This window comes from Ranitomeya imitator, chromosome 1 (genome assembly GCF_032444005.1).
Source record: "Ranitomeya imitator isolate aRanImi1 chromosome 1, aRanImi1.pri, whole genome shotgun sequence".
NCBI lineage: Eukaryota > Metazoa > Chordata > Amphibia > Anura > Dendrobatidae > Ranitomeya > Ranitomeya imitator.
The window spans coordinates 796,767,836-796,912,014 of record NC_091282.1 but is presented as its reverse complement, the minus strand read 5'-3'; the positions used below and the strand labels follow the sequence as shown (position 1 = coordinate 796,912,014).

The 144,179-nt window shown below is 45.3% G+C and overlaps 1 protein-coding gene across 4 annotated transcripts; it reads left to right on the top strand.

The window, feature by feature from the left end:
* Positions 1–61,256: 61,256 nt before the first annotated feature.
* On the top strand, positions 61,257–141,956 carry PPP2R5C (protein phosphatase 2 regulatory subunit B'gamma). 4 transcript variants are annotated; one of them, XM_069738058.1, is made up of 16 exons: positions 61,257–61,423; positions 65,348–65,413; positions 69,697–69,856; positions 124,328–124,527; positions 125,428–125,538; positions 125,838–125,930; positions 126,037–126,167; positions 128,883–128,942; positions 129,468–129,576; positions 133,037–133,090; positions 133,265–133,435; positions 133,509–133,636; positions 134,040–134,141; positions 134,519–134,591; positions 137,018–137,099; positions 141,070–141,956. In XM_069738058.1, the coding sequence occupies exons 1-15, from the start codon at positions 61,397–61,399 to the stop codon at positions 137,069–137,071; spliced, it is 1,539 nt and encodes a 512-aa protein (XP_069594159.1). In that variant the 5' UTR covers positions 61,257–61,396; the 3' UTR covers positions 137,072–137,099; positions 141,070–141,956. The 4 variants fall into 4 exon arrangements, with proteins under 4 accessions (XP_069594159.1, XP_069594141.1, XP_069594169.1 ...); XM_069738040.1 differs by having other exon boundaries at positions 136,983–137,099; XM_069738068.1 differs by lacking the exons at positions 61,257–61,423; positions 65,348–65,413; positions 69,697–69,856 and adding an exon at positions 94,398–94,673.
* Positions 141,957–144,179: the final 2,223 nt, after the last annotated feature.

The following is a 144,179-nucleotide window of genomic DNA, read 5'->3' as shown; positions in this document are numbered from 1 at the left end:
TTTCTGTTGCTGTGGTTTACATAGCAGAGTTTCTGGAAGTCGGCACGAAACCGACTTTTGCAAACATCATTATTTCACCATGAAATATTCTCTGTCGGGCTCATAGACTCCCAGCAGGACAGGGAGAAATCTGCGGCATTGCGGCCAAACATAAAGATAATGATACATAAAACCTGTGGAGAGCGAGCACGAGCTGCAGGAATTGGATCTCACATGTCCGTTATTTCTGGAATTCAGGGGAAACATGGTAAACATCTTACAAGTCCCAAGTGCTGAGTATGCGACATTTGACCGTTATACTGTACAGCACAGGTTGGAAGCTCAGCACTGGATGATTGTGCAACCGTTATTGACTAATCCCAATGTTTCCAATTCCGAAGGACGCCGACCTAATGACGACAGCACGTGCACAGATAAACATCAGGACTGCAGCACAGGGCAAATATTATGGATGCATTCACAATGGGATTTCCAAAACTGGCTGAGCCATAATCAGGGGGGACAATCTGATGGCCTCCCGTGCCTATAGGGTTACATTACAATGTCCGATGGCAGACGCTTCTTCCAATGATAAGTTTACTGCTGTACAATGAGCACTGCCCCTCCTATCAGCTCACTAGACAGAGGCGTGATGTGGGGCACAGAGATTTTGGGCCCTATAAGGCTACGTTCACATTAGCGTTTCCCGACGCTGCGTCGGGAAACGCAGTGGCGACGCACGCGTCATGCGCCCCTATGTTTAACATGGGGGACGCATGCGTTTTTCTTGTTGCGTTTTCCGACACGTGCGTCGTTTTTGACGCTAGCGTCGGACGCAAGAAAATGCAACAAGTTGCATTTTTCTTGCGTCCGATTTTCGTCAAAAAACGACGCACGCGTCGAAAAACGCAGCGTTTTTGCGTGCGTTTGCACGCGTTTTTGCGTGCGTCGTGCGTTGCGTCGCCGACACAGCGGCGCGCAACGCTAGTGTGAACGTAGCCTAAGACATCAGGGCCAGAGTCTGATACTTCTGCATACCCTGTAGTTACACCCCTGCCCTAGCATTTCCAAACTTCAGGAGAGAGACTCGGTTGTGATCATTGGTGCAGGTACACTGATTTTTTTTCCTTAAGCAATGCCACCCATGTACACAGTTTGTATGTGGCGTTGCAACTCCGCTTCATTCACTTCAATAGGGCTAAGCGGCAATATCAGACATAACCTATTGTGACAGAGTCACTGGTGAAGTGATGGAAGGGAGATACGTGTCACTGCACATGATGGTGTCAGTGATGTGAAATCAGAGTCGTTTCCTCCAGCACACTGCGTGTTGAGAGAATTAAATCAGTTATGTTATGGGCTGCTTTTAGCGGACCTCTGTAGAGCGGGTGAGAGGGGGTCAACCGTATCTCCTCATGCAGAGTACTGACATGACCTGTGTGATGTCGAGATCATGTGATCACATGATGGAGAAGTCACATGTCTGGGCTTAAATGGCTGACTGCCTAAGCTTTCAGTGTTTAGTGTGTGCCTGGAGAGAGAGCACTCCAGGAAAGTGTGTGCTAAACCTGAACTATGGACATTGCTGCCTGTGAGCGGGCTGACCCCCGTTAGGAAAGGGACTGTGTTGTTTTTTTTTGCTGTTTTGCCCAGAGGGCCATGTTTACTTTTCCAGCTTGGTTTATGCTGCTACAATAAACCAAGCCTTTTCTAAGGCTACGTTCACATTAGCGTTCCGCTAATGTGCGTCGCTGTTGCGTCGCCGACGCAGCGGCGACGCAGCGGCGACGCGCCCCTATTTTAACATGGGGGACGCGTGCGTTTTTTTTGTTGCGTTTTCCGACACGTGCGTCGTTTCCGACGCTAGCGTCGGACGCAAGAAAATGCAACAAGTTGCATTTTTCGTGCGTCCGATTTTCGTCAAAAAAACTACGCACGCGTCACAAAACGCAGCGTTTTTGCGTGCGTTTGCGCGCGTTTTTTTGTGCATCGTGCGTTGCGTCACCGACGCAGCGGCGCGCAACGCTAATGTGAACGTAGCCTAAAAGAGACAGTGTTCCTCGTATGTCTCTGTGTCCAGCCAAGTGAGCCGCTCTACCACACTATGAAAAAAACTTGATGGGCAAAGAAAGGAATGCACAGTGGTAATTTTATTTTACATTAACCCATGTCTCTAACCCTGCCCACTCCCTGTCCACACGTTCAATTCTACCAAATCCCCAATGTCCCCATACAGTAATATTGTCCTTCTTTATGCAACACAAAAATGTGGGCTTTCATAGTTCCCTTTTAGTGTGGCACAACTTAATGATGCCTTCTTGGTGTCTTCTTCCTCAGTAGCAATGCCCCAATAGGACCTGCCTCAAAATAGTGATGTTTGCTAAAAGTACCACACACAGAGAATGCACTAGTGATGCCACCTCAGTGCCTCCACACAGCAGTAATGCTTTCTTTGTGCATGTTTAGTGTTACGCACGTGGTTCATGGACTCACTGTGCCACTTGGCCGGACTTGCCTAGGATTGGCATAGCTAAGCAACTACCTGGTGTTCACTGGCTGGGCTGGGCTAGGCCGGGCTGCAGGTAGCCACCAGGTACCACTCCTAGGCAGCCCCCGCTACTGCATCTGCTTACCCCATGGGTCAGGTATGCAGACACGCATACGACTCCGTTCAGACTACTAGGTTCTGGATCCTCTGCAGAACAGTTACTGACACACACACACACACAGACTCGGGCTCCATTCACACTACTAGGTTTAGGCTATTTTCGCACATCAGGTTTTTTGTTTCAGGCTAAATCCGGCGAATGTTGGAAAAACTGGATCCGGCGCAGATTGTGAAAAACTGATGCGACGGATCAGTTTTTTTGACGGATTCGGCTAGCCTATTTAGATTATTGGATAAAAAAAAAAAAGGAGCATGCTCAGTTTAAAAAACCGGATCAGGCCGCCGGATCCGCACTTTCTGGCTCCCATAGGCTTCCATTCTAGCAAACAGCCGGAAGCGCCGGATCCGGCACTTCAGGCTTTTTCGCTGGAGACAAAAAGCGTTACAGTAGACGTTTTTTCCAGACGCCGGAATCGAATGTAAGCCAGATCCGGCATCAAACCGGAAGGAACGCTGGGCCATCCGGCACAATCCGGCGCTAATACAAGTCAATGGGGGAAAGACCGGTTTTTATTTTTCCGGTTCCGGTTTTTCTCCCGAGAGCCGGATTTAGCCTGAAACAAAAACCTGATGTGTGAAAGCAGCCGTAGGATCCACTGGTAGAACAGTTACTGAGTCTCAGACCGCGCTCATTCAGAAATTGGTTGTAGCAGTCTGGACACACAGAATATTAGGATAGGCAAACATTCAGACACATGGGTCTCGGATAATGGATCAGGTACTGGAAGCACACGGATCAGGGGACGAGGTTCAGGCCCTGGCCGCAGTAGGACCAGGGACTATGGTTTCAGGACTGGCCACACAAGGACCAGGGACTACAGGTTCTGGACTGGCCATGCAAGGACCAAGAACTCAGGTTCAGGACACTGGCCACAATAAGACCAGTAGGACCAGGAAACAACTTCCTAATTGCACCACTAATGAAAACTATTGCTTCAGTACCTCCCTATTGGGGAGGGTGCCTTTTAAACAAGATGCCACCCAGTCCTAGCTATTGGCTGAGGGCATCTTAGCTAGTGCACGTGCTGACCCTTTAAGAACAGGGTAGCACGTGTACACTATGCGTGCCGCCAGGAAACCAGAGAACCAGGAAGCACACCGAGGGACACGCTGCGCTGTTGGGGCAAAGGAGCCAACATTAAGGTTACATTAAAGGGGTTGTACCACTAACAAAACTATGTTTTTATCTATAGATTTTGGAATAAAAGTAAACTTCATTGGGAGTGGATAAAGAATGTCCCTGTTAAGGATGCCTGCTATCAGTATGGAGCCCTACTAGTGCTCCTCCCTACAGTAATGGCTGTTAATCGTCACGCACACACCACACACACACGCACGCACACACGCTATCTCCATGCCCTACACAGTAGTAATGCTTCCTTTTTGCTCCCACACAATATTGAATTTGTAACAGGAAAGCTTCCTGCTACAAGCCCCCCGCACACAAATGATGCCCCTCCATAATTCCTCATAACAGTACAGAGCCCACTTGGTGTTTTCCCCCCCAAAATAAAAATAAATGAAATGAATAATCCCTGACCCCATAGGGAACGGAGCCGAGTGTTGTACAAGTCCCCTCCGGCCTGCGCTGTCTGTGGGGTCACAGGGTGAATACCGCACCAGGGAGCTGAACATGCAGGTGGATGAAATCAGGACATGTGTAATGGCGAGACAGCGCCCTAAATATGGCAATGACTTGCTGGACCCTATACGTTTGGGAGGCATACCTGGGGACAGGTGTGACGCTGTTCCTGGAGAAAAGCAGCCATGCTTTTTTTTCTAATCCTAGAAAACTTCAATGATGCAGAAGACCGATTGGCCCAGATGCGATTTTTAGTAACGTAGTCAAACAGGATTTTTTTTTCCGATTACTGTGTGGGAACGTTACACATAAGGTATATTGTTACCTGTGGGGGAGGGAAGATGTGGATTTCCAGCTATACACAATGCACACAATATAGGAACCTGACTATATATACATATAGCAATGATTCTTCTATCTCTCACCTGACGGCGAGGTGTGGGCGGATGTAACTCTAGAAATACGTGCATACGATATCTGACCTGTATTCTCGGCTTCAGGGGGTTTATAGACGTTGAATACAAAGGGTGTGTGTTTAGATTTCTGGTTTCGCACATCCAACTGCATTTTTCTTGCATGCATTTCCGCCATGTGTTTTAAGGATACTTTTCTGATCTTGGCTTTTTGCCTGCAGTTCGGTTAAGTAACATTATGGGTAAGTGAAAAATGGGATAGATGGTCTGTGCAGGGCCCAAAGACCAAACAGACATAGGGCCTGATACATTATTGCATTTACGCCGTAAATGACACTGACACTTGGGGTGCAGGATAATTGCCCTGACACTTGGGATACAGGATAATGACACTGACATTTGGGGCACAGAATAATGATACTGACACTCGGGTGCAGGATAATGACACTGACACTCGGGGTCCAGGATAATGACACTGACACTCGGGTGCAGGATAATGACACTGACACTCGGGGTCCAGGATAATGACACTAACACTCGGGGTCCAGGATAATGACGCTGACACTCGGGGTGCAGGATAATGACACTGACACTCGGGTGCAGGATAATGACACTGACACTCGGGGTCCAGGATAATGACACTGACACTCGGGGTCCAGGATAATGACGCTGACACTCGGGGTGCAGGATAATAACGCTGACACTTGGGATACAGGATAATGACACTGACAATGGGGGTACAGGATAATGACACTGACACTCGGGTGCAGGATAATGACACTGACACTCGGGTGCAGGATAATGACACTGACACTTGAGATACAGGATTATGACCTCGACACTTGGGGTACAGGATAATGTCACTGACAGGGTGCAGGATAATAACACTGATGCCTGGGATACAGGATAATGACACTGGCACTTGAGGCACAGGATAATGATACTGACGCTCGGGGTGCAGGATAATAACACTGACACTTGGGATACAGGATAATGATGCTGACACTCGGGGTGCAGGATAATAACACTGACACTTGGGATACAGGATATTGATGCTGACACTCGGGGTACAGGATAATGACACTGACACTTGGGATACAGGATAATGACACTGACACTTGGGGTGCAGGATAATGACACCGACACTCGGGATGCAGGATAATAACACTGACACTTGGGATACAGGATATTGATGCGGACAATCGGGGTACAGGATAATGACACTGACACTTGGGATACAGGATAATGACACTGACACTTGGGATACAGGACAATGACACTGACACTCGGGGTGCAGGATAATAACGCTGACACTTGGGATACAGGATAATGATGCTAACACTCGGGGTGCAGGATAATGACAATGACACTCGGGGTGCAGGAAAATAACACTGACACTTGGGGTGCGGGATAATGACTGACACTCGGGATACAGGATAATGATACTGACATTAGGGGTACAGGACAATGGCACTGACACTCTGGACCAGAGCCTCTCACCTAGCCTAGAGGAGCATTGCATGGCGAATAAGCCTCCTTACCTTGACAAGCCAGAGCTGGTATGTCACTCTCCATAAAGGAGAAACTTTACCCCTTAGACCCCGGTAAAGAATAATGACACTGACACTTGGGGTGCAAGGTAATGACACTAATATTTGGGGTACATGGAAGTGCGCATACTCCAGTTCCCTGTAGATGATGTATAATATAGTAATGTAGAAGACCATTCTAATTCTATTATTACATTCCTCCGGTCCTGCCCGCAGCCTCCAGTGACATCGCTCTCGCTCGGCCAGGCCTGTGGTTTATCATGATGGGAGATCGTATCCAAGACAAGCCACCGGGGATGGACCACTTCCTCGTACCGGACTATAAACTGCCGTGGAAAGGAAATACGATGGAAATGACATTGAGAAGAACCTGGAGGATTCGTTCATAATCGCATATGGAAATCATTGCCATTGATTACGCTGCCGAGTGATCTGTCCTGGTGGTCTCCCCATCACAGTAAAACAAAACTCTTCTTCTGCTGCATTTCACCACAGAATTAGTATGGTGCAGGTCTACCACATGTACCGCTGACGTGTCCGCTGCTCCAAGATTCCATTATTTTCTGAAAATATCCATTTACATCTCTATAGTCAAAAAATCTTCATGGCAAATGGTGTTTATGTAATAAGAGTCCTTAAAGGAGAATTACGGGACCCCCTAAAAAAAGAACCAAAAAGGCCTAAAATGTCAATTAATTATTTCCTGACTCATTGCATTAGCTTCAAACCTTCACTATAACTGAATTCAGACCCTAGACCAAGCCCATAATTTAAAGTCAATAAAGGCACAGATGATTGGCCTCGGGGAGACCAAAACATCCAACACTGCGGAGACACCATCACGTGTTTCTCAACGCAGTGATTCCAGAACACTGCCCCCATCCCTTATGGGAAATATGCAGATGCAGGTAAAGAAGCTGCGGAGACACCATCACGTGTTTCTCGACGCAAGCAGTGAATAGCCAGGCCTTTCCCCGGGAAGGAAGAACCACGGGAAGGGCAGCATCCTATGAAGGAAAGCCACCTATACCAAGCATGGTATCCATCCACAGACAGCTGTTTCGGGGTGTTTGCCCCTCATCAGTGTGGAGTAGGAATCTGGCTATTAGGAGCAGTGCCTAGTAAAAAGGCTATAAAGGCACAGATGATTGGCCTCGGGGAGACCAAAACATCCAACACTGCGGAGACACCATCACGTGTTTCTCAACGCAGTGATTCCAGAACACTGCCCCCATCCCTTATGGGAAATATGCAGATGCAGGTAAAGAAGCTGCGGAGACACCATCACGTGTTTCTCGACGCAAGCAGTGAATAGCCAGGCCTTTCCCCGGGAAGGAAGAACCACGGGAAGGGCAGCATCCTATGAAGGAAAGCCACCTATGCCAAGCATGGTATCCATCCACAGACAGCTGTTTCGGGGTGTTTGCCCCTCATCAGTGTGGAGTAGGAATCTGGCTATTAGGAGCAGTGCCTAGTAAAAAGGCTATAAAGGCACAGATGATTGGCCTCGGGGAGACCAAAACATCCAACACTGCGGAGACACCATCACGTGTTTCTCAACGCAGTGATTCCAGAACACTGCCCCCATCCCTTATGGGAAATATGCAGATGCAGGTAAAGAAGCTGCGGAGACACCATCACGTGGCTTTCCTTCATAGGATGCTGCCCTTCCCGTGGTTGTTCCTTCCCGGGGAAAGGCCTGGCTATTCACTGCTTGCGTCGAGAAACACGTGATGGTGTCTCCGCAGCTTCTTTACCTGCATCTGCATATTTCCCATAAGGGATGGGGGCAGTGTTCTGGAATCACTGCGTTGAGAAACACGTGATGGTGTCTCCGCAGTGTTGGATGTTTTGGTCTCCCCGAGGCCAATCATCTGTGCCTTTATAGCCTTTTTACTAGGCACTGCTCCTAATAGCCAGATTCCTACTCCACACTGATGAGGGGCAAACACCCCGAAACAGCTGTCTGTGGATGGATACCATGCTTGGCATAGGTGGCTTTCCTTCATAGGATGCTGCCCTTCCCGGGGAAAGGCCTGGCTATTCACTGCTTGCGTCGAGAAACACGTGATGGTGTCTCCGCAGCTTCTTTACCTGCATCTGCATATTTCCCATAAGGGATGGGGGCAGTGTTCTGGAATCACTGCGTTGAGAAACACGTGATGGTGTCTCCGCAGTGTTGGATGTTTTGGTCTCCCCGAGGCCAATCATCTGTGCCTTTATAGCCTTTTTACTAGGCACTGCTCCTAATAGCCAGATTCCTACTCCACACTGATGAGGGGCAAACACCCCGAAACAGCTGTCTGTGGATGGATACCATGCTTGGCATAGGTGGCTTTCCTTCATAGGATGCTGCCCTTCCCGTGGTTCTTCCTTCCCGGGGAAAGGCCTGGCTATTCACTGCTTGCGTCGAGAAACACGTGATGGTGTCTCCGCAGCTTCTTTACCTGCATCTGCATATTTCCCATAAGGGATGGGGGCAGTGTTCTGGAATCACTGCGTTGAGAAACACGTGATGGTGTCTCCGCAGTGTTGGATGTTTTGGTCTCCCCGAGGCCAATCATCTGTGCCTTTATAGCCTTTTTACTAGGCACTGCTCCTAATAGCCAGATTCCTACTCCACACTGATGAGGGGCAAACACCCCGAAACAGCTGTCTGTGGATGGATACCATGCTTGGCATAGGTGGCTTTCCTTCATAGGATGCTGCCCTTCCCGTGGTTCTTCCTTCCCGGGGAAAGGCCTGGCTATTCACTGCTTGCGTCGAGAAACACGTGATGGTGTCTCCGCAGCTTCTTTACCTGCATCTGCATATTTCCCATAAGGGATGGGGGCAGTGTTCTGGAATCACTGCGTTGAGAAACACGTGATGGTGTCTCCGCAGTGTTGGATGTTTTGGTCTCCCCGAGGCCAATCATCTGTGCCTTTATAGCCTTTTTACTAGGCACTGCTCCTAATAGCCAGATTCCTACTCCACACTGATGAGGGGCAAACACCCCGAAACAGCTGTCTGTGGATGGATACCATGCTTGGCATAGGTGGCTTTCCTTCATAGGATGCTGCCCTTCCCGTGGTTCTTCCTTCCCGGGGAAAGGCCTGGCTATTCACTGCTTGCGTCGAGAAACACGTGATGGTGTCTCCGCAGCTTCTTTACCTGCATCTGCATATTTCCCATAAGGGATGGGGGCAGTGTTCTGGAATCACTGCGTTGAGAAACACGTGATGGTGTCTCCGCAGTGTTGGATGTTTTGGTCTCCCCGAGGCCAATCATCTGTGCCTTTATAGCCTTTTTACTAGGCACTGCTCCTAATAGCCAGATTCCTACTCCACACTGATGAGGGGCAAACACCCCGAAACAGCTGTCTGTGGATGGATACCATGCTTGGCATAGGTGGCTTTCCTTCATAGGATGCTGCCCCTCCCGTGGTTCTTCCTTCCCGGGGAAAGGCCTGGCTATTCACTGCTTGCGTCGAGAAACACGTGATGGTGTCTCCGCAGCTTCTTTACCTGCATAATTTAAAGTCAGGCCCAAGACCAGACCCTTTTGTATACTTCTATCTTAATTTTAGACTCCAGACGTATAAATATTTCAGACCTAGATTAGATAAATTATACACCCCAGATCAGACTCCAGACCAAACTGCTAAATTAATTCAGATCTCAGACCAGACCCATAAATATATTCAGATACGATAAATTATTCAGATCCTTATATTAATATAAGACATCAGACCCCCCCCAAGATAATTTTTGGGTCAGGTCTGGAAACTAATTTACACTCCTAAATAATTTTCAGATTCCATACCAGACCTGTTAAATATTGCAAGCCCTAGACCGGACCCTAATATTTTTAGACCCTAGATGGGTCTGTTAAATTAACTTCAAGCTTCAGACTAGACCCCATAAATACATTCAGACTCCAAACTGCTACATTAATTTCAGAATCTATTATAACAAAACCACAGACTAACCCCCAAACTTAATTTGGACCCTAGATCAGACCCATAATTTAATTCAAACTTCAAGATTATTTCCCAATCCCTGATCAAACATATTAAATCAAGCCCTAAATTTTAACCTAGATCAGACCCGAAATTATACTGGACTGCTAAACTGCACTGTCCAGCCCATACATCACCTTGTGCGACGCAGATTTTCCATGGCTCAGAATGTCAGGCTGATAGCACACTACAGTATATGTCATTACATAATAAGGCAGAATTACCATTCTGGACCCAAAGAAAGGTGAAAACTTCTATCAGAGCTATAATGACGCCCATATTGTTTGTCATTTACTTTTTAGACCTGGACAGATTTACCAACCAGTTTAGTAGAGATTTCTTTTTTGTTGGGTGGGGGTTGATACTTGCTAAAGGTTTGAGAAACTACTTTTCTTTGTTGCCAGGATTATTAAAGTTTATGCTTAAAGTTGTCATAATGGGCGGGAAAGACATCAAGGAATTAACCAGCTGCTGTGCAAGGATCATATAACATGGTTTGTTTAATAACTAGTTTTATTTACCTGATGGGGGCAGCCTGAGAAGCTGGTGTGATCCAACCTCCATTCGTCCTACCCTCAGGCAGCAGAAAGCAACTACCAGTTAGATAATTTCTGTAAGTTTCTCCTCTTTATTTTTATACTGTTTTGCATAAGTTGTATGTCTTCTTATTATCATATTTTTATACCTTTTCTTATTGTAAGCACTGAACCGTTTGTTATTAAAGTATAAAACTTTAACAAGTTGAACCTTGAATGTTCTAAAAGAATCCATAGTCTAAAGTGTGTGAGCCTTATGAGTAATAGACATTACTAGTATTAATAGTCTGGGACTCATCGCCCGTGTATTCGGTGAGTGGTGGCAGCGTGTATGAGCGGGTGTGTGGCCTGGGTCGGTGTGTGATTTATGCTCCCATTACAGCATAGGACAGAGGTTGAATGCTGGACTGAGAGTGGGGAGATAGATTAACCCTTGCAGGCACAACCCCAAGTCACGTGTGAGAGCAGGCATATGACGAATAAGTGACACTACGCAGAAGGGATCCGTGACAATTGTATAATAAAATAATAAAAAGACATACAACTTATGCAAAACAGTATAAAATAAAGAGGAGAACTTGCAGAAATTATCTAACTGGTAGTTGCTTTCTGCTCCCTGAGGGTAGGACGAATGTAGATTGGATCGCACCAGCTTCCCAAACAGTTATTCAAAACCTTTAACTTCCTCCTCCGCCCCCCACTGCCCCCTCCAACCTCCCTCATCTCTGCTGAGGTCTTTGCCACTTTAAAAATAAGATCGACCACACAAGGCAAGTCTTCATTGTTCAACCACCACAACCCCTTTGTATACCAGACCAATGCCCAAACCCCATAACCGCCCTATCCAACATCACTGAAGGGGGGCTTAATTGTCTCTTCTCCAAATCGCACCTCACCACCTGTGCACTCGACCCCATCCCATCTCCTCCCCAACCTCACCACCACACTTATCCCATTCCTACCCCACCTCTTCAACCTATCACTATCTTCTGGCACCTTCTCTTCTGCTTTCAAAGATGCCACAATCACGCCTATCCTTAAAAAGCCAACCCTCGATCCAACTGCTATGTCCAGCTATCGCCCAATATCACTGCTCCCATTCGCTTCCAAACTCCTGGAGCAGCATGTCCACTCTGAACTTTCCTCCCACCTCTCATCTAACTTGCTCTTTGAAAATCTACAATCTGGTTTCCGCCCCCATCACTCAACTGAGACCGCCCTGACCAAAATCACTAACGACCTACTTACCGGCAAAGCTAATGGACAATACTCTGTACTCCTCCTTCTAGACCTATCCTCTGCTTTCGACACAGCTGACCACTGCCTCCCACTACAGATCCTCTTCTCCTTTGGCATCAACGACCTCGCCCTATCCTGGATCTCCTCGTACCTTTCCAACCGCACATTCAGCGTCTCCCACTCCCACACTACCATCTCATTCCACCCTCTCTCTGTTGGAGTCCCCCAATGCTCTGTTCTAGGGCCCCTACTCTTCTCAATCTATACACTTGGCTTGGGACGACTCATAAAGTCCCATATATTCCAGTACTACCTCTATGCTGATGACACTCAGATCTACCTCTCTGGCCCAGACGTCACCGCTCTGCTGTCCAGAATCCCAGAGTGCCTATCAGCCATATCCTCCTTCTTCTCCTCTCGCTTCCTCAAACTCAATGTGGACAAATCTGAACTCATCATCTTTCCTCCATCCCATAGATCTTCCTTACCTGACCTATCTATCGCAATCAATGACATCATGCTTTCCCCCGTACCGGAAGTCCGCTGCGTCGGAGTAACATTCGACTCTACCTTGTCCTTCAAATCACACATCCAAGCTCTCTCCACCTCCTGTCGCCTCCAGCTCAAAAATATCTCCAGAATCCGTCCTTTCCTCAACCGTCAATCTACTAAAATGCTTGTGCATGCCCTCATCATCTCCTGCCTTGACTACTGCAACATGCTTTTCTGCGGCCTCCCTGCTAACACCCTTGCACCTCTCCAGTCCATCCTTAACTCTGCTGCCCGACTAATTCATCTCTCTCCTCGCTACTCCTCTGATTCCCCCCTCTGCAAATCTCTTCACTGGCTCCCATTCCCTCAGCGTATCCAGTTCAAATTACTAATACTGACCTACAAAGCCATCCATAACCTGTCTCCTCCATATATCTCTGAACTAATCTCCCGATATCTTCCCTCACGTAATCTCCTGTCCTCCCAAGACCTCCTTCTCTCCTCCACACTTATTCACTCCTCATCCATTTGCCTCCAAAACTTCTCCCGAATATCCCCCATCATCTGGAATTCTTTGCCCCAACACGTCCGACTATCAACCACATTCGGATCCTTCAGACGGAACCTGAAAACCCATCTCTTCAGGAAAGCCTACAGCCTGCACTGACCCCGCTGCCGCCTCATCACTACCGAAGCTACCGCCTCACCAACACTGGAGCTCCTGCAACCCTCAACCTACTGTCTCCTGCTCCATAATCCTGTAGAATGTAAGCCCACAAGGGCAGGGTCCTCGTCCCTCTGTATCAGTCTGTCATTGTTAGTTTATTTACTGTAAGTGATATCTGTAACTTGTATGTAATTCCTTGTCATGTACAGCACCATGGAATCAATGGTGCTATATAAGTAAATAATAATTTATAGTGTGCCAACATATCCACAGACAGGTTTTTTTCTTTTACATAAAATGACACCCATCTCGGTTCTACCTGAGACCTACAATGTCTGTCTCTGATCTGCACATCCTGTTACATGTGATCACAGTCACAGCAGAAATTCTTTATTCTAATAGTTCCTTCTACAGTCCAGCTCATTGTTATTGGTCCCCACATACAGTCCTGCTCATCATTATTGGCCCCCACATACAGTCCTGCTCATCGTTATTGGACCCCACATACAGTACTGCTCATCGTTATTTGCCCCCCACATACAGTCCTGCTCATCATTATTGGCCCCCACATACAGACTGCTCATCGCTATTGGCCCCACATACAGTCCTGCTCATCGTTATTAGCCCCCACATACAGTCCTGCTCATCGTTATTGGCCACCACATACGGTCCTCTTCATAGTTATTAGCCCCCACATACAGTCCTGCTCATCGTTATTGGCCCCCCACATACAGTCCTGCTCATCATTACTGGCCCCCACATACAGTCCTGCTCATCGTTATTGGCCCCCCACATACAGTCCTGCTCATCATTACTGGCCCCCACATACAGTCCTGCTCGTCGTTACTGGCCCCACATACAGTCCTGCTCATCGTTATTGGCCCCCACATACAGACTGCTCATTGTTATTGGCCCCACATATAGTCCTGCTCATCATTACTGGCCCCACATACAGTCCTGCTCATCGTTATTGGCCCCCCACATACAGTCCTGCTCGTCGTTACTGGCACCCACATACAGTCCTGCTCATCGTTATTGGCCCCCACATACAGACTGCTCATTGTTATTGGCCCCACATACAGTCCTGCTCATCATTACTGGCCCCCCACATACAGTCCTGCTCATCGTTATTGGCCCCCACATACAGACTGCTCATTGTTATTGGCCCCACATACAGTCCTGCTCATCATTACTGGCCCCCCACATACAGTCCTGCTCATCGTTATTGGCCCCCACATACAGACTGTTCATTGTTATTGGCCCCACATACAGTCCTGCTCATCATTACTGGCCCCCCACATACAGTCCTGCTCATCGTTATTGGCCCCACATACAGTCCTGCTCATTATTACTGGCCCCCACATGCAGTACAGACCAAAAAGTTTGGACACACCTTCTCATTTAAAGATTTTTCTGTATTGTCATGACTATGAAAATTGTACATTTACACTGAAGGCATCAAAACTATGAATTAACACATGTGGAATTATATACTTAACAAAAAAGTGTGAAACAACTGAAATTATGTCTTATATTCTAGGATCTTCAAAGTAGCCACCATTTGCTTTGATGACTGCTTTGCACACTCTTGGCATTCTCTTGATGAGATTCAAGAGGTCGTCACCGGGAATGGTTTTCACTACACATTTGTGCCCTGTCAGGTTTAATAAGTGGGATTTCTTGCCTTATAAATGGGGTTGGGACCATCAGTTGTGTTGTGCAGAAGTCTGGTGGATACACAGCTGATAGTCCTACTGAATAGACTGTTAGAATTTGTATTATGGCAAGAAAAAAGCAGCTGCAATCCTGCTCATTATTGGCCTCACATAAAGTCCTGCTCATCGTTACTATATATACAGTGGGGCAAAAAAGTATTTAGTCAGTCAGCAATAGTGCAAGTTCCACCACTTAAAAAGATGAGAGGCGTCTGTAATTTACATCATAGGTAGACCTCAACTATGGCAGACAAACTGAGAAAAAAAAATCCAGAAAATCACATTGTCTGTTTTTTTAACATTTTATTTGCATATTATGGTGGAAAATAAGTATTTGGTCAGAAACAAAATGTCATCTCAATACTTTGTAATATATCCTTTGTTGGCAATGACAGAGGTCAAACATTTTCTGTAAGTCTCCACAAGGTTGCCACACACTGTTGTTGGTATGTTGGCCCATTCCTCCATGCAGATCTCCTCTAGAGCAGTGATGTTTTTGGCTTTTCGCTTGGCAACACGGACTTTCAACTCCCTCCAAAGGTTTTCTATAGGGTTGAGATCTGGAGACTGGCTAGGCCACTCCAGGACCTTGAAATGCTTCTTAGCAAACTTCAGACGGGCCCGGACATGTACTGGCTTAAGCAGTGGGACACGTCTGGCACTGCAGGATCTGAGTCCATAGTGGCGTAGTGTGTTACTTATGGTAGGCCTTGTTACATTGGTCCCAGCTCTCTGCAGTTCATTCACTAGGTCCCTCGCGTGGTTCTGGGATTTTTGCTCACCGTTCTTGTGATCATTCTGACCCCACGGGGTGGGATTTTGCGCGGAGCCCCAGATCGAGGGAGATTATCAGTGGTCTTGTATGTCTTCCATTTTCTAATTATTGCTCCCACTGTTGATTTCTTCACTCCAAGCTGGTTGGCTATTGCAGATTCAGTCTTCCCAGCCTGGTGCAGGGCTACAATTTTGTTTCTGGTGTCCTTTGACAGCTCTTTGGTCTTCACCATAGTGGAGTTTGGAGTCAGACTGTTTGAGGGTGTGCACAGGTGTCTTTTTATACTGATAACAAGTTTAAACAGGTGCCATTACTACAGGTAATGAGTGGAGGAAAGAGGAGACTCTTAAATAAGAAGTTACAGGTCTGTGAGAGCCAGAAATCTTGATTGTTTGTTTATGACCAAATACTTATCTTCCACCATAAAATGCAAAAAAATGATAAAAAAACAGACAATGTGATTTTCTGGATTTTTTTTTCTCAGTTTGTCTCGCATAGTTGAGGTCTACCTATGATGTAAATTACAGACGCCTCTCATCTTTTTAAGTGGTGGAACTTGCACTATTGCTGACTGACTAAATACTTTTTTGCCCCACTGTAAAAAGTATACTGTATATACTAAAGTATAAGTACAGAATGTGGAATAGCTCCTAAAAAAAAAAATCAAGTGAAACAGTTTTTTGTATTGAGCACTTGTGTTAAATGCAAATGATAAACTATTTAAAACAAAAATAATTGGAGGTAAAAATAGAAAAACCTAAAGCTGCTGTGACACTGGTATTGTCCTCTTTACATTAGTATGGAAACACATTTTGACTCGCCCGTGGTAAATCACAAATGAGAAGTGCCCATACATGAAGACTAATTTTCAAACAGTCTGATGAGTGTCGAGCAACCCTGGATGGTCCTGATAGATGAGTAGTGGATGATTGGTGGATGGCCACCATGTCCAAACAAGGCTGCGACGTCAGCAAGGAGGTGGAGGAGTCATGTTTTGGGCCGGAATCATGGGGAAACAGCTGGCATGGGCCCTTTAAGGTTCCTGAAGGTGTGTAAATGACCTCTGCAAAGTATATAGAGTTTCTGACTGACAACTTTCTTCCAAGGTATAAAAAGCAGAAATGTGCCTTCAGGAGCAAAATCATCTTCATGCATGACAATGCACAGGGCCGGCTCCAGGGGGTGGACAAAAGTATTGGCACTGTTCAAAAAATCATGTGATGCTTCTCTAATTTGTGTAATTAACAGCACCTGTAACTTACCTGTGGCACCTAACAGGTGTTGGCAATAACTAAGTCACACTTGCAGCCAGTTGACATGGATTAAAGTTAACTCAACCTCTTTCCTGTGTCCTTGTGTGTACCAAATTGAGCATGGAGAAAAGAAAGAAGACCAAAGAACTGTCTGAGGGCTTGAGAAACCAAATTGTGAGGAAGCATGAGCAATCTCAAGGCTACAAGTCCATCTCCAAAGACCTGAATGTTCCTGTGTCTACCGTGCGCAGTGTCATCAAGAAGTTTAAAGCCCATGGCACTGTGGCTAACCTCCCTAGATGTGGATGGAAAAGAAAAATTGACAAGAGATTTCAACGCAAGATTGTGTGGATGTTGGATAAAGAACCTCGACTAACATCCAAACAAGTTCAAGCTGCCCTGCAGTCCGAGGGTACAACAGTGTCAACCCGTACTATCCATCAGCGTCTGAATGAAAAGGGACTGTATGGTAGGAGACCCAGGAAGACCAAACTTCTTACCCCGAGACATAAAAAAGCCAGGCTGCAGTTTGCCAAAACTTACCTGAAAAAGCCTAAAACGTTTTGGAAGAATGTTCTCTGGTCAGATGAGACCAAAGTAAAGCTTTTTGGGCAAAGGCATCAACATAGAGTTTACAAGAGAAAAAAGAGGCATTCAAAGAAAAGAAAACGGTCCCTACAGTCAAACATGGTGGAGGTTCCTTGATGTTTTGGGGTTGCTTTGCTGCCTCTGGCACTGGACTGCTTGACCGTGTGCATGGCATTATGAAGTCTGAAGACTACCAACAAATTTTGCAGCATAATGTAGGGGCCCAGTGTGAGAAAGCTGGGTCTCCCTCAGAGGTCATGGGTCTTCCAGCAGGACAATGACCCAAAACACACTTCAAAAAGCACTAGAAAATGGTTTGAGAGAAAGCACTGGAGACTTCTAAGGTGGCCAGCAATGAGTCCAGACCTGAATCCCATAGAACACCTGTGGAGAGATCTAAAAATGGCAGTTTGGAGAAGGCACCCTTCAAATATCAGGGACCTGGAGCAGTTTGCCAAAGAAGAATGGTCTAAAATTCCAGCAGAGCATTGTAAGAAACTCATTGATGGTTACCGGAAGCGGTTGGTCGCAGTTATTTTGGCTAAAGGTTGTGCAACCAAGTATTAGGCTGAGGGTGCCAATACTTTTGTCTGGCCCATTTTTGGAGTTTTGTGTGAAATGATCAATGTTTTGCTTTTTGCTTCATTCTCTTTTGTGTTTTTTCATTTAAGACAAATTAAATGAAGATAATAATACCAAAGAATTTGTGTTTGCAATCATTTTCGAATCCCACCCAGGACAACATCTGCAAAGAGTTTGTATGTTCTCTCCGTGTTTGCGTGGGTTTCCTCCGGGCACTCTGGTTTCCTCCCACATTCCAAAGACATACTGATAGGGAATATAGATTGTGAGCCCCCATCGGGGACAGTGATGATAATGTGTGCAAACTGTAAAGCGCTGCGGAATATGTTAGCGCTATATAAAAATAAAGATTATTATTATTATTATTTTCAGGGAGAAAATGAGTATTATCTGACAGAATTGCAGGGGTGCCAATACTTTTGGTCATGACTGTAACTACTATAACACTGCCTCCTATGTACAAGAATATAACTACTATAATACTGCCCCTATGTACAAGAATATAACTACTATAATACTGCCCCTATGTACAAGAATATAACTACTATAATACTGCTCCTACGTACAAGAATACAATTGCTATAATACTGCTGTTACGTGCAAGAATATAACTACTATAGTACTGCTCCTACGTGCAAGAATATAACTACTATAATACTGCTCCTATGTACAAGAATACAACTGCTATAATACTGCTCCTATGTACAAGAATATAACTACTATAATACTGCCCCTATGTACAAGAATATAACTACTATAATACTGCCCCTATGTACAAGAATATAACTACTATAATACTGCTCCTATGTACAAGAATACAACTGCTATAATACTGCCCCAATATACAGGAATGTACAGTGCCTTGCGAAAGTATTCGGCCCCCTGGAACTTTTCAACCTTTTCCCACATACCGTGCTTTAAACATAAAGATACCAAATGTAAATTTTTGGTGAAGAATCAACAACAAGTGGAACACAATTGTGAAGTTGAACGAAATTTATTGGTTATTTTAAATTTTTGTGGAAATTCAAAAACTGAAAAGTGGGGCGTGCAATATTATTCTACCCCGTTACTTTCAGTGCAGCAAACTCACTCCGGAAGTCCATTGTGGATCTCTGAATGATCCAATGTTGTCCTAAATGCCTAATGATGATAAATATAATCCACCTGTGTGTAATCAAGTCTCTGTATAAATGCACCTGCTCTGTGATAGTCTCAGGGTTCTGTGTGAAGCACAGACAGCATCATGAAGACCAAGGAACACAACAGGCAGGTCCGTGATACTGTTGTGGAGAAGATAAAGCCGGATTTGGATACAAAATGATTTTCAAAACTTTAAACATCCCAAGGAGCACTGTGCATGCGATCATATTGAAATTGAAGGAGTATCATATCACTGCAAAGCTACCAAGACCCGGCCGTCCCTCTAAACTTTCATCTCAAACAAGGAGAAGACTGATCAGAGATGCAGCCAAGAGGCCCATGATCACTCTGGATGAACTGCAGAGATCTACAGCTGAGGTGGGACAGTCTGTCCATAGGACAACAATCAGTCTTACACTGCACAAATCTGGCCTTTATGGAAGAGTGGCAAGAAGAAAGCCTTTTCTCAAAGATATCCATAAAAACTGTTGTTTAAAGTTTGTAAAAAGCCACCTGGGAGACACACCAAACATGTGGAAGAAGGTGCTCTGGTCAGATGAAACCAAAATCCAACTTTTTGGCAACAATGCCAAATGATATGTTTGGCGTAAAGGCAATACAGCTCATCACCCTGAACACACCATCCCCACTGTCAAACATGGTGGTGGCAGCATCATGGTTTGGGCCTGCTTTTCTTCAGCAGGGACAGGGAAGATGATTAAAATTGAAGGGAAGATGGATGGAGCCAAATACAGGACCAGGCTCGGACTGGCCCACCGGAGAACCGGAGGATTCTCTGGTGGGCCCAGGCACTGACACCTGCTGGCATACTGGCCAGCAGCTGCCTAGGGCCCCCACTGCTCCAGGGGCCCTCAGCCAGTTGCTATGGAGCCCCTGAGTCAAGGGGGCCCGCCCTGTGCCAGTAGGAGCAGCTGGAGACAGAATCCTGTCCCCGCTGCTTAAGCAAAATGAATATTCACGCTTCCCCATGCCGCTATGGGCGTGGAGAGGCGTGAATACCATTTCTCTTTAATAGCGGGCAGTGTTAGCTGCAGGCTGCAGCCAACACTGCCCGCATGTAAAGCCCCACCACCACATACACACAGCAACACACACAGCACCGCACACATACACACATGCAGGCATACAGAGCAGCTCACCTCCCGGCGTCCTGCTTCCTGTCTGAGACAGCCCAGCTGGATGACGTCATTATCCAGCGTGCTGCTGTCTCAGTCAGAAAGCTTCCAGTGAGGAAGAGGCTGCTGCGGGGAGGTGAGCTGTGCTGTGTGCCTGCGTGTTTGTGTGCCTGCATGTGTGTGTGAGTGTGTGTGCCTGCGTGTGTGCGTGTGAGAGAGAGTGTGTGTGTGATGAGCTGCGGTTAGGTGTGTGTGTGTGTGTGGTGGTTAAGGACAATGATATTGGTGGGGGGAGACAATGATGGAGGTGATGGGCAATGATGGTGGAGGTGATAGACAATGATGGTGGTGGGGGGAGACAATGATGGAGGTGATGGGCAATGATGGTGGTTGGGGAAACAATGATGGAGGTGATGGGCAATGATGGTGGGAGAAGACAATGGTGGAGGTGATGGACAATGATGGTGGTGGGGGGAGACAATGATGGAGGTGATGGGCAATGATGGTGGTTGGGGAAACAATGATGGAGGTGATGGGCAATGATGGTGGGGGAAGACAATGGTGGAGGTGATGGACAATGATGGTGGTGGGGGGAGACAATGATGGAGGTGATGGGCAATGATGGTGGGGGAAAAAATGATGGAGGTGATGGGCAATGATGGTGGTGGGGGGGAAACAATGATGGAGGTGATGGGAAATGATGGTGGTGGGGGAGGCAATGATGGAGGTGATGGGCAATGATGATGGGGGAAGACAATGATGGAGGTGATGGGCAATGATGGTGGAGGTGGGGAGGCAATGATGGAGGTGAGGGGAGGCAATGATGCAAGTGATAGGCAATGATGGTGGGGAGACAATGATGGAGGTGATGGGCAATGTTGGTGAGGAAGGGAATGATGGAGGTGATGGGCAATGATGGTGGTGGGGGAGGCAATGATGGAGGTGATGGGCAATGGTGGTGGGAGGCAATGATGGAGGTGATGAAATGGGCAATGATGGTGGTGGGGGGAGGCAATGGTGGTGAGGGAAGGCAATGATGGAGGTGATGAAATGGACAGTGATGGTGGGGGAGGAGGCAATGATGCAGGTGGTGGAATGGCAGTGATGGAGGTGGTGGGGAGAATGATAGGGGTAGAGGGGGAGAAGGCAATGATAGATGTGGTGGGGGAGAAGGCAATGATGGAGGTGGTGATGAGGACAATGATGGGGTGGAGAGGGGCTGCATTATACTTTATGAGCGGGCTACATTATAGTCTGTGGGTGGACTGCATTATTCTCAGGGGACTACATTATATTATGGGGGGCTACATCATACTATGAGGGGGGCTACAGTATACTCTATGGGGGGCTGCATTATATTCTGTGGTGGGACTGCATTCTCTCAGGGGACTACATTATATTCTGTGGTGGGCTGCATTATACTATATGAGAGGGGCTGCATTATACCATATGAGGGTGCTACATTATATTTTATGGTGGGGACTGCGTTATACCTGAGGGGATTGCATTATATTTTGTGGGGTGCTGCATTATATTCTATGAGAGGGAGCAGCATTATATTTTATGAGGGGGGCTACATTATATTCTGTGAGGGGGCTACCCCAACCCTTGCTACATAATTAAGAAGGGAACTACCTTATATTATACCCTGATATTAGCGTGTTTTACCACACAATTGGTAGTCTTGTATTTATTTCTATGTAGCTACAGTGGGGCAAAAAAGTATTTAGTCAGTCAGCAATAGTGCAAGTTCCACCACTTAAAAAGATGAGAGGCGTCTGTAATTTACATCATAGGTAGACCTCAACTATGGGAGACAAACTGAGAAAAAAAAAATCCAGAAAATCACATTGTCTGTTTTTTAACATTTTATTTACATATTATGGTGGAAAATAAGTATTTGGTCAGAAACAAACAATCAAGATTTCTGGCTCTCACAGACCTGTAACTTCTTCTTTAAGAGTCTCTTCTTTCCTCCACTCATTACCTGTAGTAATGGCACCTGTTTAAATTTGTTATCAGTATAAAAAGACACCTGTGCACACCCTCAAACAGTCTGACTCAAAACTCCACTATGGTGAAGTCCAAAGAGCTGTCAAATGACACCAGAAACAAAATTGTAGCCCTGCACGAGGCTGGGAAGACTGAATCTGCAATAGCCAACCAGCTTGGAGTGAAGAAATCAACAGTGGGAGCAATAATTAGAAAATGGAAGACATACAAGACCACTGATAATCTCCCTCGATCTGGGGCTCCACGCAAAATCCCACCCCGTGGGGTCAGAATGATCACAAGAACGGTGAGCAAAAATCCCAGAACCACGCGGGGGGACCTAGTGAATGAACTGCAGAGAGCTGGGACCAATGTAACAAGGCCTACCATAAGCAACACACTATGCCACCATGGACTCAGATCCTGCAGTGCCAGACGTGTGCCACTGCTTAAGCCAGTACATGTCCGGGCCCGTCTGAAGTTTGCTAGAGAGCATTTGGATGATCCAGAGGAGTTTGGGGATAATGTCCTATGGTCTGATGAAACCAAACTGGAACTGTTTGGTAGAAACACAACTTGTCGTGTTTGGAGGAAAAAGAATACTGAGTTGCATCCATCAAACACCATACCTACTGTAAAGCATGGTGGTGGAAAAATCATGCTTTGGGGCTGTTTCTCTGCAAAGGGGCCAGGACGACTGATCCGGGTACATGAAAGAATGAATGGGGCCATGTATCGTGAGATTTTGAGTGCAAACCTCCTTCCATCAGCAAGGGCATTGAAGATGAAACGTGGCTGGGTCTTTCAACATGACAATGATCCAAAGCACACCGCCAGGGCAACGAAAGAGTGGCTTTGTAAGAAGCATTTCAAGGTCCTGGAGTGGCCTAGCCAGTCTCCAGATCTCAACCCTATAGAAAACCTTTGAAGGGAGTTGAAAGTCCGTGTTGCCAAGCGAAAAGCCAAAAACATCACTGCTCTAGAGGAGATCTGCATGGAGGAATGGGCCAACATACCAACAACAGTGTGTGGCAACCTTGTGAAGACTTATAGAAAACGTTTGACCTCTGTCATTGCCAACAAAGGATATATTACAAAGTATTGAGATGAAATTTTGTTTCTGACCAAATACTTATTTTCCACCATAATATGCAAATAAAATGTTAAAAAAACAGACAATGTGATTTTCTGGATTTTTTTTTCTCAGTTTGTCTCCCATAGTTGAGGTCTACCTATGATGTAAATTACAGACGCCTCTCATCTTTTTAAGTGGTGGAACTTGCACTATTGCTGACTGACTAAATACTTTTTTGCCCCACTGTACATAGTGGGCCCCAAGAATGATTTTCTCTGGCGGGCCCAAGGTGCTCCAGTCCGACGCTGTACAGGACCATTCTTGAAGAAAACCTGTTGGAGTCTGCAAAAGACCTGAGACTGGGACGGAGATGTCTTCCAACAAGACAATGATCCCAAACATAAAGCAAAATCTACAATGGAATGGTTCACAAATAAACATATCCAGGTGTTAGAATGGCCAAGTCAAAGTCCAGACCTCAATCCAATCGAGAATCTGTGGAAAGAGCTGAAAACTGCTGTTCACAAACGATCTCCATCAAACCTCACTGAGCTCGAGCTGTTTGCCAAGGAAGAATGGGCAAGAATTTCAGTCTCTCGATGTACAAAACTGATAGAGACATACCCCAAGCGACTTGCAGCTGTAATCGCAGCAAAAGGTGGTGCAACAAAGTATTACGTTAAAGGGGCCGAATAATATTGCACGCCCCACTTTTCAGTTTTTGAATTTCCACAAAAATGTAAAATATCCAATAAATTTTGTTCAACTTCACAATTGTGTTCCACTTGTTGATTCTTCACCAAAAATTTACATTTGGTATCTATATGTTTGAAGCATGTTATGTGGGAAAAGGTTGAAAAGTTCCAGGGGGGCGAATGCTTTTGCAAGGCACTGTAAGTGATCTAATACTACCCATATATACCCATATGAATTATTGGAATTAAAGGGGTTAAAATTCAATATAGCAAAATGAAACAGGAAAAGAGAACACCCTGAACCAGTTTGTCAGGTTTTAAGAGTGAAAAATAGAAGCCATTGCAGAAAGGCATGGCAATGTTAATGCTGACATCTTACCACCAGAGGGCGAAATTGTCACTGGAGATGGAATAATAGTCTAATAAGAAAATCAGAGGCGTCAGTGACCTCCCTTGTTGCATGTTACACAACTATTGTCCAGTAGGTGGCAGTAATGGGACTGTAATGTCTTCCTGTTATAATATAAATACAAAATATTGCAACATACAATAATACAAAAGATGAATTGTTTAAATACAATTTTCAATTTGCAAATATCTAAGGCACAGATTAAAAAGCTAATTAAGAACTAATTCATAAAAAAATAATAAACATAAAAATAGGAAATAGAGGAAATATTGACACATAGAAATAAAGCAACAAAAAGTGATGCATAATAATTATAATATTAATTTGAAAAAAGCATTTAATAATTGTAGTCAAATCCTGGCAGGGTTCAGTGCCTTCAATATACAGACCATGTAATGCGCACAACTTGGCAGAGATACAGCTGTCGTTTCACAGCGCAGCATTTTAGCTCAGAACTGGAAACCATATGCATTATTTAATAGAAACACATGAACATGCAATAGATACCTCCAGTGACTTTCAGGCCGGTCACCAGAGATTCGGTACTGATTGATGTGTTCATGTCCCCGATTACAGCTGTGAGTGCAGACCCCGCGATGAGGATTTCACTAGCATTGTGATACCGAGTATCAGTCCTAAAATTTCTCCATAATCTAAGATTTTCTTATTTTTTAATTAGATCCATTATATTATCCCAACTGTATATAGTATAGTAATAAAAGGGTAGCCGAACAAGAGGTTGAAAATTACATAAATGTAAAATAATGTAACTATACAGACAATGCCATCTGTGCCCTTTCCTTGACATTAGATGGGACCTAACCCATTTAATGATAAAACAAAGGATTAGGATTTTTCAGGCGTAAATGAAAGGAAACCATCCCTCTAGATTCAATTTAATTTACAGATGTCAGAACTGATACATTGCACCAAATACCCTGCTTTCCTTCACTCATTAATCCAGGTAAATAAAAATATTCAAAATGTGTGAAGCTGCCACTAGAATGAGCTCACCGATAGAAACTCACCCTGCTCCTATAGAATCCAATGATAGATCCATATGCAGCAGCTCTCCCTAGTGGTGGAACAAAATAATAAACTTTTAGAATTTGGTTTCTAGGTACTAGGACCGTCCATATCTTTTTAGTGCATCTCTGTTTATTATATCAAGCAATGGATAAAGATTCAACTCTGCATAATAACACCCAGGTTAAGGCAAAGTGACTTACTGTGGACATGCTCTGCAAGCCCACCTCAGTCTGCACCCTGGTGCAAATCTATCATTGCTGATATAGTAACAGTGCCAAAATGATGCCCCAGATAGTAATAGTACCTGTGCCTAAATGATGCCCCAGATCAGAGGCGTAGCTAGGGTTTTGGTTCAGGGAGGGGGGGGGGGGGCGAAGCTTCTGAGTGGGCCCCTAAGGCCGGGGTCACACTAGACCGTAATACGGCCGAGTGCAATGCGATAAAAAAAAAATCGCATTGTACTCGGACCAATGTTACCATATGGGGCCACTCCCACCAGCCGACTTTTTGTCGGCCGTTTTCCTCGGTCCGAGACAATCGCAGCATGCTGCGATTGTCTCGGACCGAGGAAAACTCTCGGCTCACTCGCACCCATATAAGTCTATGGTTGCGAGTGAGACAGCGCACACCACTTGGATATCATCCGAGTGATGTGCGTTATAAGCGGACCACAGCAATGGAGGAGATGGAGAAATTCATTTCTCAGCCTCCTCCGCAGCTGTGCTCCGATCCTCCCTGTGCGAGAGAATCGGAGCACAGACGCATGACACTCGGCTCCTGCACTGCTCATCGGATGCAATACTCCAGTGTGACGCCGGCCTCTAACCAGGTAACTTGGATTACAACTGGGTGACGCCCCCTGATAGTGGAGGAGAACCTCAGCAGATGACCACGCTATTACTGAAGATAATCTCTATATAACAACCAACATGGATATTACCGCCATATGGTCAGTGGTAGATACCAGCCCTACAGAACATATATGATATAAGTGATCACAGCACAGTTACAGATAATGTCTTACCGCTGATGTTCTTTATGATGGAATCGTTCACTTTTCCCGTATTTTCCATCTGGCCCAGACCGACATGACAACTTCTTCCAGCCAGGACTCGTCTGCAGAGAATACAACAAAGACATGTTTCACTTCTCATATTCCAGCCCCATCACCATCTATTCCCAACCTGCACAAACTCCTCATCCTGCTGATACCCCAATACTGAGCCGCTGCTGCTGTATGTGTCCCTATTACTGCCCCTGATTCCCCAATACTGAGCCGCTGCTGCCGTATGTGTCCCTATTACTGCCCCTGATACCCCAATACTGAGCTGCTGCTGCCGTATGTGTCACTATTACTGCCCCTGATACCCCAATACTGAGCCGCTGCTGCCGTATGTGTCCCTATTACTACACCTGATACCCCAATACTGAGCCGCTGCTGCCGTATGTGTCCCTATTACTGCCCCTGATACCCCAATACTGAGCCGCTGCTGCCGTATGTGACCCTATTACTGCACCTGATATGCCAATACTGAGCCGCTGCTTTCGTATGTGTCTCTATTACTGCACCTGATACCCCAATACTGAGCCGCTGCTGCCGTATATGTGTCCCTATTACTGCCCCTGATACCCCAATACTGAGCCGCTGCTGCCGTATGTGTCCCTATTACTGCCCCTGATAGCCCAATACTGAGCCGCTGCTGCCATGTGTCCCTATTACTGCCCCTGATACCCCAATACTGAGCCGCTGCTGCCGTATGTATCTCTATTACTGCACCTGATACCCCAATACTGAGCCGCTGGTGCCGTATGTGTCCCCATTACTGCACCTGATACCCCAATACTGAGCCGCTGCTGCCGTATGTGTCTCTATTACTGCACCTGATACCCCAATACTGAGCCGCTGCTGCCGTATGTGTCCCTATTACTGCCCCTGCTGTGTGGTTCTCTGTGCCCTCTAAATTCTAAAGCACCCCTCTATAATATAGTAATGCCAGATGCAAGTGCCCTAGAAAACAGTGACCATATTTTGCCCCTAGAAAGTAATATTGCCCTATGTGTGCCTCTTTGATAGCCACAGTAACCTGAGTTCCCCTATAACAATAAGTGCCCACTTTACATTTAATAAAGTCCCGAGTTCCCCCCTGTACAGATCCCCTATACACAGCATGATGCTCTCTTATACACAGTATAATGCACCCACACAGTATACTGACTCCTTAGTAGCCCCCAAACTGTTTGATGGCTCCAACAGTGTATAATGGCCCCCACACTGTAATCTCCATACTGTATGATGTCCCCCTAGATAGCCTCCATATACAGTAGCATAATGCACCAAATAGTCCACAATATAGTATAATGCACTCCCCATAGTCAGACCCTGTAATAAGGCAGCAGCACCCATAAAAAAAAAACAAAAAAAAAAACCTCACCTCTCTTCTTCCTGGTTCCTGCGCTTCTCCCGCTGAACTCCTGACAGCGGGCACCGGGCAGTGACGTCATCACGCCCGCTGTCAGTGTCGGCGATTTCAGACACCAACACTGACAGGGGGATGATGGGAGAAGGAGCGCAGCTCTCCTTCTCCCATCATTGCGATCAGCTGTATCGGCTAAATGCTGCTACAGCTGATCTTCTGATGACGGCGGGGGGCCCACTGCTGGCACCGGGCCCCCTGCCTGATCAGGGGCCCCACAGCAGCAGAGCAGGGAGATCGATTCTCCCTGTTTTGCCGCAGAATGTAACTGTATCGGCGCGCTGCGAGCGCCAATACAGTTACAGTCAAAAACCAAAAAGAGAAAAAGCATGCCCATATAACAGGGAACACCCAAACTCATTAAACTTGCCAAAAGATTTTTTATTTCAATTGCACAAAATAAACAAGGCACATAAGACACTAACAATTAAAAACACAATGTGAAATACTCAATGATCATGCCTTATAATAAAGTCCATGATCCACCGCAGCTGCCTGCTCAAACTCAAATTGCTGATATAAGCTCCAGAACATGCATGTGAAAATCCCTTAAAGGGACACTGTCACCTGAATTTGGAGGGAACAATCTTCAGCCATAGGGGCGGGGTTTTCGGGTGTTTGATTCACCCTTTCCTTACCCGCTGGCTGCAATATTGGATTGAAGTTCATTCTCTGTCCTCCGTAGTAAATGCCTGCACAAGGCAATCTTGCCTTGCGCAGGCGTGTTCTATGGAGGACAGAGAATGAACTTCAATCCAATATTGCGGGTAAGGAAAGGGTGAATCAAACACCCGAAAACCCCGCCCCTATGGCTGAAGATTGTTCCCTCCAAATTCAGGTGACAGTGTCCCTTTAAGGGATTTTCACATGCATGTTCTGGAGCTTATATCAGCAATTTGAGTTTGAGCAGGCAGCTGCGGTGGATCATGGACTTTATTATAAGGCATGATCATTGAGTATTTCACATTGTGTTTTTAATTGTTAGTGTCTTATGTGCCTTGTTTATTTTGTGCAATTGAAATAAAAAATCTTTTGGCAAGTTTAATGAGTTTGGGTGTTCCCTGTTATATGGGCATGCTTTTTCTCTTTTTGGTTTTTGACTGTTGCATTTTTTTTGCCCATGGTGAACCCCTCGTAGTTATATACATGGTGGTGCCCTCCACATCCCTCTTAGCGTAGCCCCGGGTGGGCACCCTCTGAGCACGGGGCCCGGGGCGCCCGCACCCTCTGCTCCCCGGTAGCTACGCTACTGCCCCAGATAGTAATGGTGCCTGAATGATGCCTCAGATAGTAATATTACCTGTGCCTAAATGATGCCCCAGATAGTAATAGTGTCTAAATGGTGCCCCAGATAGTAATAGTGTCTGAATGATGCCCCAGGTAGTAATAGTGCCTAAATGATGCGCCATACAGTAATAGTGTCTAAATGATGCCTCAGATAATAATAGTGCCTGTGCGTAAATGGTGCCCCAGATAGTAATAGTGCCTAAATGATGCGCCATACAGTAATAGTGTCTAAATGGTGCCCCAGATAATAATAATGCCTAAATGGTGCCCCAGATTGTAATAGTGCCTAAATGATGCCCCAGATAATAATAGTGCCTGTGTCTAAATGATGCCCAAGATTGTAATAGTGTCTAAATGATGCCCCAGATAGTAATAGTGTCTAAACGATGCCCCAGATAGTAATAGTACTTCTGCCTAAATGATGCCCCAGATAGTAATAGTGCTTAAATGGTGCCCAAGATAGTAATGGTGCCTAAATGGTGCCCCAGATAGTAATGGTACCTGTGCCTAAATGATGCCCCAGATAGTAATAGAGCCCTCCATCAGGAACAATTGATCTGACAGGCGCAGCTCTTCTACTTTCATTTCTCCCTTCTCACCAGATTTTCAGGAAACCCCCTCCCTCTATAGTCTCCTGGTTCTAGCTGCTGTGTGAAACCTGATACCACAGTTGGTCTGCAGAGCTTCAGGAAGGAAGATATAGCTGTGCTGGCTTCTCAGGCTCATTGGTCCCAAACTCATCACACTTTATAAGGTTGGTATGTAATGTTTTTAGTCATTACTATTGTTTATTTAGCTTGTTTTATGAATGGATAGAAAAAGGTTTGTGGATATTTCATATAAATAAGGCAGATTTTCTTGCAAATGAAAGTGTGCTCAGGCACATTGAAATTTGTGTATATCAAAGTTATTACTTTTATGGCGAGTAAATGGGTTTGTTTTGCACCTGATAATGTGTAGTCTCTTTTATTACATCCCTATGAAGGTCTATGATCACTTTTAGATCACTGAAATTGAGAAAATTAGATATTCTAGGCATTTTTCTAGCCTGCGCTTGACAGGCACATTGTTCCATTAGTTAGTGCGAATATTGTTCCTGACGGAGGGTTTGCCCCAGAAAGTAATAGTGCCTAAATGGTGCCCCAGATAGTAATGGTGCCTAAATGGTGCCCCAGATAATGATAGTACCTGTGCCTAAATGATGCCCCAAAAAGTAATAGTGCCTAAATGATGCCCCAGATAGTAATAATGTCTGAATTATGCTCCAGGTAGTAATGGAGTCTAAATGATGCCCCAGATAGTAATAATACATGTGCCTAAATGGTGCCCCAGATAATAATAATGCCTAAATGATGCTCCAGATAATAATAGTGCCTGTGCCTAAATGATGTGCCAGATAGTAACAGTGTCTAAATGGTGCCTCAGCTAGTAATAGTGCCCAAATGATGCCCAAGATAGTTATCGTGCCTGAAAAATGCCCCAGATAGTAAAAGTGTCTAAATGGTGCCCCAGATAGTAATCGTGCCTGAATGATGCCCCAGATAGTAAGTGTCTAAATGGTGCCCCAGATAGTAATAGTGCCTGAATGATGCCCCAGATAGTAATAGTGTCTAAATGGTGCCCCAGATAGTAATAGTGTCTAAACGATGCCCCAGATAGTAATAGTGTCTAAATGGTGCCCAAGATGGGAATGCAACATCTGCAAGGAGTTTGTATGTTCTCTCCGTGTTTGCGTGGGTTTCCTCTGGGTTCTCCGGTTTCCTCCCACATTCCAAAGACATACTGATAGGGAATTTAGATTGTGAGCCCCATCGGGGACAGCGATGATAATGTGTGCAAATCTGTAAAGTGCTGCAGAATATGTTAGCGCTATATAAATATAACATAGTAACATAGTTAGTAACATAGTTAGTAAGGCTGAAAAAAGACATTTGTCCATCCAGTTCAGCCTATATTCCATTATAATAAATACCCAGATCTACGTCCTTCTACAGAACCTAATAATTGTATGATACAATATTGTTCTGCTCCAGGAAGACATCCAGGCCTCTCTTATAGTAACATTACAATAGTAATAATAAAGATTATTATTATTATTAGTGCCTAAATGGTGCCCCAGATAGTAATAGTGCCTAAGTATATTTATAGTTTGGGACACAGTAATAGGACAACTTGCTCAGTAATAAGCATAGCCGCAGGATGAGGAGCTTGTGTACATGATCAGCACGGTGCTACACTAGCAAGGACACAAAGAAGTCATCATGGCGGTCTGAGCTGGATGGAGAAGAAAATGGAATAAACACTTTTCACTAGGTAGATAGAAGGCAGTGATCAGGGAGAAGGGACACTAATGAAAGCTTTGCACTGGGTTCATTATACCATATCCATAATTGTCATACACTTTTCGCTCATGTAGTATTGATCTAATTTATACCATATGCTCTAATTTTCCGAGTCCCTACCACACCCGTACATTTCACATGTTTATCCACTTTTGAACAGCTAGAGATCGCTCCCGGTCTTTTGCCTCCTTTTCACTATTCTTGGAACTCCGTCTTTAATGTGTCATGATGTTTCCTATTTTGTAAGCCGGAGTGACATTCCTTGGGTAATCCGGGAATCCACCCACGTGCATCTCGCTCTATACGAATACTGCGGTCTCTTTAGGGACGGTAATGGACTCCATTATAATACATAATGCACTGACAATTACCCACTTAAGATCCTCCACTGTTTAACCTCATGTAAACTGCACACAACGCCCCAGGCAGATTTACTGTAGAAACTGGAGCAATGGAAAATCTGTGTACTGTGTATAACTACAAAAAAATGGCAAGACTGTAAATGACACCAATGGTACAAAGCCAAACCGGCCACCAAAATGGGGGATTGTGTCCCCTATTCTTCCCTTGCCACAAGACCATGGCTAGGAGTAGATGAATGGTGTGGCAGGTCATGCAGGGAATCTAATGACCCTGACAAGTGCAGCGCTGCGTTTGGCTGTCTTCAGTGTCAGAGAATTGAATGGCAGCGTACATGAACAACATAAAACATCTCTTGGGTGTGATCCCCCATTCTGGTGATCATAGAGGTCCTGGCTGTTGGAATTTATTACGCTTTGCTTATATAGCATCATCATATTCTGTGGCACTTTACAGGCATCATAATCATTGTCCCCATTGGGGCTCACAATCTACATTCCCTATCAGTATATCTTTAGAGTGTGGGAGGAAACCCATGCAAATGCGGACAGAACATACAATCCTTGCAGATATCATTCCTAGTGAGATTTGAACCCAGGGCCGGCGGGGCCCCGAGCAGACAGGGGGGCCCACTTACCGTCGGGGACACCGGCGCGCTATGGTTCCCGGTACCAGGCCCCCGCCTGCTTAAGGCCCCAATACTTGCCTCTCACTGTTCCTCCTCTGCGGCATCATCTGCTTCTTCTGACTGTGATGTTTCAGGTGAGAGGGTGCAATGACGTGACTAGTGTGCGCTCTCTGCCTGAACAGTCAATGCAGAGAGCAGGAAGACGAAGATGCTGAGGAGACCGGAGCAGAGCAGCAGCCAGCGAGGAGAGGTGTTTCATTTTTTATTTAATGTTTGGCGCATTATATGGGACTCAATATATATGGAGCATCATATGGGGCCCATCATATACTGGAGAATCATATGGGGCCCATCATATACTGGAGAATCATATGGGGCCCATTATATATGGGGCATCTTATTGGTCCCATTATATATGGAGCATTATATGGGGCCCATCCTGTTAGGAGCAATATATGGGGCTCATAATATACTGAAGGTCTAGTGAGGTCCATATACTGTATGGGGCCTATTCTGTATGGAGCAATATATGGGGCCCTTTCTGTATGAAGCAATATATGGGGCTCATTGTTCTGTATGGAACAATATGTGGGGCTGATTATACAGTATGGAGCAATATTTGTGGCTGGTTATACTGTATGGAGCAATATATGGCTCATTATGCTGTTTGGTGCAATATATGTGGCTCATTATACTGTATGGAGCATTATATGGTGCCCCTAATACTATATGGAGCAATAGATGAGGCTTATTATTCTATATTAAGCAATATATGGGGCTCATACTGTCTGGAGCAATATATGAGGCTCATTATTCTGTATTATTATTATTTTTATTATTATACATTTTTATAGCGCCATTTATTCCATGGCGCTTTACATGTGAATACGGGGCAAATATAGACAAATACATTAAACATGAGCAGATAACAAGGCACACGAGTACATAAGGAGGGAGGACCCTGCCCGCGAGGGCTCACAGTCTGCAGGGGGTGGGTGAGGATACACTAGGAGAGGGTAGGGCAGGTTGCGCGGCTGTATGGAGCAATATGAGGCTCATCATTCTGTATGGAGCAACATATGGGGCTCATTACAGTGTATACAGTATTATATGGTGCCCGTAATACTGTATGGAGCAATATATGGGGCTCATTATTCTGCATGGAGCAATATACTGTATGTGGCTAATTATTCTGTATGGAGGAATATATGGGGCTCATTATACTGTCTGGAGCAATATATGAGGCTCATTATTCTGTATGGAGCAATATATGGGGCTCATTACAGTGTATGGAGCATTATATGGTGCCCGTAATACTGTATAGAGGAATATATGTGGCTCATTATTCTGTATGGAGCACTATGTCGTGCCTGTAATACTGTATGGAGCAATATATGGGGCTCATTATTCTGCATGGAGGAATAAATGGGGCTCATTATTCTGTATGTGGCTCATTATTCTGCATGGGGCAATATATGTGGCTCAATATTCTGTATGGAGCAATATATGTGGCTCATTATTCTGTATGGAGGAATATATGGGGCTCATTATTCTGTATGGGGAAATATATGGGGCTCATTAGTCTGCATGGAGCAATTTATTTGACTCATTATTCTGTACGTAGCACTATGCAGTGCCTGTAATACTGTATGGAGGACTACTGTCTGGTTTCTGACCTAATGTACATTTCTGACCTAATGTAGAATTTACAATAGATAGCACTCATGTAATGTAAGAAGTAAGTGAAATGTTTGGCATTGTACTATACCTATATTTCTCTGCCATATCTGTGCATTATGAATTGTGATATGGGTTAAAGGGGCCCACTGAGACTCTTTTGCCCGGGGCCCACGAAAACCTGGATCCGGCCCTGCCAGGACCTCAGCGCTGCAAAGCAACAATACTAACCAGTGAGCCACTGTGCAATCATACAAATTTAACAATTATGAGTTATTGGACAGATAGATAACTATAGACATTGGCAGAATTGGAGTTCAACGGCAAAGTTGGGTCCAAACCCAGGAAAGATGGGCAGAACATGCCGGGTACATGCCCATGGTCAGTAAACGCTGTGGGTTGGACACTGCGTACTTGTGCAGTTTCCAAACCGCAGCGGCCAGATGTTACAGCATAGTGGATAGGATTTCTAGAAATCCCATGTCCACAGACGCCCGCAGCTCTCCCGTGGAGATAAACATGCGGCGCGTCTCTCCAGACCGCAGCATGTCTATTTATCTTGCGGAGACGTGAGCCTCCTCATCAGAAATGTAATAAATACAATGTATTGGACGGGGTGAATCTGCACGGTTCAGTGATCACAGAGGATTCACCTGCATTGAATAGACGGCAGCACTTTGAACGCACCGAACATACGCTGTGTCCAAAGTGCTGCTACTTCTGAATCGTGGGCACATACCCTTAGGTAAATGAAGTGTCAATAGCCGAGTAATCAAAGGGATAATCCAAATTGACTGGATGGCTAATTTCTGGATATTTAGAGGTCTAATGATCGGTTTGCTTCTCGGTTTACTGCAGGTTGCAATAGGTTTAATCCAGTTGCCTTATTCACTGAGCCAGGTGATGACATATTAACCCCGGTCTGTGTGAATTACAGTGTAACACTTCCCATTACTAACATGTGTGATCCTGTGCAATGTCAGGATGAGATGCTGTCACTTCTGCACAATGACCTTTTCCAGCCGGATGCAGGAGACATGAAGCCCTGACGACTGCACCGTCAGCACAGCGCTCTGCTCAACATTATGCAGAAAATATCCTGGGACTGGGGCGGAAGGAGGAAGAAAAGAAGCATGGAAATGGCTCCTGTCTGCATCCCCGGAGTCTGGCAAAAATCACTAATGCCATGTTTATGTTATTAGCACTTGTATTGAAAGGCGTTGTCTACTTTTCATTAAAAGGGATCTCCAACAATAACTGGGACCTGTAATGATCAGCTGTAATCTCTGGGGTAAACTGGAAGCAAGTTGTCCATTTCCCTGCAGTGCCCCCAGAGGGGTAATGAGGCACTGCACAGATGATGTTCGTTAGCAGCTCCTTTCTTTCAAATTTAACGGCACAAATACTGTATATTTGCTTTTTTGAGAATTTGTTACAACGTATTGGGGTAAGGCCTTGGTCACACATTCAGTATTTGCTCAGTATTGTACATGAGTATTTGTAAACCAAAACCAGGAGTGGGTGATAAATACAGAAGAAGTTCCTCTCTTGGTTTTGGCTACAAATATTGATATAATAAACCAAAAAAGGAGCATACAATAGAGAAAGCTCATCCATAAAAAAAACAAAGAGAGATGGACACCAGAGCTATATAAAATACTCAATAATTTTTATTACAAAATTAAATAACATGATAAATAATAAATTCAGTAAAGACGAAGACAAAATTAAAACAGAAGACGACACTTAAGTGCCACGTCAGAGCAGGGAAGTGGTAGAAAGTCTATCTATAAGGCTGCCGTCACACTATCAGTATTTGGTCAGTATTTTACATCAGTATTTGTAAGCCAAAACCAGGAGTGGAACAATTAGAGGAAAAGTATAATAGAAACATATGCACCACTTCTGTATTTATCACCCACTCCTGGTTTTGGCTACAAATACTGATGTAAAATACTGACCAAATACTGATAGTGTGACGGCAGCCTTAGCCTGAGCAAAATCAATCAAAGCAGATATGTTTGGTAGTGGTTTACATACGAAAAATATAATAAAATCAAAATTAGAAGTGAATACTTGATTTAAAGAAAAATTATATATTAACTTGTTATACAAAAGTGACATCATTATAAACAATACATATATAACTAATCTCGTGTCTCCCCTTTTCCTCATAGTTTGTAAGCTTGCGAGCAGGACCCTCATTCCTCCTGGTATCTGTTTTGAACTGTATTTCTGTTATGCTGTAATGTCTATTGTCTGTACAAGTCCCCTCTATAATTTCTAAAGCGCTGCGGAATATGTTGGCGCTATATAAATAAAAATTATTATTATTATTATAAACCCCAGTAGCACAATAATACAGCACAGATATAAAGAAACCACTACAATAGCTCTAGATATACATCATAATTAGATCAAATTTCAAAGTGATTCAATAGTGCAAATAAATTCAATAAAGTGCATAGTGCCACAGTACCATAAGATGTAAGGAGCAAACATGCCCACAATCAAATAATAAACAATAATATGGGCATAAAGAAAGTGGAGGGGGGAAACCTAACCATGGGCTATACACTTATAGGCTGCCGTCACACTAGCAGTATTTGGTCAGTATTTTACATCAGTATTTGTAAGCCAAAACCAGGAGTGGGTGATAAATACAGAAGTGGTGCATATGTTTCTATTATACTTTTCCTCTAATTGTTCCACTCCTGGTTTTGGCTTACAAATACTGATGTAAAATACTGACCTAATACTGCTAGTGTGACGGCAGCCATAAAGTCAAGTGAAGGCAATATACAGATAGACAGACCTGCAAGAGACGTGGGGGATGGGAAACCCCAAAGCGCGTTTTGCTCAATGCTTTTTCAGGGGGCTTCTGATATAATACTGACCAAATACAAATGTGTGAATGTGGCCTAAAATTGATAAAGATTTAAGAGGGGATTCTGCGCAGTAATCTGCAACACCTCAGGAGCCAATCCACATCCCATACATGTGAAAGAAATTTCTGAATCCGCTTTCACATGGGATGGAAAATTTCCTGCCATATATTTGATGCCACCAAAAATAAAAATAACAAAAATTGTTGTTACGGTACTTATTTTGGGCATAAAAGTTGGGAATTGCAATGGATTTGCATCATATCTGTGTGAACGTACCCTAAAGTTACAATCTTGATTTTCCTGATGGAAGATGCTGCAAAATTGTCCAATTGCCCCTATAGAAAATATTGACAGATCTCATGAAATAGAATCCACCAACAGCAAGCTTGAGCAGCTGTAGGCCGGTTTAACACGTCAGTGGCTCCGGTACGTGAGGTGACAGTCTCCTCACGTACCGAAGCCACTGACACACGTAGACACATTGAAATCAATGCATCTGTGCAGGTGTCATTGATTTTTTGCGGACCGTGTCTCCGTGTGCCAAACACGGAGACATGTCAGTGTTCGTGGGAGCGCACGGATTACACGGACCCATTAAAGTCAATGGGTCCGTGTAAAACACGTACCGCACACGGACGTTGTCCGTGTGCCGTGCAGGAGACAGCGCTACAGTAAGCGCTGTCCCCCCCACTGTTGCTGAAGCCGCCATTGATATCTTCCACCCATATCCACCCATAGGGGTGGAGCCGCATATTCATTACTGTAAATGAGCGGCCTCACGTGACCGCTCATACAGTAGAAGGTGCGGCCAGGACAGGAAGCAGCGCCAGCCAGCGAGGGAGCCGGGTGAGTATTTTAATAACAGCAGGGGGGCGCACAGGTGGGAGGGGGTGGGGACATGGATCTTTATTATAAACACGAGAAACAAAAAAAAAGGATTATTCATATCTTCTCTACAGCAAACGCTGCTGCAGAGAAGATATCAATGGCGGCTTCAGCACAATGCAGGGGACAGTGCTAAACTTTAGTGCTGTCTCCTGCATGGTGCGTGTGGTACCCAGTGGGCACACGGGCGGCACACGTGTGCTGCACGTGTGCCGCACGTGTGCCACACTGATGTGCCACAGAAACGCAGGGGCACACGGACACGGATAATTCCAGTACCGATTTTTCCGGCACCGGAATTATCTGGACGTGTGGGACTACCCTTAGGCCACGCTCAGTATTTGGTCAGTATTTTACATCAGTATTTGTAAGGCAAAATCAGGAAAGGAACAATCAGAGGAGACGTATAAGGCTGGAGTCACACACAATGTATAAAAAAATCTGTCCGATTTTGTCTGCCGAGAATCGCACAAATGTTTTTCCTATGGTGATCCGTATCTCATCCGTGTGCAATGCCAGGATGCGTTTTTTTCTCAAAAAAGTATCCGTATGTCATCAGTATCTCATCCGTATGGTGAGATTTTCTCACACACTTGCAAAATTAGCAAATAATGGCTGAGTCAATTTCCTGTCACCTGCCCAATGCCTGAGAATTTCTCGTAAGTCACACACACGGTCCGTGTGCTGTGCAATTTTTTTCTCGCACCCAAAGACTTGCATTGGCGTTTCTCAGCTGAGATACCCGGACAATCGCACCATGCTGCAATTTCACTGGCAAGTATAATATGGACGAGAAAAAAACGGATGATGGGAGCTGCCCCATAGATTAAAATTGGTCTGAGTTCTATGCGATTTTTTTTTTTATTGCATAGCACTCGTCCGTATTACAGACTAGTGTGACTCCGGCCTTACAGAAACCCGTCACCACTTCTGTATTATCACCCATGCCTGGTTTTGGCTACGGATACTGATGTAAAATACTGACCAAGTACTGAAGGTGTGAACGTGGCCTTAATGTTGCAGCATTCTGGGTTCAAAATTATTTTGCATAAGTCATGATTCTCATAATAATACTGAAACGGCTTGATTTCCAATTATTATACTTCTTTAAAACTTCTTTTTTTATATGGGAAAAGGGCTTGTTTTTGTTTCCTTCATTTTTACTTTCAGCCCATGAAAATCACCTTCCGCCATCTCTCATCCAACAAGTAACAGCTGAAGGTCAGGCTGCAGGACAGCAGCCAATTATTGCCATGCAGCAGTATTTGTAATGGAAGAGCGGCGCTCGGCCCTGGAACGCTCTCAGCTTGTTGTGTAGCAACACTCCCCGTGTTTCCTGATTACCAAACATAAAAAAAACCCTCAGCAAGCCCAAAATAATGAGAAACTTCACAGTGGAACTTCTGCTCTCACAAATCAAAAGTATTACAAAAAAATAGAAACAAAAACAGGTTGCACCATATTATTCCCAACTGGTTCTTTTGTTTGTTCGTTTTTGTGCTTTCATTTTTTCTCTCCTTTTTTAAATAGCCATAATATTTGTTATTGTTATGTCCACATAGATATGCAAGGGTTTTAATTTTTGCAGGATATTTTGTAGCTTTGAATAACAACATTCAGTTTACAATATTTGGTCCAATTCATCATTTACATGTCTTTTTTTAAGTGACTTGTGGAGACACAGCAGTGTATCTTAATCAGAGCTGCCACTAGGAATTTTGGGGCCCCATCCTGGCAAAATTTTGCGGGACCCCCTTGAGACTCCACCCTGGCTCCACCCCAGCCCCGCCTCCACCCCTCGAGCTGTCCACAGTCAAAAGAGTTTTAAAGCCGCCACCACGACAAGGTCGGGCCGTACCCTACTCTAACCTAATAAACATTTGTTAAAATATCCAATACAATTTAGGTATATTTTTATTTATTTTTCAATTTTTAAAATGACCAATACCACATAGAGGGGACAAATACCACCGCACCATGACCAGATACCGTATTACCACCAGATAGTGAACAAATAATAGCACATACAAGGAACAAATACCACCACACCATATCCAGACCACATATTACCACCATATGATCACCAATAATACCACATTCAGGGAACAAATACCACCACACCATGACCAGATCACATATTACCACCACATGGTGACCAATAATACCACATACAGGGAACAAATACCACCACTCCATGACCAGACCACATATTACCACCATATGATCACCAATAACACCACATATAGGGAACAAATACCACCGCACCATGACCAGATACCATATTACCACCAGATAGTGACCAAATAATAGAACATACAAGGAACAAATACCACCACACCATGTCCAGACCACATATTACCACCATATGATCACCAATTATACAACATACAGGGAACAAATACCTCCACACCATGACCAGACCACATATTACCATCACATAGTGACCAAATAATAGCACATACATGGAACAAATACCGCCACACCATGGCCGGACAACATATTACCACCACATAGTGACTGAATACTACAATACTGATCAGTAATAAAAAAAACACAATAATAATATCACCATAAGTGCCAGAATTCACAGGAGATCTCCATTCTGCCCCCATGTCTCCATTCTGCCCCCATGTCTCCAATCTACCCCCTTGTCTCCAATCTGCCCCGTGTCTCCATTCTGCCCCGTGTCTCCATTCTGCCTCGTGTCTCCAATCTGCCCCGTGTCTCCAATCTGCCCCGTGCCTCCATTCTGCCCCGTGCCTCCATTCTGCCCCGTGTCTCCATTCTGCCCCGTGTCTCCATTCTGCCCCGTGTCTCCATTCTGCCCCGTGTCTCCATTCTGCCCCGTGTCTCCATTCTGCCCCGTGTCTCCATTCTGCCCCGTGTCTCCATTCTGCCCCGTGTCTCCATTCTGCCCCGTGTCTCCATTCTGCCCCGTGTCTCCAATCTGCCCCGTGTCTCCAATCTGCCCCGTGTCTCCATTCTGCCCTCGTGTCTCCATTCTGCCCTCGTGTCTCCAATCTGCCCCGTGTCTCCATTCTGCCCCGTGTCACCATTCTGCCCTCGTGTCTCCAATCTGCCCCGTGTCTCCATTCTGCCCTCGTGTCTCCAATCTGCCCCTTGTCTCTATTTTGCCCCCTGTCTCCATTCTGTGCCGAGCTGGATGGAGACACATGGTCCATATGTCTTCATCCTGCCGGTGAAACATTGCGGCTTGCCACTTTCCAATCACACTCCCTTTGCGCTACCTGCACACTGTTACGCTCGCGCCCTGACTGGTGGGCGTGAGCTCGGGGGTTTTGTGGCCCCACTGTGCCACAAACCAGACTACCCTGGAAGGGGCGTGACTATGACAGCTGCCTGGGTTTTCACTGGAGCCTCTGATGGTGAGGACAGGCTTGTGCAGCAGGCAGCTGCCAGGTGCTACTCCAGGGTGGTGTCTGGCTGTGGCTGCTGATCCCACTTGGGAGACAGGAAGACCAGGATTGGTGCGGGCATTAGGCAGGACTGGCAGAAGAGCACGGCTGGAACACAGACGAGTAGGCTGGCACGGCTGAGACAGGGCTGGCAGAGACACGGCAGGAAACAGGACTGGCTAGGACAGCAGGAACACAGGACTAGAAGGCAGGGCAGGAACGGCAGGACTGGCAGGAACACAGGATTGGGAGGCACGGCAGAGAACACAGGACTGGCAGAGACACGGCAGGAAACAGGACTGGCTAGGACAGCAGGAACACAGGACTGGAAGGCAGGGCAGGAACACAGGATTGGGAGGCACGGCAGAGAACACAGGGCTGGCAGAGACACGGCAGGAAACAGGACTGGCTAGGACAGCAGGAACACAGAACTGGAAGGCAGGGCAGGAACGGCAGGACTGGCAGGAACACAGGATTGGGAGGCACGGCAGAGAACACAGGACTGGTTGATGTGGTATATGAAGGAACAGGTAAGGGCCTGTTCACACTGGACGTGCAGGTACAGATTTGTAGTTTGGAACACAGGGCTGGGAGAGACACGGCAGAGAACACAGGGCTTGCTAGGACGGCAGGAGACACAGAACCGACTTAGGACGGCAGGAGACAGGACTGGCTAGGACGGCAGGAAACACAGGACTAGCTGATGAGATATTAGAATCAGGCTGCACTCAGATGACACCCGAGTGCAGTCCAATTGTGAGTGAGATCAAGGAACAGGTAGGGATATATAGTTTGGAGGAACAGGTAGGGACCTGTTCACACAGGAGAGGAGTGAAAGACTGCAGATAGGAATGGAAAAGCAGCAAGCGGTAGCGTAGCGACAAAAGCTGAGCAGAGCCACAAAGAATGTGGAGAGAAGCTGCAGCAAGAGATACTGCAGAAGCTAAGCAAAGTGGAACCGCAAGGATTGCAGAGAGGAACTGCAGCAAGAGGTTTCTGCAGCAACGGGAGCGGAGCAGAGCAAGACGGAGCAGAACCGCAGAAGTGCGGAGCAGCGGCAAAGCCACCAAGATGCAGAGCAGGCAGAGCCGCAAGAGTGCGGAGTGCAAGCAGACCGAGAACACAAGGAAAGACACAGCAGGGAAGGAAGCCACACACAAGGAGATCGAGACAAGACTAAGGGTACCGTCACACTATACCATTTTGATCGCTACGACGGTACGATTCGTGACGTTCCAGCGATATCTTTACGATATCGCTGTGTCTGACACGCAGCAGCGATCAGGGATCCTGCTGAGAATCGTACGTCGTAGCAGATCGTATGGAACTTTCTTTCATCGCTGGATCTCCCGCTGTCATCGCTAGATCGGTGTGTGTGACACCGATCTAGCGATGCGATCCAGCGATGCGTTCGCTTGTAACCAGGGTAAACATCGGGTAACTAAGCGCAGGACCGCGCTTAGTTACCCGATGTTTACCCTGGTTACAAGCGTTAAACTAAAAAAAAAACAAACAGCACATACTTACATTCTGGTGTCCGTCAGGTCCCTTGCCGTCTCTGCTTCCCGCACTGTGACTGCCGGCCGTAAAGTGAAAGCAGAGCACAGCGGCTGTGCTTTCAATTTCACTTTACGGCCGGCAGTCAGTGAGTGCGGGAAGCAGACGGCAAGGGACCTGACGGACACCAGAATGTAAGTATGTGCTGTTTGTTTGTTTTTTTTAGTTTTACGCTTGTAACCAGGGTAAACATCGGGTAACTAAGCGCGGTCCTGCGCTTAGTTACCCGATGTTTACCCTGGTTACCCAGGGACCTCGGCATCGTTGGTCGCTGGAGAGCTGTCTGTGTGACAGCTCCCCAGCGACCACACTACGATTTACCTACGATCATGGCCAGGTCATATCACTGGTCGTGATCGTAGGTAAATCGTATAGTGTGACGGTACCCTAAGAACAGACAAGGCAATGGAACAAGACACAAGGACAAAGACACAGGGACCAGGATATTCTGCCTCCTGGAGGGCGGACAAAGATAAAGGCAAATGCACAGAGAAAAGCCTCCAGAGAGGGAGCAACACAGAGCTAGACCTGGCAAACTCAGAAGCAAAACACTAACTGAGCAAACACATTGCACAGGCCCAGACCACAGGGTGGAGCTGCACTATATACAGGAGGCCGCTCGGTAATTGGTCAGGAACTGATTGGACAGGTGCACCTGATTCCTATAAGAACCAGAGAGTTCAGGCGCCGGCCCCCTATACACATAGCCATGAGGCATGCAGAGAGCAGAGACACAGACTATGGAGCTGGCCAGAAACAGAAACCACATCATGACCTGGAGCAGTGGGTAAGATTGTGTGAGAGATGTGAGGCCATGCTGTGATGCCAGCAGAGATGTTACACACTCTACCTAACTAACCCTGAACTGTCTGATTCAGAATAACTCTTTATAACTGCTGTATACAATGCAATCTCATCCTCGGGCCTCCCCCTCCCTTTTCCTCTTTCCCCTTATGTGCCTTACTCTACCCCCTCCCTACCCCTTGTAGTTGTTTGGTCAAAGAATTACGTGTTACTCGCTTACACGCTTTCTATGCATATTCTGAATTTACAGTTTGTAATGATACATCAGTTATTGCATCATTTGTAAACTTGAAAATGTTTCAAGAAAAATGTATTGTTGAAACAAAAAACAAAAAAAAAACAACTTTCTTCTTACCTGGCCGCGCCCTGTGGCGGAGATCTCTCCCGGTGTTTCAGCGCGCACTTGCCAGAAAATGACAATGATGTCATACGCCGGCGATGCGCACTGACGTCAGCTGCCAGCCTTTGATTGGCTGGCGGCTTTAACCATTGCCGGGCGGGCCCACACGGGTCGGCAAGGCTGCAATAAAGTGACTGAACCTGCGTCTCGGACGCAGGTTCAGTTACTGATAGAAGCCTGCCGCTGGGGCCTGGGCCCAGTGAGTAGAAGAGACGGGGCCCGATGCAGGCCCCCTCTGCCCACCGGGCCTCATACGCCAGTCAGGGCAGTAAGGCCCTGATGGCGGCCCTGATCTTAATTAACCAGATGTCTATTTTTAGCAAGCCAGGAAGAATAGACTTATGTATATGGTGACTTCTGAATTTTTGTGTTTCTTTGTGGTTGGTCAAGAAAATAGACTTTTGCTTGTATAGGCCTGTAATATTGACTTGTAATATTGCTTGTAAATTGACAATTGATGTAATATACTGTGTAATATACTGACGTAGTATATAACAGAGCTACGTAGTATGTAACACAGCGTACGTAGTATATAGCAGAGCTACGTAGTATATAACACAGCCACGTAGTATATAACATAGCCACGTAGTGTATTGCACAGCTACGTAGTGTATTGCACAGGCACGTAGTATATTGGTCAGCCACGTAGTATATTGTAGAGCCACGTAGTATATTGCACAGGCACGTGGTATATTGCACAGCCCACGTAGTATATAACACAGTCACGTAGTGTATTACACAGCTACGTAGTGTATAACAGAGCTCACGCAGTATGTAACACAGCCCACATAGTATATAACAATGTGGGCACTATATGCGTGGTTAAAAAAGACTTAAAATAAAAAATAAACATATACTCACTTTCCGAAGGCCCCTTGAAGTCCTGGCGCCTGTGTGCGGTGCTTCCGGTCCCAGGGTTGGTATGAGCGCAGGACCTGTGATGAAATCGTGGTCACATGACCGTAGCTTCCGGTCCCAGGGTTGGTATGAGCGCTGGACCTGTGATGACGTCGCGGTCATATGACCGTGACGTCATGGCAGGTCCTTCTCGCATAGCATCCTTGGCACCGGAACCTGCCGCTTGCACTGCCGAGGACAGCGCGCAACCTCGGAAGGTGAGAATAACCTTTTTTTTTTTATTATTATTATTTGTAACATTAGATCTTTTTACTATTGGTGCTGCATACACAGCATCAATAGTAAAAAGTTGGTCACACAGGGTTAATAGCTGTGTTAACGAAGTCCGTTACACCGCGGCATAACGTGGTCCGATAACGCTGCCATTAACCCTGTGTGAGGGCTGACTGGAGGGGAGTATGGAGCGGGCACTGACTGCGGGGAGGAGGGAGCGGCCATTTTACCGCCGGACTGTGCCCGTCGCTGATTGGTCGTGGCAATGGTCGTGGGCGTTTTGCCACGACCAATCAGCGACTTGGATTTCCATGACAGGCAGAGGAAGCGACCAATGAATATCCGTGACAGACAGACAGACATACATACGGAAGTGACCCTTAGACAATTATATAGTAGATGACTAGCGATGTTTGCTGATATGCTAATTATGCATTGTCTAGCCCAGATAGTTTATTGACTTTTAAAACGGAGGAGGAAAATCTATGCAAATAGATTACAGAATCAAACAATGTGATTTGGTCTTTACAGCTTTACCTGTAAATACTGAATGAAGGACTCTTGTTAAGTATAAAAAGAGATGATACACCTCTGTGAGAGTCAGACAGAGATTCAGCCAAGACATCCAGAGAGTCTCTACAGCAGAGGTCCCCAACTCCAGTCCTCAAGGCCCACCAACATGTCATGTTTTCAGGATTTCCTTAGTCTTGCCCAGGTAATAATTGCATCACCTGTGCAATGCAAGGGAAATCCTGAAAACATGACCTGTTGGTGGGCCTTGAGGACTGGAGTTGGGGACCTCTGCTCTACAGGACTGCAGCCAAGACATCATGGCTCCATCACGAGGGACACAGATTCATCATTTTACAGGATGCCAGCTTAGGGGACCTCAGCCCCGGCTGGAAGAATACAGATCTTCTTCACTTACCATCGCTGAACCATGGATACGTTTATGAAACCCAGATTCGGACCATCGTTTCACCTGGCACCAAGGATACCTTTGGAGAAACTAGGTTGGGATCATCTGGTCACCTGGAACCTATGGGTACTTTTTTTTTTTGCCTTGGGGTATTGTTTGAAGTTTTTTACGTCAAAATCTTCACAATGTGAAGCTCGAAGAAGCTGTTTAAATCTGCGCTGCCAGCAGGCCAATGATGAGCGGGAGACAACATACGTGGAAATGCGGTTTATTTGTCAATGTGTTTCGAAGTGATACACTTCATCAGGAAAAACCACAATGATGAACACCATGATGAAGTGTGTCACATCGTAACGCGTTGACAAATAAACCACGTTTTCACGTATCTTGTCTCCCGTTCATCACTGGCCCGCTGGTAGCGCAGATTTAATCCACTTCTCCCAGCTTCACGTGTTTCTTCACTCTGTGGACCTCCTAAGTTTTTACAGGTGTTGTGACTTCACAGCCTCATCAGGAGAGTAAAACTGCCGTTTGTCTCCATTTTTGTTCTCGGGCGAGACCCCATTGCGCTTATTGTCTTTCGAGTTTCATTGGTCCAAAATCTTCACAATGGTCCATCAATTTTTCACAAATATCAGAGGTGCTTTTTATTTTCGTCTGCAAACCTTTTATTTTATTTTTCACTTTTGCAACAAGAAGTCGCATCTTCTCCTAAAATTCGTCCCCAATGATACATTCACCCCGGGGAGGGTATTTAACAAGTCGCAATTGAAGCCCTCAAACCACGTCCACAACAAAGAACATGAAAAAAAGACAAGCAAGTAGATATATAATAGACTTTAAGAAAGGCCAAATTAAAAACAGATGAAACACACCAAAAACAAGACAAAAAAATGCCACAAATAAAATGAATTGGGCCCATAATGTGATCAAAAACTGTAAAAAATCAAAATGGGTTGGAATTGGAAAAAAATACAGCTATTCTGACATTGTTTATTGCCTCTGGTCTCTTTTCTACAGTCATTTTATGGTAAAAAAAAAACCAGCAGAAAACACAAAGTGACCAATGGGGGAGATTACAATATAATTCTTCTAAAAGATGGCGCTTCTTTGGGGAGACATTTTTATCATGAATTTATGACATGTCTTGAATGGACGAGGCATAAGAAAAAGCACCACTTAATTAAAAAAGTGGTGCAATATACAGAAGGAGGAAAGTATGACAGTTGCCTATAGCAACCAGTTACAATCCAGCTTTCTTTTTTCAAACAACCTTTGCAAAATGATAGCAGTGACCTGATTGGTTGCTAATTGCTCCATTTTGTCATGTACAGTATATCTGATCAACCAATCAGATTACAGTTTTTATTTGTCCTCACTAGGTTAGGACATGTAAGATGTGATTTAATTGGTTACTATGGACAACCCTTCTACTGAGCTCTATGTACAAAGTCATAGACCTCCTCCAATCACATTTCAGCTTTCAATAGTTCACTTCAAAATAGGACATACAATCTGTGATTTTATTGGTTGCTACGAACAACTATGTTTAACTGCACATATCATCCAATACTGTCGTTTAGGACATTTAAACTGTAATCTGATCGGTTGCCATGGAAATTCATCTTCTAGGCCCTAGGCATAAACTGCAGCATAGCTATTGTCCTTTGACAACCAATGAGATTCCAGCTTTCATTTGTTAAGTGCAGGTTAAGATATATAACCCATTATCTGATTAGTTGTTCTGGTGCCTTCACTTTCTGGCCCATTCTTATACAAGGAGCAAGTTAATTTTTCTATGGCTGTCAGAAGAGATAGTGATGGAAAAGCTCAGAGAACAGGGGGCTGGAGAGGAACTAAACTGCCCCTTCGGGCTAAGAATAACTTCTAATTAACAGAAAAAGACCTGTCTATGTAATGACGCATCCTCCTCAATACAAACTGCATAGAAAAATAGAAAAGTGGATTGGGCCTGCTCCAAAAGACCTTACTTTTGGTTTGGAATCGAACATGAAAACAATCCTTGTAATTGGGGATAAAGTGGCCGCTGGACAGCACTGGTGCAACTTATCTTAGGAGAGAAAATGATTGGATGATCCTTGGTTCCTCCAGTGACAGACCTACAGGATTCACAGACAATTAGCATGGTCGCCATCGTAAAATCGTGTATCAAAACCGCCCCTAAGATTTTTGTAGGAAGTCGTCATGTGATTCACCCTCGCTTGGTGGCAGATTGTGGCGTTGAGGGATTATCTGGCCTCTAGCATCCCAAAGAAATTGGTGAAAGACATGTAAGGGCTCGGGACCACTTCACTAGAGGCGACAAGGGCCGGACCTGTTTTTCTTCAATAGAGCTGTGCGAGATAATTATTTGCACGGCCGGGTCAGAACTGCAGACTGCTTCGTACATCTATCGGTGGCATTCTGCAGATTTTCTGTCTGGATTTCCACAGTTAATGGAAATTCTACAAACTTTTCTGCATAGATATTGACCAGTAGTGCAGATGTTTTTTAATGAAAAATATGGATGATACCACCGCCTGCCATGAGGCAGAATATGGATTCACTCTGTAAAAGCAGCTCCAGCTATAGCTGACTCAGTGCTTCCGACATGCTACATTCCCTGCTGTGGTCCTTGCAGAACAGTGCATTTGGCCACCACAATTGCGGCAATTACACCTTCCACTTGCCCACTTTCCTAGAGTTCAGAACTTAAATTTGCCTTTTTTTTCCCCAAATAAACATCGTCAACACAGACAGGGCTGCTAGACCTGGGGAGGGTAAGTAAAGCGCAGTTTGTTTGCTTTTTTTAAACAAACTGCACTCAGGAAATACACAAAATAATAAATCTTTATTTTTATATAGCGCTAACATATTCTGCAGCACTTTACAGATTTGCACACATTATCATCACTGTCCCCGATGGGGCTCACAATCTAAATTCCCTATCAGTATGTCTTTGGAATGTGGGAGGAAACTGGAGGAAACCTACGCAAACACGGGGAGAACATACAAACTCAATAGAAATAAATATAAATGGTGGCGCAGAATGTGAAAAAGCTATCAATCCTTGCTGCGATACCAAACCAACTTCCACACTTGATTGGTGAATGAATGAATAACCTAATGAAATTATGCACCTAGGAGCAAATTGGTACGCGCTTGATAATAGCCAGTGAAATACTGAGAGAGGAGTGGAATGACCAATATGGATGATAAAATATAGCGTGGTTTCTCAATATATCCACCAAAAACTACCCTTCTTAACACCAGTGGTCAGTAGGAAAAGTAATGAGCATGAATGTTCCTACCTCCCGTGACAAGTCCGCGATGAATAGAGAAGCTGCAATGCTGCCGCTGTGTTTCCAAGGAACTCCGGGTACAGAGTACTAATACAAAATCCAAACTGGTGGCTGCCCTGGCCGGTAGCAGCCACCTGAAACTAACCTCCGGGTTGCAACGGGGTCCTGTGATGCCAGACACCGCGTGGTGTGAGAGCGGTAAGTCCGGGTGAAGCGCAGGACCTGCGTGACGTATCTGGTCACGTGACCGTTACCGGAGCCCGTGAGTGAATACGGAACGCAGTGAGGGTCAATCAACCGACGCGTTTCTGAGACTGCTGTCTCCTTCTTCAGGGTTAACCCTTGCTCCGTACTCCCAATCCTTATATAGTCTTCTCCTGATATGATCTCTTTACTCAGAGACAGCAGTCTCAGAAACGCGTCGGTTGATTGACCCTCACTGCGTTCCGTATTCACTCCCGGGCTCCGGTAACGGTCATGTGACCAGATACGTCACGCAGGTCCTGCGCTTCACCCGGACTTACCGCTCTCACACCACGCTGCGTCTGGCATCACAGGACCCCGTTGCAACCCGGAGGTTAGTTTCAGGTGGCTGCTACCGGCCGGGGCAGCCACCAGTTTGGATTTTGTATTAGTACTCTGTACCCGGAGTTCCTTGGAAACAGCGGCAGCAATGCAGCTTCTCTATTCACCACGGACTTGTCACGGGAGGTAGGAACATTCATGCTCATTACTTTTCCTACTGACCACTGGAGTTAAGAAGGGTAGTTTTTGGTGGATATATTGAGAAACCACGCTATATTTTATCATCCATATTGGTCATTCCACTCCTCTCTCAGTATTTCACTGGCTATTATCAAGCGTGTACCAATTTGCACCTAGGTGCATAATTTAATTAGAACATACAAACTCCTTGCAGATGTTGTCCTTGGTGGGATTTGGAAAACAAAGGTTTCCAAAACTGGAAAACATATATGTCTCGCTATATTGAGATTATGCTGTCACATTAGGACATTGCATGTAATGATTTCCTATGGTGTCACAATTGCGGCTTGCAGCCTACCACGATTGCCACAGAGTCAAAAATGTTTATGTTGCATTTTCTGTTGATGATCGCAATTCACATGGGACTCACTTGCAGTAACATTCAATGGAGGTTGCATTTAACGATCTTTATGCAACTTTGTGCAATTTGGACATTTTTTTTACACCAAAATTACAGTTTTAAAATGGCAGTGCTACAGAAAGTTACAGCTATAGCGCAAATATTTTGAGTCATGCAATGGCAGTTCTCAGATATGTCAGGTGACCAAAATTATTTGTGCATCATGATTTGACACTGAATTACCCCTACAAAAATTAGCCACTGCAAAAGGACTAATCCGACGTCTTTCCTTCGCAGAACCTGCAGGAGTAAGGCGGATTTCAGATTACAGTATTTTCAGGTTGTGTGCAAAAAGAACCGCACACAGACCGATGATAGCCTTATTCTTGTGCACATAAACCCACATGAAAGAAAAAGATGCAGCACCATCTGATTAGCACAAGAATACTGCAGGTAACGACAGGCTACTCTAGCAACCATACCTGAAGTGGAGGAGTGCGCAGAGCTGCACACAGACCCTTTCACGTATGCAACTTGTCGGATGAAAGAGGACTCAATTATATATAGGAGATTCCAAGTAGAGTGATGACATCACTGTGCAGTTAGCATGAATTCATTTAGCACAAGCATCATCCTCCTGTGCAGTTAGCATGAAGTCATTGAGCATGAGCACCATCCTCCTGTGCAGTTAGCATGAAGTCATTGAGCATGAGCACCATCCTCCTGTGCAGTTAGCATGAAGTCATTGAGCACGAGCACCATACTCCTGTGCAGTTAGCATGAAGTCATTGAGCATGAGAACCATCCTCCTGTGCAGTTAGCATGAAGTCATTGAGCACCAGCCTCCTGTGCAGTTAGCATGAAGTAATTGAGCGCGAGCACTGTTATGAACTGGTGGTTTAGGAGCAACATGGGACGAGCTCTGAAGGAGGTGGTACCTGTACTGACCGCAGTCCCTAAGCTCAACACAACACTAGAAGTAGCCGTGGGATGCTCCTGTCACTCCCTAGGCACCTTGTCACAGCCTGAGAACTAACTACGCCTAAAGATAGAAACAGGAAAACTATCTTGCCTCAGAGAAAATCCCCAAAGGATAGATAGCCCCCCACAAGTAATGACTGTGAGTGGAGAGGGAAAAGACATACGTAGAATGAAACCAGGATGTAGCACAGGAGGCCAGTCTAGCTAGATAGATAGGACAGGACGGAATACTGTGCGGTCAGTATTAAAAACTACAAAAATCCACACAGAGTTTACAAAAATCTCCACACCTGACTAAAGGTGTGGAGGGTAAATCTGCTTCCCAGAGCTTCTAGCTAAACAGAATTAATCCATACTGATAAGCTGGACAAAACAAAGAATGCACAGAACGAATAAGTCCACAACCTGTGGACAGAAAAGAGCAAAGAAAGGACTTATCTTTGCTGAACTGGTCAGGATATCAGGGAAATCCAAGAGAGATGTGAATCCAACCAGGAACCATTGACAAGTGGCACTGCTGAAGGGAAGAGCCAGGCATAAATAGCCGAGCAGAAAGACAATCAGTGGAAACAGCTGCAGACTACTAAATCCGAGGAGCAGCCATTCCACTTAAAACCACCGGAGGGAGCCCAAGAGCAGAACTCACAAAAGTGCCACTTACAACCACCGGAGGGAGCCCAAGAGCAGAATTCACAACAGAGCACCATCCTCCTGTGCAGTTAGCATGAAGTAATTGAGCACGAGCACCATCCTCCTGTGCAGTTAGCATGAAGTCACTAAGCATCAGCACCATCCTCCTGTGCAGTTAGCATGAAGTAATTGAGAATGAGCACCAGCCTCCTGTGCAGTTAGCATGAAGTCATGGAACATGAGCACCATCCTCCTGTGCAGTTAGCATGGATTCATTGAGCACGAGCACCATCCTCCTGTGCAGGTAGCTTGAAGTCTTGAGCATGAGTACCATCTTCCTGTGCAGTTAGCATGAAGTCTTGAGCATGAGTACCATCCTCCTGTGCAGTTAGCATGAAGTCATTGAGCGCGAGCACCATCCTCCTGTGCAGTTAGCATGAAGTAACTGAGCATGAGCACCATCCTCCTGTGCAGTTAGCATGAAGTCACTAAGCAGGAGCACATTCCTCTTGTGCAGTTAGCATGGAGTAATTGAACATGAGCACCATCCTCCTGTGCAGTTAGCATGAAGTCAATGAGCATGAGCACCAGCCTCCTGTACAGTTAGCATGAAGTCATGGAGCATGAGCACCATCCTCCTGTGCTGTTAGCATGAAGTCATTGAGCATGAGCACCATCCTCCTGTGCTGTTGGCATGAAGTCATTGAGCATGAGCAACAGCCTCCTGTGCAGTTAGCATGAAGTCATTGAGCATGAGCACCAGCCTACTGTGCAGTTAGCATGAAGTCATTGAGCATGAGCACCAGCCTCCTGTGCAGTTAGCATGAAGTCATTGAGCATGAGCACCATCATCCTGGGCAGTTAGCATGAAGTAATTGAGCAAGAGCACCATCCATCTGTGCAGTTAGCACAAAGTCATTGAGCATGAGCACCATCCTTCTGTGCAGTTAGCATGAAATCATTGAGTGCGAGCACCATCCTCCTGGGCAGTTAGCATGAAGTCATTTAGCATGAGCACCATCCTCTTGGGCAGTTAGCATGAAATCATTAAGCACGAGCACCAACCTCCTGTGCAGTTAGCATGAAGTCATTGAGCATGAGCACCATCCTCCTTTACAGTTAGCATGACGTCATTGAGCACGAGCACCATTCTCCTGTGCAGTTAGCATGAAGTCTTTGAGCACGAGCACAGTTCTCCTGTGCAGTTAGCATGAAGTCTTTGAGCACGAGCACCATCCTCCTGTGCAGTTAGCATGAAGTCATTGAGCATGAGTACCAGACTCCTGTGAAGTAAGCATTAAGTAATTGAACATGAGCACCATCCTCCTGGGCAGTTAGCATGAAATCATTGAGCACAAGCACCATCCTCCTGCACATTTAGCATGAAGTCATTGAGCATGAGCACCATCCTCCTGTGCAGTTAGCATGAACTCATTGAGCATGAGCACCATCCTCCTGTGCAGTTAGCATAAAATCATTGAGCAGGAGCACCAGCCTCCTGTGCAGTTAGCATGAACTCATTGAGCATGAGCACCATCCTCCTGTGCAGTTAGCATGAAGTCATTGAGCATGAGCACCATCCTCCTGTGCAGTTAGCATGAAGTCATTGAGCACGAGCACCAGCCTCCTGTGCAGTTAGAACGAAGTCATTAAGCATGAGCACCATCCTCCTGTGCAGTCAGCATGAAATGATTGAGCAGGAGCACCAGCCTCCTATGCAGTTAGCATGAAGTCATTGAGCATGAGAACCATCCTCCTTTGCAGTTAGCATTAAGTCATTGAGCATGAGCACCATACTCATGTGCAGTTAGCATACAGTCATTGAGCATGAGCACCATCCTCCTGGGCAGTTAGCATGAAGTCATTGAGCATGAGCACCAGCCTCCTATGCTGTTAGCATGAAGTCATTGAGCTTGAGCACCATCCTCCTGTGCAGTTAGCATGAAGTCATTGAGCATGCGCACCATCCTCCTGTGCAGTTAGCATGAAGTCATTGAGCATGAGCACCACCCTCCTGTGCAGTTAGCATGAAGTCGTTGAGCATGAGCACCAACCTCCTGTGCAGTTAGCATGAAGTCATTGAGCATGAGCACCAGCCTCCTGTGCAGTTAGCATGAAGTCATTGAGCATGAGCACCAACCTCCTGTGCAGTTAGCATGAAGTCATTGAGCATGCGCACCAACCTCCTGTGCAGTTAGCTTGAAGTCATTGAGCATGAGCACCAGCCTCCTGTGCAGTTAGCATGAAGTCATTGAGCATGCGCACCAGCCTCCTCTGCTGTTAGCATGAAGTCATTGAGCATGAGCACCATCCTCCTGTGCAGTTAGCATGAAGTCATTGAGCATGCGCACCATCCTCCTGTGCAGTTAGCATGAAGTCATTGAGCATGAGCACCACCCTCCTGTGCAGTTAGCATGAAGTCGTTGAGCATGAGCACCAACCTCCTGTGCAGTTAGCATGAAGTCATTGAGCATGAGCACCAGCCTCCTGTGCAGTTAGCATGAAGTCATTGAGCATGAGCACCAACCTCCTGTGCAGTTAGCATGAAGTCATTGAGCATGCGCACCAACCTCCTGTGCAGTTAGCTTGAAGTCATTGAGCATGAGCACCAGCCTCCTGTGCAGTTAGCATGAAGTCATTGAGCATGAGCACCATTCTCCTGTGCAGTTAGCATGAAGTCATTGAGCACGAGCACCATCCTCCTGTGCAGTTAGCATGAAGTCATTGAGCATGAGCACCAGCCTCCTGTGCAGTTAGCATGAAGTCATTGAGCATGCACACCAACCTCCTGTGCAGTTAGCGTGAAGTCATTGAGCATGAGCACCAGCCTCCTGTGCAGTTAGCATGAAGTCATTGAGCATAAGCACCAACCTCCTGTGCAGTTAGCTTGAAGTCATTGAGCATGAGCACCAGCCTCCTGTGCAGTTAGCATGAAGTCATTGAGCATGAGCACCAGCCTCCTGTGCAGTTAGTATGAAGTCATTGAGCATGCGCACCAACCTCCTGTGCAGTTAGCTTGAAATCATTGAGCACAAGCACCATCCTCCTGCACATTTAGCATGAAGTCATTGAGCATGAGCACCATCCTCCTGTGCAGTTAGCATGAACTCATTTAGCATGAGCACCATCCTCCTGTGCAGTTAGCATAAAATCATTGAGCAGGAGCACCAGCCTCCTGTGCAGTTAGCATGAACTCATTGAGCATGAGCACCATCCTCCTGTGCAGTTAGCATGAAGTCATTGAGCACGAGCACCATCCTCCTGTGCAGTTAGCATGAAGTCATTGAGCACGAGCACCAGCCTCCTGTGCAGTTAGAACGAAGTCATTAAGCATGAGCACCATCCTCCTGTGCAGTCAGCATGAAATCATTGAGCAGGAGCACCAGCCTCCTATGCAGTTAGCATGAAGTCATTGAGCATGAGAACCATCCTCCTTTGCAGTTAGCATTAAGTCATTGAGCATGAGCACCATACTCCTGTGCAGTTAGCATACAGTCATTGAGCATGAGCACCATCCTCCTGGGCAGTTAGCATGAAGTCATTGAGCATGAGCACCAGCCTCCTGTGCAGTTAGCATGAAGTCATTGAGCATGAGCACCATCCTCCTGTGCAGTTAGCATGAAGTCATTGAGCACAAGCACTATCCTCCTGTGCAGTTAGCATGAAGTCATTGAGCACGAGCACCAGCCTCCTGTGCAGTTAGCTTACAGTCATTGAGCACAAGCACCATCCTCCTGTGCAGTTAGCATGAAGTCATTGAGCACAAGCACCAGCCTCCTGTGCAGTTAGCTTACAGTCATTGAGCACAAGCACCATCCTCCTGTGCAGTTAGCATGAAGTCATTGAGCATGAGCATCATCCTCCTGTGCAGTTAGCATGAAGTCATTGAGCACGAGCACTATCATCCTGTGCAGTTAGCATGAAGTCATTGAACACGAGAACTATCATCCTGTGCAGTTAGAATGAAGTCATTGAGTATGAGCACTATTATCCTGTGCAGTTAGCATGAAGTCATTGAGCTTGAGCACATCCTCCTGTGCTGTTAGCATGAAGTCATTGAGCATGAGCACCATCCTCCTGTGCAGTTAGCATGAAGTCATTGAGCACGAGCACTATCATCCTGGTGCAGTTAGCATGAAGTCATTGAGCACGAGAACTATCATCCTGTGCAGTTAGCATGAAGTCATTGAGCACGAGAACTATCATCCTGTGCAGTTAATGAAGTCATTGAGTATGAGCACTATTATACTGTGCAGTTAGCATGAAGTCATTGAGCATGCGCACCATCCTCCTGTGCAGTTAGCATGAAGTCATTGAGCATGAGCACCATCCTCCTGTGCAGTTAGCATGAAGTCGTTGAGCATGAGCACCAACCTCCTGTGCAGTTAGCATGAAGTCATTGAGCATGAGCACCAGCCTCCTGTGCAGTTAGCATGAAGTCATTGAGCATGAGCACCAACCTCCTGTGCAGTTAGCTTGAAGTCATTGAGCATGAGCACCAGCTTCCTGTGCAGTTAGCATGAAGTCATTGAACATGAGCACCATTCTCCTGTGCAGTTAGCATGAAGTCATTGAGCATGAGCACCAACCTCCTGTGCAGTTAGCATGAAGTCATTGAGCATGCGCACCAACCTCCTGTGCAGTTAGCTTGAAGTCATTGAGCATGAGCACCAGCCTCCTGTGCAGTTAGCATGAAGTCATTGAGCATGAGCACCAGCCTCCTGTGCAGTTAGCATGAAGTCATTGAGCACGAGCACCATCCTCCTGTGCAGTTAGCATGAAGTCATTGAGCATGAGCACCAGCCTCCTGTGCAGTTAGCATGAAGTCATTGAGCATGCACACCAACCTCCTGTGCAGTTAGCTTGAAGTCATTGAGCATGAACACCAGCCTCCTGTGCAGTTAGCATGAAGTCATTGAGCACGAGCACCAGCCTCCTGTGCAGTTAGAACGAAGTCATTAAGCATGAGCACCATCCTCCTGTGCAGTCAGCATGAAATCATTGAGCAGGAGCACCAGCCTCCTATGCAGTTAGCATGAAGTCATTGAGCATGAGAACCATCCTCCTTTGCAGTTAGCATTAAGTCATTGAGCATGAGCACCATACTCCTGTGCAGTTAGCATACAGTCATTGAGCATGAGCACCATCCTCCTGGGCAGTTAGCATGAAGTCATTGAGCATGAGCACCAGCCTCCTCTGCTGTTAGCATGAAGTCATTGAGCATGAGCACCATCCTCCTGTGCAGTTAGCATGAAGTCATTGAGCACAAGCACTATCCTCCTGTGCAGTTAGCATGAAGTCATTGAGCACGAGCACCAGCCTCCTGTGCAGTTAGCTTACAGTCATTGAGCACAAGCACCATCCTCCTGTGCAGTTAGCATGAAGTCATTGACCACAAGCACCAGCCTCCTGTGCAGTTAGCTTACAGTCATTGAGCACAAGCACCATCCTCCTGTGCAGTTAGCATGAAGTCATTGAGCATCATCCTACTGTGCAGTTAGCATGAAGTCATTGAACACGAGAACTATCATCCTGTGCAGTTAGAATGAAGTCATTGAGTATGAGCACTATTATCCTGTGCAGTTAGCATGAAGTCATTGAGCTTGAGCACATCCTCCTGTGCTGTTAGCATGAAGTCATTGAGCATGAGCACCATCCTCCTGTGCAGTTAGCATGAAGTCATTGAGCACGAGCACTATCATCCTGTGCAGTTAGCATGAAGTCATTGAGCACGAGAACTATCATCCTGTGCAGTTAGCATGAAGTCATTGAGCACGAGAACTATCATCCTGTGCAGTTAATGAAGTCATTGAGTATGAGCACTATTATACTGTGCAGTTAGCATGAAGTCATTGAGCATGCGCACCATCCTCCTGTGCAGTTAGCATGAAGTCATTGAGCATGAGCACCATCCTCCTGTGCAGTTAGCATGAAGTCGTTGAGCATGAGCACCAACCTCCTGTGCAGTTAGCATGAAGTCATTGAGCATGAGCACCAGCCTCCTGTGCAGTTAGCATGAAGTCATTGAGCATGAGCACCAACCTCCTGTGCAGTTAGCTTGAAGTCATTGAGCATGAGCACCAGCTTCCTGTGCAGTTAGCATGAAGTCATTGAACATGAGCACCATTCTCCTGTGCAGTTAGCATGAAGTCATTGAGCATGAGCACCAGCCTCCTGTGCAGTTAGCATGAAGTCATTGAGCATGCACAACAACCTCCTGTGCAGTTAGCTTGAAGTCATTGAGCATGAGCACCAGCCTCCTGTGCAGTTAGCATGAAGTCATTGAGCATAAGCACCAACCTCCTGTGCAGTTAGCTTGAAGTCATTGAGCATGAGCACCAGCCTCCTGTGCAGTTAGCATGAAGTCATTGAGCATGAGCACCAGCCTCCTGTGCAGTTAGCATGAAGTCATTGAGCATGAGCACCAGCCTCCTGTGCAGTTAGCATGAAGTCATTGAGCATGCGCACCAACCTCCTGTGCAGTTAGCTTGAAGTCATTGAGCATGAGCACCATTCTCCTGTGCAGTTAGCATGAAGTCATTGAGCATGAGCACCATTCTCCTGTGCAGTTAGCATGAAGTCATTGAGCATGAGCACCAACCTCCTGTGCAGTTAGCATGAAGTCATTGAGCATGAGCACCTCCATCTTACTCCATCTGTCTGTGGGGGGCTCTGTAGGACCGCCTCCAAATATGATGTGAGCCCATTTGCAACTACTGTGACATCTATGTGGCTCGGTTACGTTACCGCCTCTTTCTGGCTGCAGAGTATAATTAGCAAATTACTAAAAGACGTCATTCCGGAAACCGCAAGTCAGCAATAGGCTGTACTGCAAGTGTGGCGGTGCCAGATGGTGCGAACATGCCGCCCGCTGCACTCCCATCAATAAGTAGGGAGAAGGTAAACACAATTTTAGAGATAAATTATTTAGATGGAAAAAGACAGAAGCAGAGGGAATACAGGGAGGAAAGATGTCTGGCCAGAGCTTCTCAATGTCAGCAAGGAGATGTGCGAGCCCCCCCACAGGACTATAGGGCTGCAATCACCCGAGCCTGTCTTCAAGGAATTGTCTATCTTTAGATTAATAAAGCTTTATCAGTAAAAAATGACACTCTGCAACTCTCTAATATACTTTGCATTTCAATACCTCCGTTTCCATAACCTCTGCTTGTTTTCAGTGAATAGAAACATTCTGTATTTTCATGCAAAAGGTATAAGATTGCTGTAACCTAGTCCAGCTCACATAGCTGAAGACTTGGTGCAATGTATCAGTGTAGGCAATCTTCATATGTTTATAGCACTCGGATGTCATCTCTGATTCATCTAAGTGCTGTCCAGTTTATACTGTTTAATGGTTAAAATTGATGGTACAAAAAGACAAAGACCAAAAACGGATAAAAATGGGATCTAGCGCACTGAGGAAAAATGGTTCTTGTTTTCTTGTATGCAACCCCCCCCCCCCAAAAAAAAAAAAACACATCTTAATGAGGCCATAGATGGATGGGAGTGGTGGTGGTAGGAAGGACAGACATTATAGCAAATCAGACCCCGGAAATCATGTTTCAGAGGGTCAGAATTTGTGAAAGGGTTAATTATCAATAGCCTAAGTATCTAGAGCTGTGTTCACACGCTGCAGTAATGTGCTGTTCTCCAAAACTGTGAGGTTTGCACTGTGCTTTCTGTGGGGTTTTTCATCAGAAAAACGCAGAAAGTTGGCGCTAAGTGTGAATGCAGCTGACGATAGTGAGTTAATGTCCCAATCCGTGGTGGCCTAGGGTGGAGAAGGGGTCTTTTAGGGGGACAAGTTTTCTACGGGACCCCTTTAGAGATAGGGGGTCCCTGGGCAACTTCAATGTTGGGAATCCCGTACAACCATCCCTTGTGGAAGGGTGAAGCAGGGACAGCGCCAAGAGCCAGACATGTGCCAGAACCTACTATCCCCTGGTGATTGCTGTGTGGCACAGCCAGCATCCAAATCTACTGCTAGGTCTGATTGCTGGCACTTATAAAGCTGGAAATGGGAGAAGGTGCCCCTTCCGATGATCATCGTCCGCCCCCCAACCCCGCAGCCTGTAGCTTCATAAGGGGTGGCTAATTTGACACTTCTTTGTCCTATATAGTACATGTGATCCAGTGATCACAGATTCACAGGGACTAATAACGTAGATATTTTTTAAAATTTGTTTACCAGGACATAAAATGTGGTAAATCCCAAACAAGTCGACAAACTACACCATTTACCAAAATGCAGAAGCCGTGTGTGAAGAAGTAATGACACCCTACCAGTGTTAGCGTCTCCGCAAAAGCAGAAGTTTAGGCAGTTTGCTGATCTGGAGGGGTTTTTACCTCCAACAAAAACGTAAAGACATCAGCAATGATCTTAGAGAGGTTTGCAGCTGCCGGTCCATCTAGGAATAGGCTGTAACGCCATTTTATTCTATGGTGAAAAATATTAGTCACAGGGTAAAACATTCAAGGCAATGTTTCCAGGATTCTCAGCAAATTCGCCCCAAGGTCAAAGAAACTGCAAAGAAAAAAAGAGCTAAAGCTCAGAGGCTAAAGGCCCCAGCATGGGAAAAGCTAAGCTCCATGACAATACAATTATGGTTTAGTCTGAAGTATTTCCAGGAGAGAAACTGTTTTTATATAGTTAAAAAAATATAGTTAAAAAAAAGCACATGGCAGCACAGGTAAAAGTAAGGTAGTAAAGTTGTTCCATTGTCATACTCAACAGCAGTGATGACTACAGAACTACAAGTCCCGGCATGCCACTGTGTTGTGATATAGTCCTGTATGGACGAGTCGTGAAGTTTCCCACCTGCGACCCTCAGAGCTCTCACTCAGACCCCGCTCGGCCTCTCACGCGAGCTCCCGAGAATGAGTAACGGGGGCGTGTCCACAACAACGGGGCGGGGACTCGACCTATAGACGTTGAGGCACGTGATTCGCCGTGGCCAATGGGAGCTGGAGCGGCCGGAGGTGAGGCGCTGCGGCAGCAGCCTGCGAAGAAGTGAGAGGAATACACGGAGGAGGCGGGCGGGGGAGGGCTGAGTGTCACCGAGAGCCGCCGCAGCCGCACCAGGAGCGCCGCCATGCCGAATAAAAACAAGAAGGACAAAGTGAGTCTTCCCTATCCGGCCGCAGCGTGTGCGGAGTGGGCGGCGGCCCCGGGGGATGTGACTGGAGGGGCGGCAGCACGGATTAAACTTTAGCGGGCGCTCCGGGGCCTAGCCTGCCGCCTGGGACTGGAGTAGTAAAAGTTGCGGGGAAGGGAGGAAACTTCGTGCTCTCGTCCCCGGAGCCTTCTCACAGCTAGTGCGAGCGAGGAGCCAATCAGGACGCGGCTTCATTACACAGACCCGACTGAGAGCCGCAGTCAGATTGGTGGGATGGTTACTATGGTGATCTGTAACACTTCTACAGAAATAAATACACCCCCTGCACCATCTAATATCACTGACCTCATATAGAGGGTCATGTGACCACCATAAGTCTGAGGAAAGGGGATTCTGCTCCAGAGCTGTACTCGCTATTCTGCTGGTGCAGTCACTATGTACATGCATTACATTACTGATCCTGAGTTACATCCTGTATTATACTCCAGAGCTGCACTCACTATTCTGCTGGTGCAGTCACTATGTACATGCATTACATTACTGATCCTGAGTTACATCCTGTATTATACTCCAGAGCTGCACTCACTATTCTGCTGGTGCAGTCACTGTGTACATACATTACATTACTGATCCTGAGTTACATCCTGTATTATACCCCAGAGCTGCACTCACTATTCTGCTGGTGCAGTCTCTGTGTACATACATTACATTACTGATCCTGAGTTACATCCTGTATTATACCCCAGAGCTGCACTCACTATTCTGCTGGTGCAGTCACTGTGTACATACATTACATTACTGATCCCGAGTTACATCCTGTATTATACCCCAGAGCTGCACTCACTATTCTGCTGGTGCAGTCACTGTGCACATACATTACATTACTGATCCCGAGTTACATCCTGTATTATACCCCAGAGCTGCACTCACTATTCTGCTGGTGCAGTCACTGTGTACATACATTACATTACTGATCCTGAGTTACATCCTGTATTATACTCCAGAGCTGCACTCACTATTCTGCTGGTGCAGTCACTGTGTACATACATTACATTACTGATCCCGAGTTACATCCTGTATTATACCCCAGAGCTGCACTCACTATTCTGCTGGTGCAGTCACTGTGTATATACATTACATTATTGATCCAGAATTACCTCCTGTGTTATACCCCAGAGCTGCACTCCCTATTCTGCTGGTGCAGTCACTGTGTACATACATTACATTACTGATCCTGAGTTACATCCTGTATTATACTCCAGAGCTGCACTCACTATTCTGCTGGTGCAGTCACTATGTACATACATTACATTACTAATCCTTAGTTACATCCTGTATTATCCTCCAGATCTGCACTCACTATTCTGCTGGTGCAGTCACTGTGTACATACATTACATTACTGATCCTGAGTTACCTCCTGTATTATACCCCAGAGCTGCACTCACTATTCTGCTGGTGCAGTCACTGTGTACATACATTACATTACTGATCCTGAGTTACATCCTGTATTATCCTCCAGATCTGCACTCACTATTCTGCTGGTGCAGTCACTGTATACATACATTACATTACTGATCCTTAGTTACATCCTGTATTATCCTCCAGAGCTGTACTCACTATTCTGCTGGTGCAGTCACTGTGTACATACATTACTGATCCTGTACTGATCCTGAGTTACATCCTGTATTATCCTCCAGAGCTGCACTCACTATTCTGCTGGTGCAGTCACTGTATACATACATTATATTACTGATCCTGAGTTACATCCTGTATTATCCTCCAGAGCTGCACTCACTATTCTGCTGGTGCAGTCACTGTATACATACATTACATTACTGATCCTGAGTTACATCCTGTATTATCCTCCAGATCTGCACTCACTATTCTGCTGGTGCAGTCACTGTGTACATACATTACATTACTGATCCTGTACTGATCCTGCGTTACATCCTGTATTATACCCCAGAGCTGCACTCACTATTCTGCTGGTGCAGTCACTGTGTACATACATTACATTACTGATCCTGAGTTACATCCTGTATTATACCCCAGAGCTGCACTCACTATTCTGCTGGTGCAGTCACTGTATACATACATTACATTACTGATCCTGAGTTACATCCTGTATTATCCTCCAGATCTGCACTCACTATTCTGCTGGTGCAGTCACTGTGTACATACATTACATTACTGATCCTTAGTTACATCCTGTATTATCCTCCAGATCTGCACTCACTATTCTGCTGGTGCAGTCACTGTGTACATACATTACATTACTGATCCTGAGTTACATCCTATACTATACTCCAGAGCTGCACTCACTATTCTGCTGGTGCAGTCACTGTGTACATACATTACATTACTGATCCTGTACTGATCCTGAGTTACCTCCTGTATTATACTCCAGAGCTGCACTCACTATGCCTCATAATTCAGTCTATTGACTACTAGATCGGTGTATTTATGGCGCTTGCTTTGGCGATTCCCTTTTGGGACATGCCATCTTTATCCCAGGCCTGTACAGCACGGTATATGGTAAGAATTGCCAAGTGACCATAGCACGGAGGACGGCCCCCATAGATTTCTACCAGAGTCAGTATTTAGTGTCTGAACCACTTGTATTTTTGCTTCCTCTAATTTGTGGTGTAATTTCTTTGTATTATTTCAGTGTATTGTTGCGTTTATCAGAATCCTTTGTGGAAAATATTTTATGTGATCTGATGCATGAGCACAATGTGGAGTTTTTAGTCTTAGTTAAAGGGATTGTCCATCACTGGACAACTTTTGCTTAGCTACATCTGGGTGTCTTTTAAAGTAAAAACCGTGGATTGTCACCTTCCACAGCTGCGCTGTTCCAGTGATGTTGTCTCTGCTATTCACGGCGGGTCACTTGAACGGCTGCAGCTCATCAATGTTCTGAAAGAGTAGACGTCTTCTCTGAGCAAGTGGGAAGCTGATTGGCTGCAGCAGTCATATGACACAACATCGTTATGACTCGCAGGGAATAGCAGAATTGTGTATGTGCCACTGCAGCAGGTTAGTGTGTGTTAAGTAAATGCTGTCCAGTAGTGGAGAACCCCTTTATTTCTTTTATGAAAGTTGCCGCCATCCCAGCAGCTTGGGAATAGCAATGGAATATTGCTAAGTTCCCTGCACAGCAGAGAGGGGCGCTGTGCAGCCAAACAGGGAGGACCGTTCCAGACCCCACTGGTGATAGACTTTCTGTAGTATCCCCAAAAATGCAGATCTCTCGTCCCCGCTTGTCATTTTGATGTGATGATTCCACGCTGTACTTTATCGGGTTATTTGTGGAACTAGCTTGTATGAAGTTGCGTTTTTTGTGTGCAGTCCATTAACCCGAGGTACTTTGACACGTCTAGTGGTTGGTCCAAGCTTTGATATTTGTAATATGCAGGTGAAGCCGTGCACACTGAAGATTTTCAGCAATTGCTAAACTTGCAGTTCCCTAATCTACTTCTATTATTGAATGTGAACTAAAGCAAGGTGGGCAGGAAGCCGTGGTAAAAGAGCCCCTGTCTGTAGTCTGGCCCCTTTATAAAGATAGGGGAGGATTCGGGGGGTATATGCATAGTCAAGAAGCTCCGAGTCTGGGTACAGTTCTCCCACCGCCTCAATTATTTTATTGACCGTATTCTATTGCTCCCTGTTACCAGCCGCTTTGCTGGAGAGCGGCTGACCATAGCATCCTTCATTAGCCCCATTGACTGGAAGTGAGGAAACCTCCCTGCCCCCATGGTCACTGACAGTATGACACATCTCCAGAGACCTTTCCATTCACACATGTGATCTCAGCCGCCCCTCTGACATGGAGCCTCTGCAGACCCCGATCTTGTCTGTCCTTGTCGAGAATACAGAGATTTGATTTAACTTCCAGTTTTATTTTCTTTCTTTTTGTACTTTTTCAGGAACCTCCGAAAACTGGGAAAAGTGGCAAAGGTGGAAAAGAAGGACAAGAGAACCCTGAGCATGAAGTGAGTGCTGACAAGACGGGGAGGCTTGCGGGCCCCTGTGCTGCTCTGGCACGCTGTAAGCTTTCACTGTAGAGGAGCAGGGGAGCTACGCCATTGGACAAAGCTTAGATCTGCGCAGGAAATAAGGAGCAGCCGTCATCCAAGGGCATTCTGGGAAGCACTGGAGGTCGCCCTCTTACTATGTCATATAATGCTAGCAAGACTTGGTCCCTGATGGTCAATCATGGAGGGGGACGCTCTTTGTATGCATGGTGCTTACTGTGTGTCAGACACTTCTCACCCCTCCTCGTGGTGGTAGGAGACGCTCAGCCTGCATCCTTGTGTCCGCTCTGTTTGTCATTAATAGTTGGCATTCATATTGATCGCGCTGTGGCTGCTCATCCCACTTTCAGCAGCATGTCGGCTGCAGCTTTGTGACTTTTACTACAACTCCCTCCAGTGTCTGTGTATGCACAGGGCCCCTTCCTTATCCACATGCAATGTGTTTGGGGGGCAGCACAGGGGGAGTGCAGTAATTCTGCGGATGTGCTGCAGCTTTCTTAGACTAATCGACAGGGTGCTGAGCTGGGAAATATGAGCTGTTCCAGAGGGGTTTTGGCGTTTAATACCAGGAGCGTTTTGGCTGTCTGCCCGACATAAGTGGTGATATTGGCGAGATAGATCTGCATCGCATTGTGCACTAGACACTGTGTAAACAGCCGCTCGGTGTGAGCTTGGCAGCTTCATGTGTTGATCTCTTGTAAGTAAATTGTATGAGGGCCGGATCATGCAGACACGTGCAGTATGTAAGCTGGCATCACTGCAGCCACCCGTGCCAAGGTAGGACTGATAAGAATAGATATTCTCTGAGTGTATTCAGACATGGTAGATATTTCTGCAAATGAAAATCCATTCCAGGAGCTTTTTTTTGTGTGTGGCAAGAACATGGATTTCTGCAAGCCCACTTCTCCAGATGAAGGTGCAGATGCTGACAAATTGCTGCATGTGAAGTTTGGTACATACGGACTGACCACTCTGCGGCTTTACTGCATGTTTCCCCCTTTCTATTGCAATGGATGACTTCCATAGGATAAATTTGACTTGCTGTGAATTTGAGCCGCTGCTCAATTTATCCTATAGATTTTTTTCTTTGCAGAACCTGCAGAGACATCCATGATGCTGGTGCTGCAACATGCAGCTGATTTTCCACCTGTAAAATCCTTTGTAAATGCATGGTGTGCACAGACTTTGTATGTTGCAAAGTTGAGGCACTTAGGAGCAGAGTTACATTACAGCTTTTTATACTACACATCTGCATTCACAGCTCTTGTGGATGTTACTAGAAACTGTCAGCAGGCTTGTTGACTGTCTCCCCTAATGGCTTAGTTTTTCCTACATTAAATGGGTGCCTGGTGTTAAAGGGTTTGTCCAGTGCAGATCATTTCTGGGACATAAGCATCAGTAACTGTCCTGTCCACAATTAGATGCACTCGTGATCCTCATGGCTCGCACTGCTTGCCTACCTTCAGAAGTGAGCTGCACCCGATAAACTCTGTAAGGTTACATTGCCCCAAATATATCTCGCCAGCACATGCCGTCATTGATGTGAATGGCATTTACTTAGCAAAAGGAATCAGAATTTCAGCAGCAGAGATCTCTGTGCGGTGCCAAAGGGGGATGGGGTTGATTCCTCTACAGATCCTGTGCAGTGCTTTCACAAAGCGGCCTCAGATCTTGTCTCCTTGTGCACACACCTGACTTCCTGTGTGCTTCACATGATGACGATCTTATGGGTTTGTTCGGAGGCACACTTTCGGCAATAATGACTTTCTTTGATGTGCTGCTAAGACTGAGTCTGAATGTAAATGACAATCTGGTGGCGGAGCTATAATAGACAGGGGAAAAGTAATCTTAAAGGGCTAGTCTCTCGAGAATGTCCCCTGTCCATATATGCCCTATTAGAGCATAGGCACATCAGATGATCTGATGACACCTCCCTGTGACCTGGCCAGTGCCATGATATTCTTTGATTATCAAAATACCATAAAAGTATAGAAATCACACTTTGAACACATTGCAGATGTCTGCTGGACGTAGGCGCCAGATTATGGTTGTGTGATTAAAGTGCCCCTCACAGCACGATTGTGCACAGTAACTACAGACAGTGTCAGGTGTGCGCCGTTATACTGATTAGGGTATTTTTCGACGTGCAGTAAACGCTGCATAGAGACGCAGTGTCAAACACGCAGCGTCCAGATGTTACAGCATAGTGGAGGGGATTGAATGAAATCCTGTCTCCACTATGCGTGGTAACACGCACGCGGCGGCCCTGCGACTCCGGACATTCGGCACGTCTTTTAAGATAACAGCATGTCCGTTTACCTTGCGGCGACGCTGTGCTGCCGCAAGGTATAACACAGGGCCCTATGGTGGGGTGCGATGATCCCGGATGTGTGCTATGAACACATCTGGCATCATCGCGTCCCAGAAGGTGGCGGAGCTTAGTGCGGAGCGGGTTTGCTGCTCCGACTAAACCGCCGGCCATCCTGAAGGTGGACACATACCCTTACACTGATACCTGGTGATGAAATCTGTCTCGTGGTTGTTTAATCTTTATTCATAGTGTTCAGTTAATGAGATTCTCATGCTCTGGGGCGGCCTTTGGGGGGTCTTTATGTTGTGCGCTGCTTACATATTTATCTGTATGGCTTCTGACAGGTCACTGATCCTTCCCTGACCTGCCTCTTATTTTACACAATGCATATAACATTGTTGATAATATTGTTGAGGACTCTTAAAATATTGTTGGCTTTTGTGAGGGTTAGGAAAAACTTTTTACATTCAGCAAAACGGCATCGGTGGCGGCGCCTGTGCAGTAGCATTTATCTCTTACCGATAGATGCTACTGCACAAGCGCCAATTCCATTTTGCTGCAGCCAATTTTTTTTTTTCCTCCATGAAAAAGGTGACGGCGCATGTGCAGTAGCATCGATCACTTGTCTTTATATTCTACTGTGCAGGCACCACCTGCAAAATAGCAAAATAGCAGGGGCGCCCGCGCAGTAGCATCTATCTCTTACTGATAGATGCTACAGCACATGTGCCGCCATCAGTAAGCGAGAGATGCTACTGGGCAGGCACTGCCGCTCGTGCCATTTTGTGAGATGTAAACTGACACGTTTTTTCTTGATGCCAGATGAGTAGTTGTCGTTATGGTTAACTCATCTTTTCGCTATAGTGGAGCATTAAGGTACCGTCACACATAATGATATCGTTGCTTTTTGTGACGTAGCAACGATATCGTTAAGGAAATCGTTATGTGTGACAGCGACCAACGATCAGGCCCCTGCTGGGAGATCGTTGGTCGCTGAGGAAAGTCCAGCACTTTATTTCGTCGCTGGATCTCCCGCTGACATCGCTGTGACGCCGATCCAGCGATGTCTTAACTGGTAACCAGGGCCGCGCTTAGTGACCCGATGTTTACCCTGGTTACCAGCGTAAACGTTAAAAAAACAAACACTACATACTTACCTTCAGCTGTCTGTCCCCGGCTCTCTGCTTCTCTGCACTCCTCCTGCATCCTATGTCAGTGCCGGCCAGCCGGAAAGCACAGCGGTGACGTCACCGCTCTGCTTTCCGGCTGACCGGCGCTGACAGTGCAGAGGAAAGCAGAGCGCCGGAGGACAGACAGCTGAAGGTAAGTATGTAGTGTTTGTTTTTTTTTTAACGTTTACGCTGGTAACCATGGTAAACATCGGGTTACTTAGCGCGGCCCTGCGCTTAGTAACCCGATGTTTACCCTGGTTACCGGGGACCTCGGGATCTTTGGTCGCTGGAGATCTGTCTGTGTGACCGCTCTCCAGCGACCAAACAGCGACGCTGCAGCGATCGACATCGTTGTCGGTATCGCTGCAGCGTCGCTTAGTGTGACGGTACCCTTAGGAATATGTGGAAGATGCAAGTTGTGTTGCTAAGAGCAGGGCAGCGTATTCTAGTAGAGAAGTATAATGATCTTGTGTCCGCTCATGCCATGATGTCAGGAGGTTAATGGAGGCTTTTGCAAGAAACTGGGTCAGTAGTTTGATCTGTGGGTGCTTAAAGGGAGACTGAGACTACAGACATCCGGATTCCCCAGCATTCATACCAGGAGTGGGCGACTTCAGCATTTAAGCTGTCTGAAGGAAGCAAGGTCGCTCTGATTAGCTACCATGAAAGCTGAGGGCCTAATAAAGACCCCCAGATCTGTTATTGGGGTCTGTTATATTGTCCTTAATTCTTCTTTTATTTTTTTCTTTAACTTTTAGGTGTCCAACAAAAAAGCGAATAGCATCCCCCCACCAGCTCAGGTATCGAAAATTAAGGTACCCACCCCTCAAACTGTTGTGAAGAAGGAAAAGCGACAGAGCTCCTCAAGATTCAATGTTAGCAATAACCGTGAACTGCAGAAACTGCCGGCATTAAAAGGTGCGGTAATTTCGACATTAAGAGTTAGTGCAAATTGATTTGTTGGACCCGCTTGTTCAGCCACAACGGTAATCTGTGGTCACTGGACGGGAGCTATTAAAGCCGCATCGTAACGTTAATCCAGGCCAGCTAATCAAAAGAAGAGCTGCAGATGCCAGGAGGTGTTCACGGGACTCCTGTCCAGCGGCCACAGATTACTGACGTGGCCTATGTTTCCAGTCCTGTGGATGATTCACACCAATTCTAGCTTCATTCTTTAACCCCTTAGTGACCAAGCCAAATTTTTTAAATCTGACCAGTGTCTCTTTATGTGGTAATAACTCTGGAAGGGTTCAACAGATCCCAATGATTTTGAGTTTGTTTTTTCGTGACATGTTGTACTGTTAATGGTAAATTTATTTCTATATGTTTTGTATTTGTAAAAAAAAATAATCAGAAATTAGATAAAAAAGTTAAATAATGTGCAATTTCCAAACTTTGAATGATTCAAGAAAATTTACAAAACTTATATTTTTGAAGGACCTATTCAGGTTTGAAGTGACTTTTGGGGTCCTAGATATTGGAAAACCTCCAAAAGTGATACCATTTTAAAAACGGCACCCCCCTGACATAATGAAAACTGCTTTCAGGTAACCCTTCAGGCTATGTGAAGGAATGAATGCAAAGTGGCATAGCAGGAATGAAAAAAAATGTATTTTTACCATTTAAATGTTGCTAACTTCTGAACAGGCCGCTATAGCCCCGAGACTCTAAGGCCGCTATTTGGCTGTGAATTGCCATGGCAAACATCAGGACCACACAATCATGATCTCAGGGAGCTGATGGGGATAAAGAGGAAGCCCCTACACTCGGTTAACCATTTATATGATGTATAGTTGTACTCAAAAGTTTCCATACCCCGGCAGAATTTTTGCTTTCTTGGCCTTTTTTCAGAGAATATGAATGATGACACCAAAACTTTTTCTCCACTCATGGTTAGTGGTTGGGCGAAGCTATTTATTGTCAAACTACTGTTTTCTCTTTTTAAGTCATAATGACAACCCAAAACATCCAAATGACTCTGATCAAACGTTCACATACCCCATTTCTTAATACTATGTATTGCACCCTCTTGACAGCTTGAAGTCTTTTGTGGTAGTTGTGGATGAAGTTCTTTATTTTCTCAGATGGTAAAGCTGCCCACTTTTCTTGGGAAAAATCCTCCAGTTCCTGTAAATTCCTGGTCTGTCTAGCATGAACTGTGCGCTTGAGATCTCCCCAGAGTGGCTCAATGATATTGAGGTCAGGAGACTGAGATGGCCACTCCAGAACCTTCACTTTCTTCTGCTGTAGCCAGTGACAGGTCGACTTGGCCTTGTGTTTTGGATCGTTGTCATGTTGGAGTGCCCAAATACGTCCCCATGCGCAGCTTCCAGGCTGATGAGTGCAAATTTGCCTCCAGTATTTGCTGATGATGTGCTGCGTTCATTTTTTTTCTTCAACTTTGACCAAGTTTCTTGTGCCTTTTGTAGCTCACACATCAGCTATCCACCTCCGTGCTTTGCAGTAGGAATGGTGTTCCTTTCATCATAGGCCTTGTTGACCTCTCTCCACATGTAACGTTTATGGTTGTGGCCAAAAAGTTCAGTTTTGGTCTCATCATGCCAAATTTGCGCAGTAATGGCTTTCTTCTGACGACTCGACCATGCAGCCCATTTTTTTTCACATGCCTCCTTATTGTGCATCTTGTAACAGCCACAATTTTACTGGCAGTTGTAGATGACATTTTTTGTTGGTGTACCTGACCGTGGTTTTTTCACAGAGCCCCTACTTTCCATTTGTTAATCATAGTTTGAACGTTGCTGACTGGCATTATCAATCCCTTGGATATCTTTTTGTATCCCTTTCCTGTTTTATACAGTCCAACTACCTTTTCCCGTAGATCCGTTGACAATTCTTTTGCTTTCCCCGTGACTCACAATCCAGAAACGTCAGTGGCTGGATGAAAGATGCACGTCTGTCTGGATCCCAGAAACTCAATCAGCTTTTATGCACACACACTGATTACATGCAAACAGGTCACAGGTGAGGATGTTACCTTTTGTAGAGATTCACACCCATTTGTGTCAACTTCTGTGCATGTTATCAGGCCAAAATCACCAGGGTATGAGATCTTTTGATCAGGGTTATTTGGATGTTTTGGGCTGTCATTATGATTTATAAAGAGAAAACACAGTAGTTTCACAATAAATGGCTTCACCTAACCATAAGTGGAGAGAAAGTTTTGAAGTTTTGGCGTTATCATTTATATTCTCTGAGAAAAAAAAAAAAAAAAAAAGGCCAGAAAAGCAAAAATTCTGCTAGGGTATGTAAACTTTTGAGCACAACTGTATTCACTATTGACAGCAGCATCTAAGAGGTTAATCAGATATGGGCGGTACCAACTATGATTGTGGCTGATGTAGCCAGTTGTCAGCTATAGTGTACAGCCAACAGCTGCTGGATTGTCACCTGTATGGGGATGCTATTCTATTATATCTCAGGTCAGTAAAAATACATATTGGCGGTCATTAAAATGTGGCCACTTGGATTTACTGTACTCCAATAACAGAATTTGGATTCAGGTCAGTAATACATCCATCCTACGTTAAGAGCGGACCTGCAAGACTTAGCCTTTCCTTCAGTTTTAGACTTTTGCATTATCTTTTGCTCTGTAATATGCAATTATTGGAATAACTTCTGCTACGAGAAGAATCGATATGCAAATTGGCCATCTCGCAGAGGGGAGGTAGCCACCTTATCAGTCAATGACCGACCCTTAAACGAGCCTTGCGACATGGCCAGGGATAAATGCTAAGTTGGAAACTCCTCAAAGGACAGATAAACCCTCATCCCTGTAGAGTAGAGTCTGGCTGGATGAGCCCCATGCCTTGAGGCAATATCGGTGGAAGGGGGATGATGGTTCTCCTTAACCCCTTCCCACCCTATGACAAAGTAGTATGGTACGAGGAGGATGCCAGCGCATGCAGCTGGCTAGGAAGCTGGGCCTCATCCATACAGGCGAGGTGCCGGCTGTGGTATACATCCAGCACCTGCCTCTAACCACAGCAACTGGAGCTATTTTCGGGTTACTGTTAATCTTATACAGCAGCATTTAAGTGGACATTGCCCTCACCCATGCAGCAGCTGAGGATGAAGAAATGCGGATGTTAAATATATATAAATCGCCACATTCTCTTTTCCCATTCATAAATTAAAAAAAAAAAAAAAATATATATATATATATATATATATATATATATATATATATATATATATATATATATATATATATATATATATATATATATATATATATATATATATATACATACACACATACACACACTTATATGAAAAAGTTTGGGCACCCCTATTAATCTTAAGCTTAATGTTTTATAAAAATTGTTTTGGTTTTTTTGCAACAGCTATTTCAGTTTCATATATCCAATAACTGTTGGACACAGTAATGTTTCTGCCTTGAAATGAGGTTTATTGTACTAACAGAAAATGTGCAATCTGCATTCAAACAAAATTTGACAGGTGCATAAGTATGGGCACCCTTATCATTTTCTTGTTTTAAATACTCCTACCTACTTTTTACTGACTTACTAAAGCACTTTTTTTGGTTTTCTAACCTCATTGGACTTTGAACTTCATAGCCAGGTGTATGCAATCATGAGAAAAGCTACTTAAAGGGAACCTGTCACCCCGTTTTTTCAGTAGGAGATAAAAATACCGTTAAATAGGGCCTGAGCTGTGCCTTACAATAGGGTATTTTTTGTCCCCTGATTCCCTACCTATGCTGCCGAAATACCTTACAAAAGTGGCCTTTTTCGCCTGTCAATCAGGCTGGTCAGGTCGGATGGGCGTGGTCACAGCGCTGTTTCTTCCCCCAGATCTTGCTTATGTTCCCGTTGGTGGCGTAGTGCTTCTCGCATGCGCAAGTGCCGAATGCACTGCGCAGCTGTAGAAAAAGAGTGCGCTCGCCGCTATTCAGCGGTTTCTCGGTGGGCGCGGCCATCTTCCTGAGGCCGCGCGTGCGCAGATGGAATACCTGCCATTTTCCTGAAGCCCCGGGAAGCAGGAGACTCCATCTGCGCACGCGCGGCCTCAGGAAGATGGCCGCGCCCACCGAGAAACCGCTGAATAGCGGCGAGCGCGCTCTTTTTAGCAAAGTTTGGAATTTTTTTTTCACCACTTAGATAAAAAATAACCTAGACATATTAGGTGTCTATGAACTCGAACTGACCTGGAGAATCATAATGGCAGGTCAGTTTTAGCATTTAGTGAACCTAGCAAAAAAGCCAAAACAAAAAACAAGTGTGGGATTGCACTTTTTTTGCAATTTCACCGCAATTGGAATTTTTTTCCCGTTTTCTAGTACACGACATGCTAAAACCAATGATGTCGTTCAAAAGTACAACTCGTCCCGCAAAAAATAAGCCCTCACATGGCCAAATTGACGGAAAAATAAAAAAGTTATGGCTCTGGGAAGGAGGGGAGTGAAAAACGAACACGGAAAAACGAAAAATCCCAAGGTCATGAAGGGGTTAAGGCCAGAAGTGGCAGGCCAAGAAAAACATCAGAAAGGCAGAGAAGAAGAATGGTGAGGTCAGTCAAGGACAATCCTCAGACCACCTCCAGAGAGCTGCAGCATCAACTTGCTGCAGATGGTGTCACTGCACATCGGTCAACTATACAACGCACTTTGCACAAGGAGAAGCTGTATGGGAGAGTGATACGAAAGAAGCCGTTTCTGCAAGCACGCCACAAACAGTCGGCTGAGGTATGCAAAAGCACATTTGGAGAAGCTAAAAGCTGCCCATACTTATGCACCTGTCAAATTTAGTTTGAATGCAGATTGCACATTTTCTGTTAGTTACAATAAACCTCATTTCAAGGCAGAAACATTACTGTGTCCAACAGTTATTAGATATATGAAACTGAAATAGCTGTTGCAAAAAAAAAACAATTTTTTATAAAACATTAAGCTTAAGATTAATAGGGGTGCCCAAACTTCCAAACTTTTTCATATAACTGTATGTATGTATGTATGTATATATATATATATATATATATATATATATATATATATATATATATATATATATATATATATATATATATTCACTCTTGTCTATGAATTGTTGATATACTTTCATAGAATATTACCGTATATACTCGAGTATAAGCCGATCCGAGTATAAGCCAACCCCCCTAATTTTGCCACAAAAAACTGGGAAAACTTATTGACTCGAGTATAAGCCTAGGGTAGGAAATGCAGAGGCTACTGGTGAATTTCAGAAATGAAAATGGATGCTCCATGCCGTTCATTATTGCCCCATAAAATGCTCGATATAAAGCTGTGCCACATATAATGCTCCATATTGTTCATTATTGCCCCATAGATGCTCCATATAAAGCTATGCCATATATAATGCCCCATACTGTTCATTATTGCCCCATAGATGCTCTATATAAAGCTGTGCCACATATAATGCTCTGCACCATTCATTATGGCCCCATAGATGTGCCATATAAAACTGTGCCATATAGTGCTTTGCACCGTTCATTATTGCCCCATAGATGTGCCATATAAAGCTGTGCCATATAGTGCTCTGCACTGTTCATTATTGCCCCATAGATGTGCCATAGAAAGCTCTGCCATATAGTGCTCTGCACCGTTCATTATTGCCCCATAGATGTGCAATAGTAAGCTGTGCTACCGGTATATATAATGCTGCGGCTGCTGCAATAAAAAAAAAAAAATGCCATACTCTCCTCTCTTGCTTGCAGCTCCTCAGCGTCCCGGCGTCTCTCCGCACTGACTGTTCAGGCAGAGGGCGGCGCGCACACTATATGCGTCATCGCGCCCTCTGACCTGCACAGTCAGAGCCAGAAGATGGAGCGGCGCCCGGCGGGTGGAACGCGGACAGGTGAATATGTAATACTTACCTGCCCCCGGCGTCCCGCTCCTTCTCCCGGACAGCTGGTCTCCGGGTGCCGCAGCCTCTTCCTCTATCAGCGGTCACCATTACCGCTCATTAGAGAAATGAATATGCGGCACCACCCCTATGGGAGTGGAGTACATATTAATTTCTCTAATGAGCGGTCCCACGTGACCGCTGAACAGGGGAAGAGCTGCGGCACCCGAAGACGTGGGACTGCAGGGACAGCGCCAGGAGCTCCGAAAGCAGGTAAGTATGCCTCAGCCCTCTCTCCCCCTCACCCGCCGACCCGACCGTGACTCGAGTATAAGCCGAGAGGGGCACTTTCAGCCCAAAAATTTGGGCTGAAAATCTCGGCTTATACTAGAGTATATATGGTATCTAACCCTTAAAGGCTGTGAAAAAGAAAATTGAAACTATGAAAATGGTGGGGGAGAGTTTAATTGGTAAAATTACTTCAAAATATGCAAGAAAATATTAGGAAACTTTGAATGTGTACCCCAAAATGTCAGTACTAAGTTTCAGCTCGGTACACAAAGAACAGACCCCTCACACAGCTCTGTCGGTGAAAAAATAAAAACATTACAGGCCTCAAAATAATGACGCTAAACAATGTTTTCTCCCTTAGTTTTTTTTATTATTTTAGTGGCATTAAAAGTTTGGTATCCGTATAATTGTACAGACCTGGAGAATTGTTGCCAGGTCATTTCAATTAGACAAGGAATGGCTGGGCGCTTAACGGATTGCCCTAACCTAGCCTAAGAGAAAAAATGCGAAACCCAAAAAACAATGGTGGAATTGCTTTTTTTTTTTTTTTTTTTTTTTGATGGGGTCTTTAACTCTCCCATTTAATACTTGTAAGATGCTTTCTCCTGCAGGACATTGCCTGTCGGACACAGCAGCCGTCTGTCACCGAGCTGCTTAGGCTGCCGAGCCACAGACCCTCTAGGGTGATGTCCACTTGGGCCTGATCCGCTCTGAGTTTTTCCACATTGGTAACATCTGCATGAAATTATCCAAACTTGGTTGTAGAAATGCTGCTCTGCAAAGGGTGAATGACGCGTAGTTTACAGTTTTTCATCAAGACTCCATTTATGCTGTGGACTTTTTTTTTTACACAGAACATGGCCGTGGTTTGCACCTGCTGCAAATTTTCTGCAAATAAATCCATTATGTGAGCACTCCCTACGAGGACCCCTGTCATTTACATTGTACAGGCAGCGGAAGGGTTAGCAGCGTTCTCAGGAATAGTCAATGGCTGATAATGCACTTCCCTAAAATATTTAAGCCCTTCTTTCTATTTATTTGATTAGCATTATTACCACACTCCCCAGCACTTGCTGTCACAGGCATCAATGGCAACTGCCTTGGTCACGGCTCTTCTCCCCATTGTCACAAATTAAGGTTTGCTTTAGGTCTGCCCTTCTTTAGACATCCCAGGGTCTCCACACACCCAGGTGGTCTTCACATACAAGTCTATAGTGTTAATTAGTTGAACAGCTGGCGTTGCTGCATCCTGAGGGGGACCTGATGGTGTGAAACATTGGCACTTTCCTGGGTGAGATGTGCAGTCGGTGAGAGAAAAGGCTCCATCTCTTCAGTAATTGCCTAAACATCATCCCAAGGAAGATATCTGTATCCCAGACGCTTCTCACTTGGTTAACACTTCTTGATGTAATTTTCCTGTAACCTTTTGGATCTGCTGCTTGACTTTTACAAACGTTGTGTCTTTTATAATGTTTTGTTGCACGATGGGTTACATGATTAGCAAACTGGATAAATGCAAGAGAAATTAGGATGCATCTTTCAGAGAAATCTTCTCCTTTCTCCACTTATGAACCACTTCTCCTGAACTCGTCTTTCAACTCTGAACAACTTCCAAATCAGATTTCAGCTCCTTATTAGATGCCTATGGAGAGGGCAGAGGGAAAGTGGCTCTCATCCCAAAGCTGGATTCCCAGCTACATTGCTCATTATTGCTGTATAATCTCCTCCATACTTCTGCTGCTTCTGAACATGTGCTACATAGAGACATGTCTGTTTGTGCTGTGTGCGGGGCAGCATCATGCCAGCTAGTCTCAGCACACTAGCTCAGAGACAACTGAAAATTGCAAAGTCTGCAAAGGGGAAAAGTGTTGAAAAATGCAGAATGCAAGTCAATTAATGGCCAGAAATGTGTTATTCCTCATTTACACAGTCTGGCTTTGTACTGCTGACTTTGTACTGCTGGCTTTGTACTGCTTGTTTGTGGATGCAGCAAACTCTTCTACATCTGCCATACATGCTGTACGTATGCTGTGTACAGGCACTGAACCAGCAGGTGGCGCACCAGCAGAAATGGGAGTGGTGTGTAAGATGTTATATAGCATAGTATCCGTAAAAGGCGTGGGGAGCAAAGTATTGTCTGCTCCTGGATTCATTTCATCAGGCACTACATCCCTGAAGTAGTTTGCATTCTCCGTCTCCTTTCATACTAGGAGTACACACTAATGGTGAATGGTCTCCAGGGCCTGAGGCAAGAAGTTTAGATTGTCCGCGGTCCTTGCAGATAAGGGTTTACAGCAATTACATGCTTTGTGCAGCGCTGCAGAATATGTTGGTGTCATCAAAACGGGAGATATCGGCACTGCTGTGACATTACAGAACAGACGCAGAAGAGAGGAACCTGATCAGGTGATGTGGCTTCCCCAGCGGTCAGCCGATCGGTGCTGATCTCACTTCTTCAGCCTGGTTTATGCCGGACCTTGGGTGTCACAGTTCCATTAGGCTCCTCTTTAATATTTTATTGGTTCAGACAGTTGCGCAATCAGCGATACCAAAAAGTTAATTTATTTTGTTTTACATTTTTATGTAATCCTATTGTCAGGAGCAAAGAGCAGTAGGAAAGTCACCTTCCCATACTTCAAGCGGCATCTAAGAGGTTAAACCACTCTGATGATGGAGCCAACTGTAGAGCGCAGCTTCTGAGCCCGCTTAATATACACATTGTGCACATCTGCTGTATTTATAAACTTCTTTTCAGCCAATGGAAACTAGGGCAGTGTGAGCCCCCTGTGTGCCATGCACACAATGATTGGCCAAGTTTCGTAAGGTTGGTGTCGGCTTTGTCTCCAAAACCCAGCACTTATCTGAGTAATCTGGATCTGTCTCCTATAATCTCTGGTGATTAGAAAATCAATCTGGAGCTGGCTTCTCTAAACCCTGGCGATCAGTTGATTGATCTGCATCTGTCTTTTCTAATCACTGGCGATTAGATCTATCCAGAGCTGGCTTCTCTAATCCCTGGTGCCCATTTGATCTATCCAGGTCTGGCTTCTGTAATCCTCGGCACCCACCTGATCCATCCTGATCTGGCTTCTGTAATCCCCGGCGCCCACGTGATCCATCCTGATCTGGCTTCTGTAATCCCCGGCGCCCACGTGATCCATCCAGATCTGGCTTCTCTAATCCCTGGCGACCATTTAATTTTTCCAGATCTGGCTTCTCTACTCCCTGGCTTTCATCTGATCTATCCAGATGTGGTTTCTCTAATCCCGGTTGCCCATTTGATCTGTCCGGGTCTGGTTTCTCTAATCCTTGGCACCCTCCTGATCTATCCAGATCTGGCTTCTCTAATCCCTGGCTTTCATCTGATCTTTTCAGATGTGGTTTCTCTAATCCCGGGTGCCCATTTGATCTATCCGGGTCTGGTTTCTCTAATCCTTGGCACCCTCCTGATCTATCCAGATCTGGCTTCTCTAATCCCTGGCGCCCACCGGATCCATCCAGATCTGGCTTCTCTAATCCCTGGTGCCCACCTGATCCATCAAGATCTGGCTTCTCTAATCCCTGGTGCCCACCTGATCCTTCAAGATCTGGCTTCTCTAATCTGTAGCTCTCATCTGATCCATCCGGTTCTGGCTTCTCTAATCCCTGGCAATGAGCTGGGTTTCCTAGGAGAAGGATGGTTTGGAGACCTGAATAGATGGGCAATGTCCAAATTGCAACTATTAGGCTGTGTGCACACGTTGCGGACTTTTCACTATAAAAACGCATAAAAAATGCATACATTATGCATCCCATCATTTAGAATGCATTCCGCAATTTTTGTGCACATGATGTGTTTTTTTTCGCGGAAAAAAAACACATCGCGGTAAACGCAGCATGTTCATTAATTTGGCGGATTTCCCACTATATCATTGCATTGGGAAATCTCCGGAAAAAACGCACAAAGAAAGCGTCAAAACCGCGAAAAAAAACGCATGCGGATTTCTTGTAGAAAATGTTCGGCTTTGCTCAGGAAATTTCTGCAAGAAATCCTGGACGTGTGCACATAGCCTTAGAGTTCTTCCTCATGTATATGTGTCCTGAATGGGGTGACCCCCTTTATGATTTGGATAAATGTTGTCCTGTCCTCTCTCTTTGGTATATTTATACAACAGAGGTGTCCTGGCTCCAACCCCTTCATCTACCACCTCAGGGGTGCACAAGTCTTGGTTGAGCGCCAGAACCCCTTTGTCCCTTCTGTTTTCCGTCACACATTGAGGGGACTCCTGTGAACAGTGAAACCAGTTCAGAGTTTATTGATGCTACCACTATGAAGAGACACCCCGTGCGTGGTGTTGGTGACGGCGTCCCCTCGCATTCATGTGACAGCTGCTTTTATTTTTTCTTAGCTTGGGAGTTGCTTTCACAATCTGCCATATTAACCGTTTCTCCCCTTTCATTTTGTTAAAATCTCATCTTGGGCGGAAAAGCCTATTAAAGGCCTCCTTGTCTGTTCTTCTCTTGGATCCTTTAAGCCCAGCCCATGTGGCGTTGTCACATCCTCCAATAAATTCTCGTACTACAGCTTTAATTTCTGCTGTTTCCTCTCACACCTCTGTATCCTGGTGAATGGGGTTTACTGTGGTCACACCTGAATTCTTAGTTTCCTCGTGTATTTACTTCTGCAGGTTCTCTCTGAGTCCAACTCACTCAGCAGGCGCTGGCTGTGATCAGATCAGGGAGGACTCCTGTCCTGACAGGTAGTGGAAACAACAACTGATGACAAAAATTGGGGTCCTATAGTGTTAACAGTGGTATTGAGGACGTGCGACCAATGCTTCATTCTCTGTAGGAGTGGTGGTCACACATGCTCACAACCGCTCCAATCACAGAGGGGACTTTGAGACCATCATACAATAGGTTGGGGACCCAGTGACCATACAAATCTTGTGGAAAAGGTGACACGCGCTGTTTATAGGACAGCACCTAGGTGGCAGTATACGCAGGAACTGGAGGCGACTTTCGTATAGGAGAAATAAAACTGGAGTTACCTGTCTGTTGGGAATGTATTTATAACCTCTCCAGCCTGTCATACATTGGTCCCACAACCTGTAGTAACTTCAGGCTGTGAGCCTCTGGACATCATGTTGGGAAATGTTCTGTTTAGAGCAGTGACTTCACCAGCAGAATAGTGCGTGCAGCTCTGGAGCATAATATAGGATGTAACTCAGGATCAGTAATATAATGTATGTTCACAGTGACTGCACCAGCAGAATAGTGAGTGCAGCTCTGGAGTATAATACAGGATGTAACTGAGGATCAGTACAGGATCAGTAATGTATGTACACAGTGACTGCACCAGCAGAATAGTGAGTGCAGCTCTGGAGTATAATACAGGATGTAACTCAGGATCAGTACAGGATCAGTAATGTAATATATGTACACAGTGATTGCACCAGCAGAATAGTGAGTGCAGATCTGGAGGATAATACAGGATGTAACTCAGGATCAGTACAGGATCAGTAATGTAATGTATGTACACAGTGATTGCACCAGCAGAATAGTGAGTGCAGATCTGGAGGATAATACAGGATGTAACTCAGGATCAGTAATGTATGTACACAGTGACTGCACCAGCAGAATAGTGAGTGCAGCTCTGGAGTATAATACAGGATGTAACTGAGGATCAGTACAGGATCAGTAATGTATGTACACAGTGACTGCACCAGCAGAATAGTGAGTGCAACTCTGGAGTATAATACAGGATGTAACTCAGGATCAGTACAGGATCAGTAATGTAATATATGTACACAGTGATTGCACCAGCAGAATAGTGAGTGCAGATCTGGAGGATAATACAGGATGTAACTCAGGATCAGTACAGGATCAGTAATGTAATGTATGTACACAGTGATTGCACCAGCAGAATAGTGAGTGCAGATCTGGAGGATAATACAGGATGTAACTCAGGATCAGTAATGTATGTACACAGTGACTGCACCAGCAGAATAGTGAGTGCAGCTCTGGAGTATAATACAGGATGTAACTGAGGATCAGTACAGGATCAGTAATGTATGTACACAGTGACTGCACCAGCAGAATAGTGAGTGCAACTCTGGAGTATAATACAGGATGTAACTCAGGATCAGTACAGGATCAGTAATGTAATATATGTACACAGTGATTGCACCAGCAGAATAGTGAGTGCAGATCTGGAGGATAATACAGGATGTAACTCAGGATCAGTACAGGATCAGTAATGTAATGTATGTACACAGTGATTGCACCAGCAGAATAGTGAGTGCAGATCTGGAGGATAATACAGGATGTAACTCAGGATCAGTAATGTAATGTATGTACACAGTGACTGCACCAGCAGAATAGGGAGCGCAGCTCTGGAGTATAATACAGGATGTAACTCAGGATCAGTAATGTAATGAATGTACACAGTGACTGCACCAGCAGAATAGTGAGTGCAGCTCTGGGGTATAATGCAGGATGTAACTCAGGATCAGTAGTGTAATATATGTACACAGTGACTGCACCAGCAGAATAGTGAGTGCAGCTGTAGGGTATAATACAGGATGTAACTCTGCATCAGTAATGTATGTACACAGTGACTGTACCAGCAGAATAGTGAGTGCAGCTCTGGAGTATAATACAGGATGTAACTCTGCATCAGTAATGTATGTACACATTGACTGCACCAGCAGAATAGTGAGCACAGCTCTGGAGTATAATACTGATTATAACGTATAAAACCTTTGCGATAATTTCCGTGTAATTTTCCTCCAGTTAATGATGATTGGCGTTGCAGGAGCTGACCTGCATTCAGTCCCTACACCACTTTTTTTTTTTTTTTTCATCCGTGCCGATCGCTTGAGGATCTGCACAATGGGGAAACTTTTAATTAAAAGACTGAGCTTTCGCTTTATTGTAATTGACATAAATATTTGTTTGTTTTCTGTGATTGACAGTTACATGGACCTGTGCCATCCTCCTCTGAGCTGCTCATAAACAAGTGCTCAGCTGAACATACATGTGTATTGTAATGGGATGAGACATAAGCGTGTACCCGACCCTTCCAGCAGCAGCTTATCCTCTCAGTCCGTTACAGCATGGGGTCTGGTATGAATAATCTGATATGACAGATCCTCTCTTCCATTATTTCATGAATTGCCCTCTGCCCACATTGACAACTGGGTCCTACTGGCATGAGCCCCCTCACAGGTGGCATAGGATATCCTGAAACTGCCAACCCACGGCCGTTGTACGTCCTGCATTTTTATCCCTAATTGCCCTTTTAAGGGTTAATACTGGACCTCTAGGCCACCGGTTTGTGCTTGGCGTATATCTGAGTACTGAGACCCCCAATTACTAAAACAAATGGTCATTATTTGTGCCTATAGATGTTGAGAAATGTACAGATAATGGAATTGTCTGACCATGTGTGTGATCGGTCACACATCGCAGTGTCTGAGCAATAAGATCTAAAATGTTCTGCAGATCAAGGTCGTATTTTCTACTTATTGGAGCTAACAGAACGAAAACCGGATTAAAGGAAACCTGCGGGGTGCAGCTAAATATCGAGGAGATGAGCTGCAGGTGTGGACCAGTCCAGGCCCTCCATAACCTCGCCGGTCAATTGGAGGAAGTGGACGCAGCCAGGGAGGAAACGTGACATGCGTTATTTCCATTGTCTTATGGAAAGGGAACATAGAAAGAAGAGGGAGCCATGAAAGCACCGTGCAGGCGGCGGCTGCAAACCATCAAAAGACCAAGCCCGTATTATCCTCCAGAAATAGCTTTATCCCCGCGTTACCTGAGCTCCTCGCACAAAGGATTAGTGTACAATAAATTGAGAGGAGCACACGTGCGTGCGGAAGATTGCATCACTTCATAGTGGTGTTATTCTGCCTTCCTAGTTATGTTTGTAGCATCTTACTGTTAGGGGAATTGCATAAATAGCAATTGCTTTTCCTTGGAAAGCTTACAGTATGTGCTTCCACTATCCTGCTAGGATTTGTCTTGGTTAATTTACTTGCTAAGGGTTAAATCAAACCCGATCAAATGATGATCCCAAACAGTGTCTGCACCAAAATATGCAGCAATGACCTGTTGTGATCATGCCTTTGCTGCTTTATTTTTCCATATGCTGTTCCTCCTTTTTTTTTTTTTTTTCTTTATTAACCCCTTTACCCCCAAGGGTGGTTTGCACGTTAATGACTGGGCCAATTTTTACAATTCTGACCACTGTCCATTTATGAGGTTATAACTCTGGAACGCTTCAACGGATCCCGGGTTATTCTGACACTGTTTTCTCGTGACATATTGTACTTCATGATAGTGGTAACATTTATTTCATATTACCTGCATTTATTTGTGAAAAAAAAAACAGAAATTTGGCGAAAAATTTGAAAATTTCGCAATTTTCCAACTTTGAATTTTTATGCAATTAAATCACAGAGATACGTCCCACAAAATACTTAAAAAGTAACATTTCCCACATGTCTACTTTACATCAGCACAATTTTGGAACCAAAATTTTTTTTTTTGTTAGGGAGTTATAAGGGTTAAAAGTTGACCAGCAATTTCTCATTTTTACAACACCATTTTTTTTTTTTTTTTTAGGGACCACATCTCATTTGAAGTCATTTTGAGGGGTCTATATGATAGAAAATAACCAAGTGTGACACCATTCTAAAAACTGCACCCCTCAAGGTGCTCAAAACCACATTCAAGAAGTTTATTAACCCTTCTGGTGTTTCACAGGAATTTTTGGAATGTTTAAATAAAAATGAACATTTAACTTTTTTTCACAAAAAATTTAATTCAGCTCCAATTTGTTTTATTTTACCAAGGGTAACAGGAGAAAATGGACCCCAAAAGTTGTTGTACAATTTGTCCTGAGTATGCTGATACCCCATATATGGGGGTAAACCACTGTTTGGGCGCTTGGCAGAGCTTGGAAGGGAAGGAGCGCCATTTGACTTTTCAATGCAAAATTGACTGGAATTGATATGGGACGCCATGTTGCGTTTGGAGAGCCACTGATGTGCCTAAACATTGAAACCCCCCATAAGTGACACCATTTTGGAAAGTAGACCCCCTAAGAAACTTGTCTAGATGTGTTGTGAGAGCTTTGAACCCCCAAGTGTTTCACTACAGTTTATAACGCAGAGCCGTGAAAATAAGTTATTTTTTATTCCCACAAAAATTATTTTTTAGCCCCCAGTTTTGTATTTTCCCAAGGGTAACAGGAGAAATTGGACCCCAAAATTTGTTGTCCAATTTGTCCCGAGTTCGCTGATGCCCCATATGTGGGGGGAACCACTGTTTGGGCGCATGGGAGAGCTCGGAAGGGAAGGAGCACCATTTGGAATGCAGACTTAGATGGAATGGTCTGCAGGCGTCACATTGCGTTTGCAGAGCCCCTAATGTACCTAAACAGTAGAAACCCCCCACAAGTGACTCCATATTGGAAACTAGACCCCCCCTAAAGAACTTATCTAGATGTGTTGTGAGAACTTTGAACCCTCAAGTGTTTCACTAAAGTTTATAACGCAGAGCCGTGAAAATAAAAAATCCTTTTTTTTTTCCACAAAAATTATTTTTTAGCTCCCAGTTTTGTATTTTTCCAAGGGTAGCAGTTGAAATTGAACCCCAAAAGTTGTTGTCCAATTTGTCCTGAGTACGCAGATACCCAATATGTGGGGGGGAACCACCATGTGGGTGCATGGCAGAGCTCGGAAGGGAAGGAGCGCCATTTGGAATGCAGACTTAGATGGATTGGTCTGCAGGCGTCACGTTGCATTTGCAGAGCCCCTGATGTAACTAAACAGTAGAAACCCCCCACAAGTGACCGCATATTGGAAACAAGTTCCTTGGGGGGTCTAATCTAGATGTGTTGTGAGAACTTTGAACCCCCAAGTGTTTCACTACAGTTTATAATGCAGAGCCGTGAAAATAAAAAAAAAACCCTTTTTGTTTTCCTCAAAAATTATTTTTTAGCCCCAGTTTTGTATTTTCCCAAGGGTAACAGAAATTGGACCCCAAAAGTTGTTGTCCAATGTGTCCTGAGTACGCTGATACTCCATATGTTGGGGTAAACACCTGTTTGGGCCCACGGGAGAGCTCGGAAGGGAAGGAGCACGGTTTTTCTTTTTCAACGCAGAATTGGCTGGAATTGAGATCGGACGCCATGTCGCGTTTGGAGAGCCCCTGATGTGCCTAAACAGTGGAAACCCCCCAATTATAACTGAAACCCTAATCCAAACACACCCCTAACCCTAATCTCAACGGTAACCCTGACACACCCCTAACCCTAATCCCAACCCTATTCCCAACCGTAAATGTAATTTAGCCCCAATCCTAGCCCTAACAGGAAAATGGAAATAAATACATTTTTTAAAATTTTTCCCTAACTAAGGGGGTGATGAAGGGGTTTTGATTTACTATTTATAGCGGGTTTTCTAGCGGATTTTTTTGATTGGCTGCCGTCACACACTAAAAGACGCTTTTTATTTGCAAAAAAATATTTTTTGCGTTACCATATTTTGAGAGCTATAATTTTTTCCATATTTTGGTCCACAGTCATGTGATGTCTTGTTTTTTGCGGGACGAGTTGACGTTTTTATTGGTAACATTTTCGGGCACGTGACATTTTTTTGATCGCTTTTTATTCCGATTTTTTTTGTGAGGCAGAATGACCAAAAACCAGCTATTCATGAATTTCTTTGGAGGGGGGGACGGTCGTTTATACCGTTCCACGTTTGGTAAAATGGATAAAGCAGTTTTATTCTTCGGGTCAGTACGATTACAGCGATACCTCATTTATATCATTTTTTTTTTTTCTGTTTTGGTGCTTTTATATGATAAAAACTATTTTATAGAAAAAAATATTTTTGCATCGCTTTATTCTGAGGACTATAACTGTTTTTATTTTTTCTCTGATGCTGTATTGAGGCTCGTTTTTTGCAGGACAAAATGACGTTTTCAGCGGTACCATGGTTATTTATATCCGTCTTTTTGATCGCGTGTTATTCCACTTTTTGTTCGGTATGATAATAGAGCGTTTTTTTTGCGGTGTTCACTGAAGGGGTTAACTAGTGGGACAGTTTTTATAGGTCGGGTCGTTACGGACGCGGCGATACTAAATATGTGTACTTTTATTGTTTGTTTTAATTTAGATTAAGGAATGTGTTTATTGGAACTATATATATATATATATATATATATATATATATATATATATATATATATATATATATATATATATTTTTTTTTTTTTTTAATTATTTATTTAGGAATTTATTTATATTTTTACACATGTAATTTTTTTTTTTTTACTTTGCCCCAGGGGGAACATCACAGTAAAGTGATAGATCGCTGATCTGACACTTTGCACAGCACTGTGTCAGATCAGCGATCTGACGTGCACTCATAGAGGCTTCCCGGCGCCTGCTCCGAGCAGGCGCTTGTAAGCCACCTCCCTGCAGGACTCGGATGCAGCCCCGTGGCCATTTTGGATCCGGGCCTGCTGCAGGGAGGAAGGTAAGAGACCCTCGCAGCAACGCGATCACATCGCGTTGCTCCGAGGGTCTCAGGGAAGCCCGCAGGGAGCCCCCTCCCTGCGCGATGCTTCCTTATACCGCCGGAACACTGCGATCATATTTGAAAAAAGCGAAGTATGTTCATTAAATTTACGATTTTTGAGTTTTTCCCGCTATTTAATGCATTGGGAAGCTCCCCCCCCAAAAAAAAAATAGAAAAAAACGCATGCGGATTTCTTGCAGAAAATGTCCGGTTTTGCTCAGGAAATTTCTGCAAGCAATGCTGAACGTGTGCACATAGCCTTACTCTCCCCCACATGCTGTTTTTTTTTTTACTTTATTTTTCCTGCAGGTGTTTTTACCAAACTATGTAAGTGTCCTTTCAGCACAGAGGTTTTCCCATATTTGTAGGTTCCAGCAGTCGGACCCCCCAGCGATCCCAAGAGCAAGGGTCTACAGAACTCTTTCTGAATGAAGGTTGAGGAGTGACTACTCGCAGCCTTTAGCAGCCTATTTGTTGCTTGGAGCCTTGACTTTCAAGGAAATACCAGCAAATCTTGGAGGTTTACTTAAATTTACGGGACATTGATGCCGCCTCAGAGGTCTACTTTATTACACTTGATCTTGACGCAGTCCTCAGAGGCCTACTTTACTGTTCGAGGCCTTGGCTGTGCAGTGACTACTTGTAGCTCTGAGTCCTGCATTGTTGCTCTCGGTTCTTGTTTTCCTGGTTATGTGGAATTTCGGTCCCTTAGAGAGAATGTCAGCAGGATTTCACCCACCCATACACCCCCCAAAACCATTTATTTGTGCTGATTGTTCTTTCAATGACAAGTCCAGCAATACCGTTACATGTGCGGTCCTACCCTCCATTACTCAGAAATCAGTGTTTGATGGTAGATCTGAAACCTCAGTCACTCCAGCTCTATTCCCAGCCCAGTGCTGGTTCCTCCTGTTTGAATGACAACTCCTTTTCCTGCAGTCACACAGTTGTTGGCTGTCAGTCAAACCATCAAACCAGTGGAGGTAGTGCTGCGTTGGGAATAGAGCTGGTGTGACAGAGGCTTCATATCTACCATCAAACACTGATTTTTATGTAACGGAGGATTGGACTGGCCATGTAATGGTATTGTTAGACTTGTCTTTGGAAGTGCCTCATGCACATACAGCTCTGGCAAAAATTGAGACCACCACATCAAAACCCTGTCATGGGCAGCCCAATCTCCAGACCTGAACCCCATTTGAAAACCTCTGGAATGTAATCAAGAGAATGATGGATGGTCACAAGCCATCAAACAAAGGAAGAACTGCTTACATTTTTGCGCCAGAAGCAGTGTGAAAGACTGGTGGAAAGCATGCCAAGACACATGAAAGCTGTGATTAAAAATCATGGTTATTCCACAAAATATTGATTCCTGAACTCTTCCTGAGTTAAAACATTAGTATTGTTGTTTCTACATGATTATGAACTTGTTTTCTTTGCATTATTTGAGGTCTGATAGTACTGGGGGTGTTTTTATTTTATTTTATTTTGACCATTTTTCTTTGTCAGAAAAAAAATACAAAATGTATTACTTGGAAATTCCGAGACATGTTGTCAGAAGTTTATAGACCATTTACATTTTACTCAAAAATATACCTATAAAGAGAAAAATCAGACAATCTGAACATTTTGAAGTGGTCTCTTAACCCCTTTCTGACCTCGGATGGGATAGTATGTCCGAGGTTAGATCCCCCGCTTTGATGCAGGGCTTCGGCGGTGAGCCCGCATCAAAGCCGCGACATGTCAGCTGTTTTGTACAGCTGACATGTGCGGGCAATAACGGTGAGTAGAATCGCCATCGACCTGCCGCTATTAACTAGTTAAATGCCGCTGCCAAACGTTAACAGCCCCATTAACTACCACTTCCGGCCGCGTGGCCGGAAATGTACTCATCGCCGACCCCGTCACATGATCGGGGGTCAGTGATGAGTTGGGATAGTAACCATAGAGGTCCTTGAGACCTCTATGATTACTGATGCCGGTTTGTTGTGAGCGCCACCCTGTGGTCGGCGCTCATAGCAAGCCTGCAATTCAGCTACATAGCAGCGAACTGATGATCGCAGCTATGTAGCTGAGCCGATTGAGTTGTGCCAGCTACTAGTCTCCCATGGAGGCTATTGAAGCATGGCAAAAGTAAAAAAAAAAAAAAATAATAAAATGTTTACAAAAAATTAAATATAAGAGTTTAAATCACCCCCCTTTCGCCCCATTCAGAATAAAACAATAAAAAAAAATCAAACCTACACATAGTTGGTGGCACGGATCTATCAATAGAAAAAAAGGATTAACCTGATTGCTAAACGGCGTAGCGAGAAAAAAATTAGAAACTCCAAACTTAAGTTTTTTTTGGTTGCTTTGACATTGCGTTAAAATGCAATAACGGGCGATCAAAAAAACGTATCTGCACCAAAATGGTATCACTAAAAAGGTCAGCTCAGCACGCCAAAAATAAGCCCTCCCCGACCCCAGATCACGAAAAATAGACGCTACGGGTATCGGAAAATGGCCTTTTTTTTTTTTTTTTTTTTTTTTTTTTTTTTTAGCAAAGTTTGGAATTTTTTTCCACCACTTAGATAAAAAATAACCTAGACATGTTTGGTGTCTATGAACTCGTAATGACCTAGAGAATCAAAATGACATTTAGTGAACCTAGCAAAAATGCCAAACAGAAAACATGCATGGGATTGCACTTTTTTTTGCAATTTCACCGCACTTGCAATTTTTTTCCCATTTTCTAGTACACGTCATGGTAAAACCAATGATGTCGTTCAAAAGTACAACTTGTTTCCCAAAAAATAAGCCCCCACATGGCCATATTGACGGAAAAATAAAAAAGTTATGGCTCTGGGAAGGAGGGGAGTGAAAAACGAACACGGAAAAAACGGAAAATCCCAAGGTCATGAAGGGGTTAAAGGGAACCTGTCACCCCCAAAATGGAAGCTGAGCTAAGCCCACCACCATCAGGGGCTTATCTACAGCATTCTATATGTATATTTTATTCCTTTCGGTGTCGCTATGGTTACCGACTGTACTTCTGGGGTTAAACACATCTTTCATTTCCGGTGGCCAACGCTATTTAAACCTACTGCTGGCATTTTGTAATACGCCCCCTGAGGAAGGAGTGTGTCCAAAACGTACGTTCGGCTGAGTGCACAGATCCCGAGATCCCCCATACCTGTGCAGCTTGTAAGGTAATGCCTACTTCTTTCGGCTATGCACATACGTACATGGCCCTTAGTAGTTAAGTATTTTCATCTAAGTGTGCTGCCCTTTGTTTTTTGCACTTGCTGTTTATTGACTACCTGTGGTCTGTAACATTAGGCAGACATCTATTACCACCTTCTCTTTTTGACTATCTCTCCTGACCGGGAGTGACTTATTTGCTATTGTCTAAAGGGAGTAAGGTGATGGGTGGTTCCCTGCATCCGTGCACTCTTGTTTCTTGTTGTACCTGTTTACAGTGGTTGCACTTTGTGTGCCATTTTTTAGGCCTGTATTATTCTCTGTCCTATTTATTGTCTCAATAAAGTATTTGCATATTATGACATCTATGGACTATTTTGGTCATTTTTTTTTTCTGGCTTCTTTGCCCCCTCCCTGTGTATCTATGCTTAGTGACTAGTCCACGTGAATACGTCCATTACTATTCAGCAGGCTACTATTATTATTATTATTTTAATTTGAGTTGATGATTTTTTCTAAAGTATTGGTCATGCTGATTTTTCTTTGAGTTTTTTTTTTATCTAGCATTCTGTAATGCTGTAGATAAGCCCCCGATGTATCCTGAAAGATGAGAAAAAGAGGTTATGTTATACTCACCCAGGGGCGGTCCGGTCCGGTTCTGATCCGATGGGTGTCGTGGTCCGGTCCGGGGCCTCCCATCTTCTTACGATGACGTCCTTTTCTTGTCTTCAGGCTGCAGCTCCGGCGCAGGCGTACTTTGCAAAGTTACTGGTTGGGTGAAGCCATTTATTGTATAACTACTGTGTTTTCTCTTTTTAAATCATAATGACAAACAAACATCCAAATGAATCTGATCAAAAGTTTACATACCCTGGTGATTTTGGCCTGGTAACATGCACAGAAGTTGACACACAAATGGGTGTGAATGGCTACTAAAGGTAACATCCTCACCTGTGATCTGTTAGCTTTTATGCACACACACTGATTACATGCAGAGTGAGTTTCTGGGATCCAGTCAGACTCTTGCATCTTTCATCCAGCCACTGACATTTCGGGGCATTCCAGAATGCTGTATGTAGATAAGCCCCTGATGCTGGTGGGCTTAGCTCACCTTCGATTTTGGGGGTGGCAGGTTCCCTTTAATTTTGGCCAGAGCTGTATAAATAGTTTGGGGGTGAAATCCTGCTGACATTCCCATTATGGCTGTAATGATTGTGGTGTTGTCGGCTGGTGATCTGCAGTGAGAGGGCGGTGGAGTTATCAGAGGTCGACCCTCATTATTCCCCGAAATGGCTTAATTTCTTGTAATTCTCCCCATAGCCTAGTGAAGAGTCTTCCCCTTATAAGCAAAGGCCTTCGGAGGTGCTGAACGTGGATTTTACATATTGTGGGGTTCCCACTGTATAATGAAACTTTCGCCAGCTTTCTGTTGGATCTTATTTCAAACCTTTTCAGATCTTTGCTGTAAGTAAATGTAAATCTCACTTAAAGTCCAAAGAATAAAAAGAAAATCTGCGTGTTTGGCAAGATGCTGTGTGGAGGAGTCTCCTTTGACCAGATGTGTGCAGCCATAACTTATGGTCCGTAGGAGCACGTTCACATGGCGCTGCATCCATGTGCTGTTGATGGCGATGTAACAGATGCGAGGAGATAGGCAGAACTCTAATTCTGTTGCCAACTTTTTTGTAATTTCATGCAATATAATCTGGGGTGTGTTAAAAATTCACTTATTTTTGATTTTTGCTTTTCCAACTTGTATTTAATGTTCCCCGTATGATGCTGGAGAAGACGTCCTTTGGGAATGGATAGTTTTATAGTTTTTTGCTTTATAACCGGAGCTGCCACAGAAGCCTTTGCTGACTGGTGCTGCCTGTCTGCTGCCAGTAATGTGCATGGTCCGGTCAAACCCAGCAGCTTGGTCCGGTGGCCTGTCGTCCGTTGATCACTTACTCCTTTACCATGTTTGTGACAAATAGTGTTCCAGCAAAGAGCGCACCATATTGGGTCTAAGAACATATCCCCATCCTCCATAAGTGATCACTGTTATGTGATGTGTGATTGCCCAGCATCCTCAAATAGGGTGCAAAGGGTTAATTTTTGCACATCTTGTGTATAAAGAGGATAATATTATCGATTACGGGGTTGTAACATTTTGATTGTGTTAATCAGGTAGTGTATATGCTATGGATACAGGGTGGTGTCGGGTGGCAGATTCAGTACGGCATTGTGATACTGATGGGGTAGTAGATGCAATGCTGGTGTCAGGGAGTGGATACACTATGGCTGCAGTACTAGTGCCGGAGAGTGGATACACTATGGCTGCAGTACTAGTGCCGGGTAGTGGATACATTGTGGCTGCGGTACTACTGTCGGGCGGTGGATACGTTGTGGCTGCAGTACTACAGGCGGGCGGTGGATACGTTGTGGCTACGGTACTAGTGTCGTGTACTGGGTACACTGTGGCTGCTGTGCTAGTATTGGATAGTGGATACTTTGTGGCTGTGGTACTAGTGTTGAGTGGGGAATATGTTGTGGCTGTGGTGCTAGTGTCGGGTGGGGAATATGTTGTGGCTGCGGTACTAGTGTCGGGTGGGGAATATGTTGTGGCTGCGGTACTAGTGTCGGGTGGTGGATACGTTGAGCCTGCGGTACTAGTGGTGGGTGGTGGATACGTTGTGGCTGTGGTACTAGTACGGGGTACACTGTGGCTGTGGTACTACTGCTGAGTAGTGGATACGTTGTGACTGTGGTACTAGTGTTGGTTAGTGGATACGTTATGGCTGTGGTACTAGTGCCGGGTGCGGTAGATACGTTGTGGCTGCGGTACTAATCACGGGTTGTGGATACATTGTGCTTGCGGCACTAGTGTCGGGTGGTGGATATGTTGTGGCTGCGGTACTAGTGCCGGGTGGTGGATACATTGTGGCTGCGATACTAGTGTCGGGTGATAGATTGTGGCTGCGGTACTAGTGGCTGGCGGTGGATACATTGTTGCTGCGGTACTAGTGGCTGGCAGTGGATACGTTGTTGCTGCAGTACTAGTGTCGGGTGGTGGATACTTTGGTTGCGGTACTAATATCGGGTGGTGGATACATTGTTGCTACGGTACTAATGGCTGGCGGTGCATACGTTGTGACTGCGGTACTAGTGGCGAGCGGTGGATACTTTGTTGCACAGGACTATTCTTTTGCCTTCCTTTGTGACCAGTGCTCCCCGTCCTTATTGTGCAGCAGTCCTTGCTTCTTCACGTCCCTTTAACCCTCCCTCCTATCACTCAGCTTTGGGGACAGATGAGGAGGGGGCTCTCGCCTTGGTCCCTCCTCTTCTGGGGTTTGTTGTGTTCCTGGTGAGTTTCCAGCACCTCTGACCTCTACTCCCCCAGTGTCATGCAATCAGAAAAAACAAAGTTCTACTTAAGTGGAGGTGGAGCTCGTCCCCTGTCCGTCCTCTCTATTCAGCAACGGCCAATCAAATCCTCCTTTCTATTTGTAGTTTTTAGTGTCATTTTCAGTGTCTGGGTTTGGCCAATCAGCCGCCTCCTGTTTGGTGACATCACCGGCTCCAGCCCTGTTCCCTCCAGCTGCAGACCTGCCCCGCTTCCTTTCTCTCATTTTTTTTTTTTCTTTCTTTTTTTTTTTTTTTTTTAATAACTAAAATGGAGTCGGGATCCCTGCCTTAAGGAGAACGCTGCTGTTTTTTTTTTATCCTCCTCTCCGGTGGGTTTTCTTTGATGCTGACATGTAACGAGCCTGCGAGCAGGATGGTGGTAGACGCAGCGAATGCCAATGGCCCCTTTCAGCCAGCAGCTCTGCTCTATATCCGTGGTGAGTTGCATTTTTTCCTTCCTCCCCTGATACAATAGTGAGGGCTTCATTAATAAGTACCTATTGTGGAAGAGAAGCAGGAAGTGCTCCGCCAGCTTAACCCTCCAGCTCCCAGGCTGGGCGCAGAAACCCGGATCCCGCCAGCTCACATTTAACCCTCTTAATGCTGCCTTTTACTGCTTTCTTGTGTATTTTTTTTTCATCCCCTCCCCCTTCTTCCTTCTTTTCTCTGAGCTCTGCTGCTTGTGTGAAAGGATGTGAAATCGGGAGGCAGGGGGCTGCCAAGCCTGGAAATGCAGACAGGAGACGTCCACACCAATGTCATATCAAGCTCCTCTCTCCCCCATGTTTGGTGGTGGAAGCCGTGATCACATGAATTAAACAATAATCACGGGACTCGGCCATTTCTATGATCCCCGCTCGTTTCTATATTTGGACTCCTTACGGGTGGGACATCTTTGTTCTGTGATGATGCCCCCACCTTTATTTTTTGTTAATGCATTTGCACAAACTGTACCGGGGCATCTGTATATTGCATTGTGCATAGCAACATGAAGGAGTTAATTTTTGGAATCCCCCCCCCCCCCGTAAAATGTTGTATTTTTGGACATATTGAAGGTGCATGAGTACACGAGCGCATATTCCATAGCAATGTACACGGTAATCGTAAAATCTAATCTCAAAGCTGTCGGTCTGCTGACTAGCATGATGGGTCTTGTGGTTTGGGACGACACATGTTGAATCTCATGTAATGGGCTTGTGTCTTATCGGGGGCCCTATATTGGTCCTGATTATTAGGTATATAGGAATTCTTTCCGGCTGTTGATGTTTCTGTGTTGATTGACGATTCCAGATGCTGAGTGTTGTCATACTGATGTTGTGGTTTTGGGATCCCAGGATAATGAGATGCAGTCGGGGATCCAGTGTGATTGTATCATTGGTTGGCTCTATTACTATGCGATATACTTCTTTGTTTTTTGCTTTTTAATTGGAATTTTATTACCTGTAAGATGTCTGTTGGAGATGGATAATAGAAGACCACCACCAATGTGTATGGTGGGCTTCCTGACGCTCCCCCAACAGAAGACGTCAAACAGACCAGAAGCATTAAAGGGAACCTATCACCCCCAAAATGGAAGGTGAGCTAAGCCCACCAGCATCAGGGGCTTATCTACAGCATTTAGGAATGCTGTAGATAAGCCCCCAATGTATCCTGAAAGATGAGAAAAAGAGGTTAGATTATACTCACCCAGAATGCTGTAGATAAGCCCCTGATGCTGGTGGGCTTTGCTCACCTTCGATTTTGGGAGTGACATGTCTACATGCATATGGGGGGTCGAGAAAGTTGTCACCGGCCGCTATCTAAGGTATACAACGCTTTTTATTCACCTCCCAAGAGGGACACCAAAGCCAAATGTAAAGTATTGCGTCTCCAGCACATGCCTCAATGATCCACTTTTTGTTGTTTCCTTGGCCCCTGATCTTTTTAGTTTCTTAAAAAAAAATTGATTGGTTTCAATTCCATCTTTTAGTTCTCCGCTTGTCAGTAAATGGGAAAATATTTACAAGCTGAAAACTGTATGTAATGTTTAAAAAAAAAAACCAAAAAAAAAACAAACAACCCTTTCCATAGGTTGTGTCCTACATAAATCATCAGTGGTTATTCAGGTGCGCAGACCCCGCTGATCGGTGAGCTTAAGGATTGACTGCTTTGGTTGGTAGTGTTTGGGTCTTCTGGTGGGGTTATTGGACTCGTAGACTTTCTGAGCCCATATGCCACTCTTAAACAATTTTATTCTTAAACTTTTTTTGTCTAGGTTACCAATCACCACTGCTGTGTAGCATGCTTACAAGCTCGTTTTAATAGATCCCTGTAGCGTACAATCTGTCCCTGCGCTCTTCTCATGTAGCTGCAGGATAGGAGAGCACATAGTTCAGACCAGTGATGCAATCTCGCTGCTGGTCAGAATGGTCAATCTTTGGGAGAAAAAGATGCTGGGAGGCAGAGGAGTAGCGCACTACCAAAAGTGAAACTTTAGAAAGACCTTTTTAACCCCTTAATGACTGCCAATACATCCTTTAACTCAGGGGTCCCCAACTCCAGTCCTCAAGTCCCACCAACATGTCATGTTTTCAGGATTTCCTTAGTCTTGCCCAGGTAATAATTGCATTACCTGTGCAATGCAAAGGAAATCCTGAAAACATGACCTGTTGGTGGGCCTTGAGGACTGGAGTTGGGGACCGCTGCTTTAACTGACCTGAGATATAAGAGAATAGCCTCCCCATACAGGTGACAATTCAGCAGCTGTCGGCTGTACACTATAGCTGACAACTTGCTGCATTAGCCACGATCAGTGTTCACACAGTCCATATCTGTCTAACCCCTTAGATGCTGCTGTCAATAGTGACTACATCATTATAAATGGTTAACAAAGTGTGGGGGCTTCCTCTTTATCCCAATTGGTGCCAACCGATCATGATTTTGTGGTCCTGATGTTTGCCAATTCACGACCAAATAGCGGCCTTAGAGTCTGACGGCTGTTGTAACCTGTTAAGAAGTTAGAGGCATTTAGGTGGTAAAAATACACTCTTTCATTTGTCATGCCACTTTGCATTAATTCCTAAAAAGCACCTGAAGGGTTAATAAACTACCTGACAGTAGCTTTCAATATGTCAGGGGGTGCGGTTTTTAAAATGGTATCACTATTGGGGTTTCCCAATATATGGATCTACTACAGGCACTTTAAACATGGATAGGTGCCTAAAAAAACAAATTTTGTACATTTCCTTGAAAAAAATGAAAAATTACTGCTACATTTTTAAACCTCCTAAAATGCTAACAAACAAAAAAATAACATTTTACAAATGATGCTGATGTAAAGCAGACATGTGGGAAATGTTGTTTATTAATATTTTTGTGTGGTATGACTATCTGGATTAAAGGGATAATCAAAGTTTGAAAATTGCTAATTTTTTAACATTTGTCTCAAATTTCTGATATTTTTTTTTATAAATAAACACAAAATATATCAACCTAAATGTACCATTATCATAAAGTATAATGTGTCACGAAAAAACAATCTCAAAATCACTGGGATTTGTTGAAGTATTCCAGAGTTATTACCACATAAAGTGACACTGATCAGATTTCAAAAATTTGGCTCCGTCACTAAGGGGTTAAATCTAGAGATTATTCCAGTTGTTACCAATGTTACTTATCAGCCGCAGACTTCAGTTGTAGAGAGCCCTTGGCTCATGGAAGTATCAGGCCTGGTTTTGTTTTCAGCCCTTTTAGTGTAGGCAAGGATGATCCTGACAAGCACAGATGCCAAAACACCTAATAATTACAAGATGTCCCCTGCTGAAGCCAGAAACTGTGAAACACATGTACAGTGCAAGTTCTTGAACCCACAAAATCTTAATATTCTAGTGGCCTAGGCGATTATGTTTGTGAGTGGAAGACAGGGAGGTGAACAGAGACCGGTGGGGAGCTCTGTGCCGATGGAGCAACAGACACTTACTGCCTCTTTCCAAATATAGGATGATCCGAAAAAACTCTAACATGGTGTAATGGGTTTTCATGTTGCTTATGCAGGGCATTTTTCCCTACTTATTTTCAGAATTGTTGTAATTTTGAGTTTGAAGTTTTGCAACAATTTCAGCAAACCACAGCAGAAGCCTGCACTGCGGATGTAACGTGTGAACTGCACCCCAGGGCTCCAGTACATCAGCAGATGTACAGGTCCTTCTCAAAAAATTAGCATATAGTGTTAAATTTCATTATTTACCATAATGTAATGATTACAATTAAACTTTCATATATTATAGATTCATTATCCACCAACTGAAATTTGTCAGGTCTTTTATTGTTTTAATACTGATGATTTTGGCATACAACTCCTGATAACCCAAAAAACCTGTCTCAATAAATTAGCATATCAAGAAAAGGTTCTCTAAACCAGGGGTCCCCAACTCCAGTCCTCAAGGCCCACCAACATGTCATGTTTTCAGGATTTCCTTAGTCTTGCCCAGGTAATAATTGCATCACCTGTGCAATGCAAAGGAAATCCTGAAAACATGACCTGTTGGTGGGCCTTGAGGACTGGAGTTGGGGACCTCTGCTCTAAACGACCTATTACCCTAATCTTCTGAATCAACTAATTAACTCTAAACACATGCAAAAGATACCTGAGGCTTTTATAAACTCCCTGCCTGGTTCATTACTCAAAACCCCCATCATGGGTAAGACTAGCGACCTGACAGATGTCAAGAAGGCCATCATTGACACCCTCAAGCAAGAGGGTAAGACCCAGAAAGAAATTTCTCAACAAATAGGCTGTTCCCAGAGTGCTGTATCAAGGCACCTCAATGGTAAGTCTGTTGGAAGGAAACAATGTGGCAGAAAACGCTGTACAACGAGAAGAGGAGACCGGACCCTGAGGAAGATTGTGGAGAAGGACCGATTCCAGACCTTGGGGAACCTGAGGAAGCAGTGGACTGAGTCTGGTGTGGAAACATCCAGAGCCACCGTGCACAGGCGTGTGCAGGAAATGGGCTACAGGTGCCGCATTCCCCAGGTAAAGCCACTTTTGAACCATAAACAGCGGCAGAGGCGCCTGACCTGGGCTACAGAGAAGCAGCACTGGACTGTTGCTAAGTGGTCCCAAGTACTTTTTTCTGATGAAAGCAAATTTTGCATGTCATTCGGAAATCAAGGTGCCAGAGTCTGGAGGAAGACTGGGGAGAAGGAAATGCCAAAATGCCTGAAGTCCAGTGTCAAGTACCCACAGTCAGTGATGGTGTGGGGTGCCATGTCAGCTGCTGGTGTTGGTCCACTGTGTTTCATCAAGGGCAGGGTCAATGCAGCTAGCTATCAGGAGATTTTGGAGCACTTCATGCTTCCATCGGCTGAAATGCTTTATGGAGATGAAGATTTCATTTTTCAGCACGACCTGGCACCTGCTCACAGTGCCAAAACCACTGGTAAATGGTTTACTGACCATGGTATTACTGTGCTCAATTGGCCTGCCAACTCTCCCGACCTGAACCCCATAGAGAATCTGTGGGATATTGTGAAGAGAAAGTTGAGAGACGCAAGACCCAACACTCTGGATGAGCTTAAGGCCGCTATTGAAGCATCCTGGGCCTCCATAACATCTCAGCAGTGTCACAGGCTGATTGCCTCCATGCCACGCCGCATTGAAGCAGTCATTTCTGCCAAAGGATTCCCGACCAAGTATTGAGTGCATAACTGAACATTATTATTTGTTGGTTTTTTTGTTTGTTATTAAAAAACACTTTTATTTGATTGGATGGGTGAAATATGCTAATTTATTGAGACAGGTTTTTTGGGTTATCAGGAGTTGTATGCCAAAATCATCAGTATTAAAACAATAAAAGACCTGACAAATTTCAGTTGGTGGATAATGAATCTATAATATATGAAAGTTTAATTGTAATCATTACATTATGGTAAATAATAAAATTTAACACTATATGCTAATTTTTTGAGAAGGACCTGTAATACCAAACCCTTGCTCCAGTGTGGACCCTCCACCACGCAGCGATGTGGACTTTGTAGAAGTGCAATTACCCTTCCATAGCGGCCATGAGATGCCCGATTTCTGTGGTTGTGGTTTTTGTTCATAATGTTGCACAGATACTTAGTAGTTTGGCTGCGAGTCTGTCTGGTGACAGGTTCACTTTAAAAAGGATTACATGATGGAAACGGGCGAGTCCGTGACCAATCGGAAAGAGGCGCTGATGGAGGCTTATCGGTAATAATAGCCTTTCAGATCATCAGCCTTAAAACGATTGGGGCCGATGTGCGAAACTTCGCTCCATCCGTCACGGCAGTGAAAATGAACTCTTTATTTGGATTGTTTCCTCACTACAAATTAGGATACCTCCCACACCCCGGTGTGCATGGAAGTCACGGTAAGTGATGGTACCCTATAATAAAGATTTGAAGTCCAAAAAAGAATTTTTTTTTGTTACCCTCCCAATTTGGTCTTTAAAGGGGACGACATCTTTCATGGGGCTATTTCAAGTGGGTGCTCTTAGGTCCCCATGGGATCGAATTATGTCATGGGGAAGGTTTGCCTGCATTATACACCGGGTTCAGCAATTCGGATGCCCCATTTCTCCCAGCGCAAAGAGCGGATTTTTGGCTTTGCATATTTTTTATTTCTTTTTGCATTTATCTTCGGCTAATAAATCCAATGTGTTTGACAGCCGGATGATGCGCTGCATTGGGGTGGATTCTTGCACACGGGACCATTGACTCGAAGATCGCTGTCCGCATGGACCATATATCGCAGTCTGGTATGGCTGTGACGCCGGATTTACTGTGCAGATTCTGCCCCTCCATTTTCCTCTTCTGCCATCATCACATGCCCTCACCAGATTTGGTGCCCGCTGCCTGTTTTCATATCCGGGTGGCACTGGATATCTACAGAAGATGGTTGGCTCGGTGTGATAATCCACAAGTGTCCTGCTGCTCCCCCACCCCCTTCTATCCATGATCTTCAGATATTTCACATTTCGTCTCCATGTTCAGGCTTGATTCAGTGACTACATACCGAGTGTACATGATTGACGTGCCGCCGCCGCCGCATTCACTGTAGGGGCGGGAGGCTGCTGCTGCTTTTATTGCTGCAAGTAGATTCTTGTTCCTTCTTTTTTTTTTTCTTCTTTTTCTTGCAGTCCAGAGATTTTTCTCTTTTAGACCTTTTTCTGTCGGCGGTCAAACAAGAAATACGAGGATTGCGACCATTAAACACCCAAGTTTCTGTCTATGGGTCATTGCATCATTCTTTATTTTTGCTGCACTTTTGACTGCTTGCTATTTTTCTGTTACCAGTCTTCTTGGTTTGGGGAGAGGTTGACGTTCCCTATACGAGATGGAAACCATATAGGCTAACAGCGGGTTAGTCAAATTGACAGCTTAGGCTACTTTCACACTAGCGTCGTACGACGCACATCGCAATGCGTCGTTTTGCAGAAAATACGCATCCTGCAAAGTTGTTTGCAGGATGCGTTTTTTCTCCATAGGCTTGTATTAGCGACGCATTGCCACACGTCGCAACCGTCGTACGACGGTTGCGTCGTGTTGTGGCGGACCGTCGGCACCAAAAAACGTTGCATGTAACGTGTTTTTTGGTGCGTTGTGTCCGCCATTTCCGACCGCGCATACGCGGCCGGAACTCCACCCCCTCCTCCCCTCAACTCACAATGGGGCAGCGGATGCGTTGTAAAACCGCATCCGCTGCCCCTGTTATGCTGCGCTTTCACAGCATGCGTCGGTATGTCGCCACGACGCATTGTGTCGTGCGTCGTACGATGGTAGTCTGAAAGTGGCCTTATACTGTAGCCTCCTATTTACTCTCTCATTTGTTTTCTTAAAGGGAACCAGTCACCCACCCCCCCCCAGGCGTTTGTAACTAAAAGAGCCAGCTTGTGCAGCACTAATGCTGCATTCTGACAAGGTGGCTCTTTTAGTTCTTGTTCCTGGCACTGCTGCAATAATCTGTTTTGAAATTTGTCCCTCATACCTCGAAATCGCCATCGGGGCAGGTCTTTCCCCCCTAATCCAGACGCCTCACAGCCGTCACTCATGGCTTCTGCGTGCCGGGCGCCGCCTCCTGTTCCTTCATTAGCGTCCCCGGCGCCTGCGCTGTAAGTTCGAAGGGCAACACAACTGCGCATGCCCGAATAAAAAAAATAAAAAAAAATAACAGCGCAGGCGTCGGGGGCGCTAATGAAGGAAGAGGACCCGGCGCGCAGAGGCCATGAGTGACGGCTGTGGTGTGTCTGGATTAGGGGGGAAAGACCTGCGCCCGTGGCGATTTTGAGGTATGAGGGTCAAATTTCAAAAACGATTATTGCAGCAGTGCCAGGAACAAGAACTAAAAGAGCCACCTTGTCAGAGTGCAGCACAAGGTGGCTCTTTTAGTTACAAACGCCTGGGGGGGGGGGAGGCGGGGACAGGTTCCCTTTAACCCCTTCCCGACCTGTGACACAGCGTATGCGTCCTGAAAGTCGGTGCCAATCCGACCTGTGACGCATATGCTGTGTCACAGAATGATTGCGCCCCTGCAGATCCGGTGAAAGGGTTAACTCCCATTTCACCCGATCTGCAGGGACAGGGGGATTGGTAGTTTAGCCCAGGGGGGGTGGCTTCACCCCCCCGTGGCTACGATCGCTCTGATTGGCTGTTGAAAGTGAAACTGCCAATCAGAGCGATTTGTAATATTTCACCTATTATAACTGGTGAAATATTACAATCCAGCCATGGCCGATGCTGCAATATCATCGGCCATGGCTGGAAACATTGATGTGCCCCCACCCCACCCCACCGATCGCCCCCCCCCCCCAAGCCACCGATCTGTCCTTTACACAGCTCCGCTCCCCTCCGTCCTCCTGTCCGCTCCCCCCCGTGCTCCAATCCCACCCCCCCTGCACTCCGATCCACCCCCCCTGCAGTCCGATCCACCCCATCATACTTACCGAGCCTCCCATGGTCCGTCCGTCTTCTTTCCTGGGCGCCGCCATCTTCCAAAATGCCGTGCTCTTGTCCGCTCACCCCCGTGCTCCAATCCCACCCCCCGTGCTCCAACCACCCCCTCTGCACTCCGATCCACCCCCCCTGCAGTCCGATCCACCACCTCCTGCTCCGATCCACCCCCCCCGTGATCCGATTTACACCCCCATGCTCCGAGCCACCACCCCCCCCTCCGTGCTCCCCCCCCCCACCCACCCCATCATACTTACCGAGCCTCCCGTGGTCCGTCCGTCTTCTTTCCTGGGCGCCGCCATCTTCCAAAATGCCGTGCTCTTGTCCGCTCACCCCCGTGCTCCAATCCCACCCCCGTGCTCCAACCACCCCCTCTGCACTCCGATCCACCCCCCGGTGCTCCGATCCACCACCCCCTGCTCCGATCCACCCCCCCGTGATCCGATTTACCCCCCCATGCTCCGATACACTCCTCTCCCGTGCTCCTCCCCCACCCCATCATACTTACCGAGCCTCCCGTGGTCCGTCCGTCTTCTTTCCTGGGCGCCGCCATCTTCCAAAATGGTGGGTGCATGCGCAGTGCGCCCGCCGAATCGGCCGGCAGATTCGTTTCAAGTGCATTTTGATCACTGCGATAAAACCTATCACAGTGATCAAAATAAAAAAAATACTGAATGACCCCCCCCCCCTTTGCCACCCCCATAGGTAGGGACAATAATAAAAGAATTTTTTTTTTCTTCCACTAAGGTTGGGGTAAGAACTAGGGTTAGGGTTAGGATTAGAACTAGGGTTAGGGTTTCGGTATGTGCACACGTATTCTGGTCCTCTGCGGATTTTTCTGGAGCGGATTTGATAAATCCGCAGTGCTAAACCGCTGCGGATTTATGGCAGATTTACTACGGTTTTTCTGCGCATTTCACTGCAGTTTTACAACTGCGATTTTCTATTGGAGCAGTTGTAAATCCGCTGTGGAATCCACAGAAAGAAGCGACATGCTGCGGAATGTAAACCGCTGCGTTTCCGTGCAGTTTTTCTGCAGCATGGGTACAGCGATTTTTGTTTCCCATAGGTTTACATTGAACTGTAAACTCATGGGAAACTGCTGCGGATCTGCAGCGTTTTCCGCAGCGTGTGCACATACCTTTAGAATTAAGGTACCGTCACACTAAGCGACGCTGCAGCGATACCGACAACGATCCGGATCGCTGCAGCGTCGCTGTTTGGTCGCTGGAGAGCTGTCACACAGACAGCTCTCCAGCGACCAACGATGCCGGTAACCAGGGTAAACATCGGGTTACTAAGCGCAGGGCCGCGCTTAGTAACCCGATGTTTACCCTGGTTACCATCGTTAAAGTAAAAAAAACAACCACTACATACTTACCTACCGCTGTCTGTCCCCGGCGCTGTGCTTCTCTGCTCTGGCTGTGAGCGCCGGGCAGCCGGAAAGCAGGGCGGTGACGTCACCGCTCTGCTTTCCGGCCGCTGTGCTCACAGCCAGAGCAGAGAAGCACAGCGCCGGGGACAGACAGCGGTAGGTAAGTATGTAGTGGTTGTTTTTTTTACTTTAACGATGGTAACCAGGGTAAACATCGGGTTACTAAGCGCGGCCCTGCGCTTAGTAACCCGATGTTTACCCTGGTTACCAGCGAAGACCTCGCTGAATCGGCGTCACACACGCCAATTCAGCGATGTCAGCGGGAGATCCAGCGACGAAACAAAGTTCTGGACTTTCTTCCCCGACCAGCGATATCACAGCAGGGGCCTGATCGCTGCTGCCTGTCACACTGGACGATATCGCTAGCCAGGACGCTGCAACGTCACGGATCGCTAGCGATATCGTCTATTGTGACGGTACCTTTAGGCCATGTGCACACGGTGCGGATTTGGCTGCGGATCCGCAGCGGATTGGCCGCTGCGGATTCGCTGCAGTGTTCCATCAGGTTTACAGTACCATGTAAACCTATGGAAAACCAAATCCGCTGTGCCCATGGTGCGGAAAATACCACGTGGAAACGCTGCGTTGTATTTTCCGCAGCATGTCAATTCTTTGTGCGGATTCCGCAGCGTTTTACACCTGTTCCTCAATAGGAATCCGCAGGTGAAATCCGCACAAAAAACACTGGAAATCCACGGTAAATCCGCAGGTAAAACGCAGTGCCTTTTACCCGCGGATTTTTCAAAAATGATGCTGAAAAATCTCACACGAATCCGCAACGTGGGCACATAGCCTTAGGGTTAGGGTTAGGGGTGTGTTGGGGTTAGGGTTGTGGTTAGGGGTGTGTTGCGGTTAGGGTTGTGATAAGGGTTATGGCTACAGTTGGGATTAGGGTTAGGGGTGTGTTGGGGTTAATGTTGGAGGTAGAATTGAGGGGTTTCCACTGTTTAGGCACATCAGGGGTCTCCAAACGCAACATGGCGCCACCATTGATTCCAGCCAATCTTGTATTCAAAAAGTCAAATGGTGCTCCCTCACTTCCACATATGGGGTACCATCATACTCAGGACAAACTGCGCAACAATTATTGGGGTCCAATTTCTCCTGTTACCCTTGTGAAAATAAAAAAATGCTTGCTAAAACATCATTTTTGAGGAAAGAAAAATGATTTTTTATTTTCATGGCTCTGCGTTGTAAACGTCTGTGAAGCACTTGGGGGTTCAAAGTGCTCACCACATATCTAGATAAGTTCCTTGGGGGGTCTAGTTTCCAAAATGGGGTCACTTGTGGGGGGTTTCTACTGTTTAGGCACACCAGGGGCTCTGCAAACGCAACGTGACACCCGCAGACCATTCCATCAAAGTCTGCATTTCAAAAGTCACTACTTCCCTTCTGAGCCCTGACGTGTGCCCAAACAGTGGTTTACCCCCACACATGGGGTATCGGCGTACTCAGGAGAAACTGGACAACAACTTTTGGGGTCCAATTTCTCCTGTAACCCTTGGGAAAATAAAAAATTCTGGGCTAAATAATTATTTTTGAGGAAAGAAAACGTATTTATTATTTTCACGGCTCTGCGTTATAAACTTCTGTGAAGCACTTGGGGGTTCAAAGTGCTCACCACACATCTAGATAAGTTCCTTTCGGGGTCTAGTTTCCAAAATGGGGTCACTTGTGGGGGGTTTCTACTGTTTAGCCCCATCAAGGGCTCTGCAAACGCAACGTGACGCCCGCAGAGCATTCCATCAAAGTCTGCATTTCAAAACGTCACTACTTCACTTCCGAGCCCCGGCATGCGCCCACACAGTAGTTTACCCCCACATATGGGGTATCACCATACTCAGGAGAAACTGGACAACATCTTTTGGGGTCAAATTTCTCCTGTTACCCTTGGGAAAATAAAAAATTGCAGGCTAAAAGATCATTTTTAAGAAAATAATTTTTTTTTTTTATTTTCATGGCTCTGCGTTATAAACTTCTGTGAAGCACTTGGGGGTTCAAAGTCCTCACCACACATCTAGATTAGTTCCTTTGGGGTCTAGTTTCCAAAATGGGGTTACTTGTGGGGGAGCTCCAATGTTTAGGCACACAGGGGCTCTCCAAACGCGACATGGTGTCCGCTAACAATTGGAGCTAATTTTCCATTCAAAAAGTTAAATGGCGCGCCTTCCCTTCCGAGCCCTGCCGTGTGCCCAAACAGTGGTTTACCCCCACATATGAGGTATCGGCGTACTCGGGAGAAATTGCCCAACAAATGTTAGGATCCATTTTATCCTATTGCCCATGTGAAAATGAAAAAATTGAGGCGAAAAGAAACTCAAGACAAATTGGACAACTACTTTCGTGGTTCAGTTTCTCCTTTTACCATTGTGAAATCAAAAAAATTGTTGCTAAAATATAATTTTTGTGACTAAAAAGTTAAATGTTCATTTTGTCCTTCCATGTTGCTTCTGCTGCTGTGAAGCATCTGAAGGGTTAATAAACTTCTTGAATGTGGTTTTGAGCACCTTAAGGGGTGCAGTTTTTAGAATGGTGTCACTTTGGGGTATTTTCAGCCATATAGACCCCGTAAACTGACTTCAAATGTGAGGTGGTCCCTCAAAAAAATGGTTTTGTAAATTTCGTTGTAAAAATGACAAATCGCTGGTCAAATTTTAACCCTTATAACTTCCTAGCAAAAAAAAATTTTGTTTCCAAAATTGTGCTGATGTAAAGTAGACATATGGGTAATGTTATTTATTAACTATTTTGTGTCAGATAACTCTCTGGTTTAACAGAATAAAAATTCAAATTGTGAAAATTGCGAAATTTTCAAAATTTTCGCCAAATTTCCGTTTTTATCACAAATAAACGCAGAATTTATTGACCTAAATTTACCACTAACATGAAGCCCAAGCTGTCACGAAAAAACAATCTCCGAACCGCTAGGATCCGTTGAAGCGTTCCTGAGTTATTACCTCATAAAGGGACACTGGTCAGAATTGCAAAAAACGGCCAGGTCATTAAGGTCAAAATAGGTTGGGTCATGAAGGGGTTAAAGGGGTTGTTTATCTTTAACCCCTTAGTGACGGAACCAATTTTTTTAAATCTGACTAGTGTCACTTTGTGGTAATAACTCTGGAACGCTTCAACAAATTCCAGTGATTTTGAGATTGTTTTTTTCGTGACACATTATACTTTATGATAATGGTAAATTTAGATTGATATGTGTTGTGCTTATTTATAAAAAAAAATATCAGAAATTTGAGAAAAATGTTAAAAAATTAGCAATTTTCAAACTTTTGAATGATTATCTCTTTAATCCAGATAGTCATGCCACAGCAAAACATTAATAAATAACATTTCCCACATGTCTGCTTTACATCAGCACCATTTGTAAAATGTTTTTATTTTGTTAGCATTTTAGGAGGTTTAAAAATGTAGCAGTAATTTTCCATTTTTTCAAGGAAATTTTACAAAATTATTTTTTTTAGGGACTTAGCCATGTTTGAAGTGCCTTTAGGAGTCCCATATATTTGGAAACCCCCAAAAGTGATGCCATTTTAAAAACCGCACCCCCTGACTTATTGAAAATTGCTGTCAGGTAGTTTATTAACCCTTCAGTTGCTTTTCGGGAATTAATGCAAAGTGACATGACAGAAATGACAATGTGCATTTTTACCACCTAAATGCCTCTAACTTCTGAACAGGTTACAACAGCCAGCAGACTCCTAGGCCAGAATTTGGTCATGAATTGCCAATCGCAAACATCAGGACCACACAATCATGATCTGAGGGCACCAATTGGGATTAGGAGGTAGCCCCCACGCTCTGTTAACCATTTATAATGATGTAGTCACTATTGACAGCAGCATCTAAGGGGTTAAACAGATTTGGACGGTGCAAACACTGATCGTGGCTGAAGCAGCAAGTTGTCAGCTATAGTGGACAGCCGACAGCTGCGAGATTGTCACCTGTATGGGGAGGCTTGCCTCTTATATCTCAGGTCAGACGTATTGGCTGTCATTAAGGGGTTAATATGAACCCCGATTGTTTAATATGTTTATTCTGTCTTTTGGCCCCTAATTGGATGGAGAACAGAGGTCTCTGACCTCCCCATTTGCAGTACATGTTGACCACGAACCCCAGCTCTAACATCTGAATGTCATAAATTACTTTTAGGGTATGTTCACACGTTCAGGATTTCCATCCTTTTTTTTTCAGGACAGTTTTTTTAAAAACTGCAGCTCTTGGCAGAAAACGCAGGTCCTTTTTTTGGTCCTTTTTTGATGCGTTTTTGATGCGTTTTTTGAGGCGTTTTTTGATCCTTTTTTTATGCAGTTTTCTATGCAGAGACTGTGTGTTTCCTGGGAAGCTTTTTAGGGCTAAAATGGCTGAAAATACCCTAACCCTACCCCTACCCCTAACCCTACCCCTAACCCTACCCCTAACCCTACCCCTAACCCTACCCCTAACCCTAACCCTACCCCTACCCCTATTCTAACCTTAGTGAAAAAAAAAAAAAAAATTCTTAATTTTTTTTATTGTCCCTACCAATGGGGGTGACAAAGTGGGGGGGGGGGGGTGTCATTTACTATTTTTTTTATTTTGATCACTGAGATAGGTTATATCTCAGTGATCAAAATGCACTTTGGAGCGTTTCTGCCGGCCGGCAGATTCGGCGGGCGCACTGCGCATGCGCCCGCCATTTTGCAAGATGGCGGCGCCCAGGGAGAAGACGGCCGGACGGACACCGGGACGCCGGGTAAGTATAAGGGGGGGAGATTAGGGCACGGGGGGGGGCATCGGAGCACTGGGGGGGGGGCATCGGAGCACGGGGGGGGGCATCGGAGCACGGGGGGGCGGGATCGGAGCACGGGGGGGCAGCCACACTCCGCCCACGTACTTCCGCCCGCTCCCCCGCACTTCCTGCTGCAGCGGTTCTGCACATCAAATCGCAGTAAAACCCGCAGATATATTTTTGATCTGCGGGTTTTACTGCGATTTTGACCTCACAATGGAGGTCTATGGGTGCAGAACCGCTGCGGTTCAGGAAAAAGAATTGACATGCTCCTTCTTTTTTCCCGCAGCTATTCTGCGCGGCTTTTTACACGAAATTCCGGATCATGTGCACAGCAGTGACTGTTTTCCATAGGGTTACATTGTTATGTACCCTGCATGGAAAACAGCTGCGGAACCGCAGCGGCAATACCGCTGCGGTTCCGCAGTAAAAAACGCACTGTGTGAACATGGCCTTAAAATGAAGCAGAACTTGTCTGCTTAAAGAAATACAGTGAGTACAGAAAATATTCAGACCTCTTTAAATTTGTCACTCTTTGTTTCATTGCAGCCATGTAGAGAATTCAAAAAGGTTCTTTTTTTTTCCCCCTTCTCATTAACCCCTTCATGACCGAGCCCGTTTTTGCCTTCGTGACCAGGCCAATTTTTTTCAGTTCTGACCACTGTCACTTTGAGGTCATAACTCCAGAACGCTTCAACGGATCCCAGTGATTCTGAGATTTTCTTGTGACATATTGTACTTATCGCAGGGGTAACATTTATTTGATATGACTTGCGTTTATTTGTTAAAAAAAGGAAATTTGGTCAAACTTCTAATTTTTGTGGCCTTAAATCAGAGTCATATCGCACAACATAGTTAATAACATTTCCCACATGTCTACTTTACATCAGCACAATTTTTGAAACATAATATTTTTGTTAGGAAGCTATAAAAGTTAAAAGCTGACCATCGATTTCTTTTTTTTTTTTTTTTTCCTGCAAAATTTACAAAACCATTTTTTTTAGGGACCACCTCACATTTAAAGTGAGTTTGCGGGGTCGATATGACAGAAAATACCACAACGTGACACTATTCTAAATAATGCACCCCTCAAGGTGCTCAAAACCACATTCAAGAAGTTTATTAAACCTTCAGGTGATTCACCGGAATTTTTGGAATGTGGAAGGAAAAAATAAACATTTTCTTTTCTTTAACAAAAATGTTCCTTTAGACCTAATTGTTTTTACTTTCGCAAGGGTAACAGTAGAAAATGGACCATACATTTTGTTCTGCAATTAATCCGGAGCATGCCGATAACCCATATGTACTGTTTGGGTGCAACACAGGGCTCGGAAGGGAAGGAGCGCCATTTGACTTTTTGATTTAAAAATATGTTGGGATAATTAGTGGTTACCATGTCGCATTTGGAGAGCCCCTAAACAGTGGAAACCCCCACAAGTGACCCCATTTTGGAAACTAGACCCACCCAAGGAACTTATCTAGATGTGTATTGAGCACCTTGAACCCACAGGTGCTTCACAGAAGTTTATAACGTAGAGCCGTGGAAATAAAAAAAAAAAACAAAAAAAAAAAAAAAACATTTTCCCAAATCTTTTTAGCTCCATATTTTCATAAAGGTAACAGGTAACAGCACACCGATACCCCATATGTGGGGGTATACTACTGTTTGGGCGCATGGCAGGGCTTGGAAGGGAAGGAGCGCCATTTGACTTTTGGAATGCAAAATTGGCTGGAATCGATAGCGGATGCCATGTTGCGTTTGGAGAGCCTCTGATTTGCCTAAACAGTGGAAATCCCCAACAAGTGACCTCATTTTGGAAACTAGACCCCTCAAAGAATTTATCTAGATGTGTGGTGAGCACCTTGAACCTCCAGGGCCTTCACAGAATTTTATAATCTTGAGCCATCAAAATAAAAAAAATTACCACAAAAATGCTATTTTGACACAACTTTTTTATTTTCACAAGGGTAGCAAGAAAAAATGGACCCCAAAGTTTGTTGTGCAATTTCTTCCGAGTATGCCAATAACCAGTATATGGTGGAAAACTACTGTCTGGGAGCAGGGCATGAAAGGGAAGGAGCGCCATATTACAGTGTAGGCTTTTCTGCATTGGTTTGAAGGGGCCATGTCACATTGGCAGAGCCCCTGAGGTGCCAGAGCAGCAGAAACCCCCGTAAGTGACCCCATTTTACAAACTACACCTCTCAGTGAATTCATCTAGGGGTGCAGTGATCATATTGACAACACAAGTGAGTCACAGAATTTGATACCATTGGGCAGTGAAGAAAAAATAATTACATTTTTACCACGGAAAAATTTTTAGCCCCAGATTTTACATTTTCACACTGGGAAATGGGTAAAAATGGTTCCAAAATGTGTTATACAATTTCTTCTGAACTTGGCAATACCCCATATGTGGCCGTTCAGTACTGCTTAGCCACACAGCAAGACTCTGGAGGGACGGAGCGCTATTTGACTCTTGGAGAACAAATTATTATAGAATAGCTTCCAGACTCTATATAAAGACCCCCTAAATGTCAGAAAAGCAGAATCCACCCTCAGGTGACCCCCAGTTTAGAAATTACATTCATTTAGGAATTTATCTACAAGTGTAGTGATGATTTTGACTCCATAAGTGTTTTCCAGAAACAGGCAGCAGTGAATGTTGCTGAGTGAAAAATGCTAACTGCCGTTGTAGTGACCAGGACGCTGTAGTGACCAGTAGGTTATGCCCAGCCCGTGCTTCTGGATACATGCACCCATAAATTAGGCGGGCTCTCATCCCTACAGAAATGGCAAACATGTGGATGATATATGTGGCTTAGGTACACTGTGGGGCTCAGAAGGGAGGGGGGCATTTGAATTTGGGAGTGCAGAATTTCTTTTAGGGGGGCGAGTAGCCATCACTAGTGATGACGAGTACACTCGTTGCTCGGGTTTTCCGGAGCACACTCGGGAGGTCTCCGAGTATTTGTTAGTGATTAAGTTTTCATCGCTGCAGATGAATGATTTACAGCGATTAGCCAGCTTGATTACATGTGGAGATTCCCTAGCAACCAGGCAACCCCCACATGTACTCAGCCTGGCTAAAAGCTGTAAATCATTCTGCTGCCGCTTTGAAAACTAAATCTCCGAACACTAACAAATACTCGGAGATCACCCGAGCGTGCTCCGGAAAACCTGAGCAACAAGTATACTCGCTCATCACTAGCCATAACGCCTTTCCAGAGCCTTTGTAATAGCAATAAAGTGGAAGTCCCCAATATTTCGGTTAACAGATGACAGATCTGAGTGGGGACTTGCTTTTTTGTGGATTGAGTGGAAGCTTTCATTGGGAGCATTTTACATAACGTTTGGGATCACATTTATCTGGCGCTCTACGTTGAGCACTCACTTTGGGGTTTCTATATAAATCTGAGTGACGTGACAAATGAAACCCCCGATCCAGTCACTATAATGAGGCAGCAGAGTTACTCTGGACTCCGTCTGGCCTCTGTTCAGCAGTGTACTTCTTAGAGGTGCACAAAACTGATTGACTGTGCTTTTATGTATGACTAAAAAGATGGACACCACTGGATCACTGGTCAGATGTCGTCCACAGTGCCTCCATCTGCCTCATTATAGGGGATCTTCCACCGGGGGTTCCATCTGAATCACGTATTTCAGAGATTTACACGGAAACCGTGCATGGGATAAATGTGCGCCGAGCTTTACTGCGATCTTTGGGAGGCAGAATGAAAAATTCAACATCATGTAAAGAATTGGTTTTATTTATTTATTTATTTTTTTATGCCGTTCCTCGTGCGGTATAAGTGACTAGGCAACTTTATTCTTCAGGTCAGTGCGACTACACTGATACCAGATTCATATCGGATTTTTATGTTTGGCTGCTGTCACTCGCTAAAAGACGCTTTTATTGCAAAAACAAGTTTTTGCATCACTACCGTATATTTTGAGAGCTATAATTCAGCATTATTCTTCGGGTCAGTACGATTACAGTGATAATATTAATATATATATATGTGTGTATATATATGTGTATATATATATATATATATATATATATATATATATATATATATATATATATATATATATATATATATATATATATATATATATATATATATATATATATATATAATATAGGATTAGCATCCGAAACTCGCGTTGGGGTGCTCTGTATCTTGGAGGGACGGACGTATTCAGGTATTATTATTGATTCTCTGCACATCCTGCTATTTTGGGTTTACCTCCCCTTGACACATCAGCCCTATAGATTTATACACTGTATATAAGTTCTTTTGTGGTGTCCCATTCCAAACATAGGCATATCCCACCACTTTGTATTTTACATGCCATAAACCTCCCATTATCATTATTTGTTGTGGCCACTTTATCACTCCATTTTTTGGGCTCTGATTATATCGCTCATATATACATCACTGATTTATCCTGCTTTTACACATATATTTTTCACGTATCATACATTTTTTGATTATCTGTGTTTTTTCATATTCACCCCCTTTTTTGTTTTGTTTTACATCTGCACATGTTGTGCTTGGGTAATTTTTGCATAAGTTTGCACACCCCTGTCTCTATTTGATTGCAGGATTTACCATTATGGAGATATGACTATTATTTGTGCACATATGCACTATGCACTTTTTTCTTTTCTTTGCGTGGTTGCACATATTTAATTAATACCCCTGTTGGTGGTTATTTGGATAGCTTCTTTTTTTAGGGCTGGTATGTGTCTTATCTTATGGTTTAATTCCAATTTTATTTAGTCCGTCCTCAAAGAATATAAATATAATAAGAATTGTATTCTCTTTTATATATATTTTGTCTCCCAAGTACAGGCACAGTGTTGGTGCCATTGCCATATATATTATAATAAAGGCATTTTTTATATACTATTTTGTCCTTTACTTGAGTATCATTATTCTTTTTTTTTTTTTTCCCTTTATTCCTGGTTCTTTTTGGTTGTTGGTCATTATCTATTCCGAGTGGTTAGCCACTCATTCTTCTGTGTATGGGCCATACTCCACTTATATGCATATACATCACAGAATAATAGTAATATGTATATTTTCCTTTTTTTAGGTATTGGTGGGTTGGTACTGTACACTTTTTTTCAACAAATTTTGCAGCATAATGTAGGGCCCAGTGTGAGAAAGCTGGGTCTCCCTCAGAGGTCATGGGTCTTCCAGCAGGACAATGACCCAAAACACACTTCAAAAAGCACTAGAAAATGGTTTGAGAGAAAGCACTGGAGACTTCTAAGGTGGCCAGCAATGAGTCCAGACCTGAATCCCATAGAACGCCTGTGGGGAGATCTAATAATGGCAGTTTGGAGAAGGCACCCTTCAAATATCAGGGACCTGGAGCAGTTTGCCAAAGAAGAATGGTCTAAAATTCCAGCAGAGCATTGTAAGAAACTCATTGATGGTTACCGGAAGTGGTTGGTCGCAGTTATTTTGGCTAAAGGTTGTGCAACCAAGTATTAGGCTGAGGGTGCCAATACTTTTGTCTGGCCCATTTTGGGAGTTTTGTGTGAAATGATCAATGTTTTGCTTTTTGCTTCATTCTCTTTTGTGTTTTTTCATCTAAGGCAAATTAAATGAAGATAATAATACCAAAGAATTTGTGTTTGCAATCATTTTCAGGAAGAAACTGAGTATTATCTGACAGAATTGCAGGGGTGCCAATACTTTTGGCCACAAATAAAAAAAAAAAAAAAAAAAAATATATACACACACACACACACACACACACACACACACACACACACACACACACACACACACACACACACACACACACACACACATATATATATATCTATCACGGGTATTCATTCATTGATTGGTCCGGAAGAAAATGGCCGCTCCTTACTCCCTGCAGTCAGTGTCTGTCGCCCGCATACTCCCCTCCGGTCCCCGCTAACACAGGGTTAATGCCGGCTGTAACGGACCGCGTTATGCCGCGGGTAACGCACTCTGTTACCGCCGCTATTAACCCTGTGTGTCCCCAACTTTTTACTATTGACGCCTATGCAGCATCAATAGTAAAAAATGCAATGTTAAAAATAATTAAACAAAAAAAACAAAACCTGCTATACTCACCCTCCGTAGTCGCTCGCGTCGGCCGCCATCTTCCGTTGCAGGTTCCGGTGGCAAATATGGTATGGGAGAAGGACCTGCCATGATGTCACGGCATATATATAATACGTGTGTATATGTGTGTGTGTGTGTATATATATGTATATTCGGAAAGCTATAACACAAAAGTTTTTGTTCCATATTTTTTTTTTTTTTTGCCTAGTCCCTGTATGGGATTTCAGTTTTTGTTTGTCTGATCACTGGTCTCTTACAATGCAATACACATCATGTATTGCATTTCAAGAGACCTGTCAGTTTTGCACAGCCAGATCGCTTGTTAGACTCAGCTGCAGGCTGTCTAACAGGCCACCATAGCTGACAGACCCAGAGGTCATCATATGACCTCGGACTGCTGGGATAACTCGAGATTCCCTGTGATGGGATCAGATCTCATCACGTGGGGGTGTTGGAGAGGCCAGTATAGCAGGGGTCTCCCTCTGCCATCTTCTAAATGCGGCGATCGCGACGATAGCAAAGGGTTAGCATCATTGGGACTTGATTCAATCAGGTCCCGATGAGGTCACCTGTCAGAGCAACTGCTCTGCACAGGAATCACGGCGCTTGCAGGACCCTGGGGGTCCTGAGTGCTGCTAGACAACCCACCGTTAATAAACGTCGGGGCTGCACAAAGCCCAGCAAGCACCGACGTATATCTACTGTGGGAGGTCTTGAAGAGGCTACTGTATACTCTGCACCCCATCTTGATTGAAAAAAAAACCAAATGTAGACATTTTTGCAACTTTATTGAAAAAGAAAAGCTGAAATATCAGATGGTCATAGGTATTCATCAGACCCTTTTCTCAGTATTGAGTAGAAGCACCCTTCTGAGCTAGTGCAGCCATGAGTCGTCTTGGTAATGATGCAACAAGTTTTTCACACCTGGATTTGGGGATCCTCTCCAGTTCCATCAGGTTGGATGGTGAACGTCTCTGGTGAGACCATTTTCAGGTCTCTCCAGAGATGCTGAATTGGGTTTAGGTCAGGGCTCTGGCTGGGCCAGTCAAGAATCGTCAGAGTTGTTCTGAAGCCACTCCTTTGTTATTTTAGCTGTGTGCTTAGGGTCATTGTCTTGTTGGAAGGGGAACCTTTAGCCAAGTCTGAGGTCCAGAGCACTCTGGAAGAGGTTTTCATCCAGGATATCTCTGCATTCATGTTTCCTTCAATGACAACCAGTCGTCTTGTCCCTGCAGCTGAAAAACACCCCCATAACATGATGCTGCCACCACCATGCTTCACTGTGAGGATTGTATTAGGCAGGTGATGGGCAATGCCTGGTTTTCTCCACACCAACCACTTAGAATGAGCACCAAAAGGTCTATCTTTGTCTCCTCAGACAAGAGAATCTTATTTCTCATAGTATGGGAGACCTTCATGTGTTTTTTTTAGCAAACTCTATGCGGGCTATCGTATGTCTTGCACTGAGGAGAGGCTTCTGTCGGGCCATTCTGCCATAAAGGCCCGACTGGTGGAGGGCTGCAGTTATAGTTGACTTTGTGGAACTTTCTTCTATCTCCCTACTGCATCTCTGGAGCTCAGCCACAGTGATCTTGGGTTTCTTCTTTACCTCTCTCACCAAGGCTCTTCTCCCACGATTGCTCAGTTTGGCTGGACAGCCAGGTCTAGGACGACTTCTGGTGGTCCCAAACTTCTTCCATTTAAGGATTATGGAGGCCACTGTGCTCTTAGAAACCTTGAGTACTGCAGAAATTCTTTTGTAGCCTTGGCCAGATCTGTGCCTTGCCACAATTGTCTCTGAGCTCCTTGGCCAGTTCCTTTGACCTCACGATTCTCATTTGGTCTGACATGCACTGTGAGCTGTGAGGTCTTATATAGACAGGTGTGTGCCTTTCCAAATCAAGTCCTATCAGTTTAGTTATACACACCTGCACTCCAAAGAAGGAGTAGAACCATCTCAAGGAGGATCACAAGGAAATGGACGGCATGTAACTTAAATGAGTGTCTGAGCGAAGGGTCTGAATACTTATAATCATGTGATATTTCACTTTCTCTTTTTTATTAAATTTGCAAAAATTACTACAATTGTTTTTTTTTTTTTTTTCAATCAAGATGTGGTGCAGTGTACATTAACCCCTTCCCGACCTGTAACGCCACATAGGCGTCATGAAAGTCGGTGCCAATCCGACCTGTGACGCCTATGTGGCGTCATGGAGGGATCGCGTCCCTGCAGATCGGGTGAAAAGGTTAACTCCAATTTCACCCAATCTGCAGGGGGGGGGGGGGAGTGGTACTTCAGCCCCCAGCGATCGCTCTGATTGGCAGTTTCACTTTCAACAGCCAATCAGGGCGATTTGTAATATTTGCAAACGTAACATGATGCCCACAGACTATTCCATCAAAGTCTGCATTCCAAAACGTCACTACTTCCCTTCCGAGCCCCGACGTGTTGCCCAAACAGTGGTTCCCCCCCACATATGGGGTATCAGCGTACTCAGGACAAACTGGACAACAACTTTTGGGGTCCAATTTGTGCTGTTACTCTTGTGAAAATAAAAAATTGCAGGCTAAAAAATAATTTTTGAGGAAATAAAAATGATTTTTTATTTTCCCGGCTCTGCGTTATAAACTTCTGTGAAGCACTTGGGGGTTTAAGGTCACCGCACATCTAGATTAGTTCCATGGGAGGTCTAGTTTCCAAAATGGGATCACGTGGGAGAGTGAGAGAGTACTTTTTCATTTTTACGGATCAATTTGTGAAGCACCTGGGGGTTCAAAGTGCTCACTATGCATCTAAATAAGTTCCTTGGGGGGGTCTAGTTTCTAAAATGGGGTCACTTGTGGGGGAGCTCCAATCTTTAGGCACACAGGGGCTCTCCAAACACGACATGGTGTCCGCTAACGATTGGAGCTAAAAAGTCAAATGGCGCTCCTTCCCTTCCGAGCCCTGTCGAGCGCCCAAACAGTGGTTTACCCCCACATATGAGGTATCAGCATACTCAGGACAAATTGTACAATAACTTTCCTGGTTCAGTTTCTCCTTTTACCATTGGGAAAATAAAAAAATTGTTGCTAAAAGATCATTTTTGTGACTAAAAAGTTAAATGTTCATTTTTTCCTTCCATGTTGCTTCTGCTGCTGTGAAGCACCTGAAGGGTTAATAAACTTCTTGAATGTGGTTTTGAGCACCTTGAGGGGTGCAGTTTTTTAGAATGGTGTCACTTTTGGGTATTTTCAGCCATATAGACCCCTCAAACTGACTTCAAATTTGAGGTGGTGCCTAAGGTTTTGTAAATTCCGTTGTAAAAATGAGAAATCGCTGGTTAAATTTTAACCCTTATAACTTCCTAGCAAAAAAAATTTTGTTTCCAAAATTGTGCTGCTGTAAAGTAGACATGTGGGAAATGTTATTTATTAACTATTGTGTCACATAACTCTCGTTTAACAGAATAAAAATGTGAAAATTGCGAAATTTTCGAAATTGTCGCCAAATTTCCATTTTTTTCCCCACAAATAAACGCAAAAATTATCGACCTAATTTTACCACTAACATGAAGCCCAATATGTCACGAAAAGACAGTCTCAGAACCGTTAGGATCCATTGAAGCGTTCCTGAGTTATTAACTCCTAAAGGGACACTGGTCAGAATTGCAAAAAATGGCCAGGTCAAAATAGGCTGGGTCATGAACGGGTTAATGAGAAAAAAAAAAGAACTTTTTTGAATTTTACCAAACGTCTGCAATGAGGGAAAAATAGAGGGAAAAATGTAAAGAGGCCTGAATACTTTCCGTAGCCACTGTACTTTATCCCGCATGGAATTGGATTTCTGGAGCGATTTTGCTGAGAATGTCTTGTGGCGTTCCCCTGTTATGTCTCCTGGAAATGTGTGAGTGTTACCATTCCATTGGCACTAATTGGACAATATTAGCATGTGTAAGGACACGCGGTAGTTAATATTTTCAGAAATTTCCAGGAGGAATAACAGAAGAACGGCCCCACAAATAATTAAGGTGATAATCTCAAAAGGGGTTTGATCAGAACCAGCCCTCACCATAATTGTGTTTATCATATGACGACACATCCCAGACTGGTGGATTGCATTCTCACCGCGGGCACCATCTTCTAGGAGATGAAATGCCTTTCTTGATATTCCAGCATTGGCCCCTCCTGGTGTTTGGTAACTGATGCTTGCATGACTGCGTCCCCCATGTTGTGTGGCTGCTCTTCCATTCGCAGCCCTCGTCGGTGCGTCGTCGTCATTTAGCACCTTTCCAGTTCCAGCGCTTGCAGCCATCAATGGTTTCCAGGCAACGATGACGAAGGCTGTAATCGAGTTTGACTGTGCATTGTGTGTTATTTGCTGGGATAAACTCCCGGTGGTTCTGCTGCCCCCACTGCCCGTCTTCTGCTTGGTGCACAGGGCGATGGCGAAACGCGGCATCAGGGCTCATTAGCAATCAGGAAAGGGCAGGAGAAGCTGCTGCCAGGCCAGGGATTCCAACCAGACGCTGCGAACACTGCCGCTCCAGAGAGACCCGTACCCGCTGCCTCTCACACCTGCAAGACAGACCATTTGTAGTTTTTAAATATCAACTTTACTGCTTTTATTTATTTATGTCTTCTGGCCAAAGGCTTGCAACATTCCAATATGCTTTGCTGCTCAATTCTTCGCGGTTTCTAAGATCTTGGCTTCCATGCACTCTAAGTTTTCCATTCAAGGGCTAAAAAGCTTTATTACACGGCTGATACCTCACACAGCTGAGAGTTTGTTACAGATGTATCTAGATGCATTGTAGCAGAACTATCAGGGTATGTGCACACGTCAGGATTTTCTAGCAGAAATTTCCTGACAAAAACCGGACATTTCTGCCAGAAATCCGCATGCGCTTTTTCCCCCACGTTTTTTGTGCCTTTTTTTTTTGCGTTTTTTTCCCAATGCATAGAATGCTGGGAAAAACGCGAAAAAACGCAAAATAATGAACATGCTGCTTTTTTTTTTTTACCGCGATGCGTTTTTTTCGCGGAAAAAAAAAACGCATCATGTGCACAAAAATTGCAGAATGCATTCTAAATGATAGGATGCATATGTCTGTGGTTTCTAATGGGGTTTTATCGCCAAAAAACATGAAAAAAACGTGAAAAAACCTGAACGTGTGCATATACCATCAGAACAGGAATTTTGTTGCTGATGTGTTCTGTAGTGGTCTGAGCATAAGACCGCATTTATTCCCAGTGTGTAAGTGTATGAGCGCAATCCTGTTTAATGTATTTGTCTGTATTTGCCCCGTATTCACATGTAAAGCGCCATGGAATAAATGGCGCTATAAAAATGTATAATAATAATAATCCTGAGTGCTGGGGAAGAGTGATGCGGTCCTGCTTGTTCTATGGGACTGACGGAGATATGAGAAAAGTATGTGCCCCCTCTGCCTCCCCGAGCTTTTCTGACCGCTCATTCTACATCCATTGATATTAATGTGCAGTTATAACTGCTCCTGCTTTTCTGGGAAGGAATCCTGTCTCCTGCAGCAGCTTCATGGCTGCTGCAGGAGACAGGCACTGGCACATGGGTAAGATAAGCGGCGCACTGGGCATTTACCTATATTCTTCGGTCCCGTAGGTTATACAGTGTGTATTGTATTATGCTCCCCAAATTGGGATATAGTTATATATTTCTTTAAGCACTTTAGATTGCACTAAGCACTTTTCCAGTACATGCTGTACCATATATAATACGGGTATCTGATTTATCTTCCCCGTGTGTTACTACAGTTGCCTTAATCTGTCTGTATAAGCATCATGTCTGAAGTCTGTGTCGTCATTTTGTAGTTATGCTTTATTATCTTTTGGATTATAATTAATAAAATTACTGAATTTTTATTACAGTGTTTTGGACTTTGTACTCCATGGAGTTTTTGTAGGATATATGCTTTTGGAGTGTCCTGGTTATTATGTCCTAATTGATATGGGATGTTTTCCCGGAGTATTTATCTGAATTATGTATCAATGGTATTGGTTCTTAAGATTTGGTGGGGTTTGTGGATTTTTTTTTGCGCGTTTGTCCAGAAGGGTATTTGAAGGGTCAGACCCTGATGTTGGGGGATGTGAGGGGATTCCGGGCTCACAATCTCTGTTGTTTTGGATGGCGCTGAGGTCCAGGCTCTGTGCGGCCGCTCATATTCTCCTCCCCCATGTTTATATGGAGGTTGTGCACTGGGCACAGTCATGGGGTACAGAAAAGGGCGAACCCTAAACTGTTCCCACAAAGCTGAAGCTACAATTGTCCACAATGTCTTGTGCTGAAGGATTTAAGATTTCCCATCACTGGAACTATGAGGCCGCCCTCTGATAACAGCCCATGGCATTATCCTCCTGCACCATCTGTACAGGGGGCACAATGCAGTCAGAGGGTAATGTCCTCCTGGAATCACCAAACCCAGACTCCTCCATCAGACACAGATAGAGCCTCCAGAGTCCCGTGGTGGCCTCTTTACACCACAATATCCGACGCTCAGCATTGTGCTTGGTGATGTACGGCTTCATGCAGCTGCTCGGCCATGAAGCTCCTGGCGGGGGCGCAGAGGTGGTCTGGACTCTGCAGTTCGGTGGTGACTTTTCCGCCCTCTGCTCCTCAGCACTCAGCCCATTGTACTGTTACATTGCGGGGTCTCCCCATCGTGGCTGAGTTGCTGCAGTTTCTTCCTTTTCTCAGTAATCTCACTCACAGGTGATGGGAGAATATTTAGGAGGAAGACATGTCATGGACGGACTTGTTACCCCGGTGGCTCCTATTACAGGACTGTGCTGGCATCAGTGAGCTCTGCATCACCGGCCGCTCTGTCACAATATGGTAAAGGCGGATGGCATGTGGCGGACCGTGAAAGGCAAAGGCTATACATTAGAGGGAGTGAGAGTGAAGGGCTGGAGGTTATAGACTGGGGGGGTGAGGAGTCCTATAGACTATAAATGTGAGTCCATCACAGCAGTGAACCACCAGCCATCAGACACTTATTTTGTGCCGATGATGAATGTTGTTCATGGTCCGCTATGCATCCTGCGTATTCTCCGACCGTTGGCTCGGCATGTGCGCTGTGCTAGTATTGGGTCGCTGGGGGTTCATGGCTCTTTGGTGTTTGCACTGGGAATGACTTCATTCACATAATGTGCCGTGGACGCAGACTAACAGGATTGTGCACATTGAATACACTTGTTGCAGACCATCAGCTGTGAGCAGGCTCCACTGCACACTGTAAATTCATATAACCATTGCTGATACCAGATGATCCTCGCTGGACCCACATTTAATTCCATCCCAAAACCCCAAAGTTGGGAGTGACGTTGACCCTCCTGGCAGCTGACACGGGTTTCCTGAGCTCCACTTCCGCACATGCTTTTATTTAGGCTTTGTATCCCATAGCAGCCACATCAATGGCCCTCCTCTCAGAACTGTCTGTTTGTTAGGCCACAGAAGCGGGGACAGAAAACTTTTTTTTATTATTTTTTTTAATTTTTGAGCTACTTTAAGAACCGGTGTTAAAATTTGTGGGTTTATTTAACCCCGTCACAGCTTTTGCAATTTGGCATAAGCAGGTTGGGACCCCAACGAGCTGATGGGAGCCATGTATAACCACTGCTGCTGTTGGACTCGATGGTGCTGTGATCAGCCATGCTGAGATCAAAGCGTCACTCTGCAGTCCGCACCCCCTTTGTCCTCATCATTTTAGGAGTACCGTCAGAGCGCCACGCTGTAGGATGTAGAAGCGGTGGTCACAGTTGCATGGCAGCCATGGAAACTTGTGGCGTGATGGTGTGGCAGCGCAGGGAGGACGTGGACTGCGTCTTCCTGACATTCATCTGCATACAGATCACTGATGATGGCCAACGTTACGTGCGGCCTGCTCATACCAGAATGGAAGGACAGGACAAATGTTGTTCACTACCAAAGAAAAGATGGAAAGGCCCCCTCACGAGAGAAACTGCGCAGATGGTTATTAGCGTCCATTATGTCATGTTCAGGATAATGAGTGCTGCTCCCATCGGGAGCGTGAGAGATCGGAGGTTTTCACAACATAGAAAGGCAGCACATTCCTGTGATGAACCATTGCTTAGGGGGTTTGAGTATTCATAATCTATAGCTCTACGGTGTAATGGCCGTTCTTGGGTCACATTCACTTTCAGAGAAGCTGAGCTGCAGTTCTGGAGAGCAAACACTTTATGGTGTATGGAGCCGTATGACCGCTCTCCAGCGACCAAACAGCGACTCTGCTGCGATCGGCATCGTGTGACGGTACCTTAACAAGTCTTTTACTTCACCCCAGAGCTGGATGCGCAGCTACACTTATCAGTACTCCTGTACATATTGCTACATGCTGCTGCTGCTACTTCTGAACATGTCCTACATAGAGACAGGAGAGCAGGAATCCCTCATGTCGGTGTGTACTGTGTATAGGAGACATCATGGCAGCTGGTCTTCACCCACTAGCTCATAGAACTGAAAATAAGATAGAGTTTACAGAAGGGAAAAGTGGTGAAAATGCAGGATACAAGATCTATAATGGCCATGTGTACACACACACACACACACACACACACACACACACACACACACACACACACACACACACACACACACACACACACACACACACACACACACACACACAGGACTTGTAGATATAAGAAACTTTTTCAGAATAATCCAAAAGTAGAGGGCCTTATGAACAGAAGTAATGGGTGATACATAAGACGTATCTCTTGGCGACATTTTTACAGTTTGCTTTAAAGCTTTATCTTTCCGTTTGCAGATGTTCCCCCAGCCGAGCAGGAAAAGCTGTTCGTCCAGAAGCTGCGGCAGTGCTGCGTACTCTTCGATTTTGTCTCTGACCCACTGAGTGACCTAAAATGGAAGGAAGTGAAGAGAGCGGCACTGAGCGAGATGGTGGAATACATCACCCACAATCGCAACGTCATCACAGAACCGATCTACCCTGAGGTCGTTCACATGGTGAGCCCTCCAGAGCGTGACCAAGGCAGGCAGCAACACCAAAAGCCTCTCCTGAGACATCAACCTCTGGCATGCTGTCGGTGAATGGAAATGTTCCATCTAAACTCTTGCTTACATTCACTGACAGCATGTAGTGATGAGTGAGTGTACTCGTTGCTCGGGTGGTCTCCAAGTATTTGTAACTGCTCGGAGATTTAGTTTTCGTTGCCTAAGCTGTATGATTTAGAGCTGATAGCTTGATTACATGTGGGGATTCCCTAGCAACCGGGCAACCCCCACATGTACTCAGGCTGGCTAGATTCTGTAGATCATGCAGCTTCATCAACAAAGACTAAATCTCCGAGCAGTTACAAATACTCGGAGACCCCCCAGAGCATGCTCGGGAAGACCCGAGCAACGAGTACATTCGCTCATCACTAACAGCATGTCAAAAAGGGACCCTGTTACAATTAAATTACTATCAATCTATCAGCACCATGTAATAGAGCAGAATGAGCTGAGCAGATTGATCTGATTCGTATTTTTTTACATAAAATATCAATATAACTTTTTGCTTAGGAGCCCAGTGGGCGGAACTAGTATATGATGAACTCTGGCTGCATGAGCAGAATGCCAGTCCCCGCCTACTGGACTCCTGATGGCTTGTTCCGGATGCAAGCTCCTACAGGGAAGTCTGTCAGTCACTGATTAGGACCACCCAGAGGACTCCTAAGCTATTTTTTTTTTGGTCATCTGGTGTCCCAACCTGAATATCAGGCCTTTACATACACTGCCTGGCATTAAGCCACAGTGACTAGTGTGAAAGTTTTGATAGATATCGCTTAGTTTCAGAGACCATAGATACTATCTGACTTAGTAACTCATCCATGTGTTGTTGTTTTGTTTTTTTTTTCTTCTAAGTTTGCGGTGAACATGTTCCGGACGTTACCTCCATCCTCCAATCCAACAGGGGCAGAGTTTGACCCGGAGGAAGACGAGCCAACGTTGGAGGCAGCATGGCCTCACTTGCAGGTATTGGCCTTCTTAACTCTGTCCTAGACTCGTGAGCTCAGCTTATAAGGGGGCAGAAAATGAAAGGGCTGATAACTGAGGGCAATAAATTGTATTCAACCCCAGAAGAAACATATTCCAGAGATAAATGCTTCCAAAAACTGCACAGCCTTTGGACTCCCCAAAACTCAGCACATGCCAGCGATATGTCACGTTCCTGTTTGAATGTCTGTCATGGTGGATTTGCTTTTATTAAAAATTTGTGAACAGAAAGTTATATCCTACTTCATTATTTAATTTTTGTTCCCCATTTCTTTCAGCTTGTGTATGAATTTTTCTTGAGATTCCTGGAATCTCCCGACTTCCAACCCAATGTAGCAAAGAAATACATTGATCAGAAGTTTGTTCTCCAGGTTTGGAGGTTTTGTTTTTTGCTTTTTTTGAGTCTGCAAAGTTTTGTTTTTCTTTTTTGTCTTGTTTTCTTAGTATGTCTTAATATATTTTTTTCTAATTCCCTAGTTATTGGAGCTCTTTGACAGTGAAGACCCCAGAGAGAGGGATTTTCTGAAGACTACTCTCCACCGAATCTATGGGAAGTTTTTGGGTCTCCGGGCATACATCAGGAAACAGATCAATAATATATTTTATAGGTGGGTGTGGATGGCAGTGTGGGTTGTCAGAACCTTTTACTGGGCGCCTCTGGAGAATATGCGCCGTATTCCTGATTACTACGTTTTCAGTATAATGTCTCATAGCCAGACCATGGAAATAGCATCCAGTGTAATGTCTCCATATAGCGAGGCCGGGGTAAGCTATGATGGAATATGGTCTTTCCTTAGGGAGATGGGAAAACTCAAAGGTGTCCACCTACAATTTTTAATTGCATGTATTTGGGCTAAAAAAATACTTTTGCACAGTTTTAGATTTTACAGTTTGATTTCCTGCACATTCACTTTATGTGGTCTGTGGTCATAAATCATCTGAGAGGAGCTCAGAAGAAGATGGCTAAAAGAACTAAAATGAGTAAACACGATTGCTATAAGAAGCCAAACGGTGCAACATTTTTAATGAATACAAAATTGCAAAAATAATTTGTAGCCCCAAATACATGCACGTAAATTTAAAAAAAAAGTATTTCCCCAAAAACTATTGCAGCACACAATTTCTGGAAATGAGAGATTAAAGTTGAAATCTTTACTGATATCTAAATCGTGTAGTTTAAGAAAAAGATGCATCAAGGGTGAATGGAAACCAAGAACATCAACTAACCGAGGGCTGGATTAAGTCATCCCAAAAATCAACGTACAAAAAATGAAATCCCAGGTGGATCTGATTTGTGTGAATTTCAATCACTGTGACTCATAATGTCTCATTAGTGTGTGTGCCCCCACATGTCTGTGTGCACTTCTGATGTCTGGCCATGCTCCTGATGAGGCGGTGGATGTGTCCTGGATAGCCTGTGGATCTGCTTGGTAGCTTCTAATGCACTGATATATCATGTCCCTGAGGTTCTCTGATGGATCCAGGTCTGGCGGACGTGAAGGCTGGTCACAGGGATCAATACCTTTTGTCACCTGGAACTTCCTACACACTCTGGTCACAGGAGGCCAGCATTGTCCTGCACCAGGAGGAGCCCAAGGCCTCTCTGCACCAGAGGAAGGTCTGAAAGTGGCACCCGTGCCAGTCCAGGTACTGCTGAGTATCATGTGGAGGTTTATGTGACCCTCGAAGGATATGCCTCCCGAGACCATCACTAACCCACCCAACTGATCATGCTCGAGCATAATGTTCCAAACTCTTACATCACAAGTTCACCCATGGCAGGTGACTGAAGAAAACAAGGCGCCAATGCAGCCCTGCAAATACTGGTGTTCTCTGGCGAATGTCTGTTTGTCTGCTCAGAGCTGTTCTTTGTGCACAGTTTTCTCTTGAAGAGTTTGGGCCCCATGTCTCTCTCATTGTGTCTGTTTTATAGTTTGCCTACATGCCACATTACCAGTAGTCACTGAAGGCCATCTTATAGGGCTCTGGCATTCGTTTTTTGTTTCTCCTCTCACAAAGGAACAGATGCCAGTCCTGCAATTGGGCTGATGGTTTTTCTTCGACTCTGGCTCTTTTCATGTGTCCTGGTGTCTCCTCAGCGCTCTTGAGGCTTTGCTGGGACACTTGAAGCCTTGTAAGGAGAAGCTGGACTCCTGTGAAAGCTGCATGGGCCCGGGCACCACCTCATGGTACCTGTAGTGACAAGGACACAAAGAAAAGCTACAGAAGAATCGGGAAGGAGCGAGGACAGTCTTCTTCGGCCACCACCGGCACGTTCCCATTTGGATGTCCTCCATTGCTCCTGTTGTCACTTAAGCCCACTCACATTGATCCACAATAGCTTCTGCTTCCTGACTGAACTGATGGATGTTCCTGAAGTGCCAGTGCCTTGGTGTTACACGGGGATGTGCCCGTGTGCCCTCCATTCCTGAGCTGTCCTATATTGTAAGGTTTTTCTTTATTTCTCCTCCGTATAGTCTCCTGGTACAGAATGTTCTTGGCGCCGAGGTCTTTTTGTTTCTTAATTGAAGGATCTGGTCATAAGTATTGTTCTTTTCTCCGCATGCTGGAAGTAATAAATGCACGTTACTGCTCGTTCCCCCGGTATCACGTGAGCTGCTGCTTTGTGATTGTGACGTCAATAATTTATACTTTCAGTCCATTAGTTTTTTTTGATCCATGTTTCATGGTAAATGTTCTTCGCTGCCTGCAGCTTTTCCCGACTCGCGGAACGTCTGACCTTTGCCCAAATGTGTTTAATTTCCTGTCGCACACATAGACTTCAGTGCATTGGACGAACTTGGAATTTCCCGGTCCGTTCACTGTTCACTGAAACGGCTAACAGTTCAGTCTCTGCAAACATGGTGTGCACATCTGGTGACCCAACCAGCGTCTGTCATCCCCAACTCCGTTCTGAAGCCAGAAGTGCCACAGAGGATATGTGAGAATTGAGATAATGTTCCCTTAACCCTTTCCCAATGTTGGGAGTCTGGACAGTCATTTAATTGGGATTATTTCCCTTTAAACACATATGGCAAGTTCTATTGAATGCTTTACCGCTGTGGAAAAAGCCAAGCAAGTCAGGGTTGCACCCACTTGTATTAAAGGGTTATTTTCCCTATTCCCCCCACATTTTTGTTATCTTCTAACGATAGGGTAGAGGATAATTTGCTAGGATCCTATCACTACATAAAAATCGAAAATTAAGAATGAGCGGCCGGGTTGCCCATGGCTTTTTTTTTTTTCATTAATGTGACTGGTCACCGGTGTAGGTCGGTGCAGATATTTTTCCATATCTCATTGGTTCTTTATTCTCTTTTTAGGTTTATTTATGAAACAGAACATCACAACGGCATAGCAGAGCTGCTGGAAATCCTCGGGAGGTGGGTACTTTTCATGTATTTATTTGTATTCTGCAGGGAAGCTAACATGAGATGCTGTATGAGCAGACGGGGGTCTTCAACCGGAGCTGAAAATCCGCACAAAGATGGGAAGAGGGTCACACATTTCACTCACTGCCATCTCCAGTCAGACAGCGCCCCTGGTGGCCACCCTCAGAAAAAGCAAACATTTTAGCTGACTTTATTAGACATGAAATGTTCTATTAACAGAAGACAAATGCCCTGTATTCATCAATCTGTCTGTTGCTTATATGGCACCAACATATAGTGCAGCATCATGTAGAGTCACTGTTACTAACATTGCCTGCCTCCTGGGTGCTTACAATCCGACATCACACTACAGTATATTTTTGGATTTATTCTCACATTGGCAGACTTACCGTCTTCTCATCACTGGTTTGGTCATTACTTCCACACACCCCCTCCCCCCCCCCCCTAATGGTTGAGATGCGCCGTCTGCTTCTGTAGAGCCGCCATAATAGAAATTCTCTTTATCCTGTGTTTCAGTATAATCAATGGATTTGCCTTACCATTAAAAGAAGAGCACAAGATATTCTTACTGAAGGTGTTATTACCGTTACACAAAGTGAAGTCACTCAGCGTCTACCATCCACAGGTAACTGCCCCGTCCTTGCCGTGAAGATGCCCAAACACATGAGATGGCTCCTCCGGCTTCCCCCTACACATGAATGTTCAGCTTTATCCTGTGGTTTTGGCAGGGAAAGTAATATAAACTGATATTAAATGAACAAGCACTCACAGGAACACTCATTGCTGACTGGCTGTATGAATGGGCCACCAATCACCAGAGAAACTGAACCTGCACCATTGCCGGCAGACACTGGCTGTCTTAGGGCTCCTTCTCACTTCTGCAAGACTCGGATGAGTCTCGCACGACAATACCCCGGCGCTGCTGCCGGCACAGAGGAGCAGAGTGTGCGGCTGCATGTATTCCTGTGCTGCCGCACGCTCCGATCTGACTGCCGGGTGCAGAGCCGGGTTTTAACCATGCGAGACTCATCCGATTTGCTCGTAAGTGAGAAGGAGCCCTTACACTGCCATCCTTTGCCTCCAAGAGCAGCTGCGGGTGACTCTTGTGCTCCACCTGATGTTGTTAGCATCGAGTATGGGGCTTTGCTCCACCTGCTGCCGCTAGCCTCTTGTATGATGCTGAGCTCCACCTGCTGCCGTTAGCCTCTCGTATGGGGCTGAGCTCCACCTGCTACCGTTAGGCACTCGTATGGCGCTGAGCTCCACCTGCTGCCATTAGCCTCTCGTACGGCGCTGAGCTCCACCTGCTGCCGTTAGCCTCTCGTACGGCGCTGAGCTCCACCTGCTGCCGTTAGCCTCTCGTATGGCGCTGAGCTCCACCTGCTGCCGTTAGCCTCTCGTACGGCGCTGAGCTCCACCTGCTGCCGTTAGCCTCTCGTACGGCGCTGAGCTCCACCTGCTGCCGTTAGCCTCTCGTATGGCGCTGAGCTCCACCTGCTGCCGTTAGCCTCTCGTATGGCGCTGAGCTCCACCTGCTGCCGTTAGCCACTTATATGCACCCATTGGCCTCTCTGCGACATGATTGCAGGGAGCAATGGTACAATGGTATTGTAGCCAGGGATCAGCAGAAGAACTTAGAGCCTGCCTTTACAGTACTACTGTAGCTGGATTTCATAGGTAGGAAACAGGTATAATACTTAAGGGGCTAAGAAATTAAAGTGAAGAAACAAGTTTCGAAAAATTCATGTTTTTCCCTCTTTAACAGTAAAAAAATAACAATAAAGCCACCTCGTTCCATAATAATTCGATCTATTATTATTTATTTATAAAGCACCATTAATTCCATGGTGCTGTACATGTGAAAAGGGGTTACATACAGGGTTATAGATATCGATTACAGTAAACAAATTTACAATGACAGACTGGTACAGAGGGAAGAGGACCCTGTCCTTGCGGACTTACATTCTTCCGGATAATGGGTTAGAGACGGGAGGTCGGTGTGCTGCAGCTCTGGTGGTGGTGAGGCGGCAGCTATGGTGGTGGTGTGGCGGCAGCTCTGGTGGTTGGTGTGGCGGCAGCTCTGGTGGTTGGTGTGGCGGCAGCTCTGGTGGTTGGTGTGGCGGCAGCTCTGGTGGTTGGTGTGGCGGCAGCTCTGGTGGTTGGTGTGGCGGCAGCTCTGGTGGTTGGTGTGGCGGCAGCTCTGGTGGTTGGTGTGGCGGCAGCTCTGGTGGTTGGTGTGGCGGCAGCTCTGGTGGTTGGTGTGGCGGCAGCTCTGGTGGTTGGTGTGGCGGCAGCTCTGGTGGTTGGTGTGGCGGCAGCTCTGGTGGTTGGTGTGGCGGCAGCTCTGGTGGTTGGTGTGGCGGCAGCTCTGGTGGTTGGTGTGGCGGCAGCTCTGGTGGTTGGTGTGGCGGCAGCTCTGGTGGTTGGTGTGGCGGCAGCGGCTCGGGTGGTTGGATCTATCAAAAGATTACATTTAGTAACCAGATCAAGACGCCGTAAAGAGAAAATAAAATAGTACGGCCAGAATTACAGCTTTTTTTTTTTTCTTAGCAATAAGAAATGTTCAACACCATGTCAATAAAAATTTCAGCTAAGGGCAAAAAAAAAGAAGCCCCCGCACAGCTCCATCAACCGAAAAATGAAAACATGCTTGTGCTGTTCTCGTAAAGTAACAGCACAAGCAAAAAATATTTTTGTGCACAAATTTTCAGTTTTTTTTTTTTTTTTTACCACTTAAAGAATCCATAAAATTGTGGTGTGTGTGTATAATATATAATTATTTTTTTTGCAAAATTTCACTGCACTTGAATATTTTTTTTTCATATTTGCTCACTAGATTGAGCGTTAAACCAAATGGTGTCATCCAACTTTGCAATTCATTCCACTAAAACCAAGCCCTCATACAGCTATGTAGACAGAAAAATAAAAAATGGGCATCTTGGAAGAGGGGAGGAAAAAAAGTTAAATTGCCATATCAGGGAGAGGTTTAAAGTCTTTTCATCACAAAATGACTGTTCAAACCAAGCACAAGCACTCAGTGCACCCTTGTTGTAGCCAGACTATTCAGTGCACCTTACTACATATGGTATTTTTTTAACAAGAAAAACTTTTGCTAAAAGTATGTGCGTCTCATAGTCCAGAGGCAGCTTCTGTGATGGAGGAGAACACTTGACACTGCCTCCTTCCGGATCACAGAGGAAGCCGCCCTTTCTTCTCCTTTCTGACACTGATCTGTGTGATCGATGCAGGGCAGAAGAGAAAGAAGCAGGCACCTGTATGGAGGCTGCACGTGCTGAGAAGAAAACTGAAGGACCTTCCACCCGATTAACCCATTAACCGTTCAGGTTAAGTAACTGATTACATGACATTAAGTTAGTTAGGTGGAAGGTCCTTCAGCTACTCAGCTCTTACAGCCTCCGTTCACATCCCAATTAGGAACTGCAAGATGTGTGTGATAATGTGCACGGGTAGCAGGGCTGCATGTCTGTGCACGGGTAGCAGGGCTGCATGTCTGTGTGCACGTGTAGCAGGGCTGCATGTCTGTGTGCACGGGTAGCAGGGCTGCATGTCTGTGTGCACGGGTAGCAGGGCTGCATGTCTGTGTGCACGGGTAGCAGGGCTGCATGTCTGTGTGCGCGGGTAGCAGGGCTGCATGTCTGTGTGCGCGGGTAGCAGGGCTGCATGTCTGTGTGCGCGGGTAGCAGGGCTGCATGTCTGTGTGCGCGGGTAGCAGGGCTGCATGTCTGTGTGCGCGGGTAGCAGGGCTGCATGTCTGTGTGCGCGGGTAGCAGGGCTGCATGTCTGTGTGCGCGGGTAGCAGGGCTGCATGTCTGTGTGCGCGGGTAGCAGGGCTGCATGTCTGTGCACGGGTAGCAGGGCTGCATGTCTGTGTGCACGGGTAGCAGGGCTGCATGTCTGTGTGCACGGGTAGCAGGGCTGCATGTCTGTGTGCACGGGTAGCAGGGCTGGCCCTGAAGACTCAAAATTCCCCTTACATGAAGCAATTGACTTTTCATTCAGACATTTAACGTATATATATTTTTTTGTCCATATGTGTTTTTATTCATTGATTTTTCTCCTTTTAGCTGGCGTATTGTGTTGTTCAGTTTTTGGAGAAGGACAGTACACTGACTGAACCGGTAAGTTTCAGGAGTTTTTGTGGAATCCTCATTATTGTACTGGAAGGAAACTAGGGAGGATGGACAATGTGGGTGCAATGAGGAAGGTTGTAATTTACACCTATAGATTATGGCAGCAGTGAAGATAATGTCGCCTCCGGGAACTGACCATATGGGTATTGCTCTTTCCTGCAGGTGGTGATGGCGCTGCTGAAATATTGGCCGAAGACCCACAGTCCTAAGGAAGTTATGTTTTTAAATGAACTAGAGGAAATTTTAGACGTCATAGAGCCCTCGGAGTTTGTGAAGGTGATGGAGCCACTCTTCAGACAGCTTGCCAAGTGCGTGTCCAGCCCCCATTTCCAGGTATGCCAAGCTACCAACCAAACCCCTACCTAAGTGTTACATTGTAAGAAACCCTCACCTTATTGTGTTTCAGGTGGCGGAGAGAGCGTTGTACTATTGGAATAACGAATACATCATGAGCTTAATCAGCGACAATGCAGCTAAAATCCTTCCCATCATGTTCCCATCCTTGTACCGGAACTCCAAGACACATTGGAACAAGTAAGAAAACATTTTCTCCTGCCCAACACCATTACCCTGTTGGCCATGGGTTGTATGGTGGCCTCTATGGAGTCATGAGTGGCATGGAGAGGCGACCACTAAGCTTCTGCATGGCTTTCATCTAGACCGCATTTTATAAATGGAAGGAATAAATCTCCGCGTATATATGGGGGTACGCCCATCTGATGGCGCCCGGTCATGTTCTAGTGATGTACCAACTCTTCATCAGTGAGGGTCCGACCTGAACCCTTCATTGTTTTACTCACCCGCTGTGCACATCAGGCAACATTCAGAGCTGTGAGTTTGCCATGGGCTCTTCCTTTTAGGTTATTGCAGCAATTAGTCCCAGCATTCATCTGACTGGTGACTATATATATATTTTTTTGTTTTTTTGTCAATCCAGGACGATTCACGGCTTGATATACAACGCTCTGAAGTTGTTTATGGAGATGAACCAAAAACTCTTTGATGACTGCACTCAACAGTTTAAGGCAGAAAAGCAAAAGTAAGTCAGAGATCGCAGCTCTAGAAGCGTCGGCCTTGGGGCTGGTATCATTCCTAGAGATCTGGCCACCATTAGACCACTTATACTGGGCTTGTAGCGATGATCCGCTCCCATGAGTTGCCTGCACTGCGGAGTTTGCAGAGCCGTTGCTGAAGTCCTGCAGTTCTACTGCGCATTTTTCCTTTCGTTGCTCCACGCCGTGCATAGACTTTTATTTCGGCAGCGCTGGTCCATTTATGCTGCAGATTTTCTCCTCAGTGTGTAGACTCTTGCATACATAATTTTATTTTTTGCAAAGTTCTTTAGCATATTTTTAGGGGAGCCCATTTTATAGATTATAATTTTCTTTCCTTTTTGCATGTCTGTCTGTCTTCCAGGGAAAAACTAAAGCTGAGAGAAAGAGAAGAAGCCTGGGTTAAAATTGAGAATCTAGCCAAATCCAACCCCCAGGTGTGTACGGCGAAACTTGTAACCTTATGTCTGGGCTTTTATGGGTGAATTCATGGAGCAGATTTGCTGCAAAGATTTCAATGCTTGTCAAATGCATTTGAGCCGCACTTGTACAAATCCGTGTGCAGATAAATTCACATTAAACGGAATTGATTTCCAGATATTTTTGCCACAAATCTGAACACACCTGAAGGGATCACTGGGGGTCCGACTGCTGGGTTATCCACAGATTCCGGGAATCGGGCTGTACAAACAGAGGTCAGACACTCTGCTCCATTCATTGCCTAAGGGACTGGCAGTCACTCAGACAATGAATGCAGCAGAGATGTAGATTCAGATGGGGGTCCCAGTAGTCAGACCTCTAGCTATTAGTAAGTTAGGATAGGAGATAACTTACAATCTTGGTACAACATTTTTTAACTACTGTTTGTGGGATCTCCGAGCGGTACTGTATGGGTTTTGCTATAATGGGTGACTTGTGAGACCCCCACAGATCCTGAGAGTGAAGGGAAATAAGTAGTGATGAGCGAGTGTACTCGTTACTCGGGTTTTCCTGAGCATGCTCGGGTGATCTCCGAGTATTTTAGTACTCGGAGATTTAGTTTTCGTTGCCGCAGCTGCATGATTTGCGACTGCTAGACAGGCTGAAGACATGTGAGGAATGCCTGTTTGTTAGGGATTTCCCAAATGTATTCAGGTTGTCCAGCAGTCACAAATCATGCAGCTGAAGCGCCGAAAACTAAATCTCCGAGCATGCCAAAATACGCTGAGACCACCAGAGCATGCTTGGGAAAACCCGAGCAACGAGTATGCTCGCTCATCACTAGAAATGAGCATTGCTATCCTGCCGAAGACTTTCTTCACTTCATGCCCAGGCACTACTGTGCAGAAAGGGTAGTCCTGGGACTCCTTCATTCATAGGATCGGTGGGTCTCTTGGGCCCTCAGAATTTTGACAACCTTGCGACCAGTGACTCCTGTGTGAATGGGATGGTAATGGGCACGAGCGACCAGCATTCTTATGCCCCTCTATAGATGTAACCACAGAGAAAAATGGAGTTTTATACACAAGTATATTAAAAAGTAAACTTTTATTGAAACATATGAAAAGACGTACAATATAAATGAAGAAAGGACAAAAAACCTAGTTGGAAGACAAGTAAAGCCACGGCATGAAAATGAATATGTATCTATATTAACACACAGGTACAAAGTATATACTGCTTAGTAATCATCATATGGCACTCAGTAAGTCAAACGACGCATATATCAAAGACATCACTGAATGCATGCATATGAATACGCATCCAAAGAGTAAGTCAACGCACTAGTAGAAAAACACTGAGTGCCTACATATAAATGTGTGCCCTAGTAACTGTCATAGTGACCAGCACACAAAAAGAAACCGAGCAGTATAACTTAATCTGAAATAGTTTTCTTACCCATGGTGGAAAAACGTAAGGTGCCGAGGTCCCAGGTCAACCCCCCTTAGGGGGGTCTTCCAACTAGGTTTTTTGTCCTTTCTTCATTTATATTGTTGTACGTCTTTTCATATGTTTCAATAAAAGTTTACTTTTTAATATACTTGTGTATGGAACTCCATTTTTCTCTGTGGTTATATATATTTTGGGAGTATACACCTATTAGTCCTTTTTACACATGGGCATATACATCTAGTCAAATTCAATTGTAATTGAGTATTATATGGGACCCATGTTTTTTTCTGTGAGTTTATATATACCTCTATAGATGTGTTGGTCGCATATGTGCTCTGAAGAGACGCCCCTTTAAGTCACCTGATGAGTGCCCTGTTTACTGCACTTCACCATGCTGTTAGGAATATTTGTCCAATAGATCATATTTATTGGTTGTATAACTGCAGCGTCTGCATTAGGCACTCACTGACACCTCTCAGAATCGTGACCTTTTCTCAGCAGGTCTCTCCTTATCTCCTAATGTGGCAAAAATAGCCGCTAACTAAAGCCAGATGTTTGGAGAATGTGATCTTGCAGGGGAAGGGTGGGCCAGGCTGACAAGTAGCAGTGTTTACATAGCGGCCCCCTGACGTGTTATGTGACAAGGGGGAGATAGATTCCTCTGCTCCTCATGTGCGAGTGAAGACTGACTGTGCACAGGTCGTACAGAAATTCTTCTCCGAGTTCTGGCAAGAAACACTCAACTTGTGTGACGGGCTCTTGTGGCTTCCCGCAGGGGGTTGATTTGCCCTTTTCCACTGGTTTGTTCTGATATTCTATTGATGAACCAGGCATCTCAGGATGATCAAGTCCCAGGTCCTGTGTATTCAAACGTGTCTGCCTAGAGAAGGATGGATTCAATTAATTAAACAGTTAGCGGTTCTTCGTCCTCGGCTGATTACTGCTTTGCATTTCAGTACCCCATGTATACTGACACATCTGCTCTGAACAGTCCTGTTGCAATGGAAACAGACGGCCCCTTACTAGAAGATGTACAGATGCTTAAGAAGACAGTGCGGGAAGAGGCGTCTCAGGTAACGGTGGCCAACCGATTCATTAGTTTTAGGCCCATTGCTTCCAGTTTTGTTCATATATATCTGTCACTGTGCAGATAAATAATATATTGTGGGGCAAAGGGGAGTTTTAAGGAGCCGTTCTTGCAAAGAGTGAGGTCTGCTGAGAAAACAGCGCAGTGCTCTGCAGGACGGGCATCAGATGATTGCCGAGACTACAAGGCCACTCATGCCAACACAGGCAAACGTGTAACTGCACTAACAGACGGTGCCTGGTACACAAATCATACATGAAGATTGCCGAACGTTGGCTCTGACCCAAGCTGTATAGTGCATCCTTCCAGATTCCATCTTCCAGGCCCAAGTGTGAAGCTTCCATCTACATCCAGGCCCAATGCGAAGCCCCTTCTACATCCATATCCAGGCCCCGGTGGGAAGCCCCCACCTTCAACATCCAGAGCCAGGCCCTGGTGGGAAGTCCCCCTCTCCATCCAGAGCTAGGCCCTGGTGGGAAGTCCCCCTCTCCATCCAGAGCCAGGCGCTGGTGGGAAGTCCCCCTATCCATCCAGATCCAGGTCCCGGTGCGAAGCCCCCTCTACATCCAGATCCAGGCTCCGGTGGAAAGCCTCCCTCTACATCCAGATCCAGGCCTTGGTGCGAAGCCCCACTACACATCCATAGCCAGGTCCCAGTGCAAGGCCCCCCTCTACATCCAGATACAGGCCCTGGTGGGAAGTCCCCTCTACATCCAGATCCAGGCCCCGGTGGAAAGCCTCCCTCTACATCCAGATCCAGGCCTTGGTGCGAAGCCCCACTATACATCCATAGCCAGGTCCCAGTGCGAGGCCCCCTCTCTACATCAAGAGCCAGGCCCTGGTGCAAAGCCCCCTCTACATCCAGAGCCGGGCCCCGGTGGGAACGCCCCCTCTACATCCAGTGCCAGGCCCCGGTGGGAAGTCCCCTCTACATCCAGAGAGAGGCCCTGATGCGAAGCCCCCTCTACATCCAGAGCTGGGCCCCTGTGTGAAGCCCCCCTCTACATCCAGAACCAGGTCCCAGTGCGAGACCCCCCTTCTGCATCCAGGTCCCGGTACGAAGCCCCCTCTACATCCAGATCCAGGCCCTGGTGGAAAGCCTCCCTCTACGTCCATAGCCAGGTCCCAGTGCGAGGCCACCCTCTACATCCAGATCCAGGCCCCGGTGGGAAGTCCCCCTCTACATCAAGAACCAGGCCCCGGTGGGAACTCTCCCTCTACATCCAGAGCCGGGCCCCCGGTGGAAAGCCTCCCTCTACATCCAGATCCAGGCCTTGGTGCGAAGCCCCACTATACATCCATAGCCAGGTCCCAGTGCGAGGCCCCCCCTCTACATCCAGATCCAGGCCCCCGGTGGGAACTCTCCCTCTACATCCAGATCCAGGCCCTGGTGTGAAGCCCCCCTCTACATCCAGAGCTGGGCCCCGTGGGAAGCCCCCCTCTACATCAATATCCAGGCCCCAGTGGAAAGCCTCCCTCTATATCCAGATCCAGGCCCTGGTGTGAAGCCCCCCTCTACATCCAGAGCCAGGTCCCAGTGCGAGGCCCCCCCTACATCCAGATCTCTGTGCGAAGCCTCCCTCTACATCCAGAGCCAGGCCAGGCCCCGGTGGGAAGTCCCGCTCTACATCCAGAGTCAGGCCCTGGTGTGAAGCCCCCCTCTACATTCAGAGCCAGGCCCTGGTGCGAAGCCCCCCCTCTCCATCCAGAGCCGGGCTCCTCTCTACGTCCAGAGCCAGTCCCCGATGGGAAGCCCCCTCTGCATCCAGAGCCAGTCCCCGGTAGGAAGTCCTCCTCTACATCCAGATCCAGGCCCCGGTGCGAAGCCCCCCTCTACATCCAGAGCCAGGTCGCAGTGCGAGACCCCTCCTTCTACATCCAGATCCAGGTCCCGCTGCAAAGCGCCCCTCTACATCCAGGTCCCGGTGCGAAGCCCCCCTCTACATCCAGAGCCAGGTCCCAGTGCGAGACCCCCCCTTCTACATCCAGATCCAGGTCCCAGTGCGAGACCCCCCCTTCTACATCCAGATCCAGGTGCAAAGCCCCCCTCTACATCCAGGTCCCGGTGCGAAGCCCCCTCTACATCCAGATCCAGGCCCCGGTGGAAAGCCTCCCTCTGCATCCAGATCCAGGCCTTGGTGCGAAGCCCCACTACACATCCATAGTTAGGTCCCAGTGCGAGGCCCCCCTCTACATCCAGATACAGGCCCTGGTGGGAAGTCCCCTCTACATCCAGATTCAGGCCCCGGTGGAAAGCGCCCCTCTACATCCAGGTCCCGGTGTGAAGCCCCCCTCTACATCCAGAGCCAGGTCCCAGTGCGAGACCCCCCTTCTACATCCAGATCCAGGTGCGAAGCCCCCCTCTACATCCAGGTCCCGGTGCGAAGCCCCCTCTACATCCAGATCCAGGCCCCGGTGGAAAGCCTCCCTCTACATCCAGATCCAGGCCTTGGTGCGAAGCCCCACTATACATCCATAGCCAGGTCCCAGTGCGAGGCCCCCCCCCTCTACATTCAGAGCCGGGCCCCGGTGGGAACTCTCCCTCTACATCCAGAGCCGGGCCCCGGTGGGAACTCCCCCTCTACGTCCAGGCCCTGGTGGGAAGTCCCCTCTACATCCAGTGCCAGGCCCTGGTGGGAAGTCCCCTCTACATCCAGAGCCAGGCCCCGGTGGGAAGTCCCCCTCTACATCCAGAGCCAGGCCCTGGTGCGAAGCCCCCCTCTACATCCAGAGCTGGGCCCCTGTGTGAAGCCCCCCTCTACATCCAGAACCAGGTCCCAGTGTGAGGGCCCCCCTCTACATCCAGAGCCAGTTCGCAGTGCGAGACCCCCCTTTTACATCCAGGTCCCGGTACGAAGCCCCCCTCTACATCCAGGTCCCGGTGCGAAGCCCCCCTCTACATCCAGAGCCAGGTCGCAGTGCGAGACCCCCCTTCTACATCCAGATCCAGGTCCCGGTACGAAGCCCCCCTCTACATCCAGGTCCAGGTGCGAAGCCCCCTCTACATCCAGATCCAGGCCCTGGTGGAAAGCCTCCCTCTACGTCCATAGCCAGGTACCAGTGCGAGGCCCGCCTCTACATCCAGATCCAGGCCCCGGTGGGAAGTCATTCTCTACATCAAGAAGCAGGCCCCGGTGGGAACTCTCCCTCTACATCCAGAGCCGGGCCCCGGTGGGAACTCCCCCTCTACATCCAGATCCAGGCCCTGGTGTGAAGCCCCCCTCTACATTCAGAGCCAGGCCCCGGTGTGAAGTCCCCCCTCTACATCCAGAGCTGGGCCCCATGGGAAGCCCCCCTCTACATCAAGATCCAGGCCCCAGTGGAAAGCCTCCCTCTGTATCCAGTTCCAGGCCCTGGTGTGAAGCCCCCCTCTACATCCAGAGCCAGGTCCCAGTGCGAGGCCCCTTTCCCCCCCCTACATCCAGATCTCTGTGCGAAGCCTCCCTCTACATCCAGAGCCAGGCCAGGCCCCGGTGGAAAGTCCCCCTCTACATCCAAAGTCAGGCCCTGGTGCGAAGCCCCCTCTACTTCCAGAGCTGGGCCCCGGTGAGAGCTCCCCCTCTACATCCAGAGCCAGGCCCTGGTGTGAAGCCCCCCCTCTACATCCAGAGCCAGGCCCTGGTGTGAAGCCCCCCCCTCTACATCCAGATCCAGGCCTCGGTGCGAAGCCCCCCTCTACATCCAGATCCAGGCCCCCGTTTGCATCCCTAAGCACTTTGGTTGCCAATATATAAGGCTATTTCACTGATTGGATATCACTGTCAGAGACCAGAACAATGCACCGCAGCCTATGGGTCTCTTCAGACACAGCGCCACTCCCTGCTTTCATGGGCAAAATGATCACGGACTGGTTGGTTGTGCTGCAAAAAGGACGCAATAAGTTTGATACATGAAAATCAGAAAGTTCATATCTGCTCTTCATCTGATTTAATTTATTTTTTTACCTTATTTTCCAGGCTTTGAAAGATCTAAAGAAGGAAAGACCCCTCGTACGACGCAAGTCAGAATTGCCTCAGGACATCTATACCATGAAAGCCTTGGAATCTCACTGCAGAGCTGACGATTTAATAACACACGACGGGCATTAGACTATGACAACTAAATATTTTGTGGATTGTTTTTTTGTTTTTTTTGGAAGCAGTTACACAGCAGAATTTTTTTTTTCTGTGCCATACCAATCTGTTTTATTGCAGTCGGTTTTCTTCATCCCAGTTCTGTAGGCAATAAATAACGTGAAACGATGCGCAGCCTAAGGTCAGATGTTCAAACAATGGTAAAAAAAAAAACCACACAAACTCTTCTCTGGTATATGCAGAACATCGGGATAATCGTTTCGCCCGCTCCAGCGGCTCCTACAAGAGATGCACCGTGTGTAGATCACCGCCCACACTCCGCTGTGACAGCCATGCAAAATGCCGATGGTGCTTCAATGAGATCTCTCCTCCCCCGGTCCACGTACTAACCTGTCTGTGATCGTTTAGCCGAGAGTCTGCTCTAATCTCCACTAGTGGGGAACAACATAGAGGCTTTAACTGCATGTGCCGCCTAGTTTTATTTGGGAAAAACATTTTTCTTTGTTACGTATAGTTTGCTTCAGACCAGCCTCATTTACTGTTCTTTTCTTTTTCCCGTAAATAGAAAGCCATATTTTTGTCAGTCGCCGTCATCCCTCCTGTGTGTGTATATATATTTTTTCTTTTATTTTAAAGTATTACAACGCCATTTTTAAAAAGTGCACTAACCAAACCGTTGTATTACCATTGGGTCAATCAAGAAAAAAGAAAAGGAGAAAAAAAAAAGTGTTTAAAAATCTGTTGTTTAAATAAAATGCCGTTTCACTGCTGATCTTGTCCTGGGCATGGGTGCTCATACACTTTTTTATTTTTTTATCTTTCATTTATCACAGTAAAGTTGCATTAGATGATGACTGGGGGCTTTATGTTACTTACCCCGCAGTCCGCATTGGCCGCTCATACAGGTGGATATTTTTGATTTGCAAAACTTAATATCGGGGCTGCGTGCAAGAGTTTCACATATCCAACATTTCTCGTCTAAGTACAGACTGTGATGTCCCGAGCCAAAATCGACAGGTTTGTAGAAATTTATCTGAGGGTCAGAAGAACCCCCCTTGGCAATCTGTACTGGGACCGTGAATATAAATGTGTATGATAAAGGAGGATGAGGACAATTGAGACTGATAGAAGCTGCACACGTCTCACACAGATCACCGATGAAACGGCTGCAAATAAGTCCACGTTGCTGTTTAACGTTGGATGCTGCTAAACATTCACCAAGGTTTCACAATGGCAAAGCGCCAAAACAGTTTTCTCTTTTTTTTTTTTTTTTTTAGGTGGCCACAATTCAGGTTTCCATTATTTTATTTTTTTCTTAATTTTGTTTATATTTACATGAAACATAGTATTAAAGTGAAACATCGGACATTTATCTTCAGCATTTCCCTTTCCTGAGTTTGCGCGGCCATTAGGTGCGGCTGGGTGGGCTTGTATGTTTGACCCGTCGGCAGGATCCGATGTCTATGGGCCATGTGGGCAAGGAAGAAGCGCGATCGGTCTAGATTAGTGTGTGCGCTGGGGTGGGTCACTAAAGTTTTCTATGATCAGAACTAGAGATGAAAGAATATATATTTTTTTTTTTCCCATGTTTGTAAATTATTAAAACCTGCCCCTCAGAATATTCAGCGATTTTAGTTATTGTAAAGAAGAATCTATTCGCTACACAATTCTGCAAAGTGCTAAACTTGTATCGCTCATAAAATATATCTTTTTTTCATCTCTAGGAAGATCTTTAAGGATCTTAGGAGCTTTGCTAACATTGTTTGTGAAATTAATGTTTAATCAAAAGTCCGATGTATTAAATCAGAGCCGGAGATCGTGGTTGATTTGGTTTTGCATGTATCGGCAGAGCCAGGAGTCCCTCTAACCAGCTCCGACCCGGCCGGGAGCAGTGAACGCTTTTCTACTGTTGCCGCAAAGGGACAGGATTTTTTGGGTTGTAACTAGTGATGAGCAAATATACTCGTTACTCGAGATTTCCCGAGCACGCTCGGCGGTCCTACGAGTATTTTTTTAGTGCTCGGAGATTGTTTTCATCGCTGCAGCTGAATGATTTACATCTGTTATCTGGCATAAGTACATGTGGGGGTTGCCTGATTGCTAGGGAATCCCCACATGTAATCAAGCTGGCTAGTAGCTGTAAATCATTCAGCTGCGGAGAAGAAAACTAAATCTCCGAGCACTAAAAAAAATACTCGGAGGACACCTGAGCTTGCTCGGGAAATCTCGGGTAACGAGTATATTCGCTCATCACTAGTTGTAACCTTGTTGGTTTGTTCCCCCTTTGGCTGTAGATCTTTCCTGTTAAACTTGAAGTAATACTTTCCGATAAGGAGCGTGACGCCATCTCTTGGAGTGACAATGGGTGCTTGTACATTATATGTATATATGGTTATACCATTGTTTGAACTTCCATCTTTTGCTGTGTTTTTTTTTATTCTAAGGTCAATGTATTTCTGGAATTTTATTTTTTCCCCCTGACCAACCCCAACCTGTTTTACCATGTTTCTTTGCCTGCCTGTGTAATTACTCCATTTAAATTTTTTTTATTTTTATGCTAAACATTCACCAAATCCCACAGATCGGCTAGTATTTATTTTTATTCCACAATACCATAGAAAAAATAAAATAACTATTCCAGACTTGGATCTGAATTAACATTTTGTGTTAATCTTCCTGGTCTGTTAGATTAAACCAAACTAATATGTATAATTATACGGGAAGGAGGAGGGACTGACGCGGTAGCATTATTATTTTTTGGGTGATTGTTTTTCTCAAGTTTCCTGTACACCCTTTCCAGAGATTTTACCTGTACACGAGGAATGTCGACCGTACTATGACGAGTGTCTTTTCAGTGTGGCTTTAGTATGGCTTCTTCATTTTAATATTGTACATACATTGTACTTTGTTATATGGTAATAAGTAATAAAACTTTAGACTTCATATTTTGTACAAAATGGTCCTGAGTACAGATTACGGCTTCAAATTTAAAG

Coding starts and splice junctions, on each gene's coding strand:
- PPP2R5C (XM_069738040.1), top strand. CDS start 61,397: ATGCCGAATAAAAACAAGAAGGACAAA. Junction 125,539..125,837: donor CAGCATGGCCTCACTTGCAG/GTATTGGCCTTC, acceptor CATTTCTTTCAG/CTTGTGTATGAATTTTTCTT. Junction 129,577..133,036: donor TCAGCGTCTACCATCCACAG/GTAACTGCCCCG, acceptor TTCTCCTTTTAG/CTGGCGTATTGTGTTGTTCA.